This window comes from Bos indicus, chromosome 16 (genome assembly GCF_029378745.1).
Source record: "Bos indicus isolate NIAB-ARS_2022 breed Sahiwal x Tharparkar chromosome 16, NIAB-ARS_B.indTharparkar_mat_pri_1.0, whole genome shotgun sequence".
Taxonomy (NCBI): Eukaryota; Metazoa; Chordata; class Mammalia; order Artiodactyla; family Bovidae; genus Bos; species Bos indicus.
The window spans coordinates 29722633-29862383 of record NC_091775.1 but is presented as its reverse complement, the minus strand read 5'-3'; the positions used below and the strand labels follow the sequence as shown (position 1 = coordinate 29862383).

Genomic DNA, 139751 nt, shown 5'->3' with positions numbered 1-139751 from the left:
AGCCTCTTACCTCCCTTGGCCTGGACTCACTTCTTCAGTGCCCAGAGCTACACCCAAGGCCAGGTGCCCCCAGGTGAGGAGTCTGGTCTTCAGCATCTCAGCTGAGGCAGCCGAGGTTGTTAAAAACAAGATGGATTTTCAGGTAATTGGCCTTGGCCCAAGGGGATAGAACAGGGGGCTGGTCTTTCCCAGCCTGGCCACCACCTCAGTGGCCCCGCACCCTCAGACCTCGCCTGGTGCTCAGAGGGGCCCCGCTGACCCCACTCCTGTCCCCAGAGGTGGTCGGCAGGTTCCTGGAGTCCGAGGCGTCCTCATACTTGCTGGTGTTCGACATGGAGCAGCGGCTGCCGCCCCGCAGCGAGCTGGTGCAGGCCGTGCTGCGCCTCTTCCAGGAGCCGGTCCCCAGGGCCGCGCTCCGCAGACACGAGCGCCTCTTCCCGCGCAGCGACCGCGCCCGGGTCACCGTCCAGTGGCTGCACGTCCGCGAGGACGGCTCCAACCGCACCGCCCTCATCGACTCCAGGTGCGGAGGTCGCGGCTGCGGTGTGGGGCTGGGGGGAGGGAAGGAGGGCTGGGCCCGGGGCGGGAGGAGGGGCGGCTCGGTCCCGGCGGGGACACCCGGGAGCGGGTGGGAGAGGTGCCGCCCCCGGGGCCACCCCGGGCAGTCCCAGTCCCCACGCCTGAGCGCGGGCCTGTGTCTCCCTCCGTGCGGTGTCGCAGGCTGGTGACCATCCACGAGAGCGGCTGGAAGGCCCTGGACGTTACCGAGGCGGTGAACTTCTGGCAGCAGCTGCGCAGCCCCCGGCAGCCGCTGCTCCTGCAGGTGCTGGTGCAGCGGGAGCACCTGGGCCCGCTGGCCTCCAGCGCCCACAGGCTGGTCCGCTTCGCCCCCCAGGGGCCGTCGAGCGGCCGGCAGGGGGAGCCCCAGCTGGAGCTGCACACCCTGGATCTCAGGGACTACGGGTAGGCCCGGGGGCAGGCTGCGGGTGGACTGGGTGGTCCAGGCCCCTCGGTGGGCGAGACCAGCTGGGGAGCAGAGGCCGATAACCCCAGGATGCAACTGGTTCCTCACCCTATGTCAGAGTTTCTAATGGCAGACATTTTTATTATTTAAACATTTTGTTGAAATACCTTCATATATTTTCAATGGGTTTTATGTTATCATTGTTACATATTCATTATTGTAATCATCTATATTCACTCTACCCTTTTCTCTAATTAATTCTTTGAAAGATTAAAAGCCATTAGTGGTTACTAAGGGCTTCCCTGGTGGCTCAGATGGTAAAGAATCTACCTGCAATGCGGAAGGCCTGGGTTCGATCCCTGGGTTGGGAGAATCCTCTGGAGGAGGGGATGGCAACCCACTCCAGTATTCTTGCCTGGAGAATCTCCAAGAACAGAGGATCCTGGCAGGCTACAGTCCATGGGGTCACAAAGAGTCAGACATGACTGAGTGACTAAGCATAGCACAAGGTTGAAAATCTTTCCTGAATTCTTTCCTCATGGGACAAATTAGCTATTTGGAGTAGATGAGGCTTTGGAGTGGACCTTGCTGGGTAGTAGAGAGGTTAATAGCAGGGCCTTTGCAATCATACAGCCTAGGTTCATTTAACTCTGCTTTCTACTGGCCGCAGAGCTTCTGGCATGTCAGTTAACATCTTTGGTCTCTGTGTCCTCAAGTATAATAGGGATGATGCTGAAAGTACCTAGTTCAGTGCCTGACATAATAGGAGACCATTAAAAAACAGTAACCGATTTATGACTTATGTTTCAGATATGTTTATTCATTCCACACTTATCACAAATATTGTTTTTACATTTTAATTAATTAATTAATTTTTGGCTGTGCTGGGTCTTCATTGCTGTGCGAGCTTTCTCTAATTGCAGTGAGTGGTGGCTACTCTCTGGTTGTAGTGTGTGGGCTTCTCGTTGTGGTGGCTTCTCTCATTACAGAGCACAGGCTCTAGGCACGCAGCATTCTGTAGTTGTGGCACATGGGTTTAGTTGCTCCCAGGCATGTGGAGAAGGCAATGGCACCCCACTCCAGTACTCTTGCCTGGAAAATCCCATGGACGGAGGAGCCTGGTAGGCTGCAGTGCATGGGGTCGCTAAGAGTTGGGCACGACTGAGCGACTTCACTTTCACTTTTCACTTTCATGCCTTGGAGAAGGAAATGGCAACCGACTCCTGTGTTCTTGCCTGGAGAATCCCAGGGACAGGGGAGCCTGGTGGGCTGCCGTCTATAGGGTCGCAGAGAGTCAGACACGACTGAAGCAGCTTAGCAGCTGCAGCAGCAGGCATATGGAATCTTCCCAGACCAGGGATCGAACCCACGTCCCCTGCATTGGCAGGGGGATTCTTAACCACTGAACCACCAGGGAAGTCCTCCAGATCTTTTGTAGTGAGAGATGGATCATAATTCTACCTGCACATGCCCCACTAGGCCCTGCCCTTGGCTCTCTGATGCCTGCTCTCCCAGCTGACCTCTGACTCTGCTTCTCTTTGTCACGCACCCCCAGAGCTCAAGGAAACTGTGATCCTAAGGCACCAGTGACCAAGGGCACCCGCTGCTGCCGCCAGGAGATGTACATTGACCTGCAGGGGATGAAGTGGGCTGAGAATTGGGTCCTGGAGCCCCCAGGCTTCCTGGCCTATGAGTGTGTGGGCACCTGCCAGCAGCCCCCAGAGTCCCTGACCTTCAAGTGGCCTTTTCTGGGGCCTCGACAGTGCATCGCCTCAGAGACAACCTCGCTGCCCATGATTGTCAGCATCCAGGAGGGAGGCCGACTCCAGCCCCATGTGGTCAGCCTGCCCAACATGAGGGTGCAGACGTGCAGCTGTGCTTCAGATGGGGCGCTTGTGCCAAGGAAGCTGGAGCCGTAGGTGTGGAGTGTAGCATGAAGGCCTCTGACTAGGCACGTGCACAAAGCAGGTCTTAACACAGGTCTTAATTTTCTACTTAGCAAATTAGCCCTGCATCAACCGAGTGCACCTCTTGTAACTTTCTTGTGTGTTCTTCCGTTTCTTGCCCTGCTGTCCATCACTCGCCCTGAGCACTTACATGAGTAACTAATGCAACCCGGGTGGCAGCGCCGTAGAAGGAAATTTCAGCCAACTTGTTAAAGGATACAGCTGAGCATGGACAGACTGTCAGCTCCGAGTTTCTGTTCTCTAGCAAATTCTCAACTGAGTATGGGACAACACACCCTATAATGAGAACTGGGAAAATCGACTGGCTTACTCTATCACATGATGAATTAAAACAAAACAAAACAAAAAATCCCTCTGTTCCCCCTAGGCAAGGAGAAAATCCAAAAAGAATCCCCACTTACCAAAATGTTGGCCTGTTCTGGGCTTCTGTAAATATACTTGGGTCCCCATTCCCCTGAGAGAGTGCTAGAAGGGAGGGTGAAGGGCTTTAGCCTAGGGGCAGTGGCAGGGAATTGGGACCCCTGATTTCTGGATCTGATAGGGCCATAAACTGTGCCCTTTGGGCCACCATTTCCTTTTAAAAAGAAGGATTTGGGATTTGGCTCTGGGACTTCATCGCCCCGGGGATCGGACAACCCTACTCTCACCCACTCCTCTGCTCCTCTGGAGACAGAGCATTGCTGTGCTAAACTATTTAGGTTATTTCCTCCACTGTTTTAGAGAACTTATCACCAGAACTCACATGTATTTACATGGTTTTCTGAAACTTAGCAAAAAGAAAATAATTGCATGTAGATAATCTGCTGAAATAAAATAGAAGTGATGTTTCACTTTGTGTCTGTGTATTTAATTTCTTTAAAAATTTTTTTTTATTTTTTTGACTGCATCAGGTCTTGGTTGCAGCATGCAGGATCTTTCATTGTGGCACGTGGGCTCCAGAGTGCACAGCTCAGTAGTTGCTGTACAAGGGTCTACTTGCCTCAAAGCATGTGGGATCTTAGTTCCCCAACCAGGGATCAAACCTGCATCCCCTGCATTGGAAGGCCGCTTTTTAACCACTGGACCACCGGGGAAGTCCCTGTATTTATTTTCTAGTGTTCTTTACATAGGAGAGAGGGAACAATAATGGGGAATGAGAGCAACATAATGATCTGAAGAAGGGGGGTGACCAAGGACCCCCAACTTCTAGGGGATGGTTCTGGGGACAGGGCAGGCAAGTGAGCATTTACTGAGCGTTCAATCTGAACCTGGCAGCCATGCTAGGCAACATCTTATACTTTATGTCACTAAATTCTTGCAACTATTTCTTGAGGTAGGTATTATTATTCCCATTTTTTCTGATGAAGAAATCAAGACTGAGGCAATGCAAATCTATGGAGCAGAGATTCAACATGCCCCAGTAAGCATACTCTGCTGATGACACAGGAATTAATTAACATGCACATCTGGCAATTCTACCATTCTTACTTTCTCTGCTCAGTGGGGTTTCCTTAGGTCTGACTTACTGAAGTCATGGCTTTTCTATGTTGATGTACAAAGCTAATTAATAGCATCTGAATAGCAGAGGGAAAAAAACAGCCAGGATTTGAGGACATGGCAAGCCTATTGTTGGAGGTAGGGAGAGAAGATTTGTCTCTGACTTGTAAGTGGCTATATTACCTTCCTAAGACAACAGAATGAAGAACTGCCACTTGGCCTGTTGTGAGTACCAGGTCATACACTCGCTGTCTCTACAAGAAGCATATCAAAACCATCCAAAGAATTCTCCCAGTTACCCAGTGATGTATCTGCGACTCCAAAAGGACTGTGGACTCTCAGACAGTCACATGCAATCAGTAGCAAGGATGGGCCTGCTCACATCATTCCACATGAGCTAAAAAACATCGAGGAGATTGGTTCCATTTCAACACGTTAGGATGTGCTCATCAGCACAGGGAGACAGACAGAATATTCTCTCCAAATATGTCCATGCCTCCCAATCCTTAGAACCTGTGACTATGTCCTTTTACATGGCACAGGGCCATGGCAAATGTAATTAAGGCTACAGATCTTAAAATAGGGAGATTATCTTGGATTATTCAGAACAAAAGCAGAGAACTCTCCAGCTGGAGGCAGAACGGGAGGTCAAGAGATTCAAAGCTTCAGAAGGGCTTGATCTTCCATTGTGGGTTTCAAGATGAAAAGCTCCATGAGCCAGGGAATGCGAGTAACTTTCAGAAGGTGAAAATGACTCCCAGCTGACAGTCATCAAGGAAAAGGGACTTTAGTCCTATAGCTACATGGAACCAAATTCTTCCAACAACCTAAACGAGACTCGATGTTGATTCTCCCCACAGAGCTTCCAGATAGGAACCCAGATCAGCTGACACCTTGATTTGGCCTGTGGGACTGGAGCACAGAAACCAGCTTGGTCCACTCAGATCTCTGACCCACAGGATGTGAGATAACAAATTTGTTTTGCTTTAGGCCACTAATTGTGATAAATTGTTATGGCAGCAATAAAAAAAAACTAATACAGACATTAAGCCAAATCCCATTAGAAGTGACCTGTAATTACAACTTTTTTCCCACTGAAAAGATGAAATAACAACATTAAAAAATAATTTTGAATGAATTGAAAACCGCAAATAATCCCACAATCCTAAAACAGAATTATTTTGGTTTTTGCATCTCCTGTTCATACACAACCTGACCTGTTTACATACAGCATGAGTTCATACCTGTTTTAAAAATTAAGGTTAAGATGTGCCTTAATGCATAGGAAAAAAAAGGTGTAGAGTCACATTCCAAAAGAGCCACACTGGTTCTCCTTAGGTGATGGGATTAAAGGCAATGTTCATTTTTCCACTTGATCTAATTTCTAATTTTTCTACAATAACCATGGATTATTGGTATAAGAAGAAGCAAAATGTATGCAAAAGGTGCCTCCCCGGAAGTTCCTAAATCAGGGAGGATTAGGGATCAAGAGCACCTGCCATTTGACTTGCTGGGAGCAATTCAAGGATTCATTCTCTGGATCATCTCCATTCTTAGTGTTGCAGGAAGGGGGACCCCTTCCAGGGCCTGAAACTGGGCTCTTGTCTAAAACTCAGAAATAAATTGTCCGAGGAGACACATGTGCTGATAAAGCAAGAGATTTTATTGGGAAAGGGCACCAGGTGGAGAGCAGTAGGGTAAGGGAACCCAGGAGAACTGCTCTGCCACGTGGCTCGAGGTCTCAGTTTTTACGGTGATGAGATTAGTTTCTGGGTTGTCTTTAGCCAATCATTCTGACTCAGAGTCCTTCTTGGTGGTGCACACCTTGTTCAGCCAAGATGGATGCCAGAGAGAAGGATTCTGGGAGGTGGTTGGACATGTGGTGTCTCCTTTTGACCTTTCCCGAACTCTTCCGGTTGGTGGTGGCTTATTAGTTCCCTGTTCCTTCCAAGACTTCCTGTCGTAAAACAACTCATGCAAATAGTTACTATGGTGCCTGGCCAAGGTGGATGGTTTCAATCAGTGTGCTTCCCCTAACAACTCCCCCCTGAGAGACTTCATACTCAAGATACTTCTTGGGAATTGGGGTGGAATTCTGTAAGTTCTTCCTGCTGTGCATGGGCATAGGCCTGCCTAGCAGAGCAGAAGTCTCTCTCTACCTAATCTAAGTCAAGGTATTTTTTTTTCCTTGACTGAAACCAGCATTCACCCTTGTAATAACAGCACTTTAGTTTGAAAGTGTTGGCTCCTCTCAGAGATCAAATAGACAGGGGCCAAACAGAAGACCTAACAGGATGGTCATCTCTGGTCCCCAGAAACAGGAGGCAACATTTGGGGTGAGGGCTACAGGGTTTGTGACTTTTTTTTTTTTTGATTGGTTGCTGGTGAACCAACAGAGCTGTGCTCCAGGAATCTTGTCTTCAGTCTGAAGTTACCATCCTCCACCTGGGTGGGTGCTCCAGTTCTGTAGAAGAACTCAAAGACATTGTTACGCATATTTCTTTGAGTAGGAACCAGGACCCTGTCTCAAGGCTGTACCAACCTTTGAATGTTTCTCCTGTTTCTGTATCCCCTCCCTTCCCTGATTAGCTTGTTTGAATCCACCCTTTGGAACTCAGGGAAGGTCAAGGAGGCTGAATGAAGCCTACATTCTACAGACAAGAAATGGAGAACACAGAACAGATCTGTACTCCAGAGCCCCACAGAATTCTACTCAGTTTTAATTTAGGGAACTGGGCAACTATGACTGTGATAACTTCCTGTCAAAATGGGGCATAGGACGGCCTCAGCTTGGAGAATAGACACTGAATTGGAAGTATTCCTGAGTTCCAAGTCGTAGATCTGAGCCTTGTATGATTAAAATCTCAATCCCTTGGTCTGCCATTTTGTTGTAACAGACCCAGTTAGAAGTAGCTGGAGGAGGGATAACTGGAATTTTAATAGTCAAAATAAATCTCATTTCTTTTTAGAAGAATAGACCGGAAACCTAGTCTGGACCTGGCACTTCGAGGAGACTTGTAGCCGGGTAGCCAGTTGCCTGGTTTTATAAAAAGTAAGGTTGCAGTTACTAGCTTCCAGCAGACATTGTTTTGAGAATGGTGGCATCTAAGCCTGACACGACTCAGAAAATTCAAGTGTTTAGCAATATGTCTAATCTGAAATTATACCCATAGGGTCACCTGGTTATTTCCCAGGATGTCTGAACCATAGCTACTCTATTTTGACTTTTAATTGTAAAAATTTTCCTTAATAGCCAAAGCAGATGTCACCATTAATGACGTCAGTGTTTCTCTAGGTATGAGAAGACGCAAGAATTGGAACTCATAAAAAGCAGAGTGCCTCATTCCTGATTTTCATCCTGAACTCCTTTCAGGGGCTTTGAAAGTCAGCAGTTGCAGTGGCCATGATTTAATCTTTGTAGACACAGATGGCAAGTGTCAGTTTTCAGTTGGCAGAGCCCCTTTTTGCTTATAAACTTGACCATGATTTTAAGGGGGCATTTCATGACCATTTTATCCCATGGTGCTGAGAATGTCCATTCTCAGGTTTGGCAAAGATTTTGTTGATAGGCCACTCAATGTGCTGTTACTGGACTAGGCCATAAAACAGTATCCAAAATTCTCTGGACCACCTGTCTTACTAGCCTCTAAGTCCAGGAAAATATTCCCTCTCGTCGCCTCTTCCCATATCTAGAGTTACACTGTTACCATCATTGACCTCATATGCAAATATATATTATTCTATCAGAGGCCTCAGTCGCACATTTGGGAGTGTAATAAACAGCAATTGTGTAAAACAGGTGAAATACAAATAACATACCCAGCAGTATTAGCAAAGTCACAAGTAAGATTTAAGTTAAGAGCTTCCATTAAATATAGCCCCGATGGTGTGATCACTGACCTAGATCCAGACATCCTGGAATGTGAAGTCAAGTGGGCCTTAGAAAGCATCACTACAAACAAAGCTAGTGGAGGGGATGGAATTCCAGTTGAGCTATTCCAAATCCTGAAAGATGATGCTGTGAAAGTGCTGCACTCAATATGCCAGCAAATTTGGAAAACTCAGCAGTGGCCACAGGCCTGGAAAAGGTCAGTTTTCATTCCAATCCCAAAGAAAGGCAATGCCAAAGAATGCTCAAACTTCCGCACAATTGCACTCATCTCACACACTAGTAAAGTAATGCTCCAAATTCTCCAAGCCAGGCTTCAGCAATATGTGAACCGTGAACTTCCTGATGTTCAAGCTGGTTTTAGAAAAGGCAGAGGAACCAGAGATCAAATTGCCAACATCCGCTGGATCATGGAAAAAGCAAGAGAGTTCTGTTTTATTGACTATGCCAAAGCCTTTGACTGTGTGGATCACAAACAACTGTGGAAAATTCTGAAAGAGATGGGAATACCAGACCACCTGACCTGCCTCTTGAGAAATCTGTACGCAGGTCAGGAAGCAACAGTTAGAACTGGACATGGAACAACAGACTGGTTCCAGATAGGAAAAGGAGTTCGTCAAGGCTGTATATTGTTACCCTGTTTATTTAACTTATATGCAGAGTACATCATGAGAAACGCTGGACTGGAAGAAACAAAAGCTGGAATCAAGATTGCTGGGAGAAATATCAATAACCTCAGATATGCAGATGACACCACCCTTATGGCAGAAAGTGAAGAGGAACTCAAAAGCCTCTTGATGAAAGTGAAAGTGGAGAGTGAAAAAGTTGGCTTAAAGCTCAACATTCAGAAAACGAAGATCATGGCATCCGGTCCCATCACTTCATGGGAAATAGATGGGGAAACAGTGGAAACAGAGTCAGACTTTATTTTTCTGGGCTCCAAAATCACTACAGATGGTGACTGCAGCCATGAAATTAAAAGATGCTTACTCCTTGGAAGGAAAGTTATGACCAACCTAGAGAGCATATTCAAAAGCAGAGACATTACTTTGCCAACAAAGGTTCGTCTAGTCAAGGCTATGGTTTTTCCTGTGGTCATGTATGGATGTAAGAATTGGACCGTGAAGAAGGCTGAGCGCCGAAGAATTGATGCTTTTGAACTGTGGTGTTGGAGACGACTCTTGAGAGTCCCTTGGACTGCAAGGAGATCCAACCAGTCCATTCTGAAGGAGATCAGTCCTGGGATTTCTTTGGAAGGAATGATGCTAAAGCTGAAACTCCAGTACTTTGGACACCTCATGTGAAGAGTTGACTCATTGGAAAAGACCCTGATGCTGGGAGGGATGGGGGGCAAGAGGAGAAGGGGACGACAGAGGATGAGATGGCTGGATGGCATCACTGACTCGATGGACGTGAGTCTGGGTGAACTCCAGGAGTTGGTGATGGACAGGGAGGCCTGGCGTGCTGCGATTCATGGGGTCGCAGAGTCGGACACGACTGAGCGACTGATCTGATCTGATCTGATCTGAATATATCTCAGGTCATCTGACTTAGTCTACTCTGTAGAATCTTTATCTTCCAGGAAAATTATATATTGGTACCATCTATAAGGCACATAGCCCAGTTTTCTAGTGTTACTAGACTGATTATCCTTAGTATGATTTAATTGTTTCCAACACAGAGGAGACTTAAACATAAATTACCATAGCCTGGTGTTATGTATATAAATCCATCCTATAATTGTGGGAGACTTTTTCCTCCTTTGCTGAAACTTTGCTTGTTGCTCTGCTTGAGCTTGAGTAATAGAAGAAAGCTCAAATTTAAGGCCAGAGTCAGAGCAGGCATTATTAATTGGCCTGGTGAGGGGATCCCATCTAGTAATATCACAGTGACCTGGATATGACTATAATTTTTTTTTAAGTAAATTTTCTCAGGCCAACCAGTTAGAGTCTTGTAGTAGAGAAATTTACCAAGGTAACCCAGAACTAGACACAGGTAATTGGCCACAAACCCAACAAGTGGATTGATTTCTAAAATTAGCATAGGATCAGGCCAATGATAGAAAAGCATTTGATTTATATGCAAAAGTCTAAGAAGTCAAGAAAACATTATAAATGATCATACGAATCAGGTCCAGCATCTTGGGCAAGCTGTCTACCTCTGATGTCGTCGTCTTCTCATCCTGGTGTAGTGTAGCTTCTCCTGTTTGAGCATCATTTTAAGGTGAGATCAGGTCAACTATCTTCTCTATAGACCAATCCAGTGTAGGGGCCTTTGGAAGTGGGAATTAGCCTAAGAGTTAATTTCCCTTCAGTTTCATTGTGCTTGAGCTAGTTAAGAGTACCTGATTAAAAAAGTCCTTCCATCCAGGTTGGAGACAGTCCTTTAAATTATGTCTTTTTCCAGTCCTGGTTGCAGGTCATGAGGCATCTGATCTTCATCCAAAGATAGATTACTGAGATAAGCTTCAGAAACAAACTTAGGGTGTTCTTTAAGAATTCAATTAAATTTTACATTAACATCACATAACAGCAAAGAACTATCCAAGAAATGAGTCTTCTACATGCAGATCTCCATTAACAAACTGGGATTTAACATTTACTGAAAAAAATTTTTTCTCCCTAAAATTACCCTCATTTTTATCAAATATAACCAAATTAAGGCCAGCTTGTTTGCAAAATAGGTCTGTTCTCACTAATTTTGGTCTGATGATTTATATAACCATAATTGATCATAGACTTTTTATTTTGCTTAAACATTTATAGTCTCAGACTGAACTTTTAAAACAAAACAGGGCTAGGAAACTCACACCAAAGGCTTATCACAGATTTTGCCTAACAAATCTAGGTGAATTCTTCCCTTTTTGAGGTCTCAAAAATTCCTTGAGGTTTTTGTACCTGTTAGTGAGATAACCTTCCTAACTCATTTGATAAACTTAGTGGAAACCTAAGAGTTTCAAATCTCTGGAGGAGTCAGAGAGAAAATATAATTGTTTTGTTTATAACATATAATTTTACCAAATTATTGCCATAATTAGTTTGAGAGGAAGGTTTTCCCTACTCCTGGAAAACACAAGATTCAAACCTGTAATTTTTCAGATAGAAACCATAAAAGTTATAAACATATTCGCTGGTTCATTCAGTCCTTTGTTAACTTTTGTGAAGTCATCAGGTTTTCTATTATAATACCAGGACATATCAGAATGTTAAGAACTCCATATAATTTCTAGGATATCTGTATTAGTGATTTTGTCATACATTATAACATAAGGGGATTTATTACTCATTTGATAATCTTTTCCATGTAATTTAACCAACCAAATAAACGCAGTTTAATATCTCTCTTTGGGATGTTTCAGGGGCCTTCTGGAGCACCCCAAAGTTAGCTAGAGGTCAAAAGAATTTCAAAAGAATTTGATTTAGGGAGTTTTATCGAAAAGATCAATTAAAAGGGTTTAGAACATTTGGTCAGATTTAGTCAATGTTGATGGGTGTATCATTTAGCTTGTTGATATGTCACAATGGGCATAAATACCAAGGCTCAAGGTCTAGTGAAAGTCAGCTCTGCCATCTTGGACCTAGTTGGCTCTAACCAGTTTTCTTATGTTGTAGCCATGCGTTCTGGGAAACAAAACTCACTCAGAAGAACAATGCAGATACTGGAGTTCAGTTTATTACACCGGCGGGCCCAAGGCAGAGTATCCTCTTAGCCAGGTTTTTGTGAAAACCTTATATACCCTATGGAGAAGGAAATGGCAACCCACTCCAGTATTCTTGCCTGGAAAACCCCATGGATGGAAGAGCCTGGTAGGCTACAGTCCATGGGGTCGCAAAGAGTCCGGACACGACTGAGCGACTTCACTTTACTTTTTTTTTCACTTTATATACCCTAAGTGTACTTGCTTAAACCCACCTCCCCACATTCCTTGAAACTAGTCTGGACAAGGTAAAAGAGAGATACGATCAAAGTTAACCCATGATTCACGTGACACAAGACTAGATAAACAGTGGGCATTTATCAATAGGACTGTGGTTATATCCCGATAAACATAATGAAATTTACAACTTTGTTCTGTTACAGAGATAATTAGCATATTCTTTTAGGCAAAGGAGAGTCCAAGTACAAGTCCTGAGGCTCTTTTATCCGGGGGGTCTGGTTTCCCATTGGTATGCCGCTTCTGTAGACACCAGGCACAAAGTTCAGAGTCCATTGGGAGGGTGACCATATGTGTAGCCTAACGTTCCCAGCCTGGCCTAAGATGGAGTCCAGCTCTGTCTGTTTCCTCCTTCACTTATGGCTGTGTCATTCCTAACAAAATCCATTTATCTAACTAATTGTAATCCAATTCTAGAAAATCCTGATCATGCATAACTCTTTTTAGTATTTTTTCATACTTTTTTTTTTTTTTTACTGAAAACACATTTCCTACTTTTCTTTAGCAACCAAGAACTAACTTTTATATTAGCATTTTATAGATTGGTGAGCATAAATACCAGTGATAATTTCTAAAACTCCTGCTTTCTTAGAACATTTTAGGATGGCACCAAACATTATTCATTTATAGTCCCAAATCTCTTTGTTTCTCTGTAAAAGGAAATTAGCGTTTAGTAGTAAATGTTTCAAAATCTTATTTTATTTGGAAATACCCTAACTCTGCAACAGACTTCCAACACTTTGTTTAGCACAACCCTTAGAAATTCAAGTTACATCCATCTGGAGAGACTATTTTAGACAGATATTTCTAAAGAATAATTATTCTTAATAGAGTTTATCCAAAAGCTCATATCTCATTTACATTTTTTTTAGAAGTTTCTTCACTCAAGGTAGTTTCCTTGTTGACAAACTTGTAACAGATATGATAATATTTAACTTATATTAAGCCTAGGTACGATGAGAATATTCTACTTAATGTTAATTACTCTAAGACATGTTTATAATTAGATAGGTCACCAAACAAACATTAATATCAGGTATTTAATACTGAATATTTCCCAGTTCACATGAACTTGGAATTTATTATTTAATTATTTGATTTGTAAGCACTTACTTTTCTTTAAGCCAATTAAATAGAGCTCATTTACAAATTAACCTCAAAAATATTATCCAGAGACAAAGACATACCAAGACATATTTAGACAGACACAACGCAAGATCTAGCTTCATTTTCTAAGCTTAGTCATGAATTAGATATTACAATATAAAATTTACTAGTTTATAAAAAACAGTTGGAATAAATAAAACTTTTAAAGGCTGTTTCCCATTTTTCCTCAGTCTCAGGGATTAGAGATGGTCTAGATAAGTGTTCCTAAGAACAGAGCCAGAGCCCTGGTCTCAAGGCACAGGGAAAGAAAATCAAAATGGCGGCAGGTCTAAACCAAATGGTGGCCAGACAAAGCAAAATGGCCATCAAAAATCACAACACAGAACACAGAGTTAAAACACACATATAGACCTGGCAGTCCTCTTCAGACCCTCCCTTAAATACAAGAATACAGTCTCTCAGAAAACCTCCTATAAAGACACAGAACTTTAGATCCAAGTACTAACAGAGTAAAGGAACATATCTCAGGTCTTCAAACATTTCAAAGGGAGGAAAGGAAGCCAGGTTGAAAGAAGAGGGAGGAGGTGGGAGAGGAGGGTGAAAGGGGTGGCCTTACAGACGTCTCCTGCCACCTGCAGATACCCAGGCGTTATGGGACTTTACCCTGGGCCTCCAGAGAAGGGAGGACTGGAACTCGCCCCTACCAGAAATCTGCCCAGAACAGAACCAGAATTCGAGTTCTCTACCAAGTGGAGGTGATCAGTCGCCAATCCTCAGCTCAGGCTGAGGCCCTTCCACCAGATTCCTGCATCCAGGACCAGCGGACTAGAAAAAAGTGGAAAGATAAGAAGGGGTAAGGAAAGGAAAGAGAGAGGGCAGGGGAAAGAAGTCAATAAAGTCTCTTGTTCCTTACTGGTCAGGGCACTCTGGCCAGTTGTCCACATCAGGAGGAGACCAGGGACAAAAGGGTCCCATTTGCAGCCACTGGGTCCCATTTGCAGCCATTGGCAGGCAAGCTGGCTCCTGAGTACCCCGAGTGGTCAGGATATCAGTCGCAGAGAAGAGTCCCGCCAGAGTTGCCATTTGTTGCAGGAAGGGGGACCCCTTCCAGGGCCCAAAACTGGGCTCTTGTCTAACACTTGGAAATGAATTGTCCGAGGAGACACATGTGCTGACAAAGCAAGAGATTTTATTGGGAAAGGGCACCTGGGTGGAGAGCAGTAGGGTAAGGGAACCCAGGAGAACTGCTCTGCCACATGGCTCACAATCTTGGGTTTTATGGTGATGGGATAGTTTCCAGGTTGTCTTTAGCCAATCATTCTGACTCAGAGTCCTTCTTGGTGGTGCACACCTTGTTCAGCCAAGATGGATGCCAGAGAGAAGAATTCTGGGAGGTGGTTGGACATGTGGTGTCTCCTTTTGATCTTTCCTGAACTCTTCCGGTTGGTGGTGGCTTATTAGTTCCCTGTTCCTTACCAGGACTTCCTGTCATAAAACAACTCATGCAAATAGTTACTATGGTGCCTGGCCAGGGTGGGCAGTTTCAATCAGTGTGTTTCCCCTAACATGAGGACAAATGAACCTACTATCCAGAGACAGACCAGGAAGGCCTTGAGACTGAAGAAATGAAGCATGGCCCACTTTCCTGGGACAGCTAAAGGGGAACAAGGGGGCGGGACTGTGGGGGGTGAGAAGGGAGGAAGGGCAGGAACAGCTGAACCCATCTGACTGGTGGATGAGAGGATCAGAGGAGAGGTGAGGTGGGCAATCTTGGAATCTTAGCAAACTCCCCACTTTCTTTCTGGGCTTCTCTGTCCCTTCAGATGGAGTAAAGGGATAGAGTAGGCACCCAAGAAGACAGGTACCAGACAAGGAGAGTGTATGTCTGTGGTTGAATAGAAGCATCAGCCTCTGACCATTCCTGAGGGTGTGTCCTAAGTGGCTGGGTGGTGAGGAAGTCCTGTCCCGTTCTGTCCCATCCCATCCCATCCTATCTCATCTATTCAACACTTGTGCCCAGGGCTTCCCTGGTGGCTCAGCTGGTAAAAGAATCTGTCCGCAATGTGGGAGACCTGGGTTTGATCCCTGGGTTGGGACGATCCCCTGGAGAAGGGAACAGCTACCCACTCCAGTATTCTGGCCTGGAGAATTCCATGGACTGTATGGTCCATGGAGTCGCAAAGAGTTGGACACAACTGAGTGACTTTCACTTGTTACTTGTTGTTATAAACACTTGCTTCCAAAGGAAATTCATAGGCATCAAACATAATGGTCATGAGAGCCACAGCAGGGGCCACTGCACAAACAAAATGGATCTTTAGTCAGCAAGGTCATCATAAGAAAATAAAATCTGAGTGACTGAGCATCTGTACAATGGACTACTAAGTAGTCACCAAAATCTTATTTTAAATAACTTTCTAGTAACTTTGGAAAATATTTATTGTATATCTAGCAGAGGAATTTCAAAACCATATGTGTATCATTTATTTCCAATGATGGAAAAGGTCTGTATGCACAGAAAATAATGTGTAAGGAAATGTACCAAATATGCCTGCAAGAAACGATCCTTAGGAAGTATGACTATGGGTGATTTTGACTTCTTACTTTTATTTTTTTGTATTTTCCAACTTTTTCTCAATATGCATGTATTATTTGCTAATCAGAGAAAGTTACCAATGAGGCAGTTCTACGCATCAGGTGGCCAAAGTATTAGAATTTCAGCTTCAGCATCAGTCCTTCCAATGAATATTCAGGACCGATTTCCTTTAGGATGGACTGGCTGGATTTCCTTGCCGTCCAAGGGACTCTCAAGAGTCTTTTCCAACACCACAGTTCAAAATCATCACTTCTCTTAAATTTACTAGTGATGAAAAAGTAAACATCACATTTGTGAAGCTTTTGAAAGCAAGTAGCATGGTCGGGGGGATACCTTAGTCAGGTCCTAAGGAGCCTTAGAAGGAAAGTTATGACCAACCTAGACAGCATATTAAAAAGCAGAGACATTACTTTGCCAACAAAGGTTCGTCTAGTCAAGGCTATGGTTTTTCCAGTAGTCATGTATGGATGTGAGAGTTGGATTGTGAAGAAAGCTGAGCTTTTGAACTGTGGTGTTGGAGAAGACTCTTGAGAGTCCCTTGGCCTGTAAGGAGATCCAACCAGTCCATTCTAAAGGAGATCAGTCCTGGGTGTTCATTAGAAGGAATGATGCTAAAGCTGAAGCTCCAGTACTTTGGCCACCTCATGCGAAAAGTTGACTCACTGGAAAAGACCCTGATGCTGGGAGGCGGGGGCAGGAGGAGAAGGGGACGACAGAGGATGAGATGGCTGGATGGCATCACCGACTCGATGGACGTGAGCTTGAGTGAACTCCCGGAGTTGGTGATGGACAGGGAGGCCTGGCGTGCTGCAATTCATGGGGTCGCAAAGAGTCGGACATGACTGAGCGACTGAACTGAAGGAGCCCATCATTTCCTAAACAGAGGGACTGGTTCTGTTTGCAATCCTAGTTAAGAAAGACCAATCGCGTAAACCATGTCAGACCAGATCAGTCGCTCAGTCGTGTCCGACTCTTTGCGACCCCATGAATCGCAGCACGCCAGGTCTCCCTATCCATCACCAACTCCCAGAGTTCACTCAGACTCACGTAAGTTCAAGTCAATAACCAGGGCTTCCCCACCGCCTCCCCGCGCGTGCCGAGACGGTGCGGGCGGTAGCAGGGGAACTCCCAGCTCCAACCTAGATAATCCCCGGGTGCACCGAGAAGCCTGGTTTGTAGCCCACGGGCCTCCAAGCTCCAGTCTAAAGCCTCACCGGGAGCGTCACATTCGTCCCCTCAAATCAGCAACCTGGAGAGTTTCTCTAGCTTTCGAAAGGCGGCTGACGGACAGCGCCAGAAATAATATAAGCCAGACCTCGCCGCCGGCCTCAGCCTAGGGCCGTGCACGGGTGCCAACGGCAATCTCCGCCCTGAGGTGGGGCGGGGCTCCGGGGACACCCAGGGCGGGGGCGTCCGCGACGCTTAGATCCGGGCTTCGCGCGCTGGGACGGAGCTTCCGCCCACTAATCCCGTGTCAGAAGGCGTGCACACGTCCCCGTCCCGGCCGTGGATTGGTCCCCCTGGCAGGGCGGGGCCGTTTGGAACCCTGCGGCGTCGTAGGTGAGCGTGAGAGAGGCGGGGTTGTGGAATAGACGCCGGAAGCTGCGAGCGTTTCGCGGGATCTGGCTCCTAGTCGCCGGGCCGACTACGCTCTCGGTTCTCCACGTTTCTCTCAGGGCCCCTCTGAGCGGACTCCTGCGGCGGCCGGGCAGACGCGGAGCCCGGATAACCATGAGCGTGGGTTTCATCGGCGCCGGCCAGCTGGCCTGCGCCTTGGCGCGGGGCTTCACGGCCGCAGGTAAGCGCCTGAAGGCGGGAGGCGGGTGCGCGGAAGGTCCACAGCTTAGCTTGTGACCGCCCTCCGCCGCACGAACGTGAGGGAATGAAGAAAGGGGAACTTGGGTCTGCTAGGGAATTAAGGATTCCTAAATCCCTAATAAGGGATTAAGGGGTAGGGGGTCACCAGCGACCGTCTCCATAACGGTCGGAGTGGCGTGGGTTTTGACTCTGCTCTCCCAGGGAGAACATGGGAACCGGGTGGGCCATGAGCCCTAGTTGAAAAGCCCTGTCTTCTGTAGGCATCCTGTCGGCTCACAAAATAATAGCCAGCTCCCCGGAAATGGACCTGCCCACGGTGTCCGCTCTCAGGGTAGGTGGGGCATGAGGGTTTGGGGAAGGGGGTGGAGACCCAGGAGAAGGGTGGCCTGATGAGCTGAACCCCTGTGCTGTTCCGTGGCCGGCGCTGACCTTCCCACCAGGAGCATCACTATCCTGCATCTTTCCTGGGGGAGCTCAGGGTTGTGCGAGCAGCCAGGCACGACTGGGGTTGGTCGACTTGGGTTCCAATCCAGACACAAGGTTAGTTGAGATTTTGATGTGTGAAAAGCACCTAGCACATAGTAGGTACCCAATAAAATACTCACTTTGCTTCATCCACTAGCTCAGTTAAGGTACTTAGCTGAGGTACTTAGCTTAAGCAGTTAAGGTACTTAGGTGCTCTGAGCCTCAGTTTCCGCATTTATAAAATGAAGCCCACAGTAGTCACTTTGCTGAGCTATTCTGAGGCGTAAATGAGCATGTTGGGAAAGAACCTGGCAAGTTAGTTTTTCCTCTTTCTAAACAAAGAATATCCCAAGTCTTCACCCAGAACCTGAGCAGTGTGGGAGAGGATGGCTAACGAGGCAGGCGGCAGGTAACAGGCAGTGTCTGGGCCTGGGATGGCAGGGGTTGTCATCACCGGAGGGCCTTGTTTCTTCGTGTGAAGTCTTAGAGGGGTGTCCTCCATTCCACCCCTGGACCACACAGAGACCAGGCACCCTGATGAACAAGTGTCCAGGCTTGGGATAGAGCCCTGCTTCTGACCATTGGGCACCAGCATTTCACCTTTCCCTTTACCTGTGCCATTTTTCAACCATGGAGACGTCTCACCTGGCAGAGGGGTGCCTTGGGTGCCAGAGAACTGGTGGGGATGGGGGACAGCAATTTCCTGTTTGCCATGGGGAAGCTTGTCCATGTCCAGCACTCACTTGCCCAGTAGCAACACTGGAAAACTTCGAGGCAATGGGGGTAGGGGCAAACTCTGAGGGGAACAGGGCAGGGAATTCCAGGCTGCCCTTGGCCATGTGAGCTTGGAGGGGTTCAGCTGCTCCTTGAGAGGGCCAGGGCTCATGAGGCTGCCACAGAGCGTGAGCCTGGTGGTCTCCTCCTGCAGAAGATGGGTGTGAACCTGACCCGGAGCAACAAGGAGACGGTCAGGCACAGTGACGTCCTGTTCCTGGCTGTGAAGCCACACATCATCCCCTTTATCCTGGACGAGATCGGTGCCGACGTCCAGGCCAGGCACATCGTGGTGTCCTGTGCGGCTGGCGTCACCATCAGCTCTGTGGAAAAGGTGTCCATCTCAGCCCCGGCGCCCCTGTTGGTGGGAGGAGGGGGTGGGTGCTGGTGGGACTGGCAGTTCACTCGGCCCTCTGCCTTCACCCCAGAAGCTGATGGCGTTCCAGCCGGCACCCAAAGTGATCCGCTGCATGACCAACACACCTGTGTTGGTGCGGGAGGGTGCAACAGTGTATGCCACAGGCACCCACGCCTTGGTGGAGGACGGGCAGCTCCTGGAGCAGCTCATGAGCAGCGTGGGCTTCTGCACGGAGGTGGAGGAGGACCTGATCGATGCCGTCACAGGGCTCAGCGGCAGCGGGCCTGCCTATGTGAGGCCCTCATATACTCAGCCCTCTGGGGACCCTGGGATGCAAGCTGGGCTGGCAGGCAAGCCTGGGCTGGGGGTGTCGCCCACCTCTTGGGCGAGGCTGTCTGGTGGAGGAGGTTGACCCTTGGAGCTAGTTGTCAGGAAAAGACCCTAGTGTGTGCCCCTGAGTACCTGCAGCCCCGGGGCTCAGTGAGTGTCTTCACAGGCGTTCATGGCCCTGGACGCATTGGCTGACGGTGGGGTGAAGATGGGCCTGCCACGGCGCCTGGCCGTCCGACTGGGGGCCCAGGCCTTGCTGGTTAGTATCTTCTCCCTGCGTGTTCTGGACCCCGGTGTGGGGATGGGATGGGATTCTTAGGGCTCTCTGAGCCAGGGCAGGGCTTGGTGGGGAAGCTGGAGTAGGGATTGGGGAGGAGTGGGTTTGGAGAAGCTCATCCCAAGGGGCACCTGCAATTTTCTCCTCTAATGGCCCTTCCTGCCCTAGGGAGCTGCCAAGATGCTGCTGGACTCAGAACAGCATCCCGGCCAGCTCAAGGACAACGTGTGCTCCCCTGGGGGGGCCACCATCCACGCCCTGCACTTCCTAGAGAGCGGGGGCTTCCGCTCCCTGCTCATCAATGCGGTTGAGGCCTCCTGTATCCGAACACGGTGGGTTGCTCTCCTTTTCCACCCAGGCCCTCCACTTGGAGCCAGCCCCGTGTGGGCTGTCAGTGTCTTACACGATCTGCCTTCTGTGGTCCCATTAGCAGTGCCGGAGTCTGCTCTGTTAATAACCCACTTATTAGACTCTGTTATCTTAAGGGTTTGCAGGCCTTACTTCATGTAATTCTTACACAGTTCTGATAACTGAGGTTTAACTTTGATTTCCAGATGAGGAAGTTGAGGTTTAGAGATAACAGCTTTCCCAAAGTCAAACAGCTAGTAAGTGATGGAGGTAGGATTAGACTTCAAGTCTTTGACCCCCAATTCTGTGATTTTTTTTTTCCCCACTCTCTCTCTCCCTAGCTGATCACAGATACCACTTGAAGCTCTGCATCCATGTAGTAAGCCATACTTAGTTAAATAGCACTTCTGAGAAGTTTCGGGGAGTGTTTGGTTTGGGGTTCTAAGTTCGGGTGGTATCAAGTCAACAAGGGTTGGGGTTAAGTGGATGGGGAGACCTTGTGTATCTAGCTCTAGCTCCTTCAACCTCTTGGGGTTTTGCCTGCAGAGAGCTGCAGTCCATGGCTGACCAAGAGAAGATCTCCCCAGCTGCCCTCAAGAAGACCCTCCTGGACAGAGTGAAGCTGGAATCCCCCACAGTGACCACACTGACCCCAACCAGTTCAGGGAAGCTCCTCACGAGAAGCCCAGTCCCAGGAGGCAAGAAGGACTAAGGCAGCCTGGGTCTGCTCTCCCCTGTGTCCAGAGCCCTCGGCTGCGGGGGCTCAATCAGCTTCAGGTCCTCATGATAAACCTCCTTCCGTCTGTTAGACCCAGCAGCGCTGGTTTCCCCTTCTGTCTCGTGTTAGAAGATGCTCTGAAGGGGTGGCTGGAAACCAGATGCAGCCCTGCAGACCTCACACAGTTGCAGGAGAGGGCGGCTGGGACTCCATTCAGAGGCCCAGCTGCGTAGGCAGGCCTGGTGACCTTCAGTGGATGACCTCTTCAACTGAGGTCCTCCCACTGGAGCCCACAGCAGGGTCAGTTTGATGCTGAGTCAAGGTGTACGAAACATGACAAGGACTTTTTGAATTGGTAAAAGGAAAAGAAGTGAGTGACTTAGAATTATCACAATCAGAAATGCACATCTTAGACTGTGTTATATTTAACTCTTGCTTCACAGGTATACCATTGAAAATGTGTTATTCAATGTTGCTAAGTTTGGCTGCTTTAATAAAGTTTTATTTTTTATTACCTTGCTTTTCTTATGCTTAATCTCAAATCATCATCTTAGAGAACTCGAGTTCCTTGCCAGGTGTTCCTGGCTTCAGCAGGAGGGCACTATCTATAGGCAGGAAGTAGGGATGAGAAGAAATAAGGGGCCAGGCCCTGACAGCTGAATGACACTCTGCTCCAGCCCAGCCCCAGGGTCAGGTGGGCCAATGCTCATCCCTACTCTGGGGGGGCGGGGAGTGGGCGGCATCCCAGACAGGAGGAAGCTGCCTGCCTTGCAGTGGGCCAAGCACTGCATCAGATCCAGACAAGTGCCCTCCGAGGGAGGAACTATTCTTTTCCTCACTTTATAGAAGATACTGAGGCTAGAGGAGATGAGCGACTTACCCCAGTTGAGTTGCTGGTCAGTCCTGTGGTTTCCCTGTGCAGGCTGTAGGCCTGGTGCTCTTCCCCAGCAGCACCTGCCTGTGGCTTTGGCTTCAGCAGCAGCTCTGAGTTCACGTCTTAATTTCCACCAGTTTTAACTAGGTGACCACGGAGAAGTTACTGAGTATCTCTGACCACAGGATTTCATCCCTGTAAATACAGAGGTCATCCTTCAAAAGGTTCTGGTGAGTATGAAATGAGACCGTGTGGAATGGCTCAGTAGAAACATCTAGAACATGTGGACCCTGGTGCTGGTGGAGCTCGTCCTTCACCCTCCAGTGAAGAGGGAGGGCAGCTGGGCTCCAACTCCAAACCCGTGAGCCCATGGGGCCAAAGTGACAAGTACAACAATACTGAAAACTCATCTTTAAGCGCCTCATACAGCAGCCCCTTTGCAAACCCTCTACATAAAGTTTCATGGCTTTAGGTGCTAGACTTTTTTAAGAGTAAGAGGTTAAATAAGTGGCCCCTAAAGATGTTAATAGACATCTCACCAAGGAAGATTTACAGATGGCAAATAAGTGTGTGAAGAGATGCTCAACCCCATTAGTTAAGAAAGTCAAGTGTTAATTGCTCAGTCATGTTCAACTCTGACCCCATGGACTGTAGCCCACCATACTCCTCTGTCCATAGACAAGCATACTGGAGTGGGTTACCATTTTCAATCAAAGCCCAGTGAGAGAACACTTCACACCCACTAGTGTGGCGCTTCATTAAAAAGGATAATGACAAATGTTGTCAAGGATATGGAGAAGTTAGAACTCTTGTGTATCTGGTGGGGATGTAAAATGGTGAAGCAACTTTGGAAGACAGTTTGGTAGATTCTCAAAAAGTTAAACAGAGTGGCCAGGCAATTCCACTTGTAGGTATCAATCTGAGAGAAGAAAATATATCCACACAAAAACTTACACATGGATATTATGGCAGCATTACTCAAAACAGCCAAGAATTGAAAATAACCCAAATGTTGAAAAACCGATGAAAGGATAAACTAATACACACAATGGGTATTATTCAATAATAAATGAGAAATACATATGCTACAGGCCTTCCCAGGTGGCTCAGTGGTAAAGAATCCACCTGCCAATGCAGGAGACACAGGTTCAATCCCTGGGTGGGAAAGATCCCCTGGAGGAGAGCATGGCAACCCACTCCAGTATTCTTGCCTGGGAAGTCCCATGGACAGAGGAGCCTGGAGGGCCACAGTCCATGGGATCGCAAAGGGTCAGACACAACTGAACCAACTAAGAATGCAGGCAAAATCAGATTATGGAGATGGTTGCAAAGACCTGTACATTGTTGTCAAATTGTACACTTAAAGTGATGAATTTTATGGTATGTAAGTTATACTTCATAAAGCTTTAAAAAAAGGAAATATGTTTCCCTAGTTTAATTAGCTAGGAAGTGGTACCAGGACTCAAATCCATGTCTGATACCAAATTCTGTCCTTTCTGCACCAAGCCTGCTGACAAGCTGTCTTAGGTGACAGGATACTGTCCCCTCATCTCCTCCACCCCCTGCAGGGTCACCCCCCTCCCAGGTCTAAATCCACCAACATACATTTACTGAGGACCTCCTAACCGCCAGGCCCCAGTCATGCCTGGTATGAGTCCACCTGGCTCAGGTGAGTCCTCACCTGCTCAGGAACCCCCTGCCCTTTGCTTCTGATCTTTGACCAGGTATGTACGGTCAGGACTAGGTTTCACTCAGGATGTCTGTGGCCCCAGTCCTCCAGGGCATGAGTAAAGAGGGCCTCTCTAGGGAAACAGTTCCGGTCACCTTTCCACAGGGCCTCAGGCCTGCCACCTCAGTTGCCCGCCTTCTTACAGGGCTGACTGTCCAGGGGCCGGAGACGCAGGCAGGCAGAGCCAGGGGCCGGCAGCTCCCAGTGGACACCCTGGCCAGAAGGTCCGGAGCGTGTGGCCTGAGCCACCAGGAGAACACCCAGATGCCCCCTGCAAACCTTTCAGGAGCAAGAGCTGGTGTTGGAGGTCAGCGCAGCCTTTCAAGAAGCGTGCTGAACGCCCTCTGTGCCGAGTGCCCTGCGAGGCCGGGGTGTGCCCTAGTCAGTGAGACTCAGTTCTTGTTCTGAATTGCACAAGGGCCGAGGACAGGTGTGGACACAGGAAGGAGAAGTGGAAAACATGAGAAGGCAGAGGAAAAGGCAGCACGGAGACAGGTAAAGAGTGAGGAAGGGGCCAACCAACCCTCTCCCCGCACCAAGCCCTCCCTGTTCCCCCAACTATGGGAGCAGCCGGGCCTAGAGCAGGTGCAACCCCATTTCATAACTGGCTTCTCTCAGGACACCAACCCCCAGCACTCCTGCATCCATTGCCTCAGTTTTGCTCTCCTGTGAAATGGGGGCATGAACCTCTGGCCCAGATGTTAGCAATAGTTACTTTGGGGAAGTGGGATTGAGGTTACTTTCTTGCTTAGTTTCTTTCTTTATTTTGCTTTAGACTGTTGCTTACGATAAGCAGACAGGATCTCCATGGTTGAAAGACTGAAAACTGAAAAAAAAAAAAGAAAGAAAGACTGAAAAATGTTTTCACCAGTCCCCACCAGCAGGCCATTTGTGGGACACAAACATACCCTCCTTCGTCCTTGTTCTCATGTGACCGTCAGTTACTAAGCAACTCTCTGGGCAGGCACACAGGAAAGCCTGCCTGGGCCTCTTCCCTCAGCGTTCCCGTGGTGTAGACAGGCCTTCCTCTGTATCTAAGTTCTTAAAGCCTTAACCTGTGCTTGCTTTCACCAATAAACCAGAACGTAGGCAGAATGGATATCGTGTCAATGTGAGATCAGGAGTGTTCTGAAAATAAAATGCACCTTTTCAAGGTCTAACCCTGAGTGGATGGTGTGCTACCTTTACGTAAGAGATGGGGAGGGAACTTTGCTGGTGGTCCAGTGGCTAAGCCTCTGAGCTCCCAATGCAGGAGGCTGGATTTGATCCCCATTCAGGGAATTAGATCCCATGTACCATAACTAAGAGTTTGCATGCTGCAACTAAGACTGGTACAACCAAATAGATAAATAAATTTAAAAAATGAAAGTGGGGATACAAAATTGGGTGAGGAAACCCTCAAAGGCTACACAGACACCAAGAAGCGAGGTACTGGGGGACAGAGGGAAGGAAGCAGATGGGGGCAGGTGCGGGAGTAAGATATCTCATTATAATCCTTTCTGTACTGTACTGATTTAGGAATCGTATGAAGGTGTCACCTAGTCACCAAATACATCCTGCAAACCTTCAGGGGCTGCCAGGCTGCCCCGGCTGTGCAGTGCTCTAGCATGACACATCTCCTTGAGGTGGTCAGTCAGGGCTGGCACTATCGGAGTGCCCCACTCTCGTCTTGAACTGCATCCAGGAACACTCTGGGCATGAGCATGTCCTCCTTGGCAAAGGTAGACAGATGGGTCTTCTGGGCATCAGTCTCTTTCTTCCACCTCAGCCCACCTTCTGGGTCTCGAGCCCTCAGGATGGGCTGGAGCCTGGCTCTAGGCTCCTGTGAAACCACTGACTCCTCTCTAATGACACCACGTCCATCGAGTAATAATCATCTGTTTTCCTGTCTGGTTCCCCCACCAGTTTGGGTGCTTCCAGCGGTCGGGGACGGGCTGGGCTGTAGACTATCCCTCCTGGTCCTAGAGCTTGACATTCAGTAAACGCAGCTGAATGAATGCCTGCAGTCATAATGAATGAACGACATCTCTCCTGCTTAAATGTCAGTTTCGGCTGTATAGCATAGGGAACATAGTCAATATCTTTTAATAACTTACAATGGAAAATAATTTTTAAAATAATATACATGTGTATGTATAACTGAATCACCTTGCTGTGCACCTAAAACACTGTATGTCAACTATACTTCAATAATATATATATATATATATATATATTTTTTTTTTTTTTTTAATGTCAGTTTGGGCTATTTCTTGCTGTGCCTCCTGAGGCATCTGGTTTACTGAGGTGAAAGCCCCATGCAGCTCACAACCTGTCTCTGGATCTGGTAATCCACTGTTTGTTGGGCTACCACTTCCTCTTATTCAATCAGTGAGTGTTTACTGAGCACGTGTGAGATGCTCCTCTCATGCCTGATTGGCTGGGATGTGAGGGACACAGTGTATTTCTATCCTCGCCACTCTGTCTTGAGGCCACCTCAGTTAGTGCACCCTGTCCCTCCCCCAGGGCTACCTGAGAGCTTTTTCAGCATGAGGACACCTCAAAGGTATCAGCCATTTCATATGGCTTTGGAGTCCTTTAGGTAAGAGGGAAACACCTCAGGAATGTTTAAGTAAAAAGGGACAGGAATGGAAATCAATTTCCTAACAGTTTTCAATAGGACTTCCCTGGTGGCTTAGACAGTAAAGAGTCCTCCTGCAATACAGAAGACGCAAGTGACATTTGTTTGATCCCTGGGTCAGGAAGATTGCCTGGAGAAGGGAATGGCAACCCACTCCAGTATTCTTGCTGGAGAACTCCATGGACAGAGGAGCCTGGCAGGCTACAGTCCACGGGGTCGCAAAGAGTTGGTCGGGCACGACTGAGAGACTAACACACTTTCTACATGGATAAATGCTCTCTTCCTTGAAAATAAAACCAGAAATGCACTCGGTGGGCTGCAGCAGTAATACTTTTGATGAGACATCAGAGACTTCTCTTATCAATCGAGGTATGTCAGTAGCGGTGACCTGGAGATGCTGAGAAACCTCTGCACCTCTCAGTTTCCAGTCACCCTGAATCAAAGGTCTGGGTTCTAATCTTCACTGGCCAGATGACCTCATGCAAATCATTCATCTGCTTTGATTTCAATTGATTATTATCCATTAAAATGGAAAAATAACACTAATGGTCTGCGCTTCTCCCAGGGTGGTCTCTGCTTCAGGTAAAGCCTTAGTGAAGCCTGAGTCACAGCACAGCCCGGTGGCACCTTGGCAGATGACAGCATTGCCCTGACATGGAGGTCTGTGTCCCACCCCCCACCTCTCACCCCCAACGTCCTCCTCTCCCTCCCACCTTGCCCCTTTCTGCAACCCCACAAGGCAAGGTTTCCCCTTTCCTGAGAAGGGAAGCCTGGTCAACATTTCTTGTCAAGCAGCATTTTATTTATAACCTAAAACAGAAACTTCCTTAATAAACTAACATATTTTCTTCCTAAGTACCAGGCACTCTATTATATGTGCAATACAAGTGATCTCATTTAATCTTTAAATGAATAATTATGATGTAGTTACTATTTCCCCATCTTACTTATGGTAACACTGAGGTTTAGAGCTGGTATGAACAAAGTCAATGAAGGGAAAAGCCTGGATGCTAGAAACCAAGATCCTTTTTCTGAAACACTGAACTGTCCTGCCTCAGCCGAGCACGGCTGCCCTCACTGACTGACCTAGATGAGGGGTCTTCCTGCCGGAAAACAAGGAATGACCAGAAAACTAGGCTGGGTAGGGATGCAGGCAGGGGATAAAGTGTAGGGGTCCCTGGCAGGTGCCTGGGAAAGGAACCCAGAACACAGCAGGGTCAGGACTGGCCTCATTACAGCCTTCACTGGGGATGAAGATCTTGTTTTGAGGGTACCAAGCCATTGGGAGACCCTCTCAGAGAAGTAAACATTTTAATTTTTCATTTTAGTATGGAAACTAATCTGTCATTTTGAATTAAGAGAAAGGAGATGAGCAATTAATTATTTATGGCTTCCTTTTCCAAAGCCATTGCCCACCTCTCCCCCAGAAGGCTCCCCTTGCCCAACACACGTGGGCCTGTCCCCAGGAAGCCCCGCCATACCCCCCTGTTCACACCACCTCCTCTCCTGCAGATGCCTCCCGTCCCCCTGGCTCTTCTGCCCCATCTCCTTCCCCTGCTCCCAGCCCTTCACGGGTCCTTAGCATCCTGGACCCCACTCTGTTCGTACTTCACTTATGAACACACTACTTTGCTTGTTAGTGGTGCTATTGAGCTGGCAAGGTGCTGTCACCCATCATGTCCAATAGGATTCTCACAGGATCTTGAGAGGCGGTGGGGAGGTTATGGGCACCCCCATCTCAAACAGGAAGAGCTAAGGCAACGGGGAGGATCCGAGGCCAGAATTGCAGCTATTGGATTCCAAGTCCTCTTTCCAGTTTTCCCCCACTCATTTCACAGACGGGTTCTCAGCAACAGTAGGTAGGTGGCTCCTAAAGATACTCTTTACAAGGTAGGCCCAGGAGGAAGCTTGTCCTGGCTGCCCAGACCCATCCCGACCGCTCAGCTGCCTAGGAAAGGCTCCCAGCGCCACTAGAGGGCGCCAGACGCCAGCCGCTGAGCACCCAGGCTGTGTGATTCCTGCTGTAAAAGCGGGAGCGCCTGTGCCCTGGGGAAAAACCGGTCATAGGCACGGATTCAGCTTGGTGCGTTGCGTGCTGGCTGCAGTATATGATTGCATGTATTCACGTAACAAAGCAGCTTAGTATTGGTACGGAGGGAAGCACCTGCATCTTCTGCTGGGCAGCCTTAGCCCTCTTCCCCTCAGCATCATCTTCCCTGGTGGGAAAAGCGAGAAACCTGGATGCCCACACCTGGGTTCCTCCCCTGGGCGTCCCAGGCACTTTCTCAAGGGCCCCAGGATGCAGGCTTCTCAGAGGTCATCTCAGTCAATACACACCATACACAACAGTCTTGCTCAAGAAGAAGCCTTGAATAAATAAGTACTTGGCCGCCTGATGTAAGAAGCCAACTCATTGGAAAATACCATAATGCTGGAGAAAATTGAGGGCAAGAGAAGAAGGAGATGACAGAGGATGAGACGGTTGGATAGTATCACTGACTCAATGGACATGAGTTTGAGCAAACTCTGGGAGATGGTGAAGAACAGGGAAGCTTAGCATGCTGCGGTTCATGGGGTCACGAAGAGTCGGAAACGACTTAGCGACTGAACAACGGGATGTAGTGTACAACATGATGAAGGTAATTAACACTGCTGTACCATTATAAATGAAAGTTAAGAGAGTCCTAAGAGTTATCATCACAAGGGAAAAATGTTTCCCTATTTCTTTAATATCTTATGAGATGATGGGTGTTCACTAAGCCTATTTCATGATGTGTGCTGCGCTCAGTCACTCAGTCGTGTCCAACTCTTTGAGACCCCATGGGCTGTAAACTGCCAGGCTCCTCTGTCCATGGAATTTTTTTCAGGCGATAATACTGAAGCAGGTTGCTGTTTCCTGCTTCAGGGGATCATCTTGGCCTAGGGATTGAATCAGCATTTCTTGCATCTCCTGCATCGGCAGGTGGATTCTTTACCACTGTGCCACCTGGGAAGCCTATTTCATGATGTATGTAAGTCAAATCATTATATTGTTCACCTTAAACTTACACAGTGCTTTATGTCAATTATATCTCAATAAAACTGGGGAGAAAAAAGTGGCTTTGAGAGTCAGATTATTCAGTGGTCCTGTGGCCTTGGGCAAGTTACTTACCTTCCAGGCTCCTATCTGCTGCATAAGGATGATAACAGTCCCCACCTGGGAGGGTTGAGATGAGGATTAGATGAGATAAAGGGCTGGGCTTGGTGTCTGGCAGGAGGTGAGAGCTAATGACTGGAGTTTGCTGTTATTTTTACTACAATCATGCAGGAATCTGAAACTCAGGGAAATTAAGCAGGACAGATCCAGAGCCAGGGCCTGGTGGAGCTCAGGCCCAAGTGTGCGCATGGCCCCTGTTCTCTGGGCACCACTGGCTCCAGACCTGGTTCTCAAACCAGCCTGTCACCTGCCTTTTTGTAAACTAAGGGAAATGTAGAGGAAACTAGCATTTTCATTTCCAATCTTGTTACCCTTGACTCTCGAAAATCTGGGCCCCAGACCTATCCTTCCCCATATGCCCCTCACTGTGCTCACCCTATCTCCGCCACTGGAAATGGCTTCTCCTTGTCTTTTCCACTTCCGTAAATGTGGCAGATCCTCATCTCCAACTTAAAACCTCAGAATCAGCGATTCCAAGCCTCAGCAGTGTGGGAGCCACTGCCCAGGACTTGAGAAACGGTTGTTGAATTGAGCTGACTGTGGTCACAGCCAACATTCCTAGGTATCCATGGAGATAGACCAGAAAAAAGATGAAGACCAGAGAAGAATACCTGCGTGACGACCAGTCAATGTATGTTCATGTAGAGCTCATTGTGGGCCCAGAAAACGCAAATTGTTCAGGTACGGCACGCTCTGTGGTTTGGTGTCAGTATCCCAAGCCACGCAGGGCAGAGAGGGTGGCTGGCTCTCCTGTTACCCTGTGCCTCCTCAGCTGTGTGAGGATTCAGTGGGAGGAGGCGCACGAGGCACCTGGCTTAGTTCGAACCACCTGCTTCTTTCTGCCATTCCTTCATTCAGTCTGCTCACCAGGGGCACCACTGTGTGCCCAGCCCCGGAGCAGCAAATGTTATCAGACCTGGTCTCTTCCTGCCCTGATGGGGTTCCTGATCTAGCAGGGAAATAGACACAAATAAGTCACTGCAAACTCCAGATTACAAGGTGATAAATGCTCTGATGGGGGCAGTGAGGCACCCTGGGAGCAGAGAGGTGTTGGGAAATCTGATGAAGGAAGGGATGTTGGCGATGGTTCTTGAAGGATAACAGGAGTTCTCCAGACAGAGGTGGCCACAAGCAAAAGTGGACTAAGGAGTGACACCGGGGGACAAGCACTGCCTGTGTCCAGGTCTGGAGGTGGACAGAGGCCAGCGACTCTCACTTGGCAAGTGTGAAGGGTGCAGGACCGGACGACAGGCGGGAGACCGTCTACGCGCTGCTCTGTGTAGACGCGGGCCCACTGAAAGCAGGAGCAGCCGGGGAGATTTTAAGCAGGAAGGGATCAGGTCTATGTTTGCTAAAGAAAGGAAATTCTGGAAGCCTCCGGGAACTGTAACTTGAGTCTTGCCGCTATCTGGGGAAAAAATGAGAGACCAGCTGAAGAGGGTGATCCACCGGCTTAAGGATCCCTCCCTCACTTCCCTCAACACACCCCCTTCTCCAGTAGCTGATTGTTTAAAAATCAATTTGTTTAATGAAGGTGCAGATAAGCTGAAGCTCCTTCCCGCCCACAGGCTTCCTCCAGGCTGCCTGTTCAATGAGGAGAGCATAATGGCTGTTGTTTAGTAGGTGCTGGATAAGGATTGTTGAGCTAATGAAGCAAACACAGGTCAGCTCCAGGAGTGGGGGAGGCACGTGGCGGGAGAGGGTGTGGAGGCCCCTCCAAGACTCCCGGCTTGGTGGCTCTAGGAACTGACCTGGGAAAAACTGGGTCAGGTTTAAGAGAAATAATAAAAACAACAGCTGCCATTTGTTGAGTCCCAAGTAAGGGTCAAACCCAGGGCTAGGCCTTTACACAATTCTTCCCAGATCGTTGCATGCACCTCTGTTGAGTGGGCATTCTGATCCCCACTTTTACAAGGAGGAAATCGAGGCTCACCTGTTTGCCCTAGGGCTGCAGTAGAGGCCAGAGCCTGTGTTCACCCCTCTCTGCTGTCAGGAGTTCCACTTGGGGTGAGGCAAGGGTGAGGTGGAGACCTCTGAAGAGCAACCTCGGAAGAAGCTTCTAGAACCAGATGTGGATTTGCAACCCAGTGCCATACATTAGAGCTAAACAGAGTTGGAGCTTTGTGGGCATCTGTGTGAGAAAAGCAAAATATTAGCTTGCTAGGGCCACTCTAACTAACCACTGCAGACTGGATGGCTTAAGCAAAAGGTGTTTATTGTCTCATAATTTTGGAGGCTGGAAGCTCCAATTTGCGGTGTCAGCAAGGTCTGTTTCTTCCTAGGCAGGTAGACATTTGCCTTCTTGCTGTGTCCTCACAGGGCCTTCTCTGCATCTGTGTCCTATGGTGGCTAAAATATTCGTTCATTCTTTTCTTGTGAGATGGCTGTAATAGCGCTTGTGTGCATGCCAAGTCGCTTCAGTCGTGTCCAACTCTTTGCGACACCATGGACTGTAGCCCGCCAGGCTCTCTGTCCATGGGATTCTGCGGGCAAGAACACTGGGTGGGTTGCCATGCCCTTCTCCAGGGGGAATCTTCCTGACCCAGGGATCGAACCTGTGACTCTTATGTCTATTGGCAAACTGTATTGGCAAACGGGTTCTTTACCACTAGTGCCAGCTGGGAAGCCCCTAGTAGCACTTGGTTGTCTTTAACTTCTTTTGAAACAATTTTGTAACATTGTATTGTGACAGTTGTCCTACCAGCATGCATTAAAAAAAAAAATTGATGAGTCAAAAAAATTGACTGCTGCTAATCCTATGGACGGAGGAGCCTGGTGGGCTGCCGTCCATGGGGTCACACAGAGTCGGACACAACTGAAGCAACTTAGCAGCAGCAGCAGCAGCAAGTCGCTTTAGTCATGTCCGACTCTGTGCGACCCCATGGACGGCAGCCCACCAGGCTCCCCGGTCCCTGGGATTCTCCAGGCAAGAACACTGAAGTGGGTTGCCATTTCCTTCTCCAATGCATGAAAGTGAAAAGGGAAAGTGAAGTCGCTCAGTCATATCTGACTCTTCGCGACCCCATGGTCTGCAGCCCACCAGGCTCCTCCGTCCATGGGATTTTCCAGGCAAGAGTACTGGAATGGATTGCCATTGCCTTCTCCGGAGTTTTTGGGTAGCCATTTTAATATTGAAGATGAAAGAAAAAAGCAACATTTTCAGCATATTATGCTTTTTTATTTCAGGAAAGGTAAAAATACAACTGAAATGAAAAAAAAAGATTTGTGCAGCGTATGGAGAAGGTCCTGTGACTGATTGAATGTCAAAAGGGGTTTGTGAAATTTCGTACTAGAGATTTCTTGCTGGAGGATGCGCCACAGGTAGACCAGTTAAAGTTGATAGCGATGCAATTGAAACATCAAGAACAACAATGTTATGTGATGCAGGAGATAGCTGATGTACTCAAAATATCCAAATCAAGCACTGAAAATCAGTTGCACCAGCTTGGTTATGTTAATCACTTTGATGTCTGGGTTCCACATAAGCGAAATAAACCTTCTTGACCGTATTTCTGTGTGTGAATCTCTACTTAAATGCAGTGAAAATATTCCATTTTTAAAACAAATTGTGATGGGTGATGAAAAAGTGGATACTGTATAACAATGTGGAATGTAAGAGATCATGAGGCAAGCAAAATGAATCACCACCAACCATACCAAAGACCAGTCTTCATCCAGAGAAGATGATGTTGTGTATATGGTGGGATTGCCAAGGGAGCCCTCTATTATGAGCTCCTTCTAGAAAACCAAATGATTACTTCCAACAAGTACTGCTCCCAATTAGGCCAACTGAAAGCAGCATTTAACAGAAAGAAATTAGTCAACAGAAAAAGCATGATCTCCCATCAGGATAACACAAGACCTCACGTTCTTTGATGACCAGGCAAAATCTGTTACAGCTTATCTGGAAAGTTCTGATTCATCTGCCGTACTCACCATACACTGCACCTTCAGATTTCCATTTATTTTGATCTTTACAAAATTCTCTTAATAGAAAAAAATGTCAATTCCCTGGAATACTTTAAAAGGCACTTGGGACAGTTGTTTGCTCAGAAAGATAAAATGTTTTAAGAAGATGGAATTATGAAGTTGCCTGAAAAATGGCAGAAGGTAGGTGGAACATAATGGTGAATAGTTGTTCAATAAAGTTCTTGGTGAAAAATGAAAAATGTGTCTTTTATTTTTACTTTAAAACCAAAGGAACTTTTTGGCCAACCCAATACTTTCCCTTCTTATAAGGACACCCATCGGGTTGGATTGGGGCCATGCTAACGGCTTCATTTCAGCATAATCCCCTGTTCAAAGGACCTGTCTCCAAGCATAGTCACATTCTGAGGTGCTGGGAGTGAGGGCTCAGCCCACCACAAGCAGAGTGTGGGGGTCGTGGAGATTCAAGGGCTGAGGGGAGAAGGACCAGAGAGAGCCTGGGAGGCCGGAGAGGGTGTTCTGGCAGTGCAGTGGCAGCTCGTAGGACAAGGATTAAGCAGAAGCCCTGAGGCTGGCAAATGATGGGAGGCTCCACGTAATCCAGGGAGAGGGGACCAGGGTGATGGGGGCTATGTGCCTGAACGCAGAACTCTGGGAAATGGGAGAGTGCTCAAGAGGAGAAAGTGGCTGGAGCGGCCACCTCCAGCTGCTAAAGCATTAGTCAGACCTGCTTCAGACAAAGGTCAGTGCAGTCATGGAGGCACTTCTGGTCATCACCAGCAGGGGCTGTGGTGTCTTCATTAGAGGGGGTGAAGGCCACTCCCCAGAGCTGTGGGAAGGGGTTCCTGCGGCTCTGACCACCCCCCTGGTGGCATGACAGCTGCAGAGCCAGGGCACAGGGAAGCAGGCTCTCGCCAGGTGTGTCCACCCCCATCAGCGCATAGTCCGCCTCAGGCCAAGCCCAAGCCTGGGGCAGAGGTGGTCTGAGCATCACCGAGCCACTGAGCCACTGACCACAGGACCTGGAACACCAGCCCAGCCCAGAGATGGCGTGTGAGCCACTTCCAAAGGGGCCAGTTTGGTTTCTTTTCTTTCCCCATCCTGTCCATGTCTGGAATCTACCTCTAACTGCTCCCATGTGGAGCCCGAGGGACCTCTTATTGAACACATTCTGGGGACCTCAGGGCCACCTGGCGGGAGCAACCAGTTTTCCCACTAAAACACAGAAAAAAACAAAAAAAGAACACGTTTTCCTGGAACCACAAGCTGCTCTATGGCAGTAGTGAAATTACAGAGTCTGAGGTCCTGCCCTTGGTCAGGCTGTGGTCAGGAAGGGGATTGCACACCCATGCACACACTCACACACACATGCATACCCCGATGGTGCTTTTGTTTTACTCAACTGCTGCTGACACTGAACTAACACATCTCAGGATCTTCTTAGGGGAAACAGTACAATGGAGTGGAAATAAAATAGAGGCACATCTGGGATGATTACGATCTGAAGGAGACAGCCATGGTTGAGAAGCAGTCTCTGGAGGGACGTGAAGATTATACAGGTCTAACCGCTCATTGTCCAGAGCGGGTCCTGGGCTGCCCAAGATCACACAGCACAGGCCTGTGCCGAGTCCACTCCCCCTTGCAGGCTCCCTTGGTTTGCATTCAAGCCGCAAAACCCAGCTCCCAGGCCAACCTTTGTCAACGTTGACTCACACACAGGCACTGGGGGTGCTCCCACCTGGTGCCTTGATTTGAGGTGAACCTCCAACCACCTGCACGGCCTCCATCCCTCGGGAGGCCCTGGGTGGAGTCAAAGCTCCATGTGAGAAATGAGAGGCTGGTCCCCTGGCCGGCCTGGGGACCAGCTCCTGCCTCGTGTCACATGTTATTTCATTCTTTTTTTTCTTCATGGTAGCAAGTAAATAGGATTTATTAAAGAGGAGGAAAGTACAAAGCTCTCAGCATAGACACCGAGAGGGGGGTAAAGAGTCCCCCTATTTCATTCTTAATTACAGAGCTGAGGCAACAGAGCCTCCCAGGCTGAGCCAGACATAGTATTCTGTTTAATTTGATTTTTGTTCTCCTGAAGGAAAGCCTTTGGGGCCCACTGCACAGAACATGGGGTGAGGGAGGGGCTCACTGGGGCCTGGAGCTTGGGGATAGCGGGGATCCTGTGACCAGGCTGGGGACATCCGCCTTCTCAGGCCCTGGTTTCCCCATCTGTGAAGTGAGGTGCATGCGTGTGTACCAAGTCGCTTCAGTCGTGTCGAACTCTGTGCGACCCTATGGACTATAGCCAGTCACTTTTCTCTGTCCAAGGGATTCTCTGGGCAAGAATACTGGAGTGGGTTGCCATGGCCTCCTCCGGGGGATCTTGCTGACCCAGGGATCGAACCCACGTCTCTTATGTCTCCTGCATTGGCAGGTGGGTTCTTTACCACTAGTGTCACCTGGGAGCCCATGAAGTGAGGAGATGGACCAAAGCTTCCTCTCAGGTCCCTTCCTGCATTAAAACCTGTATAAGCTGAACAGCCCTTCGTGCTGTACCTGCACAGCTTTGCGGGGCTCTGACCTCTCCTCCGTTTCTGGGCCTTCATCTTTTATTGTCGCTCCAGCATTCTTGCCTGGGAAATCCCAGGGACAGAGGAGCCTGGCAAGTTATAGTCCATGGGGTCCCAGAGTCAGACACAACTGAGTGACTGAGCACAGCAGCACGAATGTCTTCTCCTTACCTCCCTCTCCACAAGCCCGTGGCTCTCTGGAGTTAGGGGTGGTGGTGGGGGTGTCTCCTGCTTCTCTACCAGTGCTTTTCTGACCCGTTTGCTGGCTTCCTCCTTCTCCCACACCCTCAGCCACTAGTTATTTCCCAGAGCTTGCCCTTGGCCCTGAGTCCTTCCAAGCAAGCCCCTGGCCACTCTCTTCTCCTGCTGCTCCTGCCTATGGCCAAGGAACCCACACCTGACCTCCAGCAGGTGACTGGTTGTGGCCTCTGGGCTTCCCCCTGGCGTCTCAAATGGACTCAGTCCACTCTCTTCCCCTACATTCCCCACCTGCGTGGTCTTATTCCTCCCCTGCCTCAGTGAATGGAGCCCCCCAGCCCCACTGCATGGTCCGTGCCGTTGGGTCCCGGGCAGCGCAGAAGGACGGGGCCTTGCCTCAGGGTGGGAGGGACCCTCCTCTCAAAGCTCCCCATTGGAGCTCGACCCTCCTCCTTTCCCTGTGCCAACTGCGGGTTTCTTGCTTTAAAAGCTGGGAACAGATACTGATTTTTTAAGCAAATTTTCTTTCTTTCTCTTTGGTCGTGCTAGGTCTTCGTTGCTGTGCAGGCTTGTCGCTAGCTGTGGAGAGTACGGCTACTCTCCAGTTGCAGTGCACAGCTTTCTCACTGCAGTGCCTTCTCTTGTGCAGCACAGGCTGCAGGGCACTCAGGCTTCAGTACTCATGGCTCTTGGGCTCTAGAGCGTAGGCTCAGTGGTTGTGGCACCTGGGCTGAGTTGCTCCACGGCATGTGGGACCTTCCTGGAGCAGGGATCGAGCCCTTGTTGCCTGCATTAGCAGATGGATTCTTTTTTTTTTTTTTTTGGAACTATGAATAGCTTCTTTATTAACCTTTAAATCATTTAATTAACCTGTTAACATTGTGAGTTACAGCTATTTTCTTTAAAAAATTTATTTATTTTTAATTGGAGGATAATTGCTTTACAATTTTGTATTGGTTTCTGTCATACAACAACATGAATCAGCCATAAATATACATATATCCCCCCGGCCACCCCACCCAGTGGTTCAGATGGTAGAGAATCCACCTGAAATGCAGGAGACTTGCAGGAGACACAGATTTGACCCCTGGGTGGAGAAGATCCCCTGAGAAGGAAATGGCAACCCACTCCAGAATTCTTGCCAGGTAAGTCATATGAACAGAGGGGCCTGGCAGGCTATAGTCCATGGGGTCCCAAAGAGTCAGACATGACTGAACAACTAACACACATACACACACACACCCCTTCCCACCCCTCTAGGTTCTCATGGAGCACCGACTTGAGCCCTGTGAGTCATACATCAAATTCCCACTGGCTATCTGTTTTACATATGGTAATGTATATTTTGGGCTTCCCAAGTGGTGTTAGTGGTTAAAAGAAAAAAAACAAACAAAAACAACTCGCCTGCCAATCAGGAGATGCCAGAGACATGAGTTTGATCCCTGGGTTGGAAAGATCCCATGGAGAAGGACACAGCAACCCACTCCAGTATTCTTGCCTGGAGAATCGCATGAGGATTCTGGTGGGCCACAGTCCATCGGGTCACAGACACGACGGAAGCGACTTAGCACGCACAGTGTACATGTCTCCTTGCTACTCTCTGAATTCCTCTCGCTCTCTCCTTCCCCAGTTGGGTGGAGACCTGGCTTTGACCCGACTCTTTCACCAACTCATAATGAAGAATCCACCTGCCCCCAAGTCTGTCCTCAGGGGAGGCGGATTCTTTACCACTGAGCCACCAGGGAAGCCCAACAGATACTTAGCTTTGAAATTCCAGCAGATCTGTCTGTCAGGCCCAGAGTGCAGAGGCGTCTTGTTATGGGCTGGAGACAGAGTTGGGTCAAAGCCAGGTCTCCAGACTCCTGCCCCAGGGTGTCCCTGGGCTGCGCTGCACGCCAGGCCCTGTCCCCAGCCCACCACCATCCTGGGCCCTAGGCGCTCCCAGACTGTAGCACCTGCTGCCCTGGGGCTGAGGGAGGCCAAGCCCCTGATGCTGTCTCCCTCACCAAGCGAGGCCCCCATAAGAGGCACTGGGTACCTGCCTATCAGGAGATGCCTTGGAGAGGGGCAGGGGGGTCCGGGGTGGCCAGAGCCCTTCTGGCCCAGGGAGACCAAACACTTAGATTAAGAGCTTATTTTCTCGAGGAGCACTCAGGTCCACCTCCTCACCAGACACATCCTGCAAGGGCCGGGTCAGCCCTGCAGCGTAGAACCAGCTGGGTCTGCTGTGTGGAGCCGGTGCCCCGTTCCTCGCTGGAGCTGAGCGCAGACAAGTGTGAAAACTTCCCTGTCAGCACCTGGGCTTGCTGCCCGAGGAACAGTCCTGCCCGTGGGCATGGGCCTGGCGCTCAGAGGGCCTCTGGGCAGAGGCCCATAGCTGGGAAACGGTCAGCCCTTCCTGGTCCTGGGGAGACCAGCATTGGCAGGAGTCTGGCAGCATTTTACACTGGTGGCCATTTGTCCAGGGAGAAGCCCAGTCCACCCTTGTTTTCTCTTCTGGTGTTTTGGAGCTGGAAGAAAATTCTGGTTTATCTCCCTCATTTTACAAAGAAACTGAGGTCCAGAGAAACTTGCATGGCTAAGCTCCCCAATGTTTTTTTGACTTCATGGTGTGGCATGTGGAATCTTAGTTTCCTGACCAGGGATCGAACCTGTGCCCCCTGTGTTAGAAGCACAGAATCTTAACTACTCGACCACCAGTTCAGTTCAGTTTAGTTCAGTCGCTCAGTCATGTCCGACTCTTTTCGACCCCATGAATCGCAGCACGCCAGGCCTCCCTGTCCATCACCAACTCCTGGAGTTCACCCAGACTCACGTCCATCGAGTCAGTGATGCCATCCAGCCATCTCATCCTCTGCCGTCCCCTTCTCCTCCTGCCCCCAATCCCTCCCAGCATCAGAGTCTTCTCCAATGAGTCAACTCTTCGCATGAGGTGGCCAAAGTACTGGAGTTTCAGCTTTAGCATCATTCCTTCTAAAGAAATCCCAGGGCTGATCTCCTTCAGAATGGACTGGTTGGATCTCCTTGCAGTCCAAGGGAATCTCAGGAGTCTTCTCCAATACCACAGTTCAAAGGCATCAATTCTTCGGCGCTCAGCCTTCACAGTCCAACTCTCACATCCATACATGACCACAGGAAAAACCATAGCCTTGACTAGACGAACCTTTGTTGGCAAAGTAATGTCTCTGCTTTTGAATATGCTCTCTAGGTTGGTCATAACTTTCCTTCTAAGGAGTAAGCATCTTTTAATTTCATGGCTGCAGTCACCATCTGTAGTGATTTTGGAGCCCCCCAAAATAAAGTCTGACACTGTTTCCACTGTTTCCCCATCTATTTCCCATGAAGTGGTGGGACCAGATGCCATGATCTTCGTTTTCTGAATGCTGAGCTTTAAGCCAACTTTTTCACTCTCCACTTTCACTTTCATCAAGAGGCTTTTGAGTTCCTCTTCACTTTTTGCCATAAGGGTGGTGTCATCTGCATATCTGAGGTTATTGATATTTCTCCCGGCAATCTTGATTCCAGCTTGTGTTTCTTCCAGTCCAGCATTTCTCATGATGTACTCTGCATAGAAGTTAAATAAGCAGGGTGATAATATACAGCCCGACGTACTCCTTTTCCTATTTGGAACCAGTCCATTGCTCCATGTCCAGTTCTAACTGTTGCTTCCCGACCTGCATACAGATTTCTCAAGAGGCAGGTCAGGTGGTCTGGTATTCCCATCTCTTTCAGAATTTTCCACAGTTTATTGTGATCCACACAGTCAAAGGCTTTGGCATAGTCAATAAAGCAGAAATAGATGTTTTTCTGGAACTCTTTTGCTTTTTCCATGATCCAGCAGATGTTGGCAATTTGATCTCTGGTTCCTCTGCCTTTTCTAAAACCAGCTTGAACATCAGGAAGTTCACAGTTCACGTATTGCTGAAGCCTGGCTTGGAGAATTTTGAGCATTACTTTACTAGCGTGTGAGATGAGTGCACCAGGGAAGTCCCTAAAACTCCTATTTTTTAAAATTAACAACAACAACAACAAAATTAAATTAAATTAAATTAACTCATTCATCCAATAAGTATTGGAGCACCCAGTAGGAGGGCTGGACATTGTTCTCAGAACAGGCACGCAGCAGTAAATGGTAGACAAAGTCACTGAGCTCCTAGAATCTACATTCTAACTCGGAAACAGTCAATAAAGAGTTAAGCAAATGGAGGAAGAAAGTAACTGTAGATAGTACTAAGTGCCAAGAAGGAAATAAGCCAGGGCGATAAGAGATAGTGGCTGGAAGAGACAAGGAGGGTTGTACAGATATCTATGAATATCTAAGAGAGGGGCCTTCTGAGGAGGTGCCATCTGATCTAAGTCCTGAATGATAGCTAACCTTGCAGAGGTCCGCACGCAGAGCCTTGCAGGCAGAAGGAACAGCTAGTGCAAAGGTCCTGAGGTGGAACCCAGCACGGCATGTTTGGGGACAGTAAGACGGCCCCGCGTGGCTGGACCTTAGGGAGCACCTGATCAGTGGTGGGACCTGAGGTGGGAAGGTGAAGCTGGCTCCAGTCAGTCTCTATTCTAATGACATGGCAAGAAATTTTAATTTTATTCAAAGCGGGTTTGCTTGTTTTGAAATAGAATTTAGTATTAGGTTCAGAGCAAAAATTGATTGGAAAACATAGAATTCCCTTATACCTCCCTGACCCCCCACATGCACAGCCTCCCTTTTTATCAACATCCCACACCAGGGGGGTACATTTGTTACACTGATGAACCTACACTTACACATCATAAACACCTGAAGTTCACATTAGGGTCCGCTGTTGGTCTATACTCAATGGGTTTAGACAAATGTGGAATGACACATATCTGACGTTACAGTATCATACCGAGTAATTTCACTGCCCTAGAAATCCTCTGTGCTCTCCCCTCGTCTCCCTCCACCAACCCCTGGCAACCTCTGATCTTTGTATTATCCCCATAGTCTTGCCTTTCCCAGAATGTCATATAGTAAAATCATATAGTATGTAGCTTTTTCAGAGTGGCTTCTTTCATTTGGTAATATGCATTTAGGTTTCCTTTGTGTCTTTTCATGACTTCATAACTCATTTCTTTCTAGCGCTGAATAATGTTCCATTGTCTGGAGGCACCATATTTTATTCATGTACCTATTGATGGGCATCTTGGTTGCTTCCAAGTTTTGGCAATTATAAATAAAGCTGCTGTAACATCCACGTACAAGCTTTTGTGTGGACACAAGTTTTCACCTTCTCTGGGTAAATACCAAGGAGCACAAATGCTGGATCATATGGCACAAGTATGTTTATTATTGAAAGAAACCGCCAAAGTTTTTCCTAAAGTGGCTGTACCATTTTGCATTCCCACCAACATTGAAGAATTCCTGTTGCTCCACATGTTCCCTAGTATTTGATGTTCAAGATCTTAGCCTTTCTAATAGGTGAGTTGTGGTACTTGATTTTTATTTAATTTGCACTTCTCTGATGACTCTGTGTGTGATGACAAATTATGCTGAGCACCTTCTCACATACTTATTTGCCATCTGTTTATCTTCTTTGGTGAGGTGTCTGTTTGAATCATTTGCCTATTTTTAAATTTAAGTTGTTCATTTTCTTATTATTGAGTTTCAAGGGATCTTTGTATAGTTTGCATAACAGTCTTTTATTAGATGTTTCTTTTGCACATGTTTTCACCCAAACTGTGCAGCTTGTGGTGTTCTCTTGACAGGGTCCTTTGCAGAGCCAAAGTTTTCAATTTTAATAAAGTCCAGCTGATCAATTCTTTCTTTTATGGATCTGGCCTTTGGTACTGTGTCCAAAACATCATTGCCACATTCAAGTTCATCGGGATTTTCTTTTATGTTATCTTCTAGGAGTTTTATAGTTTGGGGGTTTATTTTTAGGCCTATGATCCATTTTGAGTTAATTTTTGGAGGATTTTGGGAATTCCCTGGCAGGCTGGTGGTTAACACTCTGTGCTTCCAATGCAGGGGGCATGGGTTCAATCCCTGGGTGGGGAACTAAGATCCTGTGAGCCATGCAGCACAATCAAAAATAAAATAAAATAGTTAATTTTTGTATCCCACGGACAGAGGAGCCTGATGGGTTGCAGTCCATAGGGTCCCAAAGAGTTGGACATGACTGAAGCAACTGAGCACACACACATGTAGGGTTTTAATGGATAGAGTTCATGTGATTAAACCTTGCCTAGGATTACTATTGACTGACGGAGGAGCCTGGTGGGCTGCAGTCCATGAGGTCACTAAGAGTCGGACACGACTGAGCGACTTCAGTTTTACTTTTCACTTTCATGCTTTGGAGAAGGAAATGGCAACCCACTCCATTGTTCTTGCCTGGAGAATCCCAGGGACGGGGGAGCCTGGTGGGAGGCCATCTTTGGGGTCGCACAGAGTCAGACACGACTGAAGTGACTTAGCAGTAGCAGCAGCAGCAGCATGGGGGTGGGGAACAGGAGCAGGGAGAGGGCAGTGGCAGTTGCCCAGGTAAGTGATGGAAGGTCACAAACAAGATTGACTTTGCAGGTGAGACCAGTGGGGCTTCCTGGGAACTGACTCTGAAGGATGTGGGATAGGAATCAAGAATGACCCTTAGGGTCTTCCCCGGTGGTCCAGTGGCTAAGAATCTGCCTGCCAATGCAGGGGATGTGGATTCAATTCCTGGTACAGGAAGATCCCACATGCCGCCGAGCAACTAGGTCTGTGGGCCACAACTACTGAGCCAGCCCTCTAGAGCCTGCGAGCCGAAACTACTGAAGCCCGCAGGCCTAGAGCCTGTGATCGTCAACAAGAGAAGTCACCGCAGTGAGAAGACTGAGCACCACAATAAAGACTGGCCCCTGCTTGCCGCAACTGGAGAAAGCCCCTGAGCACCAGCAAAGACCCTGTGCAGTAAAAAATAAATCTTTTTTAAAGTAAATAAAAGTCATTTGTTAAAAAAGAAAAAAAAAGAATGGCCCCTCGGTCTGGAGGTCTAGCTGGGTGTATGGTGGAGCCATTTACTGAGATGGGAATAGGTAGGGGTGGAAGGGTAGCTGGGTATATGGTTCTGGCACTCAGCGAAGCGTGAGCCTAGAGCCATCAGTGATTGGATAGCCAGGGAAGCCAGGAAGCTGGACCACATCACTTAGGAGGAAAGAGCAGCAGGTTCTTTCCATGACCTCAGGCTGTTTGCAACAGCAGGTCAGCCCCCGGGGCCCTTCTGGCCTGGGGTCAGAGAGATGATGAGACGCCATTAACACAGGGGACTGATTGGGTGCGGACCTGGCAAGGGGATCAGTAGGGGCAGACGCTGGGCAAATCCCCCAGACCTGTTATCCCTCTGCAAACACAGGCCCCTTTCCTGAATGTGGATTCCACACGGGTTCAAGAGTTTTGCTGGGGAAATAAAATAATTGGGCAATCAGCCAGAAGAAAGCCAGTGTGGATTGGGAGGCTTCTTACAATGGGCTGTTAGCCCTCAGGGGTAATCTTTGTCATGCAGAGGAAGGAGCCTGGCTTCCGGCTGAGGATCTGGGGAGAGTCTGGCCTTCTGCGATTGGATTTGTCCTGAAAGGCCCAGAGGGGACTTCCCTGGTGGTCCAGTGGTTAAGACTCTCCCTTCCAGTGTGTGTGTGTGTGTGTGTGTGTGTGTGTTTGTGTGTGTTGTGGGGGCGGGGGCGGGGTGGGGGGAGTTCGACCCTTAGTCAGGGAGCATGCATCATGGCCAAAAAACCAAAACATAAAACGGAAGCAATACTTTAACAAATCCAATAAAGAGTTTAAAAATGGTCCACACTAAAACAATCTCTTTAAAAAAAAAAACCAAAAGGTAGTAAAGTTGGATCTGCTGTCCTGGAGGACAGGAGGTGAGAGCGAGTGGTGAGGATGGGGAAACACTCAGTACCCCTGACTGAGGGCCTGAGGTTGAGGACACTGAAGAGGAGATGGGTGGTGGGAGCCATGCTCACCCTCCTGTCTCTAGAGGCCAGGATCTGACCCCCAACCAGAATCCAAGCTGCTAGCTGAGGCCTGGTAAGAAGACATGAGGGTCAGAGGTCATCTCAGGGACTTGGTCAATGGGACTGAGCTGGACCTGGACTCAGAACCAAAGAGGACTCAGCTTAGTGAAGGCTGGAGCCAAGGAGTGGGTTCCCTCCTAGATTAGAGCCCAGCATCTTGGGGGGCTCCAGAAGGGGTTCCCAGCCTGGTACAGACACACTCTGTGTGACCCAGAGACATCCCTAGGCCCAGGTGCCCTGGCTGCCCCAATCCTGCACCCATCAGCCTACTGATTCCAGACCTGGGGGCCCATGTGGCTCCTTGGGGGTCTCCAGACATGCCCCTGGGTGGGCAGTGAGGCCTCCTTGTCCTCCAAAACAACTTGGCCTCAGTGTCAGCTGGGCCAGCACTTCCCAGGGGTTCCCTGGGCTAAGGAGGCTGGGGACAGAAAAGGACTAAAAACCCAGGTTTCGGTTCATCCAGACCTTCCAGGCGAGGGTGGGTCCTGGGTTCAATCCTTGCTGTGCCACTCATCAACTGTGTGGCCTTAGGTGGGTTTTCTACCCACTTCAATATGTCTCCCTCTACAACATGGGGATAATGTACTTTTCTTATTCCAGCTGCTCTGCACAGCCTGTGGGATCTTGGTTTCCTGACCAGGGATTGAGCCCAGACCCTTGGCAGTGAAAGTGCCAAGTCCTAACTACTGGGCCTCCAGGGAATTCCCAATACTGAAATATGCTTTTTTTTTTTGGACAAAAACATGTCAGTATTAATGGAGAGGTCATCAGAGTGCCTTGCACAGCAGCCCCCTCTACGCGTGCGCACACACACACACACACACATACTAGGTGCTCAGTAAATGGTAGGGGTCTCTCAACTGATACTTACTTACAATGTTTAACTTTTTAAAATTTTAAGTTAACAATGTCTCTGCATTATTTTATAGTTAATACACTAAATCAAAAGATACAAAGGCGTTTGTGAAAATGTTTTAAGTTAACAATGTCTCTGCATTATTTTATAGTTAATACAAAAGTCAAAAGATACAAAGGCGTTTGTGAAAAATGTCAGCCTGTGGGCCCTCCCTGTCCTCCAGAACAGCTTGGCCTTGGCATCACAGGGCTGGCCCTTCTCTGGGGCTCCCAGAGCTGAAGTGGGAGTTGGGGGGGAACTAAGGACCCACGTTCAGTTTCATCCACACCTTCCAGCTGAGGGTGGTCCTGGCTTCAGTGTTCACTGAGCCACTCCCTGGCTGTGAGACCTCAGGAGAATCACGGCGCCCCCCTCTGACAGCTGTCTGTGGTCAGCTGGGTGAGGCAGAGAGGGGCCCGACTTCTGCAAGGAGGGCCAGGAAGGACACCTCTGTAACCAGACAATAATTGCTGGTCTTGACTGTTTACTCTGAGCCATACTTCACTGGACGCTCACCATGAGCTTGTGCAATACATATTATTAGTGTTCCTATCTCACAGATAAAGAAACCAAGGTGCAGGCAAGGTGATGAACTTGTCCAAGGTCACTGGCCAGGACTGGCTCCCCTCAGTGCTCTAATTAGCAATCTATGGCCTTGGACCAGGGTCTTAACTGCTCTGAGCCTTTGGTGTTCAGTGTCAACAACGTCTTCCTCCCAGGGTGTGAGGGGACTGAAGCAAAGGGAGATCCCAGACCTGGTGGGGCGAGGGTGTGGAACCACCCAAAACACAGCATTTAGGGAACCCTTGGGCTGCCCCCACCCCCAACTTTCTGGCACTGAACTCAAGCTTCCTCTTGAGTCCACTGCTCTTTTGTCTCCTTAGCTGTCCCCAGGATACAGAGAAGGGGCAGAGTCATCAGTAAACATTTCTTTTTTTTCGTTCTATCAGTTTATTGCTACCAACCCATCTCCCTCCACCCTCATGCACTCATGCTCAGTCATGTAACCCCATAGACTGCTGTCCACCAGGCTCCTCTGTCCATGGACTTTTCCAGGCAAGAATACTAGAGTGGGTTGCCATTTCCTTCTCCAGGTAAACACTTCTTAATTAATAGAAGAGAGGGAGGCAGGAAGAGGAAAGTATGGAGACAAACCGCTTCTAGAAGTTCCTTCTGCAGGGCAAGATTTGAGGATAGTTTATGTGGGTGTTTTTCTTTCTGGACATTTTTATTTGGGTTGTGGGGAGGCGGCGCAAATAAGAGACTAATACCGATAACAACACTTTCAGGGGGAAAAAGAAAAAAGAAAAGAAAGGGAGAGAGTGAGGAAGAAAACAACTTGTGTTACAATTACAACTGTGCTTTTCGGAATCCAGGAAACTCTTGTCTTTTTTTTTTTTTTCCTTAATTTTTCTTTTCCTTTTGGCCATACCACATGACATGTGGGATCTTCGTTCCCCGACCAGGGATCAAACCCACACCCCCTGCACTGGAGTCTTATTACCACTGCACCACCAGGGAAGTCCCCATAAAAGTCTTGTCTTTATAATGGAGAGGCATGTTTGGGCTCTACTGCTGGGCAGGGGTGCGAGGTGAGGAGGAGTTAGAGGGGAGTTTGCTGCTGTTGACAGAGAAAGACAGGCGATAGCTCACCATCAGCAGACCCGCTTTTGTCCCCCAGACAAAGCCTGCCTAGTGTGTGGTGTGGCCGACCACAGGCGGGGATGCGGGGAAGTTGCCCTCACCATAAACTCTCCAGGTGTTTGCTCCAACAAAAAATGTTCACTGACAGATGGAGCCTTAAGCCGTTAAGAGGAACAAAACAAATATACAGAACCAAACAAAACCAAGCCTGCTTGGATCTCTGTCTAGAGGCTTCTCTGTGCAGGTAAACATGGCTGCTCTGCACACGTAACCGATTCCAGAGCCTCCCAGGTCTTCTGCACTCTTGTCCTGGACAGAGTGAGACCCCCCCAAGTAAGGCCCACCACAAAGGAAGGAAAAGATGAACTCTTGGGTACATCTTTAATGCTGGAGGGAAATGGCAGGACTGCTTCCTGCAGTGGGAGCAGCCGTACGCAGTGAGGGAGATGCTGTCGCTTTGATCTGGGCCTGGATTTGATCTGGGTGGCACAGCCACCCCGTCCCCTCCAGCTGCCCAGCCTGTCCCAGCCAAGACCTGGCCCTGGAAAACGGGTGGCCGGCTCACCATGCAACTGCGTCTCCTCTGAGCCCCATTTGCTTAGTCTGGTGTAGATGCCCTTGCCCTCTCAGATGGCATTGAGAAGGGACACTAGGCAGCTGGTGGTCTCAGCTCATGGCAAGAACCTTAACGGCTCTGGCAGCTCCCTGTACCCTGGGAGACCCCAACCCAGGGCCTGGGGGAGCCTGTGGAGGCCACATCTCCTCTGCCAGAGGCCCATGGGCTTGGCAGCATGGGTGGTGGAGGAGTCTGGGGCGGGCGCACTCACTCGGGCAGGAGACAGTGCTCCCTGTGTTAGGGGAGGAAGCCACCCACCCTGGCCAGGCACCACAGTAACCATCTGCGTGAGTTATTTTATGACAGGAGGCCCCAGTAAGGAACATGGAACTAACATGCCACCACCAACCAGAAGAGTTCGGGAAAGGTCAAAAGGAGACACCACGTGTCTGATAGTCTTCCAGAATCCTCTCGCTGGCATCCATCTTGGCTGAGCAAAGCGTGCACCACCAGGCAGGACTCTGGGTCAGAAAGACTGGCCAAAGACAACCTGGAAACTGATCCCATCACCACAGAACTTGAGACTTCGAACAGACTGTGGCAGAGCTGTTCTCCTGGGTTCCCTTACCCTAACTGCTCTCCGCCCGGGTGCCCCTTCTGTTGCTTTGTTAGCACGTGTGGCTCCTCAGACGATTCCTTTCTGAGTGTTAGACAAGAACCCACACTCAGGCCCTGGAAGTGGTCCCATTTCCTGCAACATCTGGAGCTCGCAGGGCAGTGTTGGTGGGATGGCTCGGGGATTGTAGCCTCCCTGGGACTCTCATGGGCTTTGAATATGGGGACATAGGTGGTCTGACAACTGCCCCCACCTGCCCCGACTTCCTCTTCCTGTTGGTGAGCTAAGTAAAGCTCTCATCCAGGAGACAAAAGGGCCGAACGAGGCTCTGTGGGCTGGGAAGTCGCCCTTCCTCCTGCCCCTGCTGTCCATTCACCCCGTGCTGCTCTCCCTTCCCTCTGAATACACCCCCTCCCCTAGGGCCAGTCCCCTCCCCGAAAGCCTCCCGGCGGGAGGGAGTGTCCACCCACCACCCTGTGGGTCAGGGTACAGCACGTCACTCAGGGAAGGCCTGGGTCCTACGCCTGGACACCCTTCCTCCAGGTCTCTACCGTTGGCTTCTGGTGAAAGGGCTGTGGAAAGGCGGTTGCCAGGCCAAAGCTATGAGGCTACAGATGGGCCTTGTTCTGGACCTGTGGCTGAGAAACAGTTCCCCCAGGGTGGACTCCCACACCACTGACCTTGGCCTGCACCAGCAATTGCAGGAAAGCCTCTTCTTCCTGAAGGACAAACCCCTCCCTGCAACTCAATGTCCTCTCTCAGGTAAGCTTAATATCACCCTCCCTTTCGAGGAACTTCTTTTTTTATTTTGGCTGCTCCAAATGGCATGTGGGATCTTGGTTCCCTGACCAGAGATCAAACCTGCGCCACCTGCATCAGAAGGGTGGGATCTTAACCACTGGACCACCAGGGAAGTCCTCAAAGAACTTCTTAGCAAAATTCCTTTGTTCATCAAAGAGCATCTATTGAGGGATGCACCCAGCGCTGAGGCGATAGATCGATGACTCACACAGTCCACTCCTTATAACTCAGCTTCTGTGTCCTCCCTTCTACACATCGGAACTGCCTGACCACAAGAACATGACTGTATGTTTCTCCCTAACAGGAGACAGTTGTCCTTCCTACCTGTGCAGCAACTCTCTCTTGGCTCCAAAGATTAGAAGACTCATCATCCCAATGGTTATTGTATCAATCACAGGCTGTATTAGTTCCTCCCTCAGGTTTGGTCATGGTCTCACTGAAAATTCTGTTTCCTAAAGTTAACCTTCAATAACTCATGTATAGAGACCTCTCTGGTAGTCTAGTGGCTAAGACTCTGCAACTAAAAAATTCTGAGTGCAGCAACTAAGACCCAGCACAGTGAAATAAATACTTTTTAAAAAGAATAATTCATGTATATAATTTTTTAAAGAGGGGTAAAGGAGAGAGGAGAATGATTACTTTATGTAAAACGATACACTCGGACTTCCTTTTGGGCCAGTGGCTAAAACTCCATGCTTCCACTGCAGCAGGCACATGTTTGATCTCTGATCTCTGGTCAGGGAAGTTCTCTAGGTCATGCAGTATGGTCAAAAAAAAAAAAAAAAAGCCAAACCAAACCAAACAAAAAACAATGCGTGCGTGGAAGAAGCATAGAGAGACTGTGCAAAGCTGTCAGTAAACCCGTCCTTTAAAGGGATGATTACACTAAATGAGGCCCCTAGGGTGGGCTCTAACTCAATCTGACTGGTGTCCTTGGACACACGGAGAGACACCAGGGATGTGTAGGCACAGAGGAAGACCATGTGAGCACACAGAGAGAAGGCTGCCATCTGCAAGCCAAGGAGCAAGGCCTCGGAAGAAACCAAACTTGCTGGCACCTTGATCTTGGACTTCCAGCCTCCAGACTGTGAAGAAACACATTTTTGCCAATCCCCTCCCTCCTTCCCCTTCCCCTCCCCCCACACAACATTTTGTTATAGCAGCCAGAGCAGCAGCCTGAGACAACCTTCCTCAGAAGGTGGTCACACAAAACTGTCCCAACCGCCCCTGACTGACAGGGACTGAGATACTTTCCGGTTTCACAGAAGCAAGTGTGTCAGAACAGTAAGCCCCTTTGAATCAACTGAGCTAACAACACTGGTGGATGGGGGGTGGGGAGTGGATAGGGAGATGACGGGGGCAGCGGTGTGTGCCCAGAATAGAAGAGACTTTTTACTGTACCCTTTAAAAAATAGGCTTACTTTGTGGCTCAGCTGGTAAAGAATCTGCCTGCATTGTGGGAGACCTGGGTTTGATCCCTGGGTTGGGAAGATCCCCTGGAGAAGGGAAAGCCTACCCACTCCAGTATTCTGGCCTAGAGAATTCCATGGACTGTATAGTCCAAGGGGTCGCAGAGTCGGACACAACTAAGCGACTTTCACTTCACTTGCAAAATAGAGGACTTCCCTGGTGGTCTAGTGGTTAAGAATCTGCCTACCAAGGCAGGGGACGCGGGTTTGATCCCTGGTCCGGGAGGATTCCACATACGGTGGATCAATAAAGCCCGTGCAGCACAACTGCTGAAGCCCACTCACCTGGAGCCCGTGGTCCGCAATGAGAGAAGCCACCACAGTGATAAGCCTGCGTGCTGCGACTGCAGAGTAGTCCCCAGCTCACCGCAACTAGAGGAAGCCCGTGTGCAGCAATGAAGACCCAGCAGGACCAAAAAACAAATAATTAAAAATTATTATTTTTAATTATAGAGTGGTATTTAATTATAAGAATTCTAATAAAATTATAATTTGAAAATGGGATATGGGTCACAATGAAAGATTAGTAAGATTCATGTGGTGGGAAAAATATCTGAGTTTCTTGGTAAGCAGACTGTCTCTGGGGAGGTGAAGTGGGAGACGAGCAGCAAAGTCACAGAGGCTGACATTTTTCACAAACACCTTTGATCTTTTGACTTTTGTACTATGCGTATTAACTATATAATAATGCAGAAACATTAACTTCAAATTTTAAAAAGTTTAACATTGTAAGTTAGTATCAGTTGAAAGATCCTTACCATTTATTGAACACCTATTGTGTGTGTGCGTGTGTGTGTGTGTGTGTGTGTAGGGCAGTGCTGTGCAAGGCACTCTGATGACCTCTCCATTAATACTGACACGTATTTTGTCAAAAAAAAAAAAAAAAGCATATTTCAGTATTGGGAATTCCCTAGAGGTCCAGTAGTTAGGACTTGGCACTTTCTCTGTCAAGGGTCTGGGCTCAATCCCTGGTCAGGGAACTAAGATCCCACAAGCTGTGTGGTGCAGCTGGAATAAGAAAAGTATATTATCTCCTTGTTTTAGAGGGAGACTTATCTTGAAGTGGGTAGAAAACCCACCTAAGGCCACACAGTTGATCAGTGGCACAGCAAGGACTGAACTTGGACCCACCCTCGCCTGGAAGGTCTGGATGAACCAAAACCTGGGTTCTTAGTCCTTCCCTGTCCCCACCCCTCCTTAGCCCAGGAGGAAGTGCTGGCCCAGCTGACACCGAGGCCAAGTTGCTTTGGAGGACAAGGAGGGCCCATTGCCCACCCAGGGTCATGTCTGGAGACCCCAAGGAGCCACATGGGCCCCCAGGTCTTGGGTGGGTAGGCTGATGGGTGCAGGATTAGGGCAGCCCAGGGCATCTGGGGCTGGGGCTCGGGGTGTTTCTGGAGCACCACAGCAGTGCCTCCCTCATCAGGAAGGAGATAGGAGTCCCTTCCCCCTCAGATGCTAGGCTCTAATCCAGAAGTGAACCCACGGTCGGACTCCAGTCTTCACTGACCTTACAGTTCCGTTTGGTTCCAAGCCTAGGCTCTGGTCCAGTTTGTCCCCATCCACGGAGTCTGCAGGATGACCTCTGACCTCACATTTTCTCACAGCCTTCAGCGGGCAGTCTGGACTCTGGCTGGGGTCAAAACCAGCCTGTAAGAGATAGGAGTGTGGTCATGGGCACCTGGCCCTCCTTACCTGCCCTCCTGCCTCAGTCCCTGCATCCATCTTTCCAGACTCTCTGGGGGCCGGGTCTGTGGCCCCCACCTCAAGACAGCCAGCCCATTGCCCTCCGTGCTACCCTCAGCTCTAGGCGAGGTCCAAACTGGTCCTTCATCGGGGTGAAAGTGAAAGTGTTAGTTGCTCAGTTGTGACCAACTCTTGCGGCTCCATGGACTGTAGCCCGCTAGGTTCCTCTGTGCAAGGAAATCTCCACGCAAGAATAATGGAGTATGCCCTCCTCCAGGGAATCTTCCTGACCCTTCCTGACCCAGAGATCAAACCTGGGTCTTCCACGTTGCAAACAGATTCTTTACCACCATCTGAGCCACCAGGAAAGCCCAAACTCTCTATTCCCTTGGCCTCTTTCCTCCTTCCAGACAGAAGATCTACCTCGGGGGCCACTAAAGCATCTCCAGCCAACATGACCTGGCAGGGTGTTGGGCCAGACACAGGTGAGAGTGGAAGTAGGGGAAGCCTGGCTTCTTCTGCATGACAAAGGGTGGGGGCTGCCCTCCCCGCCTGACGGCTAATCAGCCCATTGTCAGAAGTCTCCCAATCCACACTGGCTTTTTCTCTTTGGCCTCTGGCTAGGGTTGCCAGATTTAGCAATTAAAAATATGGGACTCCTGGTGAAAGGTGAAATTTGAATTTCAGATAAACAACAAATGATGTGCTAAAGTATGTCCCAAATTGTGTTCTGTATTTTATCTGGCAGCCCTACCCCTGGCTGATTGCCCAATTGTTTTAATTCCCCACTAAAACTCCTCTACCATGCAAATCCACATTCATTTGGTGAAGCCTCAGGAAATTGAAGGACATGCCCCCTACCCACATCGAGTCCCCCGGTCACCTGGGCTGAGTCCACTTGGCTGCTTCAGAGGATTGAACAAGGACTCTGGCTGGAAACAGCTGGAGGTTGTGGAAAGAGCTGTGGGCTAGGAATCAGACTTGACTTTAGGCAGGCATCCATCATTAACTGTTGTGAGCCAGGGATATTGTTGCCTCTCTGAGCCTTTGTTTTCTTAGCTCAAAAATTGGTGGAGGGAACGGGCTGGATGTTTTTTTCAACTCCAATCTCTGAATCTGTGAACAGCCAGGGAAAAGGAGAGGATGAGGTTCCTTATTGGGCAAAATCCCATTGGTACTAAATTACCCCAGGCTCCCTTGTCTAGGAAGGTCGCCCCTTCCCCATTAAGCACTGGGAAAAACATTGGGTTTTCCAATTGTGGACAGCCCAGAAGCTCAACAGTCCCTAGGAGTCCTTTGAGCACCAGGCTCAGATGCTCATCCTTGTAGGCAGAATTGGTCCTTAGCCAGAGATCCAAGGTGTTGGTGTGCACACAGAGGAGCTGTAGCAAGAATCAGGACTCTAAGTCCACACCAGGGACCGGAGTTTGCTCTGTGACTGAAGGACAGGGAAGAGAGCACTTAGAGATCCTTGCCTCTTCTTCAGGGAACAAGCTTTTTAATTTAACTGGTCCAGCAATCCCAGCCAAGGTAGAGGCACCTGACCACAATAATACCATCTGTCCACAGTCTAGACAGCCCCCCTCCTCGGGCTCAGGGACCTGTCTGGATGCTGAGCTCCCAGGAGGTCTGAGGGGTGTGACCTCCCTTCCTCCCAGCCTCTCCCCCCTCCCACCACCCTGGCCCAGCCCAGGGCTGCTATAAAGCTGGCCCAGCCTGGCTCTCAGCACAGCCCGCTGCTGGGACCCTCCTGGAGCCTCATCCGGGGACACGTCCACTCTGCCCTTCCTTCTCCCCAGCAGTGCCATGCAGCCCCTGTGGCTCTGCTGGGCCCTCTGGGTGCTGCCCCTGGCCGGCCCCGGGGCGGCCCTGACCGAGGAGCGGATCCTGGACAGCCTGCTGCAGCAGCTGCACCTCAGCGAGGTCCCGATCGTGGACAAGGCCACCGTGGAGGGGCTGGTCATCCCCGCCCATGTGAGGGCCCAGTATGTGACCCTGCTGCAGCGCGGCCACGGGGCGCGCTCCCGGGGGAAGAGGTTCAGCCAGAACTTCCGAGGTGAGGCCCGCCCTCCTGCTGCAGCCTGGTCCTTGTGGTGGTGGTGGTGATGGTGGTGGTGGTAGCTGTCTGGGGTGCAGGGTCCACAGGGCGGTGAGGGGGTACCATGGCCTGTGAGGATGACAGGTCTGGGCTCCTGGTCTCTGTCTGCACTGAGGACCCTGCCTCTCAGGGCCAGGAGGAGCTGGGCCGGCTGGACTGGCTGACAAAGCCAAGGCAAGAACAGGGAATCATGGGACAGGAAGCAAAGTGGAAAGAAGAGAGATTAGAGAAGACAGATGGTCAAGGTGCCTTTGTGCTAGGGGACAAAGAGCTGGCTTCCGCAGAGTGTTGCCTTAGAGAGAAAGGACCTCTGTATTCAGTTATCACCTCTGGTATTTGTTTTTGGACAAGTCTCCCAACAACTCTTGTGTTTCTTGAAATGAGATTAAATTAGCTTTGACTACTTCCCAGAGTTGTGGGTATTCTATGAGATGGAAGGTACCAGGTCTGAGTCCTATGGCAGCCTCTCACCTCCCCAGGGCTGGGGACACCCACAGACAGACCAGGCCAGGCGCCTGGGGAGACGAGGAGACCGTTGCTGGACACCTCATCAGGGGTGACTGCTGGCAGTCATGGGGCTGGCTGATAAAGCGATCGCGCTGCCAACCTGGAGCCTCAGGTGCTGGGGACGGATTGCTGGGGCCTCTGAAGAGGGTGTTGTGCCTGACCTCACCATTTCCCTCAGGGCTCGGTAATTCCACAAAAATTGCCCCTGTTCCTTTTCACCAGCAAGAGTCCCCTCACCAGGCAGGGAAATGAAAGTAAGTTCAGAGCTCTTTCTCTGCCTCTTAGGAAAAGCCGATTTCAGCTGGTGACTGTAGATTTTCACTGGCTGGTCCTCGGCCTTCCACCCTCCATTCCCACTCCTGCCCCTTTGCCTAAAGAAGCCTGCAGGTCTGCAGTCTTCACTCAGAGTCCCAGCCTTTGCCCAGTATCCCAAAGCTGCCCCTCCCCTCACTAGTGGTGAGGGGGGTCACCACTAGTAAACAAGCCCCAACCCCAGATGATGGTTTTGGAGAGCCTGCTTGACTCTAACAGTTTTTCTAGGAGTGGAGGTGCTCTGTTTCTGGCCTGGCCCATCAGTTTCCCAGCCTCCAAACTCTCCCTGGGGATTCCTGGGGAAACCCTGTTCGCTCTCCCTGAGCCCTGCATCCTCAGAGCTCGCCTGGTGCTCGGAGGGGCTCCGCTGACTCTGCTCTCGTCCCCAGAGGTGGTCGGCAGGTTCCTGACATCCGAGGCGTCCTCGCATTTGCTGGTGTTCGACATGGAGCAGCGGCTGCCGCCCCGCAGCGAGCTGGTGCAGGCCGTGCTGCGCCTCTTCCAGGAGCCGGTCCCCAGGGCCGCGCTCCGCAGACACGAGCGCCTCTTCCCGCGCAGCGACCGCGCCCGGGTCACCGTCCAGTGGCTGCACGTCCGCGACGACGGCTCCAACCGCACCGCCCTCATCGACTCCAGGTGCGGAGGTCGCGGCTGCGGTGTGGGGCTGGGGGGAGGGAAGGAGGGCTGGGCCCGGGGCGGGAGGAGGGGCGGCTCGGTCCCGGCGGGGACACCCGGGAGCGGGTGGGAGAGGTGCCGCCCCCGGGGCCACCCCGGGCAGTCCCAGTCCCCACGCCTGAGCGCGGGCCTGTGTCTCCCTCCGTGCGGTGTCGCAGGCTGGTGACCATCCACGAGAGCGGCTGGAAGGCCCTGGACGTTACCGAGGCGGTGAACTTCTGGCAGCAGCTGCGCAGCCCCCGGCAGCCGCTGCTCCTGCAGGTGCTGGTGCAGCGGGAGCACCTGGGCCCGCTGGCCTCCAGCGCCCACAGGCTGGTCCGCTTCGCCCCCCAGGGGCCGTCGAGCGGCCGGCAGGGGGAGCCCCAGCTGGAGCTGCACACCCTGGACCTCAGGGACTATGGGTAGGTGCTGTGGGTCACTGCGGGTGAACCTATTTTGAAACGGGCAACTTTACAGGGTGCTGTGGGAATGAATGAATATATAAAATATCTCCTTCCACTCTTGGGAGTAATGTCAGCTCTAATTATGATTTTGGGGGTTATTTCTAGTTATCCATCCTTATCACAAATATCCAACATTTTGAACATAATGAGAGATGGATCATAAATCTTTCCAGGTGTCCCGTTAGGTCTCACCCTGGGCCCCATGACCCCTGCCCTCTCAGCTGACCTCTGACTCTGCCTCTCTTTGCTCCCCACAGAGCTCAGGGAAACTGTGATCCTAAAGCACCGGTGACCGAGGGCACCCGCTGCTGCCGCCAGGAGATGTACATTGACCTGCAGGGGATGAAGTGGGCTGAGAACTGGGTCCTGGAGCCCCCAGGCTTCCTGGCCTATGAGTGTGTGGGCACCTGCCAGCAGCCTCCAGAGTCCCTGACCTTCAAGTGGCCTTTTCTGGGGCCTCGACAGTGCATCGCCTCGGAGGCGACCTCGCTGCCCATGATTGTCAGCATCCAGGAGGGAGGCCAACTCCAGCCCCAGGTGGTCAGCCTGCCCAACATGAGGGTGCAGACGTGCAGCTGTGCCTGGGACGGGGTGCTTGTGCCAAGGAAGCTGGAGCCGTAGGTGTGGGGTATAGTCATCGAAGGACTTGGCTTGTGTGTGTGTTGAAACTGTTCCGGGCGCCAGAAGCAATGGGGATGGCATGTGTTTTGTGCTTCGTACTGAGTTCTGATCAGTCAGCTCGCCTTCTGATTTTTGTTTCTCAGGAACAAGACTCCCTGGACACTGGGAGCCCCTGCCCAATCTTCTCTCTTCGACATTTTTTCACTGCACTGTATCCTAAGCACTTACCTGTGTAGATTTTGTAACCTAAGAAGAGAAACCCCAATTTGTCATTGTTTCCTTGTCCTCTTATTGGACCTGGGCTGAGCTCCGTGGTATGGCTGGGAGATACACTTGCTGCTCTGGGCTTAAAAATCTGTAGTAAGTAGAGGTTGTGCATTTCTAACTCAAATAATAAGGGTATTCTGCAAGAAACAAATAAAATACATTTTATTCTGTTTTATCCAGAACCCTGCAAATTGTGAGAGAACAGAAAGTTCTATAGGAATTATGTCAACCAGATTAGAAAATTAAGGAAAAGACTTTAAAAGACTTGTTCAAGGTCTCAGTTAAGTGATACAGGATGCTAGGATTGGAATGCATTGATTCTAATGTGCCTGTCCTCTTAAGATTGAGGCAGAACATTTTTTTGTCATTGCTGTTGGTATTTTTATTTTTCTTGGCACAGGGAGTGGGCTTTATTTCCATTCTAGTTGATACAAAATTTTTTAAAATCTGTGATCAAAATCATCATCTACAGGAATGTGAATCACTCCTTTAGATTTGAGGGTAGATAAAGGGAGCAAATGACAAAATGTTGATGTAAGATTTTAGAATGCCAAGATTACACTGGCTTTAAACTGAGTTTGATATAGGGTTCAGGCCTGGGGCATGGTTGTCTTGGATTCCTTGCTTATCTTTACAGCTAAAATTAACTGTAAATTCTACATCCTCCATATTTCCATTTTCTTCTCTATCAGATAGGAACAATCCTTGACTTCTCTGTACTTCTACTGGAAATTTAAGGAAGTAGTGTTTTTATAAGCACTCCACATGCTGCCTGACACATAGTGGGGCTATGGTTATCTCACCTCACATGTTGATCTGTCTAACCTTCTCTTGATTTTGAAATAACCTGCTGCTGCTGCTGCTAAGTCACTTCAGTCGTGTCCGACTCTGTGCGACCCCATAAACGGCAGCCCACCAGGCTCCCCCATCCCTGGGATTCTCCAGGCAAGAACACTGGAGTGGGTTGCCATTTCCTTCTCCAATGCATGAAAGCGAAAAGTGAAAGTGAAGTCGCTCAGTCATGTCCAACTCTAGGGACCCCATGGTCTGCAGCCTACCAGGCTCCTCATCCATGGGATTTTCCAGGCAAGAGTACTGGAGTGGGGTGCCATCCCCTTCTCCGTTGAAACAACCTACTGAAAGTCAGTTTAGAAATCCCTTCCCTCTCTGAAATCAAGGATCCTAACTTTTCTTTTTGTCAGTGTCTCCATCAATGTAATCACTGGGGTTAGAACCTTACACTTCCCTGGACCCCACAGCGCAGGCCAGGGGTGGCTGCAATCATTGAGGAAGGGGAAGAATAAGGACACAAGGTGGAGGATATGCGGGGAAGAGAGTGGACAGAGTCCGTCTGAGGCGCCAGGGGCCACACACAGGCACCTGCTGGAGGTCAGCTGTGGTTCCTTGGCCGCTGGAGGGAACCGCAGGAGGAGAGATGGCCAGGCGCTTACGGGTAGGACACGGGCTGTGCTGAGCACAGAGGTCAAGGGCAAACTCTGGAAATAACTAGTGACTGGGGGTTGGGGAGAAGGAGGAAGCCAGCAGATGGGTCAGAAAAGCACTGCTAGAGAAGCAGAAGACACCCCCCGCCAGGCTCCCTCCAGAGATCCCCAGGCTGGCTGGGGAGAGAGATAAGGTGAATACATTTACCATGACAACAAAAGATGAAAGCCCAGAAATGGAAGAGAGGTCAGAGCCCTGCAAAGCTGTGCAGGTACAGAGTGCGGAGCTGTTCAGGATTCACAGATTTTTAGTGCTGGAAGGGACCTGAGAGAAAGCTTTGGTCCAACCCCCTGCGGAAACAGAGGCCTGCGGAGGAGGGCAGATTGCTGCAGCCGGGGGGCTGTGCTCTTTGGTTTCACTGGGGGCGCGGTCCTCATTGAACACCGACCTGTGTGTTGCCCAGAGCACACCCCGGTGCCCTCGAGGAGCTTACAGTCCAGCTGCGGGGACTGCTGCTCATACGGAACTCTCTGGGACCCAGAGCTCAGCGAGCTGGGCTAGAACGGTGACCCTGGCGGCCCGGTATTGGCAGTTCCGGCTTTGGCTCCAGGGCACCGCCGAAAACACTGCGACTTCTATTTGGGGCCAAACGTAGGAACCCCCCGGTCCCCGCGGCCCCTCCGGCCCCAGGGCTTTCACTGTCAGGCTATTCAGAACGATAGCGGAGCCTTAGTCTTCCGCACTGGGAACCAGGTGACGACGGACTATGTGGAGCCGAGGTGCGGGCTGAGCCCACCCGATTTCCCTATTCCCCCCTACCCAGCCCCGATACAGGCGGGCCTAAGAGCTGGTCTAGGAAATTCAGTGCACTACAGAATAATCAAGAACTTTCGCCGATGCGCTGCCCCCGCGTTCCACGGATGTGACCACCCTGTACTAGGCCCGGGGCTCCCCAAGGTGTCTGTCGGGGAAAGGGGACGCGCCGGGGGGGCCGGGGAGAGGAATCAGCCCTGGAGGCACTCTCCTAGGTCCCAGGACACGAGCTGGCCGGGCCGGGACCTGAAGACTTAAGGGAGGAGCTGAGTGGCCCCGCGGTCTGGCCTGGACGGAGGATCGCCGAGGGGCGCACGGCGCCGGGGGCGGGAGGCGGCTGCAGAGCTGACACCCACTCGGGCGTAGCTGCAAATTGGGCAAGCCGTGGACGCGGCTCTGCGCATGTGCAGGAGAGCGGGGAGTTTCACTTTATAACTTTTAAGTGGTCGGGACGCAGCCCCGCCCAACCAGGTGGAGCCAGACAACTTATGGTCTGCCCGGGTCGCTGCGCCGCCGCCGCCGCCGCCGCAGGTAAAGGGGAAGGGGCGTTGAGAGGGGGAATGACGCCTTCTTCCTTTCCCTGAGACGGGCAGAACCCGGGGTCTACGCCAGGGTGCCACGTCTAGTGTCTGGTTCCGGGGTGAGGCCCTCGTGCCTCCGCAGTCCCAAGTCCGGAACAGGGGTGACCGAGTGGCTGGGAGGAGAGTGTCTGTCCCCGGGCTGCGCAGACCTCGCGCTCCGCTTCCAGCGTCGCGCCTGATGGCTTTACGCAACTTCCCAATCCAAGGCTCCAACTTTTCGCTTTTAAGGCTAATCCCTTTCTCTTCCCACCCTCTCTCTGGGTATTTGTCAGCTGGAATCGACCTCCCAGCCTAGCCCGGGGATCTCAGCCAGGGGCTCTTTTTTCTCTAAGCGAGATATTCGAGGCGGGCCTGGGTAGGGGCTGAGCATCTGAGTTCCCTGCCCCTAGGAAGGTAGAAACCACTCTTTGGAGTCCTGAGGAGGGAAGCTAGGGGTTTTGGAGGATAAGGGGAAGAGGAGAGCTCTGCTAAGAAACCAAAAACGTAGAGGTTCCAATACCTGATAAGCCTGGCTACCTGAGACTCTGGGGTGGCCTCTCTTTCAGCTCAGTCGGTATTCTGAAAAACAGGAGACCACAGGGGTATACAAAATGACACCCTTTCCCCCTTTGCTTCCTTCTGCGCTGAAGTTGTGTGACTGTATCCAGCCCCAAGAGTGTGGAAGGTTTGAGGTTAAGCCAGTGGATTGTGCTCACCAGTCCAGGCCTAGTGTGTACAAAGAGGCTGTGTGTGGGGGCATCCTGAGGACTTCTTGGGCCCTGACTCAAGCAGAGTTGTGGAGTCTTGCTAGGGATGAGGAAAGACTCTAGGTCATCTCTTATTGGAGAAACAACCCGTATTTCCCTCTTCTCCATGCTTGCCTTTCTACTTCCCTCCTCTGACACCTGTCAGAGTCCTGAGCCTGCTGCTATCTTGAGGTGGGGTATACAGAAGGAGAGGCTTCTTTCTGCCTTCACACACCTCTTGTCTGGGCTTCCCTGGTAGCTCAGATGGTAAAGAATCCACCTGTAATGTGGGAGACCTGGGTTCGATCCCTGGGTTGGAAGATCCCCTGGAGAAGGGAATGGCTACCCACTCCAGTATTCTGGTCTAGAGACTCCCATGGACAGAGGAGCCTGGCAGTGTATAGTCCATGGGGTCACAAAGAGTCAGACTCAACTAAGCAACTTTCACTTTACTTCACCTCTTGTTTGTTTAGTTTATGGGCAAAGATCTCCCTTGGGTGTTCATGGTGCTCTAACAGGAAAAATGTCAGATGGGGTTTTGCTATCATGTTTCCCATGGTCTGGAGAGGTGACTTAAAAGCAGATTTGGGGTGCCCATGAGGGTTCAATGCTTTATGGGCATTGCCTCCCACTCACCCTGCAGGAAGAACTTCATTGTCTCCATTTTACGGAGAAGGAAGCCAAGGCACGGAGTGGTGAAGCCACGTGGTGCTGGGAGCCTCACTTCAGAGCCTGCTCAGGGCTTCAGTCCACTGCAGCGGGACTCTGGGCCATTTCCCTAGTGCTCCACTGCTGCTGTCTGTGGAGGTGAATGGTTGTCCACGTTCCTGGACACTGTTTGGTGGGGCTTTAAGGAGAAGTTTGCAACCTGCCATCTAGAACATCAGAGTCTTCTCTTATGGCAGAGGACCTGGAACTGTTTGTCGTCCTGCCATCGTAGTAACAAAATCAGAAGATTTGGTGATGATAAAAATACCCTGAATTTGCAAGAGCTGATGATGCTCACACTTTCTGCTCCTGTTTGTGGCAGGGAGGCACAGAGATCTTCTGGTGTGCTACAGGGGCCAGCAGCTGCCAGCTTGGATGGGCAAGGGGTTAACATGGGTGGCTGACTTCTTTGGCAGTTTGGGGAATGGCCATTGCATTGAGCCCTCTGTCCCCCCACCACAACCAGACTCTGGGGTGTACGTGGGTTGAACTTTGAGTTGAGTCCTGAGTCACCTGCTGCTCACCTGCTGCTCACCTGACCCCAGGGCCTCAGCAGTGTATCTTGGCTTTCCTGAATGAGATGATGAGCAGAGAGCTCCCTAAAGAAGGGATGGATAAGACCAGGCATTTACAATATGTATCTGACAAATATGGGATGACTGAACATGACCAGGCAGGGCACCCATGGCCACAGAGCCTAATTGCTGGTTTGGCCCCTGCCCAGTGCTGTCAGTCTTTCAGCCACTAAGCCAGCTCTCTCCCAGTTGCCACCAGCTGAATCTCCTTCTCTGCCCCTCCTGCTCCTCCTGAGCCTGGGGAGGCTGCCCTGTGGCCGATATGTTGCCAGCTGCCCTCTCAGCATGCCCGCTGGGGAGGATGCAGGCGGCTGGCCTTGGAGGGACTGTGATGGTTCCGCAGTCTTGCAGACTTGTAACAGGCGGAGACAGACCTCAACTAAGCAGAAAGGTCTGAGAGACACTGTGGGCCCCCAAAGCTATGCCTGCACCTGGAGGGCGCAGAGGGGACAGGCCACCTCTGAAGGTCAGCTGGCTGGCTGACCTCACTGAGTCCTTCTTATCAAACCTTGTTAAACTACCCGGGGGAGCCTGTTTGACTTAGAGGCGTGACAGGGGCGGAAAAGATGGGGAGGAGCCTAGGTCCCTGCCTCCCATTAGGCCTCTGCTCTCTCAAAGCTCCACACAAAGCAGAATTGGTGAGGCGCCCCCCTACCCTCCACCACAGCAGCGCCTCTTGCTCTTGACAATACTCCCTCTGTGACCATTTTATGGGGATTTTTTTTCCCCCACTTCACTGTTCAGGCCTTCCTTGTTGGTTCTGTTGCTTTTTTTTTTTTTTTTTTTCCTGATTCTAGTCTTTGGGGGACCTGGAGAAGCCTTCCCAGCTACCCTTGGGCCTGTGTGAGGTCCTGGACTCCGTCTTCCCAGAGCCTACAGCTCCCAGTGCTGCTGTGGGAGGAGTCCCAGTGCCCTGGGCTCACCAGGGCCTTGAGCCCTCGGACAAGAGGGGAAAGGCTGGAGTTTCAGGTGATGCTGGGGAGGAGAGAGGAGAGGAACAGGGTGCACAGAGGAGGGTGGCCCCTTCATAGCACTAGGTGCCTGGAGAGAGAGCCAGGACAGGAGGGAGCCCGTTGGGAAGAACTGTAGGCTCTGGATGAGTGTTTGAGTTCCGAGACACCGGGCAAGTGTGAGTGCAGGGGAAGTGTGCCGGAGGGTTTCACACCGGAACCCCGGCATGGGTAAAGAACAGCTCCCACGTGACTCTGGTTGTCTCCTGTGTTCCTTCAGGGAAGTCTGCAAAGGCTGGTGCCCTATGACCTCCATCAGAAAAGCCCAGCAGGAAATGAGCAGTGGACCCGAGGCAGCTTGGGAGGCAGCCAGGGCCACCGCTGCCTTTGCCAGCGCCAACTGAGGCCCTCTCCAGGGGACACATCCACATTTCCTTCCCCAGTGTCTGGTAAGTGTGGGGACAGGAAGGAGGGGCAGGCCTTCACCAGCCAGCGTCAGGCTGGGTGTTGCATTGGGGCGGTGCCACTGGGTGGGGTTTAAAGGAGAGAAACTAAGACCATCTGTTTCCCAGAGGCAGCTTTTGTGACTCTGCGCAGAGCCAGCAACTTCATGGCTCTGCCATCACACCCTCCAGCCACTGCCGAGTCTCTAATAGGGCTGACAGAATGACTTGGCCTCTCGGGGAGTCCTCCCATGCCCCCGGACCTACTGCCTCCCCCATGCCTCCTACACCTCCTGTCCTGTGTGCATGAGATTGTCCCAAAAGAGCCGTCCCAGCGGCCAGAATTGGCAGTCACTGGCTCCCCAACACACACCCAGACTGTATTACCGCGTAGTCCAAATATCTGTCTGTTCTCTATACCGTTTCTTGTCTCCCAGATTTTTGTCCCTCCAACAGGTAGGAAGACAGACTTAGCCAAAGTCCCCTGGGAATCTAGTCTAACTAGATTTAAGGAGATGGGACCTTGAGAGAAAGGGATGCTGAGCATTTTTCCAGGCTCTTCAGCTGCAGACAGTGTGAAAGCATGCCCGCTGGGGAGGATGCAGGGGGCTGGCCTTCGGAGTTTGGAGATTTCCATTAGTTTCACCTGCGGTTACCAGCCGTCTCTGAAAGGAAAGGTCAACAACCAGCCTGGAGCAATATTTGCTTTGGAAATGCTGGACCTTCCAGAAAGGCCAGGAGTGTAGGAATGAGAGGGCAGAGCCCAGGGAGTGCTCCAGGGATGCACAGTGGGTGACTCAGGGGTCCCTGAGGAGGCTTGGGGCCCGTCCTCCTCCCCCTAGTCCACGTCCTCCCCCTTTGCCTTCTCTGTCTCCTCCTCTCTGCTGCTCTTTCCCTGCCTTTTTTTTTTTTTTTTTAATCTTTCTCTCTTTTTAAAATATATTTATTTGGCTGCATTGGGTCTTAGTTGCATCATGTGGAATCTTCATCAGCACACGGATTCTCTGGGTGTGGTGCACGGGCCCCAGGGCATGTGGGATCTTAGTTTCCTGACCAGGGATGGAGCTCACATCCCCTCCATTGCAAGGCTGATTCTTATCTACTGGGCCACCAGGGAAGTCTCCTTCTTTGCTTTTTAATCTCTCACCGAACAGGTGTGGGTAGCCAGCTGCAGAGGGAATGTGGCAGAGCAGAAAGAGAACTGGCATCTGAGACCCAGAAGGCTGGGTCTGAGACTTGACTCTGCCCTGACCAGCTCTTTAATCTTAATGGAACTCTTAAGGCCCTGAGCCTCAGTTTCCAAGTATATGGTGTGGGCCTATCTCTGAGTTCCCAGCCTGACATCTCTTGAGCTCTTGTCTATGGGCCAGACAATCAGCAGTTGTTGCATTTGGACACTCTTCCTCTTCTGTTGATTCCTCTGCCCCATCCTGTCCCCTGCCCGCACTCCAGGCCTCCCAGGGCCACTCCCACCCCTTACCCCGCAGGAATGACTTCCTGACAGTCATCCCTGAGGCTGGAGGAACTTGGCACCCCTTAGGCAGGCTTCTGTCCTTCCCTTTCCTCCTATTCATCCCTGCCCTTGGGGAGGCAGCCAGCTGTGTCCTGGATGAGCCATCTGCCCCATCCATCTGACCCTTGGGCTGCATCCACAATGCAGCTATTCTCTGTAGACTCTGCAGGGCACTCAGGGCTGGTGTTTGCCTCTACTGGATCCCTGTGCCCCAGCAGCCCCTGGTGGAGACACCCGCCCTTGGCTCGGTCAGCGCTGGCTGCAGAAACCACGGGAGAGTTGGTGCCCTGACTCTCTGTTGGGTCTCCTTCTCCAGGGAGGATCAGCGTGATGACCGACTCCCCTTTCCTGGAGCTGTGGCAGTCCAGAGCAGTGGCCATCCCCGAGCGGCTGGGCATCGGGGACCAGCCCAATGACTCCTACTGCTACAACTCGGCCAAAAACAGCACCGTGCTCCAGGGGGTCACCTTCGGGGGCATCCCCACTGTCCTGTTCATAGATGTCACCTGCTTCCTGGTGAGACCCCCGGGGATCATGTCAGTTATTTGTTTAACACTAACCCCCTCCCCCGCCACAGGGCTTTCTGGGAAACTCAGGTGAGGAGCCAGACATCCCTGGGTTTAAGTCCCAGTTCTTCTGCTTCCCAGCTCTGTAACCCTGGGCATATTACATAGTTTATTGGGGCCTCAGGTTTTTGTTCTGTGAAAGGTAGGTAATAGTTCTTATCTCGGAGATTCTTGGAGAAGGTTAAATAAGGTGAAGCATGTAAAGAATGTACGTTACTGCACTGCTCTTTTGTTTATTATCATTGTTACCACGCTGTCAGCCCGTCATGTGTCTAAGGCCCTTAGGAAGGGTCACTCTGCTGGGATGAGAGATGTGACTGGAGAGTGTGCATGAGAATTACAGCAGCTGCAATTCCCAATTTATAGATGTCACCCTTGTTCCCCACTGGGGTCCTTGGGCCTTTAGAGAATCAGATGTGGAGAAAAGGAGAGAACTGGGGGAAGGAGAGTACGCCTTATTAGCTCCTCATAGTGGACTTTTGTTAATTCAGACCTGCTTGTTCCCAAAGACCCCCACCACCATCACCCAATTTGAAATATGCCGTCTTCCCCCCTAGACTGGCTCAGACTTGCTAGGTGTGATTTACTGGGGTGCTAGGGCACCTTCTTTTCAAAAGTGTCCAAGGGATGGTTGGTCCCTTTTGTCACCTTCTCCTCACATGTAGTGGAAACCATCTGGGTAACCGAGGTAAGAAGGGGCAGAGGGAGTGGACCCCTTGGACTGCTTTGGACCAGAGGCACCTGGGAGAGGGGAGATAGGGTAGCCTAAGGTGCATGCTAAGTCACTTGGGGGCCCCATGCCCTAAAGGAGGCGGCTATCCAACCCAAGTTTCCTTGCAGGAAAAATGTTCATAGGAAGAGAGGAAGGGAGTTTTCCATTTTCCTCCTTAGGATTGAGGTCTAAATTGTTGCATTAGAGTTTTGCTACATTGTTAATCTTCTATTGGCAAATATGGAAACCTGTGTGCTACTCATGTTGCTTTACCATAAAGGGCTCTTTAAGTGTCAAGTAACCTACCTCTTGGGGCCAAAACCCATTCATAGGTTGAGAACAGTCCTCTCTACCAGGTGTGGTTGGGCGGGGGCGGGGGGGGGGGGGGGGAGTAGGCAGGAGTGTGGTGATGGATTTCAGTGTGGGGTTAATGGAGGAGGGTGGTTCTGGAGCTGTTATCCAGCGTCTTCAGGGAGGGGAGAGTCGGGGCCAAGGAGAGAAGTCAGGAGACACAGGCTGGGGTGGGTCTGTCTTGAACAGGGTTTGATGAGAAGAGAGAGTCACTCTCCGTTGGAGTGTGCTAGTAGGGTAGATTTTTATTGCAGGAGATTTGGGGATTGGAGCCAGAGGAGCCTGAAAGACATCAAGGCATGGGAAACACCCACACCACTTGAGCCAAGGCAGCAGCCAGGGCAGAGGGCTGGTGCTCATTGAGCGGCTTTCATATTTTTCTGATGACAAGACTCACCTGCCCTTGAAACTGTATCACCAACTTCCACCTTCACCTTGAGAAAATTCAGCTGGAACTTAGCCACTCTGGAGCCCAAAACCCACATTTAAAAACCGAGTCCCTGACCAGGGCACTCAGGGATATGCTGATTAAAATGTGTCTTTCTACCTCCCTGGATTTTGAAGGGAGGGAGCCTGTCCAGGGTGGGGAGAGAGGCAGGAGTAGGGCAGAGGACCTGCAAAGGAAGGGAGGAGAGAGTCTAGAATCCATGGTTTTTAGAGCATAAACGGGGTTAGACTTGAGTCCAGCCCCTTCCATTGCCATTGGGCATGCAGGGCTGCGGATGGCCCCGGCTTGTGGAAGCCAAGCCAGCTAGCACTGGGCCTTTGGTGGGCGTTGCCCCCACATGCTCTGTGCCAGGCGTCCCCAGGGCTTGGCTCCTGGAGAACCAAACTCAAGGTAAATATCTGACCACTTCCAGCTCAGCCTGTGGGTTAGGGGCTCTGCTATTGTGGTTCTGTGATTAAAAATGCAACCTGATGTGAAGGCGGGAGCTGGTCCCCAGGGGTGCTGTTAGGGCCTTCCTGCTCAGGGGCCCTTGCAGGCCGACCAGGGCTGAGGAAGGCTGTGGCTGTTAGTGCTGGCTTGAGAGCAAAGGATAGGCCCTGGGAGCTTGACTGGGAGGCCGCCAGGGCAAGCTCAGCGTCAGCATTGATGGGGACGGGAGCTGGTGAAGAGGGTGAACGCAACGTTGAGCTCTTGAGCTGTGTGGCCTCGGGCAGCTCAGCGCCTTCTCTGGTCCTCTAGCCCTCTTGAGTCTAGGCGGGTGGTCTTTGCCCCGAAGACAGCTGTCTCTTCTAATTAGAAGCCATTCAATAAGATTTTACTTGGTTTCTTTTCTACTTTTAGTTTTTAATAGCAGCATTTTCCATCATAAGAAGAAAATTCTGGGATTATGGCCGCATTGCCCTGGTGTCAGAAGGAAACAGGTAAAAAGATTCATTATTTCAAGTGTGTGTATGTGTAGGTGGGGGGATGGGGAGAGAGAGCATGAGAGGCTGGGAGGGGCTTGTGAAGCCCACCAGGCATAGCCCACATGTGATGCCAGTGTTAGATGGCACTCATTAGTATGTCTGCCAGGCCTGTACCAGAAACTGTTGTCTCTGCTCTTTACCGCAGACCCGTGAGGTTAGCCTTGGTACCTTCTTTGTGGTGGGGAGAAAACCAGGGCCCACACGCCCAGCTCTCCCTTGGGGCTTAGGGCTGGCCGTGGCCATGAACCTTCTGCTTCAGACTACAGAAGGAATCTAGTTGCTTCAGATACTTAAGGCTTTCATCATCAAAGAAGGATGGCTGCTTTCTTCCTTGCCTTGAACATTTCCAAGTGTATCTTCTTTGAGATTAATTAGTTTGGGGAAGGGCAGCAGGGCTGCAGGCGAGCTGCTCCCTTCCCCAGGGCAGGGTCCGCCCGTGGCCCGAATCCACCAGCTTCAGAGGGTCTGTGTCAGAGCACAGACTGCCTTGGCCGGAACTCAGGCCCTTCTACCTCCACCCTGGGCTCTGCTGGCTCTCTGTGCATGTCACCTCAGGGCGGAGAAAGAGTTCTAGGTCTGCACAACTAGAATTTCCAGCTCCAGCTGCTCCCCCTCACCCCAGGATTTTGTGTCAGATGCCGAAATAGGAAGTGAGTGGGGAAACAAGGACAGGCCCGGGCTCCCTGTCCTTGGCCTCCCCAGGGGTTCCCCAGGCAGGCCCCCACTCTTGCTCCACAGGTGGCTCCTGTGTTGAAATGTGGTCTGTGCAGGAGGGTCGATGGGGGTTGTCTATTGATGTCCCTTCTTTCCCCACAGTCTCCACTCTGGTTTTGCAGAAGCCCGAGGGTTAGGCTCTGGGGCCTCTTGCTTCAGCTGGTGAGCCTTGGGCCATTTAGGGGAACTTTTGAAACAGCTGGTACATTTTTGGCACATTCACCCTTAGGAGGACTGAGTGCATGCATGCGTGTGTGCTTGGTTGCTTGGTTGTGTCCGACTCTGCAGTCCCACGGACTATATAGCCCACCAGGCTTCTCTGTCCATGGGATTCTCCAGGCAAGAATACTGGAGTGGGTTGCCATTCCCTTCTCCAGGGGATCTTCCCGACCCAGGGACTGAACCTGGGTCTTCTGCATTGCAGGCAGATTCTTGACCACCTGAGCCATCAGTATTACTGAGTACTACAGCAGAATAGGGCACTTGGAAATCAGGAGACACCCCCACCTCCGTGGCTGTGTCATCTTGGTCGGGACCCTGAACTTGAGCTCGTTGGATTGTTTCCTCTGGCCCTTTCTTGCCTGGAGGGTTACCGTGAAGGTTGTATAAGGCAGTTCTCCGGAAGGGCTTTGACTGAGTTTTACCAGGGCTTGTGCCATTAGAAGTGGGTTAGTAAAGCTGGGAGCAGGAAAACAGAGAGAAACAAAACTTAGCATGTTGCAAATACCTCAAATCGGTATTTGAGGTAGCTTTTATGGGTTACTCAGAAGAAAGGATGTGCCCAAATTAACAAAGTAAAATGCCCCAATTTGTCAAGTCCAAAATACATGCTTTGGACATTTTCTCATCTATGAGATTAGGTGCAACCTGTTATCAATGGTGATCATAATTTAACTGACAGCATCCTTCCCTTCGTAGTGGTTCAAAAAATAATTGTGCCATTTACAATCAGAGCTGTCTTAGATTTAATAAGATAGTATTTATTCCAAGTTTTAGTTGCTATGTTGGGAAATATATTGTAAACAGGCAACGTTTTGATGTCACTTTACGTATATCAGTCACAGGGCTGAGGTTCAAGGGGGTGAAACACAGGATGGTCCATTGACACCCTGGCCCCCTGTTCTTCATCCCATGTAGCAGAGTTTCATGTCTCATCATTCCTTGCAGTGGTCAGTGTCTTTGCCTATATTTTTATGAAGGCTAGTAGCTTTGGTCCTGAGCTCCAAGAGGGAGCAAGATACTAGACACAAGTTTAAAAATGTTTTAAATAACAATCTGTCATTTTCCCCTTTTGTGTTTCCAGTGAGTCCAGATTCCGGAGACTGTCGTCTTCCTCTTCAGGGCAGCAGGACTTTGAAAGCGAGATGGTTGGTATTTAAGGGGCTGGTGTGGTATGGCTGGGAGGCAGGGCTTTGCATGGACGGGCAGGAAGGAACTGGCAGGGAGAGGGCAGTTGTACTCCTGGTGAGCTGCTAACTTCGCACGCTTGACCTTGAGTGGCAAATCTGGTGACAGCGCTTCTCTGCTTTGACAGAGGCACCTGAACTTGAGGATTACTATGGCACAGATGGCGGCTGAGTGACCCAGGATCAGGACACTTGACTGATTCTCAGGCGCAAGGCTACAGCACTTGTCTGTGTTATCACATTTATGACTTTGTGTGACAGTTAATTATTAACTTGCCTTCTGGTTTATGAGTCAGCTGCAGGCAGGAACCAAGTCTTATCCAGCTCTGTTCCCCATCTCCTGACACCCAGTAGGTCCTAAGTAACTGGCGAATGAATGACGAGCAAATAATTGTCTTTCCCAGCTGGGTGACAGTCCAACTTTAAGGTGAGCTAAGTTTAAGAGACGTGTTGGACAATAAAACCCACAACACCCTGTCCCTCTCTAAACCCTGCTCCAGGGAACTGTCCAGTTAAGCAGGCTTGTTTCCTTGGCTTTGTCTTGCATCTCATTGAGTCATTTTGAAAAGAACAGAAGCCCTCATCAACTTCTTCAGAGCGACGCTGAACTTTCATCAGCTCTCGATTTGAATTTCACCATTTGACCCAGAAGCCTGTATAATTCCACAAATTGTCAAAACTTGAGAGGTTTTCCCAAGATTTTCAGGCCCAGGACGCACGTTACAAAGGACTGGGAGCACGCAGACTCTGTCGTATTTGAACAAGAGCGTTGCTTGCTGAATTGGGGACAGAAGCAATTTGTTGTTTGTTTGTTTACTTTTATATAAAACAGGAAGTTAGATGGTTGTTTAGTGTCAAAGCTGATGATTATATCTGCCTCCGAAAAACAGAGATTATTGGAAGCTAACCCCTGTTCTCCATTTCCAGGGATTGTGCTCCTGGCTGACTGCAATCTTCCGCCTGCAGTGAGTACAGCGCGGGTGGCTGGGGATGTCTTGTTTGGGTGGGTTTGTTTGGGTGTTTGGCCAATCAGGAGGAGAGACCCAAGGTGCTGATCCTGCTGCTGCTGCTGCTAAGTCGCTTCAGTTGTGTCTGACTCTGTGCGGGCCCAGAGACGGCAGCCCACCAGGCTTCCCTGTCCCTGGGATTCTCCAGGCAAGAACATTGGAGTGGGTTGCCATTTCCTTCTCCAAAGCATGAAAGTGAAAAGTAAAAGTGAACTCACTAAGTTGTATCTGACTCCTAGCGACCTCATGGACTGTAGCCCACCAGGCTCCTCCGTCCATGGGACTTTCCAGGCAAGAGTACTGGAGTGGGGTGCCATTGCCTGAGCCGGAGTCTCTTAGATACTTTTCAGGCCCAAAGCAGTATGTGGGGGCAGAGAATTAAAGTGGCCCAGGCAGCCTCTATGCAAGCTAATTAAAGCTAATTTTTTGCTTTAGGCAGTAATTCTGTCTGCTTACCATTTATCACTGATATATTTGCATGGAAGTTCTTCTAGGCAGCATCATATGTCTTTGAATTGGTGAACAATGGAGAAATAATGATTGTTTAATATATTCAGCTCATTTGGTTAAAAGTTTGCTGTTTTTCAAAACTTGGACCCCTTGGAGAGAAAGAGGTGCTTGGGGCCCAGTTAGTTGCATAGCATGTGATTGGCAGAGTCATGATACGGGGCTCGGCTCTCCTGCCTGTGGTGTGTTCTATCCCATCTGAGAGGTCAGTGTTGTAAGATGCACACTATTTTATACAGCACCGAGAATGAGAAAATGCTTTCTATTATGCTGTGATCAGCTATGATCCCACCCCATTTCAGAGATGTTGAAATATGAAAAGGTTTTCTTAGAACTGATGAAATGTGGTAGTTCCAGGATATTGGGTAAATCCTTCTCTCTGGCACCCTTATGTCTGGCCTTCAGTTTTCTCAACTAAGCTGAGAAACACAACATTGTAAAGCATTTGTACTCTCCCTGGCCTCGCACACCCAAAAAAAGACTGAGCGCAACAGCTGCTCTGCCTAATTCAGGTGCATTCATATGTGTGAGACCATGTTATAAAGAGCCGAGGTTGCTGAGGGTTGTTCTCAGGGGAAATGGCAGGAGGTAGTCTGTGCAGAATAAAGCAGAGAAATCTGTTCTGAAGCCAGAGGAAGCAGGAGGAGAGGTTTCTGGCGGGGAGGAGAGGACTGAGGTCAGGAAGGGTGGATTTGCTAGCCTCTCCCATCCCTGCCCGTTATGAAATCATGTCAGTGTTTCTTCTTTGCATTGGAAGTTGTCACACACTGTGTAGTAAGTCTATCACAGACAGAAAAGAATCAGCAAGAAGAAGTTTTAGTCATCCCTAGCCCTACCTCTGAAAGGTACCTACGTGGTGCGTTTTCTCCTGCTCCGCCACTCTCCATATCACTGCTGGCTGGGGCTCAGGCGATCCCCACCCTGGACTGTGGCCCCCAACTCTCCGCCTGGATCGGGTGGGGCAGAACAGAAATTTTGACTCATTATCTTCATGGTGACTAGAAAACACTGCTTACAGTTTTCCCTGTAGTCCACACCTATGGTTTCCATCTTTCCATGTCCCCTTCCAGCGTAGACCTCGCCTCTCACTGAGTGGGGCTGTAACCTGTACAGCTGTGTATTCTGCTTTGTCATATTAATGCTATTTGTTGTTCAGTTGCTAAGTTGTGTCTGACTCTGATCCCATGGACTGCAGCACACCAGGCTTCCCTGTCCTTTATTATCTTTTGGAGGTTGCTCAAACTCATGTCCATTGAGTCAATGATACCATCCACCCATCTCGTCCTCTGTCACCCCCATCTCCTCCTGCTCCCAGTCTTTCCCAGCCTCAGGTCTTTTCCAGTGAGTCGGTTCTTCCAATCAGGTGGCCAAGTATTTGTTGAGTAAGCACATGTTATGGCAAAGTATATGCATTTTGGTAGTTTATTTAGAAGTGAACACAGTGTAATCAGTTGCAGCGTTTTTCCTCCACCTATGCAGTAAAAAGGAGGGATCTTAGCAAGCATCCCCACCCAGTGCGAGGTAGGCATCAGGCCTTGATCCTCACTGCCCCTTGTATGCCTGCTGAGTGGCCAGATAGCCAGCAGGTAGCAGCCTCTCCACTTTAGGTCCTAGCCTCCTGTGGTTCCCGTGACCCTCTCTGGAGGCAGCTTATCTGGATTCAACTGTGGTCTGTCTGTGTAGCTGAAGAGCCCACTCGCCATACCATTCACCACACCTTTCAGACCTGCCTTTTTATGCTGTTCAGTTCAGTTCAATTGCTCAGTCATGTCTAACTCTTTGTGAACCCATGGACTGCAGCACGTCAGACTTCCCTGTCCATCACCATCTCCAGAGCTTGCTCAAATTCATGTCCATCGAGTTGATGATGCCATCCAGCCATCTCATCCTCTGTTGTCCCCTTCTCCTCCTACCTTCAATCTTTCCCAGCATTAGGGTCTTTTCTAATGAGTCAGTTCTTTGCATCAGGTGGTCAAAGTATTGGAGCTTCAGTTTTAGCATCAGTCCTTCCAATGAATATTCAGGACTGATTTCCTTTAAGATTGCCTGGTTTGATCTCTTTGCAGTCCAAGGGACTCTCAAGAGTCTTCTCCCACACCACAGTTCAAAAGCATCAATTCTTCGGCACTCAGGTTTCTTTATGGTCCAACTCTCACATCCATGCATCACTACTGGAAAAACCATAGCTTTGACTAGATGGACTTTTGTTGGCAAAGTAATGTCTCTGCTTTTTAATATGCTGTCTGTTACTGCTGCTGCTGCTGCTGGTGCTAAGTCACTTCAATTGTGTCCGACTCTGTGAGACCCCATAGACGGCAGCCCACCAGGCTCCCCCATCCCTGGGATTCTCCAGGCAAGAACACTGGAGTGGGTTGCCATTTCCTTCTCCAATGCATGAAGGTGAAAAGATAAAGTGAAGTCGCTCAGTTGTGTCTGACTCTTAGTGACCCCATGGACTGCAGCCTATCAGGCTCCTCCGTCCATGGGACTTTCCAGGCAAGAGTACTGGAGTGGGGTGCCATTGCCTTCTCCGAATATGCTGTCTAGGTTATTTATAGCTTTTCTGCCAAGGATAAGTGTCTTTTAATTTCATGGCTGCAGTTACCATCTGCAGTGATTTTGTAGCCCAAGAAAATAAAGTCTGTCACTGTTTCCATTGTTTCACCATCTATTTGCTATGAAGTGTTGGGACCAGATGCCATGATCTTCGTTTTAAGCCAGTTTTTTCACTCTCCTCTTTCACTTTCATCAAGAGGCTCTTTAGTTCCTCTTTGCTTTCTGCATAAGGGTGGTGTCATCTACATATCTGAGGTTATTGATATTTCTCCCAGCAATCTTGATTCTAGCTTGTGCTTCATCCAGCCTGGCATTTTGCATGGTATACTTTGCCTATAAGTTAAATAAGCAGTGTGACAATATACAGCCTTGATGCACTCCTTTCCCGATTTGGAACCAGTCTGTTGTTCCATGTCCGGTTCTAACTATGGCTTCTTAACTTGCATGCAGGTTTCTTAGGAGACAGGTAAGGTGGTCTGGTATTCCCAACTCTTGAAGAATTTTCCACAGTTTGTTGTGATCCACCCAGTCAAAGGCTTTGGTGTAGTCAATAAAGCAGAATAGATGTTTTTCTGGAACTCTCATGCTTTTTCTATGATCCAACGGATGTTGGCAATTTGCTGTAGCCCTTTCTTACTTGAGCTCTTTCTTTCTTTTCTTTTGGCTGCACTGGATCTTCCCGTGGCGCCCAGGCTTCTCTTGTTTCAGTGTATGGGCTTCTCTAGTTGTAGCGTGTGGGCTTAGTTGTTCCACAGCCTGTGGGATCTTCATTCCCCTACCAGGGATCTCACTCACAGTCCCCTGCATCGGAAGGCAGATTGTTAACCTCTGGAGCACCAGGGTAGTCCCTCCTGGAGTTCCTTCTTCCCAGTGCGGTGCTTTCCTGGACTTCTGAGACCAAGACCCTCAGGGTACCTTCATGTCAGGAACAAGAGATACCCCCCATGCCTTCTCCCTCCGTAGCAGGAAGGTCTGGCTGTCAGAAACCAGAATTTTAGTTTTCTGAGTGCCCAGATGACTCAGAGCCTCCAATAGCCCAGGGTGGGAAGGGGTGGAGCAATTTGCCCCCCCGCCCACCTCTGGGACCACAGCAGGGACACAGGGAGGAAGCAAGGCTGGTCAGGTGGACAGAGCCTTGCAGTGTTTAAAGCAGTGACCTCACCTCTCTCTCCTAGTTTGTCTGAGGGAGACGGGAGGAAGGGTGGGGGCTGTGAGCCTGACACACACAGCTTTGCTCAGAAGATTCCCAGCAGCCCTCTTGTCAGTGGCTCTGCTTGTTCATGGATGCAGAGGAATAATTGTACTTACACGCCTCACCCCCATACAGATGTAGGCACAGATGTTTCTAGAGACAGTAAGTGGAGTGGTGGCAGGTTCTTTCATCCAGGAGAATGGGGTGGAGGCTGAGAGGCAGGCTCTGGAGTTCACGTTGTAGCTCTGCTGTTACAGGCTGGGTGATTGTAAAAGGTTTTTTTTTTTTAAATGTTTATTGTTTATTTGACTGTGCTAGGCCTTAGCTGTGGCACGTAGGATCTAGTTCCCTGACCAGGGATCAAACCCGGGCCCCGCACATCGGGAGCATGGAGTCTTAGCCACTGGACCACCAGGGACGTCCCAGACTGTAGACGTTAATGTGATTTTTCTGTTCCTGTTTCCTCACATGTAATATGGTAGTCAGATTGGGACCGACCTGAACAGTCATGAGTTTTAAATGAGATAATCTGCGAGAGGCCTCAGGGGCCTGGCCCGGTACCACTGCTCATTAGGATTCTGTGTGTGTCTTGGCCAGCGACGACCAGATCCTGGAGTGGTGTGGGGAGGACGCCATTCACTACCTGTCCTTCCAGAGACACATCATCTTCCTGCTGGTGGTGGTCAGCTGCTTGTCACTGTGCGTCATCCTGCCCGTCAACCTCTCAGGGGACTTGCTGGGTAAGGACTCCTCGTCTTGGCTGCGTTGGGCCCCAGGCAAGGCATCAGCCCTGGGGAAAGGGCTCATGGAGCTGGGTCAGAGCCCTGGCATTCCTGCTGAACTCAGATGTGAGAAGGTCTCAGGGTGACTTTCTGAACTGGCCCATTTGATTAAAGATCTGGTGGAGAATCCACCCCAAACCTGGACCAAGAGTTGGGGACGCTAATATCTAAGTAGGAGAAAGACCTCAAGATTTGCAAGATCGGAGCTTTCAGAGTGTGTTTTATAGCTTCCTGTCGCCACCCAAATCAGGTGGCCACAGTTAGTGGATCTGGAAGATGGTTGTGATGCTCAGTAAAAATCCGAGTGTGAAATTCTATTTCCAAGTACCCGTAGGAATCCAACATCCAAAACACCATTGTAAATCTACTTCTTTTTTTTTTTTTTTTTAAGGGTTTTTGATGTGGACCATTTAAAAAAAAATCTTTATTGAATTTGTTATAGTATTTCTTCTGCTTTATGTTTTGGGGTTTTTTTGGTTGTGAGGCATGAGGGATCTTATTAATAATTCCCTGACAAGGGATCAAATCTGCACCCCATGCATTGGAAGGTGGATTCCTAACCACTGAACCACCAGGGAAGTCCCATTAATCCACTTCTTATACCCAGTGATTCCCAGATTTGGTTTTGGGAACAGCTTAGGATGTTTCTAGATTTCCAAAGGGATGCCACAAGAATCTCAAAGCAAGATGAAGTCAAATTTTGACTTCAGGTAGGTTGAGAAGAAGTTGTCAGGAGCATATTGGAGTAAAGCAAAGGCCTTGGGTGGTGTAGCTCTGGAGACTGGACAAGCGTCACCATCCTCGGACTGGTTTGGATATCATATCCTTCCCCTCCTCAGAGCTCCACAAACCAAGGCTGCTCCCCTTACCCCCCGCACGTCTCTAGTGTGACCCTGAGTATCTGTGCTTCTCTGCAGACAAAGACCCTTACAGCTTTGGGAGGACAACAATCGCAAACCTGCAGACTGAGTGAGTACAAGGTGGCCAGGCATGAGGGTGCTGATGGGTGAGACCGAGGAGAGGGTGGACTCTGGAGCCCAGGATAGGCCAAAGCGAGAGGGTTAGCATCCCAAAGCTTCTTTGCCGCTAGCACCTGTCACTGGGCTATGGGCGTGGACATGCCCCGGGCTGCTGCTCTTTTGCAGTGGATCTTAGGAGACCTGGGGGTGTCACGTGGGGCTGGGGTGCATTTGTCAGCACAGTGCCCTCTATAAAGGGGCACTGGCCATGCCACGTCTGTCGGAGGAATCTGTTTTGATGAAGCCTTTGGCCTTCAGCTCAGGGCCATGAAGGTAACCAAGCCCAGCCCCTGCCCTCCAGCCCCTGCCTGGGGGCCCAGCCTTGATGGCAGGTGCTGTTCCCTTCTCCCCACAGCAACAACCTCCTCTGGCTGCACACCGTCTTTGCTATCCTTTACCTCATCCTCACCGTGGTCTTCATGCGACACCACACCCAGTCCATCAAGTACAAGGAGGAGAGCCTGGTGAGTAGGGGGTGGTCTGGGCATGTGCTGGGGAAGGTCTCAGGTGGGAGCCAGAAAGGAGTGCAAGGGGGCCTCAGACTTCCATGTGTGTGCTCAAAATTGGCATTTAGAACTTTTTTTGTTTGCTAGATTGTTTTAGGATTTGGCTATTACCCGCCGTTTTGCCAACTAGCCTTTAGATTTGTGGGGTTTGGGCTTGTAGTTACTGATTCTAAGTAACTTCCAAGAAGTTTGACTTGACAGCAGCTCCTTCTCTCTCTGCAGCCCACAACTTGACGGGGGTAGGGGAGGTTTCTCTTGTTACTGAGTCACTCAGTCATGTCTGACTCTTTGTGACCCCATGAACTGCAGACTACAGCATACCAGGCTTCCCTGTCCTTCACCATCTCCTGGAGTTTGCTTAAGCTCACGTCCACTGAGTTGATGTTGCCATCCAACCATCTCATCCTCTGTTGGCCCCTTCTTCTACCCTCAGTCTTTCCAAGCATCAGGGTCTTTTCCAATGAGTTGGTTCTTGGGTCTGACTCTGATATGCTGTGTGACCTCTTTTGAGTCACCTCCCCTCTCTGGGTTCTTTCTCAGTCTCTTGTCATGCAAAGGAGGCTCATAGAAATTGCTTTGGAAATGTATTTTTTCTTGGCTGTGCCACTGTGTGACATGTGGGGTCTTAGTTCCTTAACCAGGGATTGAACTCATGCCCCTGCAGTGGAAACACAGAGCCCTAACCGCTGTACTGCCAGGGAATCCCCTGGAAGTGTATTTTTGATTGCCTAGAAAAGATGCTATGTAAATAACAGACTTCAAGGCTCTGTCAGGCTTGGAAGATGAGCCTCTAAGCCCCTGAGCCCCCAGTGTTTTCCTTGGGGAGGAAAACAGGGTGAACAGCTTGAATAGGGTGTCCTTCTGCAGACTGGCTTGCCCTGGTGACTTTTCTCGCTTGGGTGTTTCTCTGGCAGGTGAGGAGGACCCTGTTTGTCACGGGACTCCCCAGACATGCCAAGAAGGAGACGGTGGAGAGCCACTTCCGGTGAGCAGGGCCATTTCCGCTGGGAGGGAAGGGGAGTACGGCCACCCTCCTGGTGGGACAGGCACCTTAGATGAGCTTGGGCACCCACAGAGACCCCCAGAGGGCCTGGCCCAGCCACAGAGCCTTGGATACTACTGTGGGCAGGCTCTGCTGGGGCTGCAAGGGCCTGGGCTGGGGTGTTGCGTCCTCTGCCAAAAGCCACGTGACTGCAGTAGCCAGAGTACAGGCCAGCATGTGGGAACAGAGAAACATCTCGAGAGCTAGTGGGGAAAGAAAAGGATTCATAGGAAACCCTCTCTCCCCACCAAAAAAAAAAAAAGGGATTCACCCTGGGCTTCTCCGTGTCAACTTTGCAGAAGAAGAGATACCTGAGAAAGAGTGGTCTCGGAGGGGAGGGACCTGGGCCTGCATTTCATGGTCCATTCTTCTGATCAGTGTGTGTTTCCTGAGTGAGCACTCTGTGTCCAGAGCTCTGTCCTCAGAGCAGCACCTCCTTTCCCAGCAGCCTCCTCTGAGCACCTGCACAGGGATCCTGCAGGGGGAGGCTGGAGAAAGGGCTTTCCTGTGAGAAGGAAATTATGTGTGTACAGTGCCATGAATGCAGAGCATCATATGGCACATCAGGAAAGGGGGTGGTACGGGGGGAGCAGGCCAGAGACTCCCAGGATCCTGGGCTGGAGGGCTGGAACCCCAGCCAGGGAGCTGAGGTTTCAGTCTCTGTTCCTCCCTCATCAGCAGTCAGTAATTTGTAGTTTGGGTTAAGGGTTGGCTGTGGCTTAGCTTGGGCTTCCCTGGTGGCTCAGTGGTAAAGAATCTGCCTGCAATGCAGGAGACCCAGGTTTGATCCCTGGTTTGGGAAGATCCCTTGGCTAGGAAGATCCCCAGGAGGAGGGCATGGCAACCCACTCCAGTATTCTTGCCACTCCAGTATTCTGGAGAATTCCATGGACAGAGGAGCCTGGCAGGCTACAGTCCATTGTGTCACACAGAACACAACTGAAGCAACTAAGCAACAGCATGGCTTAGCTTTGCCTTATTTATGAAGAACACTTTCTAAACAAATTACTCAAGTTCAAGTTCAGTCGCTCAGTCGTGTCCGACTCTTTGCGACCCCATGAACCACAGCATGCCAGGCCTCAAATTACTAGTATAAACAGAATTGTAAAATGAAATGTTTAAAATTTATTGACTAACCTCTCTTTCAGAAACTCAAAGCATTTTAGAAATATTTTTCTGTGTGTAAACACCGGATACTGGAATCATTTTCCTTGATTCCTTGAAACAGCTCTCCCAAGTGTCCTGTTAGGCAACATCTGGAAACAGTGCGTGTGTACATGCCCAGCTGTGTCCGACTCTTTGTGACCCACGGACTGTAGCCTGCCAGGCTCCTCTGTCCGTGGGATTTCCCAGGCAAGAATACTGGAGTGAGTTGCCATTTCCTCCTCGGGGAGATCTTCTCAACCTAGGGATCTAACTCACGTGTCCTACATCAGCAGTCAGGTTCTTTACCACTGAGCCACCAGGGAAGCCCTTTGGAAACAGTAGCTCCACTTAATGTATTTCTTAGGAAAAAAAAAGTCTTTGCATTCCCATTATGAACACTGAATCACACTTTCTCCTATTTTAGGAAGCCCTTCTAGTGAACACTGCTGCAATCCATGGGGATTGATGTGTGAATCAGCCTTGTAGCAAGGATGTTGTTCTCTTCTTCAAACCTCCTATTGGGACCTGGAATTGTGACAATTTCAGGCTGTCTGTCTCTCACTAAGATGTACACTTTTCCAGGCTCCACACCCAGTACCTGGTGCCTGGCATGAAGTAGATAGGCATTTACCTGGTTCAGGAATGCCCAGGAGTTATACATATGATTATGTGCGTATGGTGAGGGAGCATCATGTGGTGGGTTCAGGTATGGGTCCTGGACCTGGCCACCTGGGTTCCCTTCCTGGCTCAGACATGCACTCGCCGTGTGATCTTGATCACAAGTCATTTTACCTCTCTAGCATTTGTTTTCTTCATCTGTAAAGTGGGCACAGAAACCTCACAGGTCATGGTAAGGATCAGATAAATTAATGTTCTTACAGTGCCCAGCCAAGAATAAGTATACATGCAGTATTTTACTATGATCTGTGAATGCATTTACTGGGCTGAGGGTCCTTTGCTTTCATTAGACCTGTGATTTTTCAAAAGGGTCACAAACTGAATAGGATTTCAGTGATGGTCTAAGGTAGATAATGACCTGGAGCAAACAACAAATTTATTCCCTTGAGTGGGTAGAGGAGGTAATGGATAGTGTTATTTTTTTCTCCAAAAGAAGTGCTGATTTAAAGCCAAGTAGATGTAAACTTGTCAGTGTCAGGCAGTTACTTCCTTGTTATTAAAAAGGACCTCTTTGTATTATACTTCAAAATTTCCCCCTTTGGTAAAAGACAAAGAGGAAAGAGGTCTCCACTGGTGCAGAAATGAAAATGTAATTGCTCTGCCAGCCTTGGAGTCTTTGGGGTCTCCCCTGCCAGGGGTTCTCTTTCCCAGTGGTCTTCTTTTGCTTCCGGGGCACAGGGACGCGTATCCCACGTGTGAAGTGGTGGAGGTCCAGCTGTGCTACGATGTGGCCAAGCTGATTTACCTGTGCAAGGAGAGGTAAGGGAGGCCTGGCAGGGCGGTGGGCATGGGCAAAGCTGGCCTGCAGCTTTCTGACCCCTTCCCTCTGAGATGCCCACCTTCCTTCCTTGCTGGCCTCGGCTTCCCCAGCGAGGATGGGAGGAGGGTGGCTCTGCCCTTTTCTTGCTTAGAAAGCTGGTGGTGACCAGTGGGTGATGACGGGTGCAGGCTGTGAGTCACACCACAGGATTGCCAGTCTGACGTTTGTCCCTCCCACTACAGAAAAAAGACTGAGAAGAGCCTGACCTACTACACAAACCTGCAGGTGAAGACAGGCCAGCGCACCTTCATCAACCCCAAGCCTTGTGGCCAGTTCTGCTGCTGTGAAGTGCGGGGTTGTGAGTGGGTGAGGGCCCACACCCCACCGGGGGCATGGGTGCTGGGCCCCCTGACACCCGCACAAGGCCGCGTCATCACAAGGGGTTGTGTCCTCTGATAGGAGGACGCCATCTCCTACTACACGCGCATGAAGGACGGGCTGATGGAGAGGATCACAGAGGAGGAATGCAGGGTCCAGGACCAGCCCCTGGGAATGGCCTTTGTCACCTTCCAGGAGAAGTCCATGGCCACCTAGTGAGTGTGGGTGTGTTCTGTGCTTCCAGACAACTTGCTGTTCCTCTCGGGTTGAGATGGTCCTGCTGGACCGCCATCTCTGGGGTTTGTTTGTGGCATCTGCATCTCCTTCTCTGGCTGTGGCTGGCGTGGGGGGCAGCCACCCACTCCACTCACTCCCTCGGTGAGCCCAGCCTGTGTCTGTGTGACGACTGGGCTTGGGTGATTGCAGCTGGTTGTCATAGCCTTACCCTACTGCCGGGCTCTCACCAGCTGCCCAGGGATCCTCTTGCCTCTGTGGCCCAGCATTTTCCCAGGTGGGGTGTACACACCCTCCTTCATATACCCACTCTGGAATCAGATTCTCCTTCCGTGTGTGTCCTTCCCATCTCCCTACAGAGGCACCACTGGAGGCGGAATGCTCACTGCTGACAGGAGCCTCGCCCAGGGGAGTGGGTTTTCACCTTGGCTCTAGCTCCTAAAGCACTCTCATGCCTGGGATCTCCATGTCACCTTGTGCTGGGGGCAGCAGGGGATGAGGGCAGGAGGGGGAGGCGGAAGGGAGGTGACCCAGCAAATGCCCCACTGCCTGCCTTCCCTGCCTTGGGCTTCATGAACCCTGGGAACAGACCCCCTGGATGTGCCCCGCAGACCCTGAAGTGAGGCGGGGTCGGGGGAAGGCCAGTGAGAAGGGGAAGGGTGTTCTGAGATGGGAATGGGGGGCTGGTGGGTTCTTTGTGGGAGACTAAGGGGGGAAAGAGTGGTGAAGGTGGATGTGGGAGTCCTAGGGAGGGGTATCTTGGGGTCATAAGTAATGCAGTCTAATGCTGCTAGGGAGTCTGCGGGGAGGTGGGGGAGTGAAAAGGTGAGGCCGTGGCCCCGGCAGGGGGATGCAACCAGAGCCCAGCTTAACAGGCAGCGTGTAGCAGGGGGGCAGCATGCAAGGAGGAGCCCCCTGTGTTGGGGTGACGGGAACAGTACAGGAGCTTTCGTCAGACAGCTGGGATGCAAACCTCACTCTGAGAGCCTGCATTTCTTCATCTGTAAAATAGTAACGGTAATCCCTGACTGGCAGGCTTGTTCTCAGGACTGAACAAAGTTCTGCTCATAGTGTGCTAAGAATGGCATCTCTTTCATAGCGTTAATTATAATAAGCTAATGATAAAGTAGCACCCCACTCCAGTACTCTTGCCTGGCAAATCCCATAGACGGAGGAGCCTGGTCGGCTGCAGTCCATGGGGTCGCTAAGAGTCAGGCACGACTGAGCGACTTCACTTTCACTTTTCACTTTCATGCATTGGAGAAGGAAATGGCAACCCACTCCAGTGTTCTTGCCTGGAGAATCCCAGGGACGGGAGAGCCTGGTGGGCTGCTGAATATGGGGTCACACAGAGTCGGACACGACTGAAGTGACTTAGCAGCAGCAGCAATGATAAAGTAGAAGTCCTGCGCCACGGGGCTTCCACTCTCACACGGTCCTATTTGCCACATGTGTATATGGTACCCTGAGGGGTGTAGACCCTGGCCATTTCTGCATTTCCTGGCAGCGTTCTGAAGGACTTCAACGCCTGCAAGTGTCAGGGCCTTCAGTGCAAAGGTGAGCCACAGCCTTCGTCCCACGGCAGAGAGCTCCGCATCTCCAGGTGGTCGGTCACCTTTGCTGCTTACCCCGAGGACATCTGCTGGTGAGCCCACAGCCAGGAAGGGGTGAGAAAGAGGCCGGGGTGTCCTGTGGGGCGGCCCGAGTCACCTGGAAGCACAGGTTTGACTCAGGGAGACACACACTCTCCTGCACGCCTCTGGGCTGCGGGTAAGGGGCATCATGGGGGGGCCTGTCTACATCCAGGGCTTCACTCCAATGTTTCTCCCTGGCATCAGCAGTGTCCAGTAGGGTTATAATAGGAGCTGTTTGTGTAATTTTAAGTTTCCTTTTAGCCACATTTAAAAAAGTAAAAGAAACCGAGGAGTTCTCTGCTGGCCTAATGGTTAGGATTCCAGGCTTTCACTACCGTGGCCTGGCTTCAGTCCCTTGTCGGGGAACTGAGATCCTGCAAGCCATGTGGTGTGGCCACAAAAACCCAAAAATTAAAAATAAAGAACAGGTCTAAAAAAAATATTAAAATTAACTCTCATAAGAATTCTCTCTCTATATATATAATGTTATCAGGTCAACATGTAATCAATTTTTAAAAATTGAAAAGTTTTGCAGTCTCCTTTTCCTATGTTGTGGTCTTTGAAATCCAGCATGTATTTGGCATTTCTGGCCCATCTCTGTCCAGACCAGCCACATATCAGCACTCAGCAGCCACCTGTGACTTGAGGCTGCTGTATCAGACAGGGCAGGCTTGCATTTAGTGCCAGCTGCCTCTGGCCTGGGGCACAAGCTGGTGACCTGAGCTGTGTCCGCGGGAGCCTGAAGCATGATGCCCAGGGCAAGGATGGCCCGGCAGAGGCCTCGGCTCTGCTCGCCGTCCAGCCTGGCCTCAGTTCCTTGTCCAGAGCAAGCTTTGGGCCCTCGCCTCTGCTGGCTGTGCGTCAGCCCCTGGCGGCTCTGCTCTTTGGTTTCCTGACCTTTCTAAACTTGGAACTGGTTATCACTCTGCTCTTGGTGGGGGCAAGAAGCCAGGGAGTTCCCAGCTGGGCCTTTTGCCTTTGTCCCCTGCCTCCCTCCTCCTCACACCCCAGCTCATGGGCCCCTCGGGGGTCATGTGTCTCTAGTGTGTCTGAGAAATGCCACGTGGAGCCTTGTTTGGTCTGCTTGGAGGCTCCTGGTGTCTCTTCAGGTAGGTTCTGGCCCCAGACTCTAGCTGAGGAGCCATGTTAGCAGCAAATAACTTGTCTCCCCGCTGAGCTCAAGGGACCCCAAGTTTGACCTTCTTGGAGCTGAAGGTCAGTGCAGGACACTTACCTGTGCTCCTGAGGTCAGAATGAGCCCTCAGCTGGAGCCCTCGGTCTAGTCGCTTGCCTTGCCTGAACCTGACCTTCTGACCCACCTTAGCCAAGTGCACTGTTGGTGTCTTAGGTGACCAGAGCCTGAGAGATAAGCCTCCAGGGCCCGTGTCCTCCTCTCTGCAGGAAGAACCTCTCCATTCAGGGCTTCCGCTGGTGGTTCCAATGGCTGGGCATCAACTTCATCCTCTTCGTGGTGCTATTTTTCCTGACCACACCCTCCATCATCCTGTCCACCATGGACAAGTTCAATGTCACCAAACCCATCCATGCACTGAATGTGAGTGACCGTTCTGCAAGACCCCTCCTGGCGGGGCTGGCGATTAGAGGGTGGAGTGGGAGGTGGAGGGATAAGGCCAAGGGCTGGGGTGGCAGGGTGGGGGTCAGACTAAACCAGAAATTTAGTTTCAAACTGAACCACTCGACTCATGTCTATGTTTTTAAGCCCTGGACATATATGGCAGCATTTATTACAATGTGTTTATAGTAATGTTACGTGCATATATATGTGTGTGTGTGCATGCATGTATATGAATGTGTATAGTGAAGCCGCTCAGTTGTGTCTGACTCTCTGCGACCCTGTGGACTATAGCCTACCAAGCTCCTCCATCTATGGGATTTTCAGGCAAGAATACTGGAGTGGGTTGCCATTTCCTTCTCCAGGGATCATCCCAACCCAGGGATCAAACCCGGGTCTCCCGCATTGCAGGCAGACGCTTTACCCTCTGAGCCACCAGGGAAGTCCATGTATGTGTGTATGTGTTACTATAAAGATATAGATACAACTCTAATGGAATCAATCTAAATGCTCAACAGTAGGGGAGATTTGAGTTGAATGAGGTGTATTCAGTCTGATAGACCATTAAGCTTTCATTAAAAAATTACATAGACTTTGTGGCAGACATAGGGGGCTTATGATAAGATCAGCATATAAAATTATCTCTCAGCAGTGGTCACAGTAATGTGCCAGTGAAGTGTGCTGCTATGGGGAGTGGCTAGCAAAGAATGAAAAAACGTCTTTTGCTCTCTGGGGTAGCAGGATCATGAATCAATTATTATTGTTGTTGTTGTTTTTAAATTTCAGTTTCTGGTAATCTTGTTGTAAAGTTATTTACTCTAGATAGCTAATGAATGATTTTTTAAAAAATCTTACATGAATTGATAACAACTAAACACTCCCTAAAATGGCATCTACTTGGTTTCCCATAATTGGCTTTGCTGAAATATCATCCTCAGTCTTGTTTTTTTCAGTTCCACTTGGCATTTGGTTAATCATACCCTGGAAAACACACAGTGGACAGAGGGCCTGAGGGCCTGGTCCTAACTCTGCCATTCCCTAGCTGATGAATTCTGAGCCTTGCTTTTTCCTCTAAAGACTGGTTTTTTTCTATAACACTCTGCCGTGTTATACTCATGGGGCTGTTGTGATAAATGGCTCAATAGATAATTTTAAAAATGCATAAGTTTTGTTGAGATTTTCAGCATGTCATTGAAGAATTGATGCTTTTTGAACTGTGGTGTTCGAGGAGACTCTTGAGAATTCCTTGGACAGCAAGGAGATCAGACCAGTCAATCCTAAAGGAAATCAGTCCTGAATTTTCATTGGAAGGACTGATGCTGAAGCTGAAGCTGAAGAACTGACTCGTTAGAAAAGACCCTGATGCTGGTAAAGATTGAGGGCAGGAGAAGGGGACGACAGAGAATGAGGTGGTTGGATAGCATCACTGACTCAATGGACATGAGTTTGAGCAAGCTCTGGGAGTTGGTGATAGACAGGGAAGCCAGATGTGCTGCAGTCCATGGGGTCACAAAGAGTTGGAAATGACTTAGCGACTGAACTGACTGTGTGGTTGGGCTTCCCAGGTGGCTCAGTGGTAAGGAATCTGCCTACTAATGCAGGAGATGCAGGTTCGATCCCTCAGTTGGGAAGATCCCCTGGAGGAGGAAATGGCAACCCACTCTAATATTCTTGCCTGGGAAATACCATGGACAGAGGAACCTAATGGGCTATAGTCCATGGGGTCCCAAAAGAGTTGCACATGACTTAATAACCTAACAACAACAGTGTACCGTCAAGGCCTATTCTTTTGAGGAAGGATCTGCTGATTAGAATTCCCTTTTGTCCATTTTATGGAGAACATACCCTTATTTCATTGTTTGTGATTCTAGCTTTAGTTTCTTACAGTAAAGCAAGATACTTGCAAAAAGTATTTCATTTTCCTTGCTCTTTTCCAGTTAATTTACGGTCAAATTCAACAGCATTTTTCAGAAATTCACCTTTATCAAGTCTTTCCAAAGTGTCCAACCTAGTTTTCAAAGAAATCTTCTATTGTTACAAGGCTCATTTTTTCAGAGAAGGTAATAAGTTAATCAAATCATGAAACCGCAATAACAAGTACAACAGGCAGAGCCCGGATTGGGAACTAACATGGCACAGTTCTGGGGAGCTGTGAGTGGGCCAGTGGGAGCTGAGTGCGCCGGAGGCTGGAGAGGGGCCCTGGTCATCAGTACTACATCTTCCTTTGGTGTCTGCTGTTGGCTTTTTATAGGGAACAGAAGAGCTTCTCTATCTGGCCAGGAAGATGAGTGGAGTTCAGTTGTATGTGAAGTTGCTTTCGTCCCTCTAAAGCGCTGCACAGGGACTTGCCTGGAGATCCAGTGGTTAAGACTTGGCGCTTTCACTGTAGGGGCGTGGGTTCAATCCCTGGTCAGGGAACTAAGATCCCACATGCTGTGTGGCATGGCCAAAAAAAAAAAAAAGAGCTGTGCAAATGTCAGGTGCTGTTATCATCTATTCAGCCAGCATTATGGAATATCTACTCTGTACCAGGTACAGCATTGGTTCTAGGGGACAAATTATGACCAAAACCCCCGAGTCCACTGAGTCGCCGTGCCAACAGGTCACGACCCAGATCGCCCAGGCTCACAGCTCTCTCTGCTATGGACTGTTTTCTAGAACCCCGTCATCAGCCAGTTCTTCCCAACCCTCCTCCTGTGGTCCTTCTCTGCCCTGCTCCCCACCATCGTCTACTACTCTACACTGCTGGAATCTCACTGGACCAAGTGAGTTTTCTGAGACTCACCCCTGAGGGAGGGGTCTCTGGCCCTGCAGCCTACCAGCGTGATGGGCACACAGCAGGGGCCTTCCTGGGAATACCTGGGGCATCTGAGGGACTGCGAGGGCTCACGTCTGACTTCCTGCAGGTCAGGAGAGAACTGGATCATGATGACCAAGGTCTACATATTCTTGATCTTCATGGTGCTGATCCTGCCCTCCCTTGGCCTCACCAGGTACACATTACCACCTCCTGCTCTAAGTTCAGAACCAAGGTCACATCCAGAGAACGCTGTCTCCAAGAAAATGCAAATGGTTTGGAAGTGGATCCAAATTGTTAACAACATTTAAACCTGTCATACCCCCCTTGGAGTGCCGTTGTGCCGGCCCACTGATACTTTCAGAGATAGGTTCTTTCTGCCTTGAAAACAAAAATGCTTAAAAATGAAACTTATCATGGACCTTCCACTTAGGGAGCGAGTCTAATTGTGGCTTTGGTTATTCTGAGGAAGGAAGCTTTTGTGAAAGCAGGCCCTGATAAGTTATGTTGAAATAAGTAACCAGTGTACATGCAATGTAGAAAACCAACGTAGATCTTGAGATTAGGCCTTTTACAAAACAAACAACAATCAAAAAAAGCAGAAAGCAAAAAAAAAGAAAGAAAATATAGGTATGATCACATGGAGTATTGGAAATAAATTCTTACAGGATTTATTTTTCTTTCAGTTTGGATTTTTTCTTCCGGTGGCTCTTTGATAAAACATCCTCAGAGGCCTCTATCAGGTTGGAGTAAGTATCGGCCACATTGAGTTCTGGCTCCTGATCCTGGATGAATGTCCCCTGGGGCTGGGCCTCGGACGACAGAGGGGGAGGGTAGTCTGTGCTTCAGCGCCTGTAGCCTCCCCTTCACCCCTCCAGCTTCCTGGCTGGGCTGCACCCTGGGAACTGACCCACTTTGTGCCACGTGTGCAGAAATGTGGTTAATCTTTTAGGTTAAAACTCAATTAGTGACAGTCTCCTTCATCCTTTGAAACTTACTGAAAACAGAACCGCTTGGGGAGAGGGAACTGCTAGGTCTCAGGGGTGCCAGGGAAGGGAAAGGGAAATAGTGATTAACACTGCAACCAGAATAACTGTCTGGCCCCGGGTTATTTTTGCTATGAGAGTGGAGTTAAATTAATTTCTAAATGTGTGTCCTTGTTAGTATTTTCAGCTTATACCACACCCTTTTAATAACAATACCTGTTATTTAAGAAGATGCTCTGCTAAATGCTTTCTTCTGTTTCTCATCGAATCTTCACAACAAGCTATGAGGCAGAAATGATGACTATTTCCATTTTACGGATGAGGAGACTGAGGCCCAGAGGTGTTGAAGAACTTGCCCAAAGCTACCCAGCCAGTTAAGAGACAGAGCTGGGATACAGCCCAGCCCTCTGGTACTACACTGTAGGTCCTGATGTAGACCCTAAGGTTCAAGATAAACTTTTCTAAGGGAGTGTTCACAGGGAGGCCTGCGCGTGCCTATCTGAAAGGAGAGAGCGAATTTTCTTAAGTTCTCGCTAGGTAACCTGAGGACTTGGGAGCTGGCAGCCACAGACACACTGAACCCAACTAGCTCAGGTCTAGGTTGACAGTGATAGCCAGATGGCCAAATCCATGGTTAGTTCTCAGTCCCTCCTCTGCCCAGCTGCGGGCTCCTCTCCCTCCCTGGGTGCTCAGCTCACATACCCGGCGGCTCCCCAGGTGCGTCTTCCTGCCCGACCAGGGCGCCTTCTTTGTGAACTACGTCATCGCCTCGGCCTTCATCGGCAACGGCATGGAGCTCCTGCGGCTGCCCGGCCTCATTCTCTACACCTTCCGCATGGTCATGGCCAAGACCGCGGCCGACCGCAAGAACGTCAAGCAGGTACAAGGGTGGACGTGGGTGCTGCCTTCGTCCTAAAGCCTCCCCACCAACCACGTTTACCTAGCGGAGTGCCAGGCACCATGCTCAGGGCCTCCTAGTTCGGCCCAGGGCCCCACTGCGGGGAATGGAGGTGTGAGGCACCTGTGTGAAGGTGGCCTGGCTACATCGTCCTCTATCCACTCTGTCTTGGGCAGAGGAGAGAGTGGGGATTTTTGCATTTTAACTGGCCTGATCTCACACACACACACACACACACACACACACACACACACACACACTCACACAACTAAGATCCATACATTCCTTTCCCATAGCCCTCTATTTGCATAAGTTGTTAGATAACCCGAGAGGTCAAAGGCATTTGGGACTGATGGCATTTGTTTCAAGAGTCTAAATTGGGTGTGTGGGGTTCTCTTTTACTCTCCTTTGCTGTTGTGGGAACCATGAGCAGAGAGGCCCTGCATCCTGTCACTGAAATCTTCAGAGCCCCCGTGAGATGGGCCCTACTGGAGCCCGCCTTGCAGACGCACAGACTGAGCCACAGGGAGGTCAAATGCTTGGCTGAGACCCACGGCTCGAAGGGGCGGAGCTGACCTTGGGTCTGACGCCAGAGTCTGCGGAGGATCGTTCTACAGTCAGACGTATCCCCTCTGTCCTTTGGAGGCTCACAGGCCCGTTGGGTAGACACGATTAGAACAAGGAAAACACTATGAAAACATGAGTCATCATGCCTCGAGAGGTCTGGATGTGAGCTAAGTGAAGCTGGAGGAGGCTTGTGGAGGGGCAGAAAGGGCCTTGCTTGAGAGGTGGGGGTCACTGTGAGTCTCCCATTTCCAAAGTCCTCCCCGACGTGTTCTCCCCGACCACCTCAGAGAGCACGGAGGTGGGCTGGAGTGGACCAAAGCCCTAAGTTCCTCACCATCTCACGCTCCCAGAACCAGGCCTTCGAGTACGAGTTTGGAGCCATGTACGCGTGGATGCTGTGCGTCTTCACCGTCATCATGGCCTACAGCATCACCTGCCCCATCATTGTGCCGTTTGGTGAGTGGGCCCCAGGGTAGGTGGGTGGCTGGTTCCGCAGGGTTCCCCAGGACAGCCAGCACCAGGACGTCATGGAGCGCCCCAGACAGAGGGCCTCTTGTAACCCCGAGAACCACAAGCTGTGGCTCATAGCCACAGCCACACCAAATTTAATTTCACTTCTCGTGGATTGCCACCACTGGCCTTCCAAACTGAGACCTCTCTGAGTCCTCCTCCGGTCTGATGGCCTCTGCTGGCTGAGTACTTCGTTCTCAGCTGGTTCTCAGCCAGCAGCACTGGGGGAGGCCTTGAGTTTGTCGCTGTGGCCGCCACTGTCGCCCTCCATGTGGATTACCACACTTCACTCTCTTGCTGCTGCTACTGCTGCTAAGTTGCTTCAGTCGTGTCCGACTCTGTGCGACCCCAGAGACAACAGCCCACCAGGCTCCCCCGTCCCTGGGATTCTCCAGGCAAGAACACTGGAGTGGGTTGCCATTTCCTTCTCCACTTCACTCTCTTACAATCCTTCAAAGCAGGTCTTGTTTCTGTCCCCTTTTCACAGATGAAGCACTTAACGCTGTGTTAGTGAGGAGTGGAGGCAGGATTTGAACTTAGGACTTTGAAGGCCAAGGTCTCCTTGACTTAAAAGGCCAAGGTCTTGCAAATAAAATACATCCTCAGGAGCTGACAACAGATGGAAGACTCTGGAAGGAAAGAGAACATCCGGGAGACTGTTGGCTGAGGTTTAGGAGGAAGTTTTCATTTTCTCTATATGATCTCTTGTACTATTTTAAAGATCTACAGTAGTGTTACTCTTTCAAAGCAACAACAATTTTTTTTTTTTTTTAAGAACCTGACATAATAGAAAAGGCTGCACCTGCGTACCTTCTGTGCCATCCCTGGGTTTAGACCCTTGGGCCTCTGTTGACAGGGACGGTGCAGGGGGTCGGCTTGGGTGGGAAAGGAGAGGAGAGTGGGAGCACTGAGGGGCAAGGGGAGGGGCTCAGCCTGCTGGGGGGTGCTCAGTGTGGGAGGAAGTTGAGGCCAGGCATCTGGGTGTAAAATCTCCTCTTTCCCCAAAATGGTCCTAGAACTGCAGTGATCCAAGAGGATACACAGAAACCTCTACTCCCTGGGGTCAGAAAGAGGCTAGGAAAGGGGAAGAAGAGAGGAGAGAAGGGGAGAGGGGGGTTGGGGAGAGCGAGAGCCAGGAGATGCAGGTACACATGGAGCCCAGCAGCTGCCTTGGCTCCAGCTCTGGCACAAAACGTGCCTCCAGGAGGCAGGGGGCAGCCCCTGGTCCCAGCCGAGATCCAGCTCACAGCCCTGGCTCTGCAGGCCTCATCTACATCCTGCTCAAGCACATGGTGGACCGGCACAACCTCTACTTCGCCTACCTCCCGGCCAAGCTGGAGAAGAGGATCCACTTCGCGGCTGTGAACCAGGCCCTGGCCGCTCCCATCCTGTGCCTCTTCTGGCTCTACTTCTTCTCCTTCCTGCGCCTGGGTAAGCAGCCCTGCCACCTAGGGCAGGGGTGGAGGGCAGGAGGCCACCCCCAACCTCCCATTCCCACATCAACACCAGCCAGTCAAATCTCTCACTGCTTTAAGAGCATCAACTCGGTGTCCAATCAGAAGGTGGTACCCCAGGGTGAGGGCTGATTGGGTGCAGCACTGACAACCTGTTTCCAAGCTCCTGAGGTCAGCTGTAAGCTGGGGAAGGCCAGGTCCATTGCCCCAGATAGCCTTCAGGGAAGATGAAGGGACTGGACCAGAGGAGAGAGGGAAGTTTGTCCGCGTGATTCTTTTAGGGTGTGGATGGGCCCAGGTCCTCACATGGCACAGTGTGGAGGAGGTAGGGGCAGGCAGCAGGGAAAACTGCTACTCTTGGGAAAAAGGAAAATGCAGAAGAGATGCCTGACTCTGCCCAGGGCACTGGAGACTGGAGGGAACCAACCCAGCAAGGAGGTTGGCCTCTTGCCATTGACTCAGTGCCCCAGTGTCCAAAATTGACCCGGGATAACGACAGCTATTCAGTGCGTCACTCTGTGTGCCCCTGGGGGTGAAGACAGCGTCCCAGCTGCTGGAGATGGTGGGAAGGGGGAGGGAATGATGTCTTCTCTTTTATTTGTGGCCTGAGGGAGAAGCCACACAACAGTTCGTGCAGCAGGTGTGACCTCCCTCCATCAAGGCTGGCATCCCTCTGTCCCCAGGTCTGAAGGCTCCCCTCACCCTGTTCACCTTCCTGGTGCTGCTGCTCACCATCCTGGTCTGCTTGGCATATACCTGCTTTGGATGCTTCAAGCACCTCAGCCCTCTCAACTACAAGGTAAAGGGCCCCTGCCCCGCCAGAGTCTGGCAGAAGATGGTTGGGTTCATCCTCCAGCCCTCCTATGGGAAGGATACGCCTTCCCATATCAACAGATCAGCAGCCCTCTCCAGATTTTATTTATCCACAGGGAAGGCGTGGGTAGTTGGCTGTGATGTGTAGCTTCCCCGCCCTCCCCTTCCCTGCTCCGTACGCTGCCTTCCCCCCACCACCCCATCCTCTCTTGGGCTGCTGCTGGTAGCTTTGTGCCAGCTGGTACTATTATTCTGGGTGTTAATAGTCTGTTTGTTTAGAGGGTGTTAGTTCAGAAAGATCAGTTATGTTTATCATTGCAAGTTTTTGCTGTTATCTGCAGACAGAAGAATCGGCGAGTGACAAAGGCAATGAGGCGGGGGCCCACGTACCTCCACCGTTCACAGTAAGTGTGTTTCTTACCTGAGCGCGGAGCACCTGCACAGGCACAGCCAGATGGGCCTTTCAAACACGCTTTGATCTTCTCTCTTAAGACAGAAGTCCCCTGATCATGTGGCAGGAGGGTTTCTGAATTAATGTCATTTGAGAAGGAATCCCTGGTCCCTCCGGATGTTTTCTCTTGCATGTGTGAAGCTACATCCATCACCCAGAAGATAATTAGTTTTACCACGATACGTACCGATCCCCCTTGGTTTCAGTTCCCTGCTCACTTTCCTTCTCTGCATATTTCATGCTTGGTGAGTTTTTGTTGTTGCTGCTGCTGCTGTTGTTTTTTCAGTTGGAGGATCATTACTTTACAATGTTGGGTTAGTTTCTGCTGGACAACAGTGTGCATCAGCTATAAGTATACTTATACCCCCTCCCTCTTGAGCCTCCCTCCCACCCCTCATCTCTTTCCTTCTCTGCATGTTTAATGCTTGATGAGTTTCGATCTTTACTGAAGCCATTTCTCAAGGCCCTGTGGTTTGATGAAGGTTTATCAGAGCATTTCATCAGCACCTGCCTGTGTGAGGTGCTTCACGAGGCGTTAAGAGGGTGTCACACTAACTCCTCTCTGAATTCAGTAGATGAGCATGGCACCTGCTTTGGAGGAGGACACCGAGTTAGAAAGATACCAGGACTCCTTTCCTTCCTGGTTCTCCCTGCTTCTGGCTTCCAGGGTCCTCCTCCTGTGGTGGGCTTGGGAAAGGAGAATGGAGCCCCAGGCTCCCAGAGCTGTGACCACCGGCCTGGCAGATCGGGCTGGGACTGACCGACAGGGCTGGGACAGTGCCGATCTGGGTCAGTAGCAGTGTGCTTTCCGCTGGCTCCCTCCCACGTGTCAGGCACTCTTATCAGTGTCTGTCCTTGGACCAGCCCTGGAGGTTTCAGGAAGATTCATCGCCCAGAGGCACAACTCTGAGTGTGCCTGCCAGAGACGGCAGGTGGCGGATATAAACGCCTCATTCTCAGCCTGGTTTGGGGTTGGCAGCCGGAGTCTGGGATTGAGAGGAAGCACAGCCTGCACAGATTCGCTCAGCTCCTCAGAAGTCCCACTGACAGCATTCTAAACCTGTCCTGTGTTGATAGACCTGATTCCTATAAAAAGTTCCTCTAGAGTTGAGGATGTTTTGTCTCCTCTGAAAAAGAGGTGTGCTTTCTTCTCTAGCACCATGAGAACTACGTGGCTGTGCTTTCTGATCTGCTCTGGCTACTGGGAGAATGTGCCAGTTGCTATCTTTTAGGTCCTCATGTCCTAAGCTGATGTTGTTTCTTTATGTGTCCTTTATGAGAATTCTGTTGTGTCTTCCTGCTGGAGGGAGTTGGGACAGTAGGGGGAGAATGGGGTCTGGAATCTCGTGCCCAGCCCTCCCAAGCACTAACACCCCCATTTGCTGGCAGCCCTACGTGCCCCGGATTCTGAACAGCTCGTCCTCAGAGAAAACAGCCCTGTCTCCGCAGCAGCAGACCTACGGCGCCATCAACATCAGCGGGACTGTTGCGGGGCAGTGTCTGGCACAGAGCCCGGAGGACCGTGTGGCAGCCGCTGACCAGGGGGACTGAGGGCTGGGGAACTGCAGGGCTCGTCCAGGCTCGGGGCCCTGGGGAGTCAGGAGGTGAAGAGACAGGTGGAGAGGCGGCTGGTCCTCGAGCTCAACCAAGTTCAGGACTTCTTTCCACCTGTTTTAAGCACAGCCACTCTAAAGAGAAGAAAGCAGAAAGGGGCTCTGGCCCTTGGCTGAGCAGGGAGGGCGGGACCGCCATCAGGTGGGGTTCTTTTGTGCACAGGTGCAGCCCTGGGCTCTCACTTGCTCGCCTGAGGCTCTATTTCTTTCCAGGTCCCCCTCCTCCTGCACAAGTGCCCAGCTCTGTGGCTGGGATGATGGCCCTGGTGATTTTTAGCAGGATCATGTGTTGAAACTGTGTCCCTCCAACCCATGAGCATGGTGACAGAATCAAGGAAGAGGGGGCTGCACCGTGTGGAAGACCTTCTCGCTCTGAGCATCCAGACACTGCCCACCCCTCTCCAGGCACACACACATACCACCGATAACCAAAGAGGCTGCAGCAGCCACAGGCCTGAGATGGGTTCCTGATGGTGGTCCAGGTCCATCCCACCTTCCCCTCACGGGTACCGGACCCTTCCCACCCCTGCCCCACCCTGGGAGTCAGTTGCAGGAAGCAGGAGGGGTTGTGGGCCAGCGCCAGGCTGCAGCAGGCTTCTCCATATCCCCACCAGGGTTTTTTTTTTTTCTTTCATGTTGCCAGTGACATGGTGGCTGGGTCGGGGTCACCTGCACGGCAGGGACCATGAGGACCACTAATAAAGTGCCCACTCAGCCAGACTGCAGAGATCCAGCCTTCCCTGCCTCTTCCCATCCAGTGCATGGGGCTCCATCTGAAGCCCTCGATTCCATCTGTCTGTTCCCTCCAGAAGGAAGAGTGCTCAGGGCCTCCTTGAAGCCAAGCGAGAACTATAGCCACAGAAGGAGGGGCTCAGCCTCTTGCCTTTTCTCTCCCAACCAGACCCCATGGCTGCAATGCTTCTTTGGGCACTTGCTGGAGAAGCCGCCTCCCAACTGCCTCCAGGGGGCGCCCGAGGCACAAGCCTGCATGATGGGTGTGGGTGGGCAGAGCTGGGAGGCTGCCTCCAATCGCTGAAGCAGGCAGTGAGGGTCCCCAGTAGTCACTTGGCCTCGCTGCCTCTGCTCCGAGCTGCCCCTGGCGGGGACCCAGATGGGCAGAGTGGCCTCTTGGTGCCCCCAAGAATGGAATGGGACACCGTCCCAACACAGCCCGCAGGCTTGCCAGCTCAGCAGGAAGGGGCACCCTACGTGGGATCGGGGCTCAGCAAGTCACTTGTTCCAGCCACTCTTAGAAGAAAAATCATTTATCATCAAAGCCATGTTGCTTAGCAAGTGCGTGGGGCGTTCGCGTGGAAGGGTGAGCCTGGGGTCCCAGCACGGGCAGGGGACGGCAGCAAACACATTCCTGGGGAAAGGGGCATCTCTCCCCATAGAGGACCAGAGATGGGGAGTGGGCTCCCCGCCAGCCCCACTGCTACTGGGAGCTGGGCTGCGAGACCAGGGACTTCTCTGTGAAAGGGCGGGTGTCAGGAGGGAGCCTGCTGTGCTAGGGCAGGGGCTGCTGGGGAGGTGACAGGCCCTGCCGGGGTCACTGCCGCTCCTGCAGCCCCACGAACTTGCGGATGTCCTGGGCAAGCAGCTCTGGCTCCTCAAAGGCAGCAAAGTGGCCCCCACGGGGCATGTAGGAATAAGAGATGAGATTCGGGTACTTGGTCTTCACCCACTTTTCTGGCAAGTGCATCAGCTCACAGGGGAAGGCAGCAAAGCCCGTGGGCACATACACCTTCAACCTGGAAGAGACGGATATTTCATTGAGGGGCAGGCCGGGCTGGCTCTCCCGCACAACTGGGGTTCAGGGAGCTGGGGGGGGAGGTCAAATTCGCTCAGCCACATGGATCCATAAAAGGACAGACCTAGGTTTTAAGCACCCACCTCAGCTCCAACCCCATAAGGGCCCTCTTTTCTGGAAGGGCTGCCCCAGCTGGAAAGTGTGGCCGAGGTGGGAACAGTCTCCAACTCCCACCTTTGCTCCCTTTTCCCTTTGCTGCTGCCTGAGGGTCTCCCTATGAGATCTGGCAAGGGGTCCAGGGAAGTTCCAGAACCATTGTGCCACCTAAGGCTAGCCTTGGCCCTGGGGGAGCCCGTGGGGATGTTTGGGGACCAGGCCTGGCAGCAAAGGGAGCTGCTGTCTCTCTTCATTAGCTTCTGTGAGCTAATTCTAAAGAGAGGCCCAGCACCCCTGACCTCCTTTAAATTGTGTCCTATTCTACACACCTGGTGTGCACCCAAGGCTTGGCTGCACTTTTCCATATCAAATGTCCTTTGAGTCCAAGCGGGCCACCTCCCTCTCTCTGTCTCACAGGCATCCTCCCCAGAAGCCCTTTTCTGGGCTCAGCTGGACTTACATCTCATGCTTATTGACTTGCCCCAGGTTCTCCTTGTAGAAGCGCTGGGAGGAGGTGATGGTGCCTGTTGTCCAGTAGAGCATGATGCCCGTCAGCAGGTCGTCCAGGGAGAACTTCCTGGGAAAGCAGACCGGAAGGCCATGCTCAGGGCCAGATGTGCCTGAGAGGTGCCACTTTCAAGCTATGTGTCAGGTGCTGTGCCCACCTGGCAACCCTCCTTGGGCCTCACTGCCCGCTCAGTGATCTTATTTCTCCCTGTGCTACAGGCAGGCCTGGTCCAAGGTCACCAGTTACCATGAAGACAGGTAATGTAGAATGATGAGCACGTACAAGGCAGGCTGTCATCCTGGGTGGTGTCAGCCAACCCCCTCCCTGACCTGCCTGCAAAGGTTCAGGCCGGATGGGAAGAAGCAGGTGTGGTCAACTGAACCAGGAGCTTGGCTGGTCACCGCTGGGTGGTCTGTGGGGAGGGTGCTGCAGCCTCTGCTCAGCCTACCCCTCGGTGCAGGCCCACCCCTGACCGGTCCTGAGCAGAACCTGGTCTCCAGGCAGCCTTTGGGACCCTGGCACCAGGAGAAGCAGGCAGGGTCAGCAGCTGCTGGGGCATTTGTATTCACCTGACCCCAGCTTACCTCCTGCCAAACCTGTGTCACCCCAGGAAGGAGCCGTGGGCCCTGCAGAGACCCTCCTCCACATGCTCAGCACAGGATACCCCTTTGCTTCTCCAGCCCAGGAACTGCTGAGCAGGTGAAGCCCACCCAGACTGCAGGGCCCCACACTCCAGGAGGAAATAATCATTCGGTACCTGTTGTTGGAGCATGTGGCCTGTGGACTCTGGAAAGCTCCACACCCTCTCCAGCCCACCCGCTCCTTGGGCCCTTGCCCTGTCCAGTCGGTGCAGGGCACTCTCAGCCCAGCCTGAGTCCAGAGCCCAGAACTCTCCGTGACCTCCCCCTCTGCCCACGTCAGCGGCTGCCACCCATGGGCGGTGCCTCCTGGGCCTCCATTTCCTCACTGCTCTCCCCAACTCAGCTTCCACTCGCCAGCCTCCGTCCTTGTCTCCTGGAATAACCGCCCACCACCCCGCAGCCCCTCTAGCTTCCCTGACACGCACTCACCCCTTCAGGGCCTTCATCCTGGGGACCTTCTGCCACCTTGAGCCCCCCTACAGCCCACAGACCCAAGGGGACTCCAGCACTCCTGACAGCCGTGCTCACCAACCTCAGTTGCCACGTCCTCAGAGGGTCCCGACAGCCGTGTGCCCACCCACAGCCTCCCGCCCACCCACCTTCCTCTGTGAGGAAGTCTAAGTTCATGGAGCAGCCGTCCCTCCCCTCCCCACCCCCCGCCCCAGGCCGTTCCCTGGTTGATTCCTGATTCGGGGCTCAGGGGGAGCTCTTGCTCCCTTGTCCTGAGTCCTAAATCCCTCCATCTGCCTCTTCAGTCACCTCCCATATTGTCCCCAGGCCTTTCCTCCCTCCCTGCCCTGCTCTGCTCTCTCTCCCACGCCTCCTCACTCTGCACACCGAATTATCCTTGCTGCCCAGGCCTCGTGGGGAGGGTCTTCTCCCTAGGTCTGTCCTCCCAGACTCTCTCTTCCGGAGCCACTAAGGCTCCCCTCAGCACCCCTGGACGCTGCTCTGCTGTGCTGTGTCTTGAGATCCGCCCCGTGACTCCAACTACTAACTCACTGAGAACACAGTGGGAAGAACTGCTCCAATTTGACCCCTCACCTAAAGCTTCAGAACTGTGAGCCCAGCTACCAAGTGGACACCCCTGCCCGGGCATCCTGCCAGCATCTCCCACTCAGCCTGTCCGTGACAGAAACCAGCTCAGCCTCTTGGCATCCCTTCCAAGCCCACTGCCTTTGCTCCTGCATATCCACCCCATCCTCAATGTCTGGACTAAAGAACATTTGCTGCTCCGCCTGCAAGGATCCTCAGCTCCAGGCAATGAGCTGAGTTGATTCGGCAGAAGCCAATTTGCCAAAAATGGTCAAAGGTCAGTTGGCTAAATGTACTTGTTTGCTTCAGCCATTTAGATACAGTTGGTCAGTCATATTTTTATTCTCAGAACTGCACTCTAAGGAATGTTAATTCACCTCTGCCCTGCTCCCAACTACTACAGCCTGAGACAGGAGCAGAGAAAGGAGAATCTGAGGGGCACAGGAGGGGGACAGAAGAAGGTATTAATGTTAAATATGAAAATACTGTAAGAAAAGAGGCTTCTCAGAGATAAAGAACATCTTCATAAGACACCTTCGTATTCAGGGGTCATATTTCCCTTAGCCCTCAGTCCCTCATCTCTGAAATGCTAGATCTCTAGCCACGGCAGCATGGAGCAGGGATAGAGATAAAATGAACATTTTCAAAACGCAGTTTTGATAACAAAATTAAAACCAGTCAGTGAAAGCTGAACAGTTACAACAGGCACTTACATTTGGGAACTGTCTTTTAGCGAGTTGGCCAAGCGCTTTCACCTCCCCTGCAGCTCCAAGCACAGCTTGAAAACTACCACAGCAACCATTTCTACCCTCCTGCAGCTAGCGATCTTTCTAGAACACAGATCTGATTACGTCTGTCTGCTACTCAAAGCTTTGGTTCTCCAGGCATGCAGGTGGGCAGAAGCTACAGGGGGCAGCCTCCGGGTGGTCTGGTTGGCCTCATACCTGGTTCCAGGTATTCGTGCGCTAGCAGCAGGGCCAGACCCCTTGCCAAGGTGCTCTTAGTGGCATCCAATAAACCCTTGGGTGCTGCCCAGTGTGGGACTGGGGAAACAGATCCCAAGAGAGGCTCTTCGAGGACCCATCTGTAGGTCTGGCCCCATTGTATTTGCTCCAGCCAGGGGACAAATTACCCCTTCCAAAGTACACCATGCATTTTAATCAATCCAACCTCTGCTTCTGCTTTTCTCTTTGCTTATATTCCCTTCTTCCACCCTTTCCACCTGGCAAACTCCTATTCATCCTTTAAGGCCCAGGTCAAACAGATTCTCCCAGTCATTTCCCCTTCCTGTCTCTTAAACAAAGCGAATCCCCCTTTCTCTGCACCCCAACAGTCCTTTGCATGTATCTTCAGAGTTCATCAGACAACTATTTGTGGAGCATCTACTATATGCCCACCTTTACCAGCTGGTGGCTGAAATGGTAAAGAACCTGCCTGCAATGCAGGAGACCCGGGTTCGATCCCTGGGTCGGCAAGAGCCCCTGGAGAAAGAAATGGCAACCCACTCCAGTATTCTTGCCTGGAAAATTCCATGGACAGAGGAGCCTGGGAGGCTACAGCCCATGGGGTCTCAAAGAGTTGGACACGACTGGGTGACTTTCACTTCACTTCACTTGGTACGTGCTCAGTGCTGTTTTAGGTGCTGGGCATGGCTTAGACCAAGTCCCTACTTCTGGGCCAGATCCATACACTCCTTCTCACATATTAGACACTGGTGCTCTGAGTGTCTCTGAAGGAGTGAAAAAATGGCTGGGCCCTGGAGCAGGTGGGTCAGGGCCAACCTTGAGGAAGCTCGAATCAGGCCAGGGACCTGGGAATCATGCGCCGTACAGGCTGCAGCCTTTAAGGTTCCAGGAGACAGGACGGCCTCCCCACACTTTCTGTAGCCACCCTGTAGGACCAGCTTCCAAAAATGAGGCAGGCATACAGCCATGATGTCAGGCGCTTCCAGGATTCAGGAGGGACAGTCCGTGGGCTGCTCTCACGTCTTAGTGACAAAGAGGCTCTTGCTGCCCCTCTGGACTCCTTGATCCCAGAAGGAGGCTGTTTAGCAAACGGAACCGTCTTGAGCCCTGCATCCTATTTTTTATATCTCCACTGCGTGGCTAGACCTATCTGGGCCTCAGCTTCCTCATCCAAATATTGGGGCTGGGTTGGTCACAGGCTGAGGATCTGTGGGACATCCGACAACAGATGGAACTTGCTGACCATCCCACTCAGAGCAACCAGAGATGAAATCGGTGAGAAGGGAGGTGGGTGAGGAAGGTGAGCCAACAGCAGGCAGGGGTGGATGGGGTCTTACCTCTCTAGGCCTCCATCCTCCAAGTCTCGGAATTCCGAATTGGTCCAGGTAGAAAACTTCTCTAGAATATAGGCAGCCAGGCCCACAGGAGAGTCATTCAGAGCACAGCCTGGTGTGGGAAGAAGCAAGGGAGCAACTCAGGCCTGAGACCAGGGAGCTGGCCCCACAGAACAGCAGTGTGAACAGGAAGCCTGTGTCAGAGCACAGCTCTGCCCTGACTCTGGGGTGCTCCTGCACCTCACTTCCTTAACACTGGGCCTTGGAATCCTTATCTGACAAAAAGGGATAACACCTCGCCCACTACTTCATTGACATCCATATGCTATATGGGCAGCTTCCTTCAAACCAAAGAGGCTACAACTCCAGGTTTTGTAGGATCCAAATAAGAAATATATATAAATGCTGTTTTTAAAAAGTGTTTTTTTCTTTTTGTTTCTGTTCTGTGATTAGAGAAAAATTAGAAACCACCTAAAAGCCCAAAATAGGGAATCAGTTTTAAATAAATATCGATCCACTCATAGGCCCAACGATAAAGCAAGCATTAAAAATGGGATGGATGGGGGCTTCCCTGAATGGTGAAGAATCCGCCTGCCGATGCAGGAGACACGGGTTCCATCCTTGGTCCAGGAAAATCCCAGATGCCAAGGAGCAGCTAGGCCTGCGCGCCACAACTACTGAGCCTGTGCTCTAGAGCCTGGAAGCTGCAACTCTGGAGCCCACGGGCCACAGCTCCTGAAGCCCGCAGGTCCTAGAGCCGGTGCGCTGTAATAAGAGAAGCCACCGGCACGAGCCTGCACGCCGCAACTAGAGAGTAGCCCCCGCTGGCCACAACTAGAGACAAGTCCGCAGAGCAACGAGGACCCAGCACAGCCAAAAATAAATAAAACTGTTTTTTAAAAAAGAAATCCTTTTTTAAAAAGGCATGGATGGATCTCACAAGCAAAATATTCAGCTAAAGAAGCCAGACTCAAAAGAGCACCTATTGGAGGATTCCAATGCATATAAAGTATAAAAACCAGCAAAAGCAATCTATCTGTCAGGTCAGGAGGGTGGCTGCCCTGGGCGTGGGGGGAAGTACCCAGAAGAGGGTGCAGGGAGCTTTTGGGCTGGTGGGTCACGCTCTGTTACTTAAATGAATGCTGGTTGTATGGACAGATTCCATTTGTGAAAATTCATCAATCAAAATGTTAGCCAGTTCTTCTGAAGGCCTGGGAGAGGAGAGGTAGGGAACAAGAGGTTATAGGTGATTGTCTTTTCTGTTTTGTGCTTTTTTGCATCTTTTGATTTTTTGACATTGAACATGGGTTACTTTTATAATAAGAGGGAGAAAACTGGTTCTATAAAACACTGTTCTTATTACCGTGAGCTGCCCAAGGTGTGAGTGTGGACTGTCATGGAAACTCTAAAAGACCACGGGCAAAACTCCTGGGTGTCCTCTGAGTGGGGTTCAAGGAGGTTCCAGTGGACCCTTCTGATATCATATGATTGTAAAGGGGGCCTTTCTTCCCTTGTCTTACAGATATTTTACAGGTCTGCAAATTGTTGAAAACTAATAGTAATGCAAGTGAGTCTAGTTCATAGAGAAGCAAATGAATTTTGTCCAGAGAGTAGATCCTACAGATTCTCTTCACAAGGTTAAAAAAATTTTTGTTTTTTAATCTATATGAGATGTTGGATATTAACTTATTGTGGCAATCATTTTACAGAAGATGTAAGTCAAATCATTATGCTGTACACCCTAAATGTATACAGTGCTGTATGTCAATTATATCTCAATAAACCTGAATAATTAAAAAAAAAAGTCCAGTGGAGATTTACTTGATTATTACCCTGTAGATTTTGACAAGTTTTGTATTTATTAACAAATTTAGTGTTCCTAAATGCCTTTGAACTGTTTTATTTTACATTTTACTAGTTGCTTTTAGTTAATGAGTTAAATAAAATTTTGACATGTGTTCATTTTTTATTTTTATGATTTTATCTTTAAAAATGTTTTTTTTTTTCAGAATTTGAAAATTACTTTATTGACAAAGATACATAGTATGCCCCTCAAAATTAGTATAGCTATATGATTGATATCTTAAAAAAAATATTATCCCTTAACAGGGCCCTGATGGCAGTAGCTCCATCCATGCTATCTTCCCTCACTGAACTGGGGAGCTCCTCCAGCCCTGGGGAACCCCCTTCTTTCCACAGTCCCAGAACTGATAAACACTAGGCTTTGTCTTACCCGCTCCTCGGTCCATCTCTATGCTTCTCCCTGTAGGACTCATGGGTGGAGGGACTGGAGGTCAAAGTCACTAGGAACACTGATTCTGCTCAGTGGAGCTGTTTGGGAATTTGGCCAGGCAGCGTAAGAGTGGACAGAGCTGAGTCCCTCACAAGAGGTTTTCACCCCATGAGCAGTGTTCCCAGCATAGGTGAGGCTTCCCCCGCTGGTTGGGAGCCTTGCTGAATGGATTGGCTGTAACCTCACCCCCACCCGCCACCGCTGAGCCAGGTGCCTTGCGCCTGCGCACTCACCCACGGTGTCCGGCTTGGTGCTCTGGATGTGCAAGTAGCCGCTCTCCCTCAGTAAGCTGAAGAAGATCTTCTTAAAGGGGTATATCAGCTCCATGTCTCTCTCGGTATAACCGAAAAGCCCCCCGAAACACCGTCCCAGAGGAAGGGTCAGGGTGTAGAAATTTCTTAAAATCAAAGCCATGTTCAAGTGCAGGCCCTTGATGTGGCTGGGGGCAGAGAAGGGTCAGGTGAGCCTGGGTGCCATCCAGGATGGGGAAGTGGGGAGGGAGATGGAGGAGGAAGAGACCACAGAGCTGGGGAGCACAGGGCCAGCCCCCATCAGCATCTGCCCCCTTGGGTGACCACACAAGGTGAGGGAGCAGGCTGGGGAGAAAATACAGGTTCTACAAAGTTCTGGTCAGCTCTCTCCCAGGACTTGGTCCATCAGAAAGGTCTACTCCCTGACCGTCCCCCTCCTCTAGCTGGCTCTCCAGGCCTGGGCAACTGGCCCAGAGTCACCAGTCCTGTGTGACACCAAAGGGAGGGAAGATTCGTGTCGAACACCCTCAGGCAAAGCTGAGTGATGGGGACCCTCCCTTATCTCCCCTGGGCCCACAAACATCCTGCGCGCGTGGCCGCTGTGCCAAGCCTCAGACGCTATGCCCAACCTTCCTCCCTATGCATTCACCTCGCATGGGCTGTGCACACACACCTGCACACATACACACAACGCCTGACAGCCACCCTCACCTGGGCACCAGCTGGGCCATGTTGGTGCAGATCAGGGCCCCCCAGTCCCCGCCTTGAATATAGAATTTCTGGAAGCCCAGCCGCAGCATCAGCTTATAAAAGATCCTGGCAGTGGCCACTGAGTTGAAGCCTGGTTGTTAAGGGGAGAGAAGAATCATGGGAGGTCACGCCTTTGGTTCCGCAGCTCAGAGTGGGTGAGAAGGAATCCTGGGGCCCAAGGGTGGGGTGCCCAGTGCCCAGTGCCCAGAGGAAGTGCTCCTGGTGCTAGCCTTGGTGCAGGAGATGGTGAAGCCAGCCCTGCTGAGGGTCCGTGGGTCCACACTGTGTGCAGCGCTTAGTCAGCCTTGCTGGCCCGGAATAACACGGAGTCCAGACATGGACCCGCCCAGAGGGGGCAGCTCCCAAGGACACGAGAATCTAGGCCCTGAGCCCACTCTGGACAATCATGACTCTGCCTGGTCCCTGGCCCACCATGCCCCTCAAATCCTGAGAAGACACACTGGCCCTTTGGCAATCAAATCATCCCCATTGCTTCTCTTTCCTCAGGTCTCAGACGCTCCCCTCCCCCAGCTCCCTCAGGCTCTGAAGGAAGCCGGCTCCCCACCCTGGGGCAGATGCCTGGCCCGCAGCAGCCCCATACCCTTCTTGGAGGATGCCTCCGAGAAGCTGTAGCCAGGAATGGATGGACAGATGACTTCAAAAACATGCTCATCACTCAGGCCGTGGTTCTTGGGGTCAGTCAGGAACGGGATGATCTTATAAAACTCGTAGAAGGAGCCAGGCCAGCCGTGCACCATCAGCAAGGGCTTTGGGGTTTGGCCGGAGGGGAGGTTGGGGGGCTTCACGTGGATGAAGTGGATGTCCAGCCCTGGGGGGACAGAACACAGTCAGGGCTAGGGGAGAGGGCCCTGTGGTGGGGGAGGCTGCCATCACCGCTCTCGGGGTAGCCAGTCAGGCTTTGCGCCCGCCTGAGCAGGACCATGGTGCTGCCACTCTGGGTGCCCCATGGTACTGGCCACAGTCACCACCAGCGGCGCTGGTTGAGCGCTTACACTGAGCTCCAGACCCCCCTGGCGACTTACTCGGCCTTCATAGCCACCTGCAAGCAGCAGACTGCTGCGTCCCTGCAGGTGAGAACGTGAGCTGTCTGTGAGGCCGGGCCAGGCTGCTCTCAAACTGCTGTATTCCCAGAGCCCAAAACCGGCCCTGGCTCGTGCCAATGCTCAACGTATTCATTGTTTAATAATTTACAAATTGTGTGTGGGGTGCAGGTAGCCTTATATATCCAGCAGTAGAGAATGAAACAAATTATAGTTTAACAGTACACAGTAAGGGACTTCCCAGGTTACGCTAGTGGTAAAGAATCTGCCTGCCAACACAGAAGATGCAAGAGACACAGGTTGGGAAGATCCCCTGGAGGAGGAAAGGGCACCCTACTCCAGTACTCTTGCCTGGAAAAATCCCATGGACAGAGGAGCCTGGTGGGTTGCAGAGAGTCAGACATGACTGAGCTATGATCACACAGTACACTGTAATACAGCAGAGTCACTGTAATACAATGACATTATGATGTGAATTCGCTCAGTCATGTCCGACTCTTTGTGACCCCATGGACTGTAGCCTCCCAGGCTTCTCAGACCATGGGATTTTCCAGGCAAGAGTACTGGAGTGGGTTGCCATTTCCTTCTCCAGGGGATCTTCCCGACCCAGGAATCGAACCCAGGTCTCCCACATTGTAGGCAGAAGCTTTACCCTCTGAGCCACCAGGGAAGCCCGACAGTCATCTAAAATGACAGCGTCCATGTGCACTGAATATGGAAATCAGTCCTGTATATGTTGCTAAGTGGTAAAAGCAAACTATGAAGCCAGATCCATTGTATGACCCCATTTCTGTAAATAGTTACATGTATGCATATATCTATATGGTGTGTATAGGAATTTTAAAGTCTGAAAAGATAAACTACAAAAATGTAAAAAGTAGTCCTTTCTGAGCAATAGAATTTCAAGCAAATTATAGTCTTTTTTGTGGTTGTATGAACTTTAAAATTTTTCTACGATGGACATATGCATAACTTTTTTTTAAAGTGGAGAAAATTATTTTAAGGTAGAGTGCTGGGCATTGAAACAGCACCCTAGCCAAAGATGGATGAATGGATTCCAGGCCCCCCTCCCTGCTGGAGTCACTTTGAGAACAGTCTCTCTTCCCAAGCAAGTGGGCGTTCATAGCAAACACGGCCAGGGAGGCTGTCACACCTCCACCACGAGGGCTGGCATTGACAGCAAGGTCTGTGGTTTATTCACTATGACAGGAAGGTCTGTGGTTTATTCACTATACAAATAATACATGCTTTCTGTAGGAAACAGAAAACAAAGATAAATCAAAAGCGGGGTGGGGGAGGAATCACATATAATCTCATGATCTTAAGAGAACACTGTGTTACCCGTCCAACTTTTTAAAATAATTTTTTTTATTTGGGGACAATTTTATTTTATTTTATTTATTTATTTTTTTTATGACCTGCCTCATTTCAAACAGAATCTGCAGCAGCCAGAAAAACACACAGTGAAGACTGGAGTGTAGAAAACAAAAAGGAAGAAGCAAAGATTTCACCAGAAATTAGCCTCATCCTAATCCAATACTATCAGCCTACATTGTTTAATGCAAACATACATTTCAAAACTGTCAGACTATTGAGAGAAACCACAGGTTTCTTTCATGCTATCTTCCCCCAAAGCTGAAGCAATCATTTCCTAAAAGAACTATTTAGAAATACCTCTTGATTTAAGCATTCAAAAAGCACATGCAATAAGCAGACTTCACTCTGAAACAAAAATGGACAAAGCTGCCTCCAGAGCAAATCTGTATCAAGAAGTCACTTTTCCAGTAATTTCAAGTTGAGCACCTCAAGTTTACTTCTTGAACTTGAGAAGAAATGAAATAGACAAAAATCACAAGCCTTACTTCTATTTGGGGACGATTTTAGATGTATAGAGAAACACTGGAGCTAGTACTGGAAGTTCCCAGATACCCATACTCAGTCTCCCTACTATTAACATCTCGTGTTAGGATGTACATTTATTATAATGCATGAACCAGCACTGATACATTAATAACTAAAAGTCATACTTTATGGATTCAGATTTTCCTTAGGTTTTTTTTTTAAGTTTTAAGTGGTGGTAGGAACATTTAACACGAGACCTATTGTCTTCACAAAGGTTTTTTTTTTGCCTTTTTCCCCACAAAGTTTTAAGTGTGTTGCACAGTGCACAGTACTGCTGTCTACAGGTACAGTGTCACTCAGTGGCTCCTCAGAACGTGTGTGTGTGTTGTGTGTGCGTATCCAGTCACTGAGTTGTGTCCACCTCTTTTGAGACCCCACAGACTGTAGCCTGCCAGGTTCCTCTGTCCATGGGTTGCCATTTTCTTCGCCATACTTAGAACTTACTCGACTTGGATAACTGAAACTTCATACCCGGTAATTAGTAACTCTATAGTTCCCCACCTCCCAGCCCTTGGCAGCCACCATCCTACTCTCTGCTTCTATGAGCGTGACAATTTTAGGTACCTCATATAAGTGGAGTCGTGCAACCTTTGCCCCTTCTGTGATTGGCTTATTTCACTTCTCGTAATATCCTCGAGGTTCGTCCATGTCATCACATCTTATAAGACTTTTTTCCTTTTAAAGACTGAATTAATACTGGTACATACACACATACAATGGAATATTACTCAGATTGCCTTAGTTTTTACCCAGTGTCCTTTCCCTTTTCCAGGATCCTATCCAGGACACCACGTCACATTTAGCTGTCAAGTCTCCTTAGGCTCCTCCTCAGCTGTGACAGTTTCATATGTTTTTAAAAACAGAGAACATAACTTGCCTTTAACAAAAATAGAAGCCTACATACATTCTATTTTGGAACCTGATTTTTTTTTCCACTTAACAATATATCCTGGGTGTCCTTCTATGCTGCTCAATTTACTCCTAAAGTTGAATTTAGTAGTTAATGTTAACTCCTTTGGAACACACAGCGTGGTGTGAGATTATTTTTGATTCAAATTCTATCACATTATCATCTGAGTTTAAAATTAGAAAAAACACACATATACATCCATTTTATATAGCAGCGTATACGCAGGAGATCCCTGGAAGCATGTTATTTAACAGAAGCAGATGCTGTCCCTGGGGAGGGACGAGAGGGAGACTCTGTCTCCTTCTGTACATTTTGAATTTTAAATACTGAAAATTTAAAAACTAAAAAAAAAAAAGTTAAAATTTGCCCTATGGGTCCTCCTTCCCTTTAGGGTGAAAATGCTCTCCTGGTCGCCCTATGGATCTGTGGTGCCTATAGGATCTCTGTGCCCAGGCTAATGGGTCAGAATTGAGGAGACAAACTGGGCTCAGAGGGCATCCACGGGCTTGGTGAGGGGAGAGGGCAGTGGGGAGTGGTTGGTCACAGCCGAGGGCCAGTGCTGAAATAGTGGCCACAGGTGAAGGAGGAGGGGACAGGCTGGGACACCAGAGAGCTGGGTTCCAGCCCTGAACCTCCACTTCCCTGTGACTCAGGCGACTCCCTGCCCCCGCTGGGAGGTGCTGGGCTCCCCAGAGGCCACCGCGCGCGCGCACGCGTGTGTATGTGTGTGTGTGTGTGTGTCGCTTTGTTCATGTCTGACTTTGCAACTCTATAGGCTGTAGCCTGTCAGGCTTCTCTGTCCATGAGATTCTCCAGGCAAGAATACTGGAGTGGGTTGCCGTGCCCTCCTCCAGGGGATCTTCCTGACCCAGGGATCAAACCCAAGTCTCTTATGCCTCCTGCATTGGCAGGTGGATTCTTTACCACTAGCGCCACCTGGGAAGCCCCTGAAACCCCTGCATGTCTCAGACTCTCTGAGAACAGAGACTGATCTGCAGCAGGACGTCCAGGACATGGCCTGGAGCCAGAAGCTCATCACAGAACAGGGAAGTGGCGGGGACAAGAAGGCCGAATAAGGAGGCTAGTGGGGATGAGGAGAAAACGTCGAGGAGAGGTCACAGATTGAGCCATGAGCAGGGGAGCACAGGGGTCAGTGCGGAAGCAGAAAGGACCCTGAAAAGGCCTAAACGTGAGGGAGGAGGATGGCAGCAGACAGAGTGAGAAGGGAGGTCCTCTTGGGCGAATTTCAGGCCAGGGAGTCAGGAAAAGAGACACACTCACACACACACACACACACACATACAGTATGTGTGTAAGCGGTTATAATTTTCAATTTATACTTACTCCTTGGGTGGAAAATTAGGAACCTGGGCAATTTCGACCCTTTTCACCCTTGGGAAGGTAAATTTAACTTCTCTGAATATTTTAAGATAAACGTATATGGTACAACTGCTATGGAAAACAGTGTTATAGTTCCCTCTAAAATTAAGCATAGAATTACTAGTTGACTCAGCAACTTCACTTCTGAGTATATACCCAAAGAACAGAAAACAGGAACATAAACAGATATTTGTACGTTCATAATCACAGCAATATTTTTCACAATAGCTAAAAGCAGAAGCAACCGAAGTGTCCATTGACGGATGACAACATGTGCCATTATTCAAAATGTACCATTATTCAGCCTTAGGAAATTCTGACCCATGCTACAATATGGATGAACCTTGAGGACAGCATGCTAAGTGCAGTAAGCCAGTCAAAAGGACACATATTGTATGATTCTACTCATAAAAGGTCCTTAGATTCAGAATTCATATTTATGTTTACAGAGACAGAAAGCAGAATGGTAGTTTCCAGAAGCTAGGTGGAGAAGGAAATGGCAACCCACTCCAGTGTTCTTGCCTGGAGAATCCCAGGGACGGGGGAGCCTGGTGGGCTGCCGTCTATGGGGTTGCAAAGAGTCGGACACGACTGAAGCGACTTAGCAGCAGCAGCAGCAGGGAGACGGAGAGAAACAGGAGTTAGAGCTGAATGACACAGTTTCCGTTTTTGCAAAATAAAAAAAGTTTTGAAGATAGATGGAGGTGCTGGCTGGATAACAATATAAAAGTATTTAATCCATTGTGACATTACAGGTAACAAGGTATACTCTATGCTTTCAATGGTCAGCTTTATGGTATATGTATTTTACAATGTGGGTGTGCTCAGTCGAGTCTGGCTCTTTGTGACCCTAGGGGCAATAGCCCGCCAGGTTCCTCTGTCCATGGGATTTTCCAGGCAAGAATACCAGAGTGGGTTGCCATTTTCCATTCCAGGGGAATATTTTACTATAATTAAAAACAAATAGATAAATTTGTATAAATTAACAGCATGAGTTTGATTTTCTTAAACATTTCTATATCTGATTCTAAATCTGTGTTGGGCTAAAAAAATACTTTTCCACTATGGAAACTATTATCCCAAATTAACTTAGGTTGGGCTTCCCTGGTGGCTCAGAGGTTAAAGCATCTGCCTGCAATGCAGGAGACCTGGGTTCGATCCCTGGGTCGGGAAGATCCCCTGGAGAAGGAAAATGGGAACCCACTCCAGTCCATGGGGTCACAAAGAGTCAGACACGACTGAGTGACTTCATTTTCACTTTCACCTTTCCAAGAACATTTTGAAGATAGCTTTCCTTCCAGGTGAAGTTGGGTGACAACCTATGATACTGTTGGGACAGGAGGTCTAAAGCTTCAGAGACAGGACAGTTTTTATTCGAACCTTGACTGACAGCTTGAGCACCCTTGAACAGTCACAATATCATAGACTCCAAAGCCTCAAGGAGGGGCTGAGTTGACTGAGGCCATGCCCAGATCTAGGTCTCATCTCCATCCTCCCAAAGATTGTTCCATCATTGAACTGGATTGTACAATTCTTTGGTTTTTAATTTATTTGTATGTTTTCCCATTTAGCTCAAAAGACCATTGGACTTGTTGGGATTTTGCATTATTTTTGCATCTGAGTGGGGTTATACCTTCCAAATACATCTCACTGACCAATAATCGAATTCTGGGTCTCCGGGCTTTATTTAAGTCCCAGTGTTATTTAAGTGTCTATGAAGGTTGTTTCTGTCATACACATCCCCCTCCAGCTGGTGTTTTGGAAACATACCTTCAATCTTAGTCTTGAAGTGAGGGTATTTGTTGAGAATCTCCACCTGCTTCCTCCAGTCAAATTCATTCCTCCAGTAGGAGATGATTTTCTTCAAATAGTTGGAGTTGAAACCATAGTGGAAACGACTGTCCTCCAAAGGTGGAGTTAAACGGACCCTGTCAATCCTCTGATGTAAGTCCTGGAGAAAATGTGAGACCCCAAGGAGAGAAGGTGAGTGGGGCAGAGCACAAGAGAAAGTTTATTTCCAGAAGACAGAGAAAACCCTGCAGCCACCAGACCCCATGCTACAGTAAAAGCAAAGCAAAATTTCACCAGATGGGATGAGGAGGCTCCTGGCCTCCAGACATGTGCTCTGGGTCGTCAGGTTTATCCCAGAAGAAAGCTCCTGGCTTCCCAATGGTGGCTGTTCCCCAAACATACGTTTTTCACTTTCAACTTCAGGTTACTTCTCATTTTTGTTTTTAAATGTATGAACAAAATGTGTTTTTAATTTATCAAGGCTCATATACAGCAAGGGGGGCTTCCCAGGTAGCTCAGTGGTAAAGAATCTGCCTGCTAATGCAGGAGACACAGGAGATCCCTGGATTGGGAAGATCTCCTGGAGGAAGAAATAGCAACCCACTCCAGGATTATTGCCTAGAAAATCCTGTGGACAGAGGAGCCTGGTCAGCTACAGTCTGTGGGGTCACAAAGAGTTGGACACAACTGAGCGACTAAGCACACAGCACATAGACAGCAGAGGGTGGCCAACTTTTTTATTTTTGGGGGCCAACTTTTTTCAAAAGGTCATAAGCAGCTTAGGTTTTCTGAGCCACAGCTAACCTACTCTGTTCTTGTAGGATAGAAAAAGTCATAGATGGTACATGGACAGATGGGAGTGACTGTGTTCCAATAAAACTTTACTTATGGGCACTGAAATTTGAATGCCAGGTTAATTTTCATGTTACAAAGTATTATTCTTCTTTTGATTTTTTCCAACAATTTAAAGGTGTAAAAACTATTCTTAGCATGGGAGCTGTACAAAAGCAGGTGGCAGACTATTATACATAAAATAGATAACCTATACTACAGCAGAGGGAACTCTTCTCAATACTCTGTAATAACCTGTGTGGAAAAGTGAAAATTGCTCAGTCGTGTCTGACTCTTTGCAACCCCATGGACTATATAGTCAATGGAATTTTCTAGGCCAAAATACTGGAGTGGGTAGCCTTTCCATTCTCCAGGGGATCTTCCCAACCCAGGCATCAAACCCAGGTCTCCCACATGGCAGGTGGGTTCCAATCTGAAAAAGAATGGATATATGTAATATTTATAATTGATTCACTTTGCTGTACACCTGAAACTAATACAGCATTGTAAATCAACTATACTCCAACGTAAAATCAAAATTAAATTAAAAAAAAGAAGGTAGCAGAATAGATTTGCCGACTCTGATACCCAGTGTTAAGTGATACACTATATGTGAGTATGTGTGTGTTAGTCACTTAGTCATGTCCGACTCTTTGCGACCCCATGGACTGTAGCCCACCAGGCTCCTCTGTCCAAGGACTTCTCCAGGCAAGAATACTGGAGTGGGTTGCCATTCCTTCTCCAGGGGATCTTCCCAGGGATCAAACCCGGGTCTCCTGCACTGCAGGGGATTCTTCATCATCTGCTCCTCTTCTCAACTGCTAGACGAGAAGCTCTTTGAGAGAAGGCTCTCTCTCTTCTTCCAAGTACTTGGCACTAGGTCTGCACACAGAAGGTGCTCCCATACCCACAGAATGGAAGAAATGATGGGTAGGGATGTCCCAGGTCCCACCCACCCTCCCAGTCCTGCTCAAGCCTGGCTCTCAGCTTAGCCTACTCCAGGGTCACACCTATCCTTGGTGATTCCAGCTGTGTGCGGAGGACGGGGCCCAGGCTTTGGCATTAGACAGATCTGAGTCTAAATCCGCCAGCTTATTATCTCGGTCACTGTGCATTAACGGCTTTGCCTCTCTGAGCTTCAGTTTCTACATGACCGCAGTCACTGCACGTGATCACGAGGGTCTAAATACACAGCATGTGCCTGGCCACAGCTGGCCCCAGGCCAGGTTCTCTGCTCTGCAGCATTTTATGTCACCACAGCCTTGTTTTCACTCATGATCTCCACCCAGGCTCCAAGAAGGGCCTCACTTCTGCCTTCAAGCTCATCCCCGGGGTTTCAGGTGGGGCACAGAGGAGGCAGAAACAGCTGCTCTCTGTGACCCTTAATGCAGGTAGCTGGATTCAGCTGGCACTTCTTTCCTCGCGCAGGTACTACTGGGCCTTGGGAACCAGGAACATGGAGACAGAGGAGGGGGAAGGAGCAGAAGGGATGGGGTGGGCAGAGTAGGTGAGTCCAGTAGGAGAAAAGCAGGCAGAAAATAGCCCTAGAGGGACCACTTTGGAAGACCCTCCTTGGTGCCAGGCCCAGCCTGAGGCCCAACCCCAGATGGGGCCTCCCCGCCCTCCCCTCTGCTCAGCCATCTGGAAAGAGGTGCCTTACATTGATCTCCTCATCTGATGTTTCCACCTTGAATGGGCGGATGCTCTTATCCTCCCCAGCTGTGGGCCTCACCCCAGGCCCCCACCATCCATCTTCAAGGGGCAAAGTCTCCTCCTTGTCCTTGGAGACGAACCAGTAGATGACAAAGCCCAGCACTGAGGCAAGGAGTATTTCCAGCCACATGACTCCTGCAAAAGTAACAGCCCATCAACAACAGAGTCCGCCAGATAGCCCTTGACCTCTGGCTGGAAACGCCAGAATCCTGACTTCTTTCCCACCCAATCCTCGATTTTGTGTACTTTTGACATGAAAAATAACATCAACATTTGTTGTTGTTTAGTTGCTGAGTCCTGTCCAATTCCTGCCACCCCATGGACTGCAGCCCGCCAGGCCCCTCTGTCCATGGGAGTTTCCAGACAAGAATACTGGAGAGGGTTGCCTTTTCCTTCTCCAGGGGTCCCGACTCAGGGATCAAACCTACATCTCCTGCACTGGCAGGCGGATTCTTTACTGGTGAGCCACCAGGGAAGCCAACATAAGCATAGTATGGAAAAATTGGAAAACAATAGAGAAAGCCACAAAAATCACCATAATCCTACCAAGCTATGGAATTCATTAATCAGATTTAGAAAAGATGAAGCTGGGTTGGCTTCTGCATAGCCTTGGGTGGTGGGCTCTGCATGTCTGAGGCCTCATGGTTCTCTGAGGGGGTCTCTTCCTCCAGACACTTCTGAGAAGCTTCTCTCCACTGTTGTGACATCCCTCCCCCACAGGAGGAGCAGGGACGTCTCTGAGCAGTGGGCTCAGGAGAGGAGATGGAGTCACACTTGCTCTTTGCTGTCTCTCCCTGAGAGGGGCCTCTCCTCAGGGTGTACATACAGGGCAAGGCGGGGGCGGGTCTGAAGAGCTGGGAGGTTACGTGCATCTGGGGTTGGGGGGAGTGTTCAGTGGCCCAAATGTGGCCATATATCTCAGCTGGTTGTCAACAGTTTTATTGAGATTTAATTCACATACCATGTAATCTAGTGGTTTTCAGTATATTCACAGATACGTGCAACCATATTCACAATTCTAGAACATTTTCATCACAAAAAGGAACCCTGTACCCTTTAACTATTACTGGCACTTGTCCCCCACACCACCCTGGCCCTAAGCAGCCACTAATCTACCTTCTGTCTACAGACTTGCTTATTACATTTCACATAAACTCAGATGTTTTAATCATTTGTCTGACTCCCCTACTTTTTTCGCAAAAGGGGAAGAAAGAAGAGCTTAGTTCCTGCAAACCAGTACCAGGCCGACAATGGCTCGGCATTATTATCTAGCTATTTGTTTTGCATGTTTCCAAGGAAGTAACCCCCCTTCCCCTGAAGGTTCACAGTCAGAGAAATGTGTGAGTATGGGCGCCATCCTCAGGCCAGAGACCTTTGCAGAGCCACCTCCCAGGCCCAGCCCAACTCTCCCCTGGAAACCTGGGGCAAGGGGAGGATCCCGCTAGCAAACCCACCCCAGTGTGCCCTCTATCCACTGCTGGGGGCTTGCCAAGGCCCTGCGGTTTGCTCTGCCAAGAAAATACGCACAGGCTTCTCCCACTTCCCACAAAGAGATGCTTTGTCTCTGCCAGGGAAACCCCTCCCCTTTGAGAAGAGCCAGCTGCTAGTCTTTGTGGTATTCGAAGGCAGGGACTGTGAGGTGCTGGGGAGCGTGTGGGAAAAGACGGAAGGCAGAGAGCAGAGCTTCCCTTGGCAGCAGGAAGAGACAGATGTGGTTCACCTGTTGGGTGGGTCACAACGTAAGAATCTGGAGCTGGGAAGACAAGAACTGTGTCTATCCTAGTCCCTGCCCTGACCACAGTGCCCAGCATAATGTCTGGCACAGAAAGGCATTTTGCCAATATGTGTGCGATCAACATATACAGTGGGTGCAAATAAGATGTTGCAGGATGTTGTCAAGGGAGCTGCAATCATGATGAACAAGAGGAGATGACTTTAATCTTCCAAGTGAATGATACACATCACCTTCCTTACCTGACTTCAGCACAGAGAGGTCAAGAGCACGGTTGTCACTTTCCGCTGGGTTATAAATGTCCTGCTTTCCCTTTTCTGTGTTGAATTATCCCAGGGCTTTCACTTGTCCATGTGAATTCTGAGTTCTCACCCTTTGAGCAGCTCCTTGGGAAGCAGCCAGGGAAACAGAATTGTGAAATACTGCACCCAGCTCCATGTTAGGAGACTGCAGGTGCCATCTTCACCCTCTACCGCCTTTTAACAATTGCTGGGTGCTGCCAACCTAGCAGACCTGATATGTGTGCAGATACTTAATTCCCCTGGACTTCGACAACAAACAGAACCATGAGCTAGAGTGTTGAAATGATCAGTATTCAAGCACTGCATCTAAACTCTGGGGACCTGGACAAGGGGCACCATGATGGGCCATGCTGGCACAGCCCAGGGCAAAGTGACAGATTCAAGGAGAAAGTTTAAAGCCCTTTCTCTTGCACCTTAATTAAGATAATAAGAATATTAGTTCTTGGTTCAAGGACATTGCTTTAGTGCTATTGATCTCAGATTACAAAGCAAGTTTTAACTGCAGTATGTTAATTTGCCACCTATTAACTACCCTTTATTTATTAGCAGGTATTAAATGCACATGAAGCAAGGCGCTCTAGGTTAGCCCAGTGTAACAGGCATTGACTGTCTGCTGGTAGGTTTTCAAGGGATATGATAAACCATGGCCCGTGAAAATCCACCCACTAAGGAGCCAAATTTCACTGAACTTTCTTTATCACTTAAGGTAAGAACCAGGCACTTGCCCCAAATCACATCGCTCTTTCGAGGATTAGAATCTGCAGCCAAAGCATTCATTCCCGGTCTGTCGCTGGGTATGTTTCTCCTGCCACCCCGACCTACCCACCCCATCTTATTTCCTCTCAGCATCTGTTTCCAGCCTCAAGCCTTCATACCTGCCCTTTGGGTCCCAGTCGGAGCACAGGCGAGCCACGACTGCAAGGGAGGCCTCTCTCAGGTCAGAATATTTTTTTCCCCCCAAATTAAATAATAATAAACAAGACCTTCCCCGTCCCCGCGCACTGGAGCTGCGGGTCCATAAGGAAGGAGGTGGTTGGTCCGCGAACTCCGAGAAGAGGCGGGGCCTATGAGTCCGACCAATCAGAATTCAACCCCTCCATCCTTAGGTTTAACTCCACCCCCACGCTCCCAGGCCAGTGAGTGAAACCCTAGACAGACGCTCACTTCCAGGGGCGTGGAGGGTCTCGGAGTGCTGCGGCTGCCCTCAGACCTCCGGATCTCCCCAGTCAGGGCTGCTGCTTTATTTAGAGTATGAGGAAAGTGGAAGTCTGAGGCTCAGGAGAGACGGCGCCACTCTGCCTGCCCAGCTCCTTGTACAAAGCAGGCTATGGCGTGGAGCCAGCTGATGGCTCTTCTCCCCAGAGCGGGCTCTTTGGGGTGGGGCTGGTTGAAGAAACATCGCTCACAAGGGGGAGAAGCACTGTTCACCAGGAAATCCAAAGCCAACTGCACTCTGGCTGTGGCAGCCTAGGTTGGGGGAGGGGATGGCTCCAGGCAGGTGACACAGCTTCCCATCCCATCCCCCAACCTCCACCTCCAGGGGAAGAGAAGGGCTGCATCACTCCAGCTTCCTGGGCCGGCCAGTCGCTAGTTTGGAGCCATTGAACAGACAAGCTGAAGAGGAACTCAGCAACCTGAGTCCAACCCCTTCACTTCATAGCTGGGGAAACTGAATCCAGGGGTGGCCATAACTCACCCAAAGCCACGTGGCCAGGGAGCAACACATCTGGGGGGGGGGGGGGGGAAGGAGAAAAGAACCACTGTACTCCTACCATCTATTGTAACTGGTCTAGGGCAAGGTTTCTCAACCTTGGCACAACTGACATTTTGGACCAGATAATTCTTAGTAGGCCTGTGCATTGTAACAGCATCCCTGGCCTCTAGCCAGTAATACCACCTCCTCCCCAATGTGGGATGACATTACATGTCTCCAGATACTGCCAAGTGTTCCCTGGGGGAGAAATTGCCTTCAGTAGAGTGGAGAAGCCACACTACGGGTCAGTGATTCAACTTCAGTATTTGTTGGATCATCTGAGGAGCTTGTTCAAGGGATTCAAGGGATCTCGGGTATGGCCAAAGAATCTACATTTCTAACTAATTCCCAAGCAGTGCTGCTGCTCATGGTTCATGGACCACACTTTGAGAACCCCTGCTCTAGACTGGATTATATACTCGAAGAAGGCTGGCCGTCTGTCTTGCTCCCCAAGGTATCCCAGTGAAGACTGAGCCCAGTTCTGGCAGATGCAGGAATCCCAACAGTTACTGAATAAACACTTGGGTCTGACCAAGGTAGGAAGGACTGTGACCCTTCTACAGAATCAAGAGGCAAAGAGAAAATATCATCTCGAAGGTAACAGGTGAGCATCGCAGAGCCTCTCTCTGTGCACAGACTGGTAAACTAGTCCCATGCAGAAAGCTGGATCCAAGTACCCTCCTGGTTATGGGGAAGGGTGGAACCATGACTCCACATCCACAGAGTCCAAGATCCCAGCAGAAATTTGAACTAAATGTAACAGCTTCAGAGGACCCTGCCACCCCCCAGCCAGGCCAGTGAAAGTCTCAGCAGCCAAACTCTCATGTTTTACCAACTTTCTTTTCCTGGTGGGGAGAAATTCCATAACCTCTCCTTCTTACAGTCTGCAACTTTGGGGGCAGTGGGACCTCAGAAAGCTTGGAAAGAAGCTGGGGCAATGCTGCCATACCGACCAAGTCACCTTCCTTGCAGGAATCTTTCCTATCTTCCCTCAGCCTCCAGCTTTTTTTTCTTCTGTCCCCTCCAAGTCAGTGCAAGCACACACTTGAAGCTGGGGGGTTTGGGGTTTCAGGCCCACTTCTGGCTGGTGGGCCTCAGTCCGATGACTGGACACAGATAAGACATTGTCCTTTAAGATGGAAGGGTAGGTGGAGGGTCCCATCAAAATTGGAATTGAGGTAACAGTCCTAGGAGAGAAACTAGGATGAATTAAAATGTAACAGGAGGGAATTCCCTGGTGGTCCAGTGGTTAAGAATCCATCTTGCAATGCAGGAAACAAAGGTTCAATCCTTGGTTGTGGAACTAAGATCCTACATGCCTCGGAGCAACTAAGCCATAGTTACTGAGCCCATGTGTTCTGGAGCCACACCACACAACTAGAGAATTGGTGCACAGCAACAAAAGATCCTGAGTGCTGCAACTAAGACCTGATGCAGCCAGATAAATAAATATAAAAAAATAAATAAGAAGAATTGTTCATCACTGTAAAAACATGTAACAAGAGACTCATACAGTCACTCTGGAAGACTGTTTAGCAGAATCTACTAAAACTGGGCAGATACCAACTCTATGACTCAGCAATTCACTCCTAAGCATAGATCCAACCAAAATGTGTCTACATGTGTTCACGTGCTTGACAAAAATCACAACCTAGAATGTTCATGGCCACATGATCCAGGTCTGACGTGTATAAGCCAAAACTAGAAATAATCCAAATGTCCTCCCACTGCAGTTAATGGTCTATTGATACAATGGAACACCCTACAAGGAGAACAAATAATCTATCATTACACACAGTGACATGGATCTGTCCCACAAACAGCGCTGGGCCAAAGATGCCAGACACAAAAGAGAACTCACCATGTGACTCCGTTTGTATAGAGAACAAAGACAAGCAAAACTGATCTATAATAAGAGACTTTAGCAAGGTGCTTTTCTTTGGACTCAAGCATTATATGGTAAACTCTCCAGTGAGTGCAGTGTATAGACAGGTCTAGAAAAGAAAGGCTTGAAGAGCAAGACTTGGGCAACTTCATTGATGCAGTTCAGCAGTACACTGAGGAGTCACCCCCAGGATGCCCTCTAATGAGTCTGGGGTGGCCATGGTCACAGGCCTCCCCATAGCCTATATGCCACCCCTCAACTGTGGCACCCCAACCCGAGCTTTCTTTACTCAGTAAGACTTACTGACTCAGAAATCAGCCACTGGTAGCTTGATTCCTGGAAGAAGGTGGGACATTAGAGGGCAGACCTAGTCACTGGGTCCCTGGGAACAAAGTGTCGCCCAGTCCTACCATAACATCAAGGAAAATGCAAACACCTTGCAAGTTTAGGGAGGCCCAGTGGCCCACTATGGTGTTCCCATGTGAGGAGCCAGCCTGGCTTTCTTGCAGAACCTTCATTCCATGGGAACCCCCTTGCCTCCAACAGCAACCCGGACTACCTTTAAGAACTGGAACATTTTGGAGTTTACAATAAGGGATCTTCTGGCGTGCTTCCTTGTTTAAGTAATTCAAAGTCCAGCTCTGCCATTTACCAACTGAAGGGCTTTGGCCAACTTACCAAACCGCCCTGAGTGTCTGTGGTTGGGGTGGTGGTTTAGTTGCAAAGTCATGTCCAACTTTGGGACCTCATGGACTATAGCCCACCAGGCTCCTCTGTCCAAAGGATTTCCCAGGCAGGAATACTGGTGGGGTTGCTGTTTCCTTCTCCAAGGAATCTTCCCAATCCAGGGATCGAACCCAGGTCTCATATATATTGCAGGTGGTCTCCTGCATTACAGGTAGATTCTTTACCAACTGAGTCACCAGGGAGCGTCTTTGGTCTCGTCTGTAAAATGAGGATCGTGCCAACTTCACAGGCTCAAAGCAGGTACTCCACAAATATGTGCTCTTATCACTATGTGGAATTTTCATGCCTCAAGAGACCCCAGAGGACCACTGTCCCTATCCCTATTAGATGACAGGCCTAGGACCCTGCCAAAGACTTGCATAAGGAGACTGGGAGCAGGAGAGTGCATGGCGTGTTCATCTACTGGCCTCCTCTCACCGAAGACAAACTTGAAGGTTAAGGAAAGTACAAGGTTATATACATCTTGGCTACTAGTGTTTTGCAATAGATGTCTCTGGGGGATAGGCCCCATTCTTTTCTGTTCTGAGAAGTTACATTAGGGTGCAGAATTCTGTTTACTAAGGCTTCCTGTTTCTAAGGAAAGCTATATTTATCTCATCTATGTGGTCAGCTCCTGCTGGTGTAGAAAATATTCTATCCACATAAAAACATCAATATTTAGGAGACACTATGAAAAATTCAGAAGTAATACACCATGAAACGAGAGTCTCTGCTTTATTATGCTAGCATCTGAAATTGGAGGTTAATTCATTTACTCCAAAGCTTCCAAATATATATTTAATCTAACTAGGTTGTTGTTTTGTTTTGTTTGTAATGCACTTTTCCAGAATACTGGCAAAATACTTTGCTGAAAGAATTGGGCAAGTGAGGAGCCTTTCAGAATGAAAACATTTTTTCCCCTTGGAGCCACAGTACCCTTCCTTAAAAAATGATTAGTTGGCCTCAGAAGGAAAAGGTAGTTTTTGTTGCAAAGCAGCCAGATATTTTTAAAGACACAATAACTGGAAGATGGTGGTCATTTATTTCTAAGATATTGAACTTAGAAGGAAATCTGAACAACAATTGACTACTCTGATAAGAAATGGGATTGTATGCAACTTAAGTCTCCAAATTCTATATCGAAGGTTTGAGCATGTGCTTATGAAACTTGGGAAAAAAATCAGGAATTAGTTCAAGCTGAAACAGTCAACTGCACAATATAGTGATCTTTATCCCTAAAAGATACAAACAGAGCAATTTATTATTTCACTTTTCTTTTGTTTTTCTGGGTCTGACTTGCAAAGGACAATTTTAAATATAGGAGATTAAGTAAAAGCAGTGCTTAGTTCTCTTTAGCATTGTTAAAAGGAAACTCGAGCTAAGAATTTTACTGAATGTAAAGTATTTCTGTTATGCTTGGGGCAGAAACACCACTTTTAAAACAAACAAGTTCACTATGAGATTGATGCTAAAAGTTCAAAAGAAAACTCTGTTTGCAGTTGGAATGTATAAAGTATCAAGAAGTCATTTTGCTCTTTTGAAGAAAATAAGAGAGCTGGATTGGTGCCTTGGAAAAGCAAGTATAAACTTGCTTTTGGATCAAAGGGCGGTTTAGCAAACACTGCCTGTGATGATGAGCTGGCTTCTTTGCAGGCACAAGGAACAAGACACAGTCTTGTGCCTGCTGAAGTTCATGCCCTAGAAGGACAAACGAATGAGCAAATGACATCCCTCGAATGATAGATACAATAATGTCTACACAGATGGAAGAGAAGTGTACAAAGGTTAGAGTGGTAAGCCGGCCACAAAGGCTTCATGGAGTAGGGTTTTTAGGGATGAATAGGAGTTTACCAGACAGAAAATAATGGCGGAATAGAGATGCATCCAGGGAGAAAAGAGAGCGGTACAAGGACTTCCCTGGTGGTCCAGTGACTAAGACTCTGCATTTTTAATGTAGGGGGCCCAGGTTCATTCCCTGGTCAGGGAACTAAATCCCACATACCACAACTCAAGATCCTGCGTACTGCAACTAAGATCCAGTGAGGATAAATAAATAAATAAATTCATTGGGCATTTAAAAATCCACAAGTAAAAACAGAGAGAGAGCACGTGCAAAGACATGAAAGTAAGAAAGTGCATGGTATAAGCAAAGATCCACAATAATCTACATCCATGTTCAGTGTAAGAGTTGATTACAAGCTTTGGAGGGCAGTCATTTAACTTCTTCCTGTATTAACTGAAAGGAGTCCCTATTTTATCTCTTTTATAAATTGTTACTTCATCATGATGAAGCTGACTCAGGAGTTTTAACTTAGAAATCGTGTTTGCAATTCAGAGGACCCTTCTGTGAATTAGATCTCAAGGGGATCAAGGGAAGGAAATATACTTGGGAGGTGAGTCTTTCATGGTTGTGTGAGAAAAAGGTGGCCAGGGCAGGAGATTATTCAAACCCAGCATTCCACCCCAGTTGCCCTTAGTGATTTGGCTGCTCCAGCAGACATGCTCCCAGATTGAGATATTGTGGCAGACTGCCAGCAATGTTTTCCTCTTCCTTCTCAGCACTGAAATTTTTATTTTAGTCAGAGAAGCCCGGCTAAACACTACATTTCTTGGCTTTCAGTATGACAGGGTGATTAGGTGCTAACAAAGAGCTGGAAGTGTGTTTGAGGCAGAGCCATCTGTGATCCAGACAGAACCTTCGTGTGAATTAGGGAAAGACATCCATTCCTCAAAATACTGTCAGAAAATGAACCCCATATATTGCTTTTGTTACAGGACACCTCACTGCCATCTGCTAGAAAGCACTTGGAAATAAAAATACAGATCCATGATGACGATGATATGAATGGTTTCCTTGTCCAGTGAACAACCTGTGCGAGGGTACACTGGTCTTGCATGTGTGTGAAGACTGTGTAGAGAGCTCTGACTCAGCTGGAAAGCTGCACATTCTGCCCTTCCCCTGCTTTTTCACGCTCCCTGGGACACAGACACGATGGCTGGACTCCGGTAGCCATTTTGGACCATGAAGTGATCTTGAGGATGGAAATCAGAGATGATGGGGAAAGACGGAAGTCATCATGGAACCACCAGCCCAACACTGGACTCCTTACTCCCAAACTTCCTTTGTATAACAGAAAAATAAACTTCTATATTGTTCGAGCTGTTGTTATTTTGAGTTTTCTATTATATAAAGCCTAAAGTAATCCTAACTTATTGAGAAAGTCAGGGGGAAAAGAAAATATATCAAGTCCTCCAGGGCACACACTCTTAGGAACAAATGCTCAGTTTTCAAAATTTTCAGTGCTATATACAATTTCCATGCTATAGAACATGATAAAAAACATGTCCCTGCTGCCCCAGTCACAGAAAGGTATGTTCTCAAAAGATAGACATAACACAGTAGGTGGCTCCTCGAAGAGGTGTTGTCAAGAATGGGGCCATCATTCTTGAGAACAGGAAAGGATATTATCCCACTTGACTCCAACTATTCAGACCCTTCTTTAAATAAAAACCTCGGTGAGAAGCAATTTTGTAATACCTGTCAGGATGTAAGATACAAATGACCTTTGACTCAGCAATTCTAGTTCTAGGAATTTCTGCCTCCAAAATACTGAGTTTATGTTTAAGTAAAATGCCATATGTACAAAAATATTCACTACAGCTTTTTTTTTTTTTTTTTGTAAAAGCAGAAGACCGAAACAATATAAATATTCATCTTCCGGGACCGTGAAATACTCTGTGACATTCATACAGCGAATATGTGCAGAAGGTAAATCTATATGCTAATACGAAAAGATCTCCATGATGGCTATGTGAAAAAAGTAGGGTACAAAAAAGTGTGTACGATTACCGGGTGACATTGGTGTGGACCAAAGGACACACACAGTAAAATGTGGAGACTGCCAGATTCACGCAGACGCCGGTGACAGTGGCCTCGGGCAAGGAGGAAACACTTGCACTGAATAAACTTCTGTGTGTCTAGAAAAACTTTTTTTACCATACACATGAACTATCTGCCCCCAAATAAAATAATCATACATTTTCTAAAGTATAGAAGACTGCAAGAGTGACTCTTCCCTGTGATCCTGCTCCAAGAGTGAGTCAGACACCTCACAGCACCAGAGCTGCACAAACTGGCTGGTGTGACTTCCCAGTGGCCAGGAAGCCCTTGAGACAAAGGTGAGTCTGGAAACCTGGAAACCCACGGGCATCTGAGAGCTGGGGGCCTGGCAAACATGAAATGGGGTAAAGAAATCTGACTGGGCTATGGGAGAACTGGTGTCCAAATGGGGCTGTCCTTTCTGGGCATGTAGTTCCCACTGCCTCCTCTGGAGAGAAGACACACACGTGAATCTCTAACCCAGACCTACCCTGGGCAACAGACTCAGGCACCCACCTGCCAACTTGACAGTTCTCCAATGTCTCAAAACCTCCTCCAATGCATCTGAGGTTGCACTTGTCTCCTGAAATTTTGTCTTCTTCTGTGGTTCCCTCTCCCTGTAGCTCGAAGTATCCACTTCTAACTGCCAAAAACCCAGGCGATGGCCTTGAAACCCCCCATCCTCCATTTCATCCACATCCCATCTATAGGCGAGTTCCGGAAGCTCCACCTCCCAATTATATCACAAACCCACCTTCACCACCGCCAGCCCGCCCGCGTGCCCAGGTGGTGCCCCTCTCTCCCTGGACTACAGCTGGGTCCACTCACCCCTGCTCTGCCTCCTCCAGAGTGCTCTGCAGCCAGAGCGATCTTCCGGAAACTCAAATCTGACTCTACCATGCCCCTGTTAAAACTCCTAAATAGCTTTCTGCTACTTTGGGGACAAAACTGGAAAAGGTCACTTATCATTCCAAACCCAAAGAAGGGCAATGCCGAAGAATGTTCAAACTACTGCACAATTGCACTCGTTTCACCTGCTAGCAAGGTCATGCTCAAAATCTTTCAAGCTAGGCTTCAACTGGGCTTCCCTGGTGGCTCAGCTGGTAAAGAATTTGTCTGCAATGCAGGAGACCTGGGTTTGATCCCTAGGTTGGGAAGATCACCTGGAGAAGGGAAAGGCTACCTAATCCAGTATTCTGGCCTGGAGAATCCCATGGACTATATAGTCCATGGGGTCTCAAAAGAGTTGACAAGAATGAGCGACTTTTCGCTTTCAGGCTTCAACAGTACATTAACCAAGAGCTTCCAGACGTACAAGCTGGGTTTAGAAAAGGCAGAGGAACCAGAGATCAAATTGCCAACATCCAGTGGATCATGGAAAAAGCAAGAGAATTCTAGAAAAACATCTACTTCTGCTTCATTGACTACGCTAAAGCTTTGGACAGTATGGATCATATCAAATTGTGGAAAATTCTGAAAGAGATGGGCCTACCAGACCACCTTATCTGCCTCCTGAGAAACCTGTATGCAGGTCAAGAAGCAACAGTTAGAACTGGACATGGAACAATGGACTGGTTCCAAATTGGGAAAGGAGTATGTCAAGGCTATATGTTGTCACCCTGCTTATTAACTTCTATGCAGCATACATGGTGAGAAATGCCAGGCTGGATGCAGCACAAGCTGGAATCCAGATTGAGATCTAGAGGGTGAGGATCAGCCTGAGGATCACAGTGGGGAACACAGTGGGGAGGGGCACAGCCTGAACTGGAGACTCTCCTTCCTCAAACCCAGGCAGGTGGTGAGAACCTCACAATTGGAAAATGCTCCCTAAACTATAGAAAGCTACCAGCTAACTCCAAATCAGCGCTCACCATGTACCTGCCCTTTGGCCAGAAGAGGCCGAGAAGGTGGCCACAGCCCTGAGCCTGTGGAGAAGGCCCAGCTCTGGCCTCCATCTGGGAATTCCTCCGTCCACCCTGTCATCCGAAGTCTTCCTGATAGGGATTCAGACATGAGAACCTCACGCTCCTTCTGGGAGAAGCCAGCCACTGGCCAACAATGGCGTGGCAGAGGGGTACGCTGTGGGCCCCCAGACTCCGGGCCAGAGAAAGGTGGGGCTGGGGATCTGTGTGCTTCGGCAGGCTTGGCCCCTCCCCGCCCTACCCAGACTTGCTGCTCCTCTGGGGGTAGCCACAGCCTGCAGAATGGGGAAAACAGATAGCCTCCCCTCCACTTCAGGCTGGCCTGCCAACACAAACCTTGAACGTTCTTCCTCAAACGCAGGCCAACAGACGGCCACATCTGGGGCTCCTGGGGCTCCCCAACCATGACACTCGATGTGGCAGAGAGCACTCAGGCCCAGGGTAGGTGGAGGAAAACCCTGGGTGCGGGCGCCTCCCCGACTCTGCACAGCCCAGCACGTGACCAGCCTCTCCACTCACAGCCCTCTCCCTGAACCCCAGTGGCCGGCAAGGCCCCAGGTGGATGGTGTCCAAGGGTAAGGTCATCTGGGTTGGGCTGATTAGAATCTTCTGCAGTAGGGTGAGGGCTGTGTTTATCTCCCTGAAAGACCTGGAGCCAAAACTGGGAGAGCAGCCTGGAGCCGGAATCCGGGAGAAAGGAAAAAGTAGTTTATAGGCAAAAACAAAGGGACATAAAAAAGTGTAAACAGTGTGGGGGGCAGCCTTCTGATGGGGCAGCCCCTGTTCTGGGTCCTGAGGGAAGGAAGACATCCCTGTCTGCCCTTGAGAGTCACCCTGCCCTCTGCCCCCAGCTATATACGCATACACACACCTGAATAGATAACAGGAAGAATACAATTAGTGACCACTGATCTGATGAAAATCGTGGAGTAGGGTGCCAGCTCGGCTGGTGGTCAGGTACTAACGGCCTGCTTTGAATCCTGCCTCTACCACTTGCCAGCCATAGGCCAGGTAACCTTAGGCCAGTGACTTCATTCCTCCATGCCTCAGTCTCCCTGTCTGCAAGGTGGGCAGAATAAAGTACATCTCCTACTGAGCGAACAAAGGTAAAGTGGCCACAGAGGGAATTTTTGACTGAAAACAAAAAGGGCATTCACTTTTTGTTTTTAGATCCTGGGAACACGAAGGTGGGGGAGACAGACCTAGCCTGAAGCTGAGGGAACCTTCTCTGAGGAAGTGCTACCTGAACAAAGGTGGGAAGTTAAGGAGGTTTCTTTCTAAGAGGGAAGAGCAGTGGTGGATATGTTGTTGTTGTTGTTTAATCGCTCAATTGTGTTCGACTCTTTGCGACCCCGTGGACTGTAGACCACCCGGCTCTTCGGTCCTTGGAACTGTCCCAGCAAGAATACCAGAGTGGGCTGCCATTTCCTTCTCCAGGGGATATTCCTGGACCAGGGATTGAAGCTGCGTCTCCTGCATTGGCAGGAGGATTCAGCCTGGGATAAGGAAGGGGCAGCCTCAGCATCTGACAGGAAGAGTCTGGAACGGTGAAGGGGGGCCATGCCGTGAGCTGGCTGGCTCAGAGCACCTCCAGGGAGGAGACAGCGACCTCCACAGATTTTAAACACCCCTGGAGCAGGCGTGGCCACAAACTCACTCGCTCAACCTTCAGCCCAGACTTTTAGTTAAGCAACACAAGTGGGGAGTAGACCCTCTCTCTACCCTACAGGGTGCACATGCTCACGCTCGGGGAGTTTTATTTGAACCCTTTCCATCTCAAGTTTGCCAATTAAAATAAGACCTGTAAAGTTGTCCATTGGTTCTAAATCACCAAAGGAAAAACCCAAGTGGAACACAGTTCATTGCCTATGAGGCAAAAGCATTACCTTCCTGGCATTTCAATACGTGGCATTTTCTGTTTGAGGAGAGAAAGACTCCTATTCAGGAGATAATAGGCGTGGGCCATATAATACACCTGTTGGATTTCCTTCCCACCATTAACCACACTCTCTCCCCTCCCTCCCATCCCCAGAGTGGCTTTTCTCAGCAGTGTGCTCCGGCTCTGGGAGCTTCCTCAGTAGTGTGTAACAGGATAGCACCGCAGGCTGGGCCACAGCACGGTCACCTGAGCTGGCTCCCTTGTCTAAAATGCACGGAAAGGCGTCCCTGTGCTCACGTACTGCAGCCCTAAGGACTCAGGTTGGAGTTTAGAGGAATATTCTGTGTTGCTGCTGTCTTGGTGGGGTCAGTCTGCTTGTGGAAGTGTCTAGGTTGCAAAAAGAAATACAAAAGCTAAAAATGGCGTTCAACCAAAGAAATTAAGATGTTCCATCTTGACAGTATCACCGTGACCCTGAGACCTGCCTGTGGGAAGGGGGCAGGGTGAGGGCAGCTGTTCCCTGCAGCTGGCAACCAGGCTGCCTGCTCCTGCCTTCTCACAGGGACAACTTGGTTCACAGGGAGAAAACTGGAAAGCGGAAAAGGCGGTCCATTTTCCCCCAAAAAGCTGGTAAGAGAGTCAGACTTCCCTGAGCCCTTGGCACGCATGGTGTTAATCATGGAGCGTGGCACTGGGACCTGTGCTTCTCTTACTTTCCAAAAGGTCCAAGTCTCTCCAGTCCCGACAAGAGTGATACAACCGGAAAGCTGCACCCAGGATCGCAAAGGTCACTCATTCCGCAGGAAAAGCCAAGCCCCAGGTTGAGCTGCTGGTGGACATCCCGAGGTGGTGGTCCTCGGGGAAGGGTGGAGTCCCAGGCCCAGCCAGTGAGGAGCACAGTAGGGGTCTCTGAGCCCGAGGCAGCTGGCCTCCCGTTTGCTCCTGATCAGCTTCCCACTGCCCTCAAGGCTCACACTGCAGACCACAGCCCAGCTAGAGCCAGCCCGATGGGCCCACAGGGGATAGGGGCGCTCAGAACCCTTCCAGAATATCGCTATGTGTCTGGGTGCCACCACCTCCCTGGACGAAGCCCTGGACTGGGCCATGGGGGTGGGAAGACTCTAAGCACAACATCTCATGTTCTACAATAACCCCGAGAAGTAAGGCATGTTAATAGTTTTGTTTTTCTGTTTTAAAGAGATTTAAAAATGAAGCTTCAACAAGTTAAATAGTTTGCACAAGTTAACCCAGCTTGTAAGTGCCAAAACAGCATTTTAATGCAGTCTGTTTATGAATCTTCCCAAATGTTAAAGGCAGCCAAAACTCCTGCTCCTGACTTGGGACAAGCCCCATGGTCTCCATTTGTGGGTTAGCTATGGAATCCTCCGGAAAGTCCTTAAACTCCCCAAACAGAGGAGTATTTTTTCCCCCCATAATGCAATCACTTTCAGTCGGGCGATGGAGAGTTTAGCAGACGTGGCTTTGTAGTAGCTGGACTGTGCCCTCAACTGGCTCCTTGTGACAACAGTGTCCGCTATCTGACGGCAAAGTCAAGACACAGACAATGGGGTCCAGTGGACAGGAAGACTCCCCTGCAGGTCCTGAAGCCTGCCTGGAGATACGCTCTCAGGCTAGACTTTAGAGAGTGAAAATAGCTGCTCTCTGGTGACAAAGGATAAGCCTCCCTCAGGAATGTAAACAGAGTTTTTCTTCAGTGTCCATGGGGGACGGGTTCCAGGACCTCCAAATACCAAAATCCATGGATGCTCAGGTCCCTGATATAAAATGGTGGTGTACAGTCAGCCCACTGTCTTGGCAGATTCCACATCCATGGCCTCAAAACCCAGGGTTACGGAGGGCCAGCTATCTACCCTTGATGGCAGAAGAGACTGTTTCAGTTTGAACTTGGTTTGTATAATCGCCTGTTCAGTAATACAGTGTGCAAGGAAGGGCAGGAGTGCACAGCTGTCCCCTTGACAAGGCAGTGTCCAGCACTCCCCCGTCAGGGAGGGAGGTGGAGGCGGCTGGCTCCTTGGCAAAGTTTCAGTTCCCTTTAGGGTGAACTTCCGGGGTGCCTTCTCCCTGCTGCAACCTCCCTACCTGACCACACAGCCCCTGGATCCTCTGCTCCTAGAGTCCGGGCCAAGACCCCCCCATAGGCAGCCCACAGGTAATCCACAGGGCCAGCTGGGCTGGGAAGTGATCCTTCTGCCTTAACCCTTGGCCCTCAACCTCTGCCTGGGGTTTTGTCCTGGGCCCACACCCCAGGCATGGCCCTTCACTCCATTTCACATTGCCCTCAGTGGGCCTGGCATGGGCTGCAGGTGCACCCCAGCCCCTCAAAGCTGACCATTCCCCACTAACCTATTTCCTTTTCTGAAGATCCCTTTGGATTCTTATGCACAAAATCATCACATAATAGAGCTGTAAGAAGCTTTGCACATTATAAAGTCCAACCTCATTTCATGGATGAGGTCCACAGAGGGGACCCAACTGGCAGAGTTGGGACACCAGCCGGATCTTCCTTCTAGCCAGTTCTCTTCCACATCACTGTATTACCTCTCAAAGGAATAAATCACTCATGATGGGATGTAGGGTTTGATCAGAGGTGGGGTTTGAGCATGGGATCCTAGAGGCCCCTCAAGTCACCACAGGCTTGCTCTTTGCCCACTCCAGCCCAAGTGGGTCTGCACTGAGCTCTTTCTTCGGCAGCAGTGAGCAGCACATACTGAGCCCTGCCTTGTTTTTTTAAGCCCAGTTGTGTCTCATATCTTTGAATATCTCAGCTCAAGGATAGAGAACTAGAACCTGGGCATCCCCTCCCTTCTCATGTCTGGGCCAGGATAGGATGCTGGGAACAAAGTCAAGGTTCAAGTCAGCAAAGACCAAGTCTGGACATACTGGGTTATGTCCATGGGTGGGTCACCATGCAGTGATAACACGGGGGCTCCTTGTGACCTCCAGCTAGTGCTGATTTAGACCTCAGACACGAACAATGACACCACAGGAGGGGGCTAAGGGAGGCATTCCATTTCCTCCAATGATCCGATGCCCTTTCGCTAAGGGTCCCTCAGCCCAAAGATCCCCTAATACGTCATTTCCCACAGACCTCCCACTCCCGTAAGTCTGTACCAGCCAGGGTGCTTAAGGCATAGCTGGGAGGCAGGTGGGATCATACAGAGAGCATGTGGGTTGGAGCAGATGGTGTTGAAGTTCATCCTGGCTGCCTTGCTGAACAGTTATTTTCCATGGAAGACTTTCTTTTTCTTGGAACTGGAGGGGGGAGAGCCTCTTGTTCTCAGGCTGGGCCAGTTCAGTTTATCCAGTAGATTACTCACACCAAAGGACACGGGTGGCAGCTTGGCCCACACTCAGCAAACAGACATAAAGTTCACCCATGCCAGGCACATGCCTGGTATGGGGCCTTTGCACTTGCTTGACCTGGTGTGCCATCACTCCAGAGAGCGGCCTGCCACTCCCTCATTCCACCTTCCCCCACCCCACCCCCCACTTCTTTCTTCACTGCTTTGTTTTTCTCCCTGGCACACATGGCTTTCTAACATACTTTATATTTTACAAATTTATTTTGTATATTGTCCATCTTTCCCCCAACAAAACTAAAGACTCTATGAAGACATGTTCCCTACTGAGCCCCTGTGCCCAGGGCAGAGCCTGCACACATGGTCAGTCCTCTGGATTTGCTCGGGAAACATGAAGAAGCCAACACAAAGCCCTTCTAGGTGCGGACATTTGGGAAAGAGAAACTGCTGAACCCTCTCCGTGCTGTGCTAAGTCACTTCCATCGTTTCAACTCTTTGAGATCCTATGGACTATAGCCCACCAGGCTCCTCTATCCATGGAATTCTCCAGGCAAGAATAGTAGAGGGAGTTGCCATGCCCTTCTCCAGGGGATATTCCGACCCAGGGATACAACATACATCTCCTGTGTCCCCTGCACTGCAGGCAGATTCTTTACCCCTGACCCACTGGGGAAGCCCAGAGTTTCTTGCTAAATCAGACCTACTAGGGCTAGTGAAAGACCACCACAAGGTCCTCAAACCCCTACTCCCAGAAGGACGAAACCACCACACCAGAAGACAGTGTTACTTTCCAGACTTCGGCCACTTCTTTCAAGTGTTAACTTTTAACACTTTTAACACTAAATTCAGAGGAGTCTGCAGAGTGGCACCAAAACAGGCATAAATCTCAATGTTCTCAACAATTTCCCGCAACAGCTCATACATCCGATGTACTGGGTGCTGAGGTGCCGAATGCAGAGGTCCCCCCTTACCTTTCACCCCTATTCTCTGTACAGAGCTCGCGGGGCGGGGACAGGGCTAAGAGAGGGCAGTCTGCCCGTCCCTGCGTCAGGGGCCCAAATCCCCCGGCTTTGTGGAGCCGGAAGTTTATATAGTAGAGGAGAGTGAACAGGGTGTGAGCGCCGCTTTAATAGAAATCAAAATCAGAGTCACAACATCGTCAGAGCCCGCGCCGGCACCCCGAAAGCTTCAGAAGGGCCGGGCAGGTGAGGGGCCATAGGCTAAGTTCCCCAGCATCCCTCCGGAGAGGGAGGCTTGCAGGAGGATCGGGTCTCTGCTGCCCCTAGACTGGTCACATCCCTAGGCTCCTACTGCATGGTGAACTTTTTCCCGGACCCAAGTTTCCTCTCCTGGGCGCTGAGCTGGGCGGGGTTGGCCTCTCTCCAGAGATTAGAGCCAGGAGTGGGAGAGAAAAAGTGGGACCGCGGTTAGAGATGGTGAGAGAGGACATCTCAGCCAAAAGACTTGAGGTCTGTTTAGGACTCTGGTGACAAAAAAGTGCAGTTTCACTGCATGAGCCAGACGCCCCCTGGAAGCTGTACTCCCCGGGACAGCCAGGCAAGGGGGCCGCCTCTGCGCTCCCCCGTCCCCAACTCCCGAGTCGGTTGGCAGAGCGCGTGCGGGCCTCCTCCCGGAATCCCGAGCGCCTGCGGACCGCACGCGGCGAGGCCTCGGTCGGGATCCAGCTGCGGGCGGCGGAGGCCTGTGTGAAAGTCTCCCCGCAGCCCTGGCTGTACGGCGCCCGCCGCCAGCGTCCCCCAGCCCTCGGGATCGCGTTGTGCCCCTGCACCCTGGGAGCGCCCGGGCCCGGGGAAACTGCGCACGACGCCCCGGAGCGCTTACGGTCGTCGGTTCCCTGGCTCCTGGGCTTGGCCGTCCCTCTGGCTCCGGCTCTCCGGGTTCCTCTGCTCCCGATTCGCGTGTCCCCTGACTACCCTGCGCTGACCCCGCCCGGGCTCGGCCCCTCAGCGGGCGGGCCGGGCCACCGGGGTTCAGTCCCGCTCCGCCCCTGTTACCTGGGCCACCCGGTTGACTCTGCACCTTCCTAAGCCCGCCTCTGCTTTGGAAGAGGGCTCTCAAAGTGCGGCCCGCGGTCAGAAATGGTGCCGAAGTTCTTAGGAACTCAACTGAATCAATCAATCAACAAACTCAAGCTTCAGCCTTATATAACTTGTTTCATATTTTTACCAGTTCATTGTTATTGTATTTTACACGTGTGTTGTGTCCAGGACAGATTGGGAAATTTTAAAGCAAACAAACCTGTCTTTCAACACACAGTCTGAGAAACACTGGTCTGAGTGAAATTTGAACCCGCACAAAGAGGTCTTCATGGTGAGGACTGCGATCTACAAAGTGGAGCTCGACGCTTGGAGAGTAGCTCGTTCCTGGCTAATAAAAACACTCAACTCAGTTTCCTCTCCAAACCTTTGCTTATGTAGTATTCCTGGAAAGGATGCTCTCCTGCATCCAAATATGAAATCCTACTGTTCTTTAATCCCACACCTTCCTAGTGAAGCCTGATCTCATCCCTGCAGTCTCTGACATCTCTGTATTCCTTCAAAACTTGCAGTCTGTGAGATTCCTCCATCCCTCACCAAATCTTTCAAACAGAAGCTCTGCCTCTGGCCATTTTACCAAGGGACTCAAATTTGTTACCCTTCAAACTCAGTGATGATGAAAACATCCTAAAATTAGATATTGGTGATGACTGTATCACCATAACTCTGTCAATACACTAAAACTACTGAATTGTACACTTTAAAAGGATGGATTTTATAGTATGTGAATTATATCTCAGTAAAACTGTCATTTTTGTATAAAAAAACTGCACTGAGGTTGTAACCCCACTCCTCATTCCTGTGTCCTAATACCCTCGTCCTTGGTTAGATCATTCACCCAGCGTGAGACTATGAAATCTAAGCTAGTGCTAGATATTTCAAAGTACAATCTACCTAGATACAGTAAATAAATAAGGCACTGAGTCCAACTCAGCAGGGCAAAATTTAGACAGTCAGATTTCAGATCTCAGCTTTCAGTCCAAAGCTATGGAAAGGTTTATGGACTGAAAGAATGGGTATAATGTGATCTCTAGAATAAATTATGTGCTTTTTAAAAGTCAAAACAAAGGCTGTTCTTCTGTACAAACGTCTGGAGAGTTTCCAGGTACATCGGGGAGAATTAAAAATAATGTGTGTGGGGGGACAGTTTTGGATGAAAACTGTAGATCAATTCCTGAGTCACTGGAAGGAAACAACATCTTTTATGCCAAAAATGCATAATATGAATCTAATCATGAGGAAACCTCAGGAAAAAAACCCAATTAAGTAATATTCTTCAAAATAACTGGCCTATACTTTTCAAAAATGTCAGGGTCATGAAAGGCAAGGAAAGGCAGGTAAAAACGTTCATGGTGAAAGGAGACTGAAGAGTCATGAAAACACATATGATGCTTTTAGACTAGATCCTGGACTAGAAACCGTTTCTATGAAGAATATTATTGAAATGATTGGGGATATTTGAAGAAAGTCTATAAATGATACCACTATATTAATGCTAAATATTTTGAGAGTGAATTTTTTTCTGAGTGACTATCTTTGATCTTAGAAAATATACACTGAAGGATTTGAGGAGTCATGTCTGAAATGTTCATTCCATTTTGTACACTATATATACATCTCATATTTGTATATGTATATGTATACATGTATATATAATATATATAAATGGAGAGAGAGAATTACAAAGCAAATGCAGTGAAATATTAGCAATTAGTAACTCTGGGTAGAGAGTTTATGGGAGTTCCTTGTACTATTCTTGCAACAACTTTACTATAAATTTTAAATTATTTTGAAATTAAAAGTTTTAAAAATTGTGGATCAAATAAACATACATCTTCATCTCAGCTCCCTACTGAAAACGCCATGAAAATCACTACCGAGGTGCAGAAAAGCTATAAACTCCAAAAGGACAAGGTGATTGGGAGAAAAGATAACAGCAGAGGAGGGATGTCATAAATTTTTTAAGATGAAAATCAGTCGACTAATTTAGCAGAACAGATAAAGCTAAAAACCTTTCTACAACCAGAAGCAGGCAGATTCTTGCCCTAGACTTGTAGAGATCATTAAACTATAGCCCTCGGGCCAAACTGGACCCACAACTTATTTTTGTAAATGAAGTTTTCCTGGAGCACAGTCACACTCATTTGTCTACATACCATCTGTGGCTGCTTTCATACTATAGCGGCAGAGGTGAGTAGTTACCTGTAAAGCCTAAAATATTTATTATCTGGCCGTTATACAGAAAAGGTTTGCTAGTCCCTGCCTTAGAGCCCTGCAAAATCTTTAGGAGCTAGAGGTATGGGGAGTCTCTGAAGGTAGGAGTTTGGGTGGATGTGGGAAATGGTAGACCTTGAGTATCCCTGCATGTTCAAGCCAAGTCTGCCAAGAATGTAAGGAAAAGACTCAATAATGGGGAGTTACCGGGGTCCAGCCCCAGTTGCATCCAGGGATTCCCTCAGGAGGACGGCGTTGGCGATTAGAATAGCAAAGCAGAGATTTTAGAGGCTCATTAATAACTGGTTTATGCGGGAAATCAATAAAGTTCCTAACACCGAACTTGCTCTGACTACGGAGGCCGCAGGCGCCCTCTCGAATAGCGGAAGGTGCCCCACCTTGGGCGCCTTCTCGAGCGGGTCTTAGAAGCCCAGGCAAATAAGAAGTCCCAGAGGACCCCCGCGCTCCAATTATTTTGGCCTGAAAAGATTTGTACCTTTTGTTCTCCTTATACAAAGTTTAAATTAGTTCTCCTAAGGTTTTGTTTTGTTTTCCTTCCAATTTGTATCTTTTGTTGGAGAAGGAAATGGCAACCCATTCCAGTGTTCTTGCCTGGAGAATCCCAGGGATGGGGGTGCCTCGTGGGCTGCCGTCTATGGGGTTGCACAGAGTCGGACATGACTGAAGCGACTTAGCAGCAGCAGTACCTTTTGTTGCTCGTTTTCACTCCAAGCCAGTGACCAGCCCTCCCTCACTGGCTGACCAGGGATTTATTTTCTGGAAACTGAACTGAGACTCCTTCCACCTCAGGGGCACTACTGGGCCCAGGTACAGCAGGGATGAGGCACCTGACTGAAAACAGTGGAACCAAGTGAAAGTCTTCACTTTAGCCTGGGAGTCCCTTCTCAGCGCCTTCCCACTTGAGTTCACAAGAGCACCATTCCCAGGTACTAATCCCCAGGCAGGAAGAGGATCTGCCTCTTAACTAAATGAGCCATCCTGCAGAGGAGCTGCAGATAGTGACACCTGGGGGCCTCGTAACAAAACAGCCGGCTCACCATCTAACCACCCTCCACAGAGGTCAATTAGGGTATGGCCACCATGTGCACAGCACTTCCAATTGGTGTTTTAACGCCTCACTTATAAATAGTAAAAGACCACCAGATACTGGGGAAAGCCTCCCACTTAAAAGGCAGAGCCACAGTTGAGAGAGAACGTACTCACAGGCAACAGAGGGAACTACAGTATTCTCAAAGACATAAGAAAGGGCTTGTATCTATGAAGAAGGGACAAGATACGATTAAAAAAGAAGCAATTCAGAGAATTAGAAAGCACTTTTTAAAAATAAAAATTTAAGAGAAATGTCCAAAGATAGAATTGAGGAGTTCTCCCAGAAAAATGGAACACAAATTAAAGAGATGGACAGTGGAAGGAAAAAGAAAGAAAGAAAATCAAGTCAATCCAGGAAGGCACCAGACATATAAGCTTCATAGAACAGAAAAGATAATATAGAGAGAAGGACATTATTAAAGAAGTAATCTAAGTATTTCTCCCAAACACAGCATTGGAATCTTCAGATTAAAAAGATACCATGGGAAAAACAAACAAACAAACAAACAGAAGAACACCAATGCAGGTCATGTCATTGTGATATTTTAAAATACTAAAGAAAAAGACCTAAAAGCTTCTGGAGCAAGCAGGGGAAAGGCCCAAAACCAAAAATAGTCAACACAAAGACTTAATAATCAGAATATCTTCAGACTGCTTAGCAGTAACACTGGAGACCATAAAACAGTGAAGCAAGGCCTTCAAAAGTTGTTAGGAAACTATTTCCAACAAAGAATTATACAATAAAGTGTAAGGGCAAATTAGTAAAGGACATCCTCACACATGTAAGGACTAAAAACCTTTTCACTTCTCATGTACCCATTTCTAGACATATTACTACAGGATGTACTCCAGCAAAACAAGGGGGTAAAATATGAAAGGAGAAGACATGGTATTTGGGAAACAGGGAATCTAACAGAGGAGCAGCAATAGGAAGCCTAGGCTGACAGCTGTGCAGCAGGCTTAGAAAGCAGAGTGTCCAGATGGAAAAAGGAAGACAAATGGCTGGGAGGCAGGTCTCCAGAAAGTGAAATTACGCATTAACTGAATTAACTTTTTGGAAAATAACATGAACAGGTATTTGTCAAATCTGATGGCATATTTAGGAGGAAAAAAACTAAGAGAAGGAAGATGGAAAAATAAAGTGAAGGAAGAAAATGAATAACAACAGAAAAAACAGAAAGTTGTTCAAGAAAGGAAAGGTAATCATGGTATATTGCTTGGCTGTGTCATGAGCAAGATTTACTTCATCATTATGTAAGTACTATTGATTTAGCACAAAATTATTATTGTTCCTATCTTTTTTTAATTTTAGAAAATTTTATTTTTATTATCATTAAAATTAAAGAAATTTCAAATTTTTATGAAACTCACAGACATAAGTCCACAGTTTGTAATATGCAGTATTAAACACATGATTTATACCACTGTTTTTGAAGTTCACATCCTTTTTTATAACATTTGAGTCCTGTATGATAATCATTGCCACTTTTGTAACTACTCCCTGCCACTTTTGCTGCTGGAAACACCGATATGCCATGGTGTTTCCACACTTCTAGACCTTTCTCTTATCCTTTACCCTGCCTGGAATACCTTCCCTTTTTGCCTCTGGGAAATTCTCCTTTGTTCTTAGGCCCCATTCAAAGTTCGCATCTTCTGTGGAGTTTTTTGTGCTCAGACCACATTGACACCTCCCTTCACCGTGTTGCCTCAGCAATTTGCACACACTCCCTTATGTTCCCTTATCGCTTTCTGTCTTGATTATTGGTCTCCACATTTGTCACTTTCTTTTGACTAGGAGCTTCTCAAAGCCAAGAACAACATCTCATTCTTTACCTGTCCTTGTATCCTTAGTGCCTTAGCATAGAGCCTATCACACTGAATGAATGCTAGGTAAAAGTGAGTTGAGTGAATGTTGCCTGAAAGTGTTCGTGGCAGAAATTAATGACCAGCTTGTACTCTTAAACTCTCCTGCTGCTGCTGCTAGGTTGCTTCAGTTGTGTCCAACTCTGTGCGACCCCATAGACGGCAGCCCACCAGGCTCCCCCATCCCCGGGATTCTCCAGGCGAGAACACTGGAGTGGGTTGCCATTTTCTTCTCCAATGCATGAAAGTGAAAAGTGAAAGTGAAGTTGCTCAGTCATGTCCGACTCTTAGTGACCCCATGGACTGCAGCCTGCCAGGCTCCTCCGTCCATGGGATTTTCCAGGCAAGAGTACTGGAGTGGGTTGCCATTGCCTTCTCCAACTATTGTTCCTATCTTGAGAGGATAAGTGGGAGCAGCAGTGGTAGGTGTATAATACGTTGTCTTTATCTATTATAAGAAAAAATCAATAGATAATGTCCAAAATTGACACACCAAGAAGTATGCACTATAAGCATATTATTTAGATATCTAGAGGTAAATGCCAAAAGACTTGAAAGTAGATTGAGAAAAATGAGGGAAGGGGGTTGTTACATTTTACTGTAAGCCTTGATTATTTGATTTATCAAAAAACATATACAAATAAAAATGTAAATTCATTTCAAAATCTTATTTTCTAGATTTCTAGGTCATTGGACACTCCAGATTCGTTGCTTTTCTCCCTAGATTTCTAAAGCATGTATTGCACTGCTCTTATTTCTAGGCTTTTATCAGGTAAACTGCTATTTCCTGCTGCTTCCACCCAAGCTTTTTCTTCATGTTTACTCACCACTGGGCTCTTGCCCTACACTTGCTACTCTCTGGATGCTTATCAATAAATTCCTTTTCAGATGCTAATTGAAAGATTATTGATTGCACTAGACGCTGTATGTAGTTTACTAGAAGTTAGAGTCTCATATCACCTGCTGCTCATCACAGAAGTGTTACCTACTTCAAAATCAATGGATTACAGATCCCCTGGAACATTAAAGAAGTGGGGATGGTGATAGCCAGTGGCTGTTTAACAAAATACCCTAAAAAGACAGCAT

General features: G+C 49.5%; 5 protein-coding genes and 1 long non-coding RNA gene across 13 annotated transcripts in view; 4 read left to right on the top strand and 2 right to left on the bottom strand.

Moving 5' to 3' along the window:
• The window catches only part of LOC109570125 (left-right determination factor 2-like), a 4569-nt gene extending 808 nt beyond the window's left edge, over positions 1-3761 (top strand). The window contains exons 2-5 of one of the 2 annotated variants that reach the window (XM_070768058.1): positions 277-307; positions 407-523; positions 721-963; positions 2520-3761. In XM_070768058.1, the coding sequence (XP_070624159.1) occupies positions 277-307; positions 407-523; positions 721-963; positions 2520-2883 (755 nt within the window). In that variant the 3' untranslated portion in view covers positions 2884-3761. Of the gene's footprint in view, positions 1-276; positions 524-720; positions 964-2519 lie in introns of both variants that reach the window. The other variant, XM_070768057.1, reaches the window with a different exon arrangement.
• A 13740-nt stretch (positions 3762-17501) lies between these two features.
• On the top strand, positions 17502-21535 carry PYCR2 (pyrroline-5-carboxylate reductase 2). 2 transcript variants are annotated; one of them, XM_070768056.1, is made up of 7 exons: positions 17502-17731; positions 18012-18082; positions 19145-19324; positions 19422-19640; positions 19845-19937; positions 20124-20287; positions 20850-21535. In XM_070768056.1, the coding sequence occupies exons 1-7, from the start codon at positions 17665-17667 to the stop codon at positions 21013-21015; spliced, it is 960 nt and encodes a 319-aa protein (XP_070624157.1). In that variant the 5' UTR covers positions 17502-17664; the 3' UTR covers positions 21016-21535. The 2 variants fall into 2 exon arrangements, with proteins under 2 accessions (XP_070624157.1, XP_019832389.2); XM_019976830.2 differs by having other exon boundaries at positions 17503-17731; positions 19419-19640.
• A 28844-nt stretch (positions 21536-50379) lies between these two features.
• On the bottom strand, positions 50380-53420 carry LOC139176557 (uncharacterized). The gene is made up of 3 exons (XR_011561020.1): positions 52696-53420; positions 51637-51776; positions 50380-50498 (listed from the first exon to the last, which is right to left on the bottom strand). It is a non-coding gene; the product is annotated as an uncharacterized lncRNA (long non-coding RNA).
• Positions 53421-53569: 149 nt separating this feature from the next.
• On the top strand, positions 53570-56872 carry LOC109570814 (left-right determination factor 2-like). The gene is made up of 4 exons (XM_019976987.2): positions 53570-53868; positions 55119-55365; positions 55563-55805; positions 56105-56872. Exons 1-4 carry the CDS (start codon positions 53619-53621, stop codon positions 56466-56468), a joined length of 1104 nt encoding a protein of 367 aa, XP_019832546.2. The 5' UTR covers positions 53570-53618; the 3' UTR covers positions 56469-56872.
• Positions 56873-59392: 2520 nt separating this feature from the next.
• TMEM63A (transmembrane protein 63A) lies at positions 59393-95471 on the top strand. Of its 2 annotated transcripts, none has more exons than XM_019976397.2 (24): positions 59393-59522; positions 62811-62979; positions 64803-65002; positions 67404-67483; positions 69546-69609; positions 70576-70613; positions 75508-75650; positions 76610-76661; positions 77067-77175; positions 78132-78202; positions 80762-80842; positions 81086-81209; positions 81303-81436; positions 82963-83100; positions 84491-84644; positions 87321-87427; positions 87569-87655; positions 88146-88208; positions 89163-89325; positions 90261-90366; positions 91684-91851; positions 92558-92673; positions 93029-93091; positions 94528-95471. In XM_019976397.2, exons 3-24 carry the CDS (start codon positions 64817-64819, stop codon positions 94687-94689), a joined length of 2409 nt encoding a protein of 802 aa, XP_019831956.2. In that variant the 5' UTR covers positions 59393-59522; positions 62811-62979; positions 64803-64816; the 3' UTR covers positions 94690-95471. The 2 variants fall into 2 exon arrangements, with proteins under 2 accessions (XP_019831956.2, XP_070624155.1); XM_070768054.1 differs by having other exon boundaries at positions 59497-59517; positions 62809-62979.
• A 529-nt stretch (positions 95472-96000) lies between these two features.
• Positions 96001-133556, bottom strand: EPHX1 (epoxide hydrolase 1). 5 transcript variants are annotated; one of them, XM_019976393.2, is made up of 10 exons: positions 133264-133412; positions 115997-116140; positions 113970-114157; positions 111458-111638; positions 105036-105263; positions 104396-104525; positions 103667-103872; positions 101144-101252; positions 97118-97234; positions 96001-96502 (listed from the first exon to the last, which is right to left on the bottom strand). In XM_019976393.2, exons 3-10 carry the CDS (start codon positions 114150-114152, stop codon positions 96301-96303), a joined length of 1356 nt encoding a protein of 451 aa, XP_019831952.1. In that variant the 5' UTR covers positions 114153-114157; positions 115997-116140; positions 133264-133412; the 3' UTR covers positions 96001-96300. The 5 variants fall into 5 exon arrangements, with proteins under 5 accessions (XP_019831952.1, XP_019831953.1, XP_019831954.1 ...); XM_019976394.2 differs by lacking the exon at positions 133264-133412 and adding an exon at positions 116932-117083; XM_019976395.2 differs by lacking the exons at positions 115997-116140; positions 133264-133412 and adding an exon at positions 133437-133556.
• Positions 133557-139751: the final 6195 nt, after the last annotated feature.

Coding starts and splice junctions, on each gene's coding strand:
- PYCR2 (XM_019976830.2), top strand. CDS start 17,665: ATGAGCGTGGGTTTCATCGGCGCCGGCCAGCTGGCCTGCGCCTTGGCG. Junction 18,083..19,144: donor CCACGGTGTCCGCTCTCAGG/GTAGGTGGGGCA, acceptor CTCCTCCTGCAG/AAGATGGGTGTGAACCTGAC. Junction 19,938..20,123: donor TGGGGGCCCAGGCCTTGCTG/GTTAGTATCTTC, acceptor TTCCTGCCCTAG/GGAGCTGCCAAGATGCTGCT.
- LOC109570814 (XM_019976987.2), top strand. CDS start 53,619: ATGCAGCCCCTGTGGCTCTGCTGGGCCCTCTGGGTGCTGCCCCTGGCC. Junction 53,869..55,118: donor GTTCAGCCAGAACTTCCGAG/GTGAGGCCCGCC, acceptor TCTCGTCCCCAG/AGGTGGTCGGCAGGTTCCTG. Junction 55,806..56,104: donor CTGGACCTCAGGGACTATGG/GTAGGTGCTGTG, acceptor TGCTCCCCACAG/AGCTCAGGGAAACTGTGATC.
- TMEM63A (XM_019976397.2), top strand. CDS start 64,817: ATGACCGACTCCCCTTTCCTGGAGCTGTGGCAGTCCAGAGCAGTGGCC. Junction 70,614..75,507: donor ACTGCAATCTTCCGCCTGCA/GTGAGTACAGCG, acceptor TGTCTTGGCCAG/CGACGACCAGATCCTGGAGT. Junction 84,645..87,320: donor AACCCATCCATGCACTGAAT/GTGAGTGACCGT, acceptor ACTGTTTTCTAG/AACCCCGTCATCAGCCAGTT.
- EPHX1 (XM_019976395.2), bottom strand. CDS start 114,152: ATGTGGCTGGAAATACTCCTTGCCTCAGTGCTGGGCTTTGTCATCTAC. Junction 111,639..113,969: donor CATCAGATGAGGAGATCAAT/GTAAGGCACCTC, acceptor CATTTTCTCCAG/GACTTACATCAGAGGATTGA. Junction 101,253..103,666: donor CACCAAGCCGGACACCGTGG/GTGAGTGCGCAG, acceptor TTCCCACACCAG/GCTGTGCTCTGAATGACTCT.